The sequence below is a fragment of the Eumetopias jubatus genome, unplaced genomic scaffold (genome assembly GCF_037043125.1).
Source record: "Eumetopias jubatus isolate StellerSeaLion01/CBP00866 unplaced genomic scaffold, mEumJub1_p1.0 scaffold_2, whole genome shotgun sequence".
Lineage (NCBI taxonomy): Eukaryota > Metazoa > Chordata > Mammalia > Carnivora > Otariidae > Eumetopias > Eumetopias jubatus.
In genome coordinates this window covers 52,867,981-53,012,159 of record NW_028274808.1, presented here as the reverse complement: position 1 = coordinate 53,012,159, position 144,179 = coordinate 52,867,981, and the positions used below count along the sequence as shown (strand labels likewise).

The 144,179-nt window shown below is 46.6% G+C and overlaps 1 protein-coding gene and 1 long non-coding RNA gene across 8 annotated transcripts; one reads left to right on the top strand and one right to left on the bottom strand.

The window, feature by feature from the left end:
• Positions 1-54,862: 54,862 nt before the first annotated feature.
• On the bottom strand, positions 54,863-125,699 carry BLK (BLK proto-oncogene, Src family tyrosine kinase). 7 transcript variants are annotated; one of them, XM_028114217.2, is made up of 13 exons: positions 125,435-125,676; positions 76,501-76,609; positions 73,785-73,836; positions 71,877-71,970; positions 70,818-70,916; positions 69,547-69,650; positions 64,926-65,072; positions 64,341-64,493; positions 62,889-63,068; positions 61,605-61,681; positions 58,650-58,800; positions 57,320-57,451; positions 54,863-56,635 (listed from the first exon to the last, which is right to left on the bottom strand). In XM_028114217.2, exons 2-13 carry the CDS (start codon positions 76,606-76,608, stop codon positions 56,430-56,432), a joined length of 1,503 nt encoding a protein of 500 aa, XP_027970018.1. In that variant the 5' UTR covers position 76,609; positions 125,435-125,676; the 3' UTR covers positions 54,863-56,429. The 7 variants fall into 7 exon arrangements, 5 of the variants coding, with proteins under 5 accessions (XP_027970018.1, XP_027970020.1, XP_027970019.1 ...); XM_028114219.2 differs by lacking the exon at positions 125,435-125,676 and adding an exon at positions 99,811-99,942; XM_028114218.1 differs by lacking the exon at positions 125,435-125,676 and adding an exon at positions 81,027-81,171.
• Positions 81,316-98,393, top strand: LOC114217383 (uncharacterized). Its single transcript, XR_015767766.1, has 4 exons — positions 81,316-81,372; positions 83,313-83,519; positions 92,960-93,038; positions 98,202-98,393. It is a non-coding gene; the product is annotated as an uncharacterized LOC114217383 (long non-coding RNA).
• Positions 125,700-144,179: the final 18,480 nt, after the last annotated feature.

The following is a 144,179-nucleotide window of genomic DNA, read 5'->3' as shown; positions in this document are numbered from 1 at the left end:
GATCAACAACCTGTATATAAGAGCTAAAACTATAACACTGTTAGAAGAAAAGATAGGGATAACTAATCATGAACTTGGATTTGGCAATGTTCTCTTAGATATGATGTCAAAAGCAAGAGGAGCAAAAGAAAAAATAGATAAGTTGGACTCACCAAAATTAAAAAAACTTATGCCTTAAGAAAGTGAAAAGACAACTTACAGAATGGTAGAAAATATTTGCAAATCATAAATCTGATAAACATCTAGTACCCAGAATATATGGAGAACTCTTATACCTCAACAACAAAGAGACAAAAACCTCAATTTAAAAATGGGCAGAAGTCTTGAATAGACATTTCTCCAAAGAAGTTACACAAATGGCCAACAAGCACATGAAAATATGCTTCATATCATTAGTATTTAGGGAAATACAAATCAAAACCACAACAAGAAATCACTTCACACCCACTAGGATGGCTATAATGAGAAAAGTATACATGGGAAGCAGGCCAGTGTGGGCAGCAGAACCAAGAAAATCATGCCAAAATGAGTAAAGACTGGCAATGAGTAGAAACTAGGCCAGACACCAGGACAGCACCTATCTCTCCCATCCTTCATCTACCTATTTTATATGCCAGGCACTATGTCACCTGTCAAGGTTATCCTAGTTACCATAACGGCATAGCCTCAGTCCTCATAGAGTTTGTGCCTAGTAGGGAAGACAAATGTTAAAGATGTAATTACATGGGAGTCCACAGTGGTATGGAGCAGGGAGCAGGCAGCAGGGAGCAGGGGTACCTCACCTAGTCAGGGCGTTGGGGGAAGGCTTCGCTGAAGAAGTCTACCTTCAATCTACTTGAATTCATGTGGATATAAAATGTTTAGATGTGGGAACCGTACTTTAATCTATTTCTTGTTAAAAAAAAGGGGGGTCTATAACTGCAATGTAGGGCTATTATTAGATATTGTGCCTGGTATATAGAAGACACTGAGGAAATTGTAACTGTTCTTACTACCCAGAATTTCTGGATCAATCAGAGAAGCAATGCCAATTCCCATCCATTTCTGTGTCAATAATTTTGCCTCACATTCTGCTTGGGAATGATTGAAGTGTTGGGAATGCAGATGGTAGAAAAGAGGGTGTCCTTTGTCTGGTTGGGAGAATCCCTTCAGTTCTACAGATGTTCAGTGAAATGCATGGAGCGGCCACTCACCCTGGCTGCTGATAAACTATTTCAAAGATTAAATATCTTTGTCTTGGTATTTGAAAACAGACCTTTGATTCTATGTAAACAGTTCTCTAACCACTTTTTGGATAAACCATACGTAGTCAGGAGCTACATATTTTCAGTTTCATGAAAGAAATTCAATAGGCATTTTATTAGGTGCAAACTATATGCCACGGCCTAGTTAGGCACTAAGGATGGATGGAAGACACTGCGTTGCCTTGAGAAGGATTATGGGGAAGAAGAGAGACAACGTGATCATTGTAATACGGGATGGTTTCAAAGGAGAGTAGATACTTTCAAGAGTTGTAGAAACGGAGGAAGGAGTAATGAAAATTCCTGGGGAAGGGATAAGGAATAGCAACAAGGCACTATGACATTTAAAGATGTGGTCATCACCAAGGGGGTGAAGGCATCCCAAGCCAAGGAGTACCATGGGCAAAAGTCTGGAGACTTGAGTGGTGTCCTGAGGCTTCCACTTGGGCCTTATGGGGAGGATGTGGAAAAAAAGTTGGAGAAGCAGGTAAGCAGTGAATGCTTTGGAGTCTGGACTCTGACAATAAGGAGGTCCTGAAAGGATTTTTTTAAAAAGATTTTATTTATTTATTTGAGAGGGAGAGCATGAGCAGGGGGATGGGCAGAGGGAGAAGCAGACTCCCGCCTGAACAGGGAGCCTGATACGGGGGTAAATCCTTGGACCCCAGGATCATGACCTGAGCTGATGGCAGACACTTAACCAATTGAGCCACCCAGGCGCCCATCCTGAAGTGTTTTAATTAGGACCTGAGGTGATAGAGTGGCACTCTGGAAAGATCTCTCAGGCAGCACTGTGAAGGATGGACTGGGGAAGGGGTAGGCTGGGGCTGAAGACCACCTAGGGGTGATAGAAATAGCCCAGATGAGACACAGTGGTGGCCTGTCCCAGGGTGGTAGCTATGGGGATGTTGAGGGAGGCTTTAGATGTAAAACTGAGAAAGAATGTGGCAAAAGTTTGGATGTGAGCCTGGAAGAAGTTGAAGATTACTCACAGGCCTTTGGCTTAGTGACTTGAAGAACATGGTCAGGATGTTGTAGAGGGTGTAGGAATGGGGCAGAGGGTAGGAAGAAGCCAAGCTGACTTTCCTGGTTGGGCCCCGATGCACCTGGGTGTATACACGGAGGATGAGGGGTACTGGGTCAGTCACTGGAGGGTGGGAGATCCAGGCAGGCAGTGGTCTCAGCCAGGGAGCCCTCTGTCCTAAAATAGCACCAAGAGTCATATTTTGAGGGAAGCAAACCATCCAGGGACAAGGAGGAGTGGCCAGACCCTCGAACATACACAGTGGGGGAGCGTACGAGCTTTCCAAACCCGCGAGTACTTTCTCAGTGGGCTCGTGTGAGCCTAGCTGCAGACACAGGCGGGGACCCTGATCCTGGGAGTACTTTCAGGGACTGAGGAGGCTCGGACAGTCCCATTGTCTTACCCACTTTCTTTCTCTGAATAAGAAACAAACAAACTACAGATAATTTCTTTTCTTTCTTTCTTTTTTTTTTTTTTTTTAAGATTCCATTTTTTATTTGACAGAGAGAGAGAACACAAGCAGGGGGAGTGGGAGAGGGAGAAGCAGACTCCCCGCTGAGCAGGGAGCCTTATGCAGGGCTCGGTCCCAGCTCCCTGAGATCAGGACCTGAGCCTGAAGGCAGACACCCAACGACTGAGCCACCCAGGCGCCCCACTACAGATCGTTTCAAATGTGCCAGACAAAGTAATAGATTTATATATTCTAAAGGGATTCTATTTCTTGAGATCTAAAAAAGATTACAAACTCTTCAATTACACCATGTTCTCTAATTGTGCTGTTTTCCTTCAAAACTGAAGGAAAACACCACCCAGGCTAATTCAGCATGCTTCAGCTCAAGCTGAAGATTGGCTAGTCACTTTGGCAGCTTCTTGCCTCAACTAAATGAAGTGCCTGAGACCTAACCCTTTTTATCACTAGTATTGGCACTTTCATTTTTGTTTTCCATTTCGTCAGGTAACAAAATGAAGGAAAATAGGCTAATATAATACAGATAATTGCGGTAACGGGCACTGCTGAATGGACAAAGATGGTGAACCGGGCCAAATGCAATCTGTTAGCAGCCACGCAGCACCACCATGCGAAACTCAAAGTTCTTTCAAGAAATGCCATACGAAGGTCCAAGATAGGCACATGAAAAGGAGTTCCTAAGTATCTGTGTATGAAAGCATGGGGTATATGAGAGCCAAATATATAAAATTGAGGACCAATAAGTTTACAGATTTATTTTTGTAAAAATTTTCTTTTTCATTCTTAAAAAAAAAATGAGTAGAATATCCAAGGCTCTCCTTTGTGCAATTCATACTAAATGTCTTTACCCTATTGTAATCTGTCAGTGGAGGGGGGAAGAGAAACAGAGGAAGGAATAGAAAACAATACACAGAGAGATGGAAGGTGGAAAGGAGACCAGGCACTTTCTACACCAGCTATGTTCTCTGCAGGAAAGGTCAAGGTCATGGGCTGGGCTCACCCTGGCCCAGCGCTACTCCCACCTCATGCGAGATCTAAGGCTAGTCACTTCTCTCTGGGTTCTTTGTCTGCCAAGGGAAGGGGTTCTATGAGATCTTGGGCATAATCCTAGGACTTGGCATGTACTAAATGGTATTTTAGGTGCTAAATAAAGTGTTTTTTGGTAGAACCTGAACTGGGGCGGCCCCTGACTCAGGGGCATCTGGTAGAGTGAAGGGCGGGGCTGAGGAATAGCCCTGACCATGAGGATAAGAAGTTGGCAAACTGAACCACCAGACCCTCACAAATGCCTTCCTCTGCCTCAATCCCAGAATGCAGGTCCTAAGACAGAAGCTGGAGAAGCTGACTCGTCCAAGAAAATGACCAAGTTCTCCCCCAGTCACCAGGATGAAGCCCCACAGGGCACAAGTCCCTTGTGCACTCAGAACTTTCAGTGACCCTTTAGTGACACAGTCAAAGATCACCACACATCTGAGGAAAGTCTCCAACCTTAAAAACAGAGACCAAGACAAACGGATACAAGGAAGCTGAAAGTAACAAACAATGTGAGGAGTAGAAGAGAACTTTCAAAAAAATTATAATTAATTAATTTCATTTTATTTTTTTAAGATTTTATTTATTTATTTGACAGAGAGAGACACAGCCAGAGAGGGTACACAAGCAGGGGGAATGGGAGAGGGAGAAGCAGGGGGAGTGGGAGAGGGAGAAGCAGGCTTCCCGCGGAGCAGGGAGCCCAATGCGGGGCTCGATCCCAGGACCCCGGGATCATGACCTGAGCCGAAGGCAGATGCTTAACGACTGAGCCACCCAGGCGCCCCTATAATTAATATATTTTAGATGATAAGATGTTACCTTAATGAAATAAAACTAGAAGCTATGAAAAAGCTGCAATCAGAAAACAAGAACAGATCTCTTAGAAATTAAAATACAGAAGAAAAAAAGGATTTTATAGGAGGGTATGAAGATAAAGTTGAAAAATAATCTCCCCAAAAGTAGAACAAAATGACTAAGAAATACAGGGAAATAGGAGATAATAGAGGAGACATTTACACTATCAATTTAGGATATCCAATATCCAATTAACAGAAGTCCTAGAAAGAAGGAATAGAGAAGGTGGGCAAGAGGAGAAATTAGCCAAGAAATAATAGGTGAGTTTTCCCCAGAACTAAAGGAGGTGAGTTTCCAGATTAAGAGCCTATTCACTGAGGTGCTTGGGTGGCTCAGTCACTTAAGCATCTGCCTTCGGCTCAGGTCATGATCCCAGGGTCCTGGGAAGGAGCCCTGCATTGGGCCTGTTTCTCCTCTCCCTCTGCTGCTTCCCCTGCTTGTGCTCTCTTGCTCTCTATCAAATAAATAAATAAAATCCTTTTTTAAAAAGAGCCTATTGATTGATTTTCCAAGACAATGAATGAAAAGACACATTAAGAGATTTCACCATGAAACATTCCAACAACAGATATAGGGAGAATTTCCTAAGAGCTTCCAGTGACAAAACAAGACAAGGTCCCATACAAAGTCTCAGGAAGAGGAATGTGTGTCTTGAGAAGTCTGACAAGGGAGCAATCCTTTTAAAGTACTATGAAAAAATGATTCCCAGTCTAGACTTCAGTACCTTACCAAACAAAAAAATGTGCCCTTTTTGAGGAAGGTACTGAAGGAGATGCTCCAGCAAGACAAAGGAGTACCTTAACAAAGTAGAGGAAACAGTGTCTAGGAAACAGGGTTACAGCAGTATTTTTATTTTCAGAATAAGCACTGATAATTATTTTACTCCGATATAATTATACTGTATAACTACTGAAGGATGAGAGAGGTATGGTAAAAGGGAGAGCAGTGCAAAAGCGCTAAGTTCTCATCGGCCCTATGAAAAAGGCGTTAGATGATGTCTACAACTGATCAATAAAAAACAGCAGCATGAACACATTATTCAGAAACAGGCAAATGCCAGAAGCAGCCCTAGGAGTGGACAGTGGTTTGGTGGCCTCTGGGGAGCAGGGCAGGGCACAGGGACGGGATGGGGAGCAGGCCGCAGGAAACCAGTTTTGTTGTTGTTAAACATCCTTCTATTACTGACTGGCTTAAAATATAAAAACTCTGTCCCCGTATTACTTTGAGAAAAATAATAATACAAAAAAACAGTTCTGAAACTCAACTGAGGCAAATACATCTGTGAGCAAAGAACGGTCAAGCAACCCCGTCCCACCGCCGGGAGAGAAGTGGGGGCCGCCTTCCATGTCCACCTCGCCTTCGGGTGTTTCTCGGGCCCCAGGCCCAAGGCTGGTGAACTGCAGGTCCTGCCGCGGGGTTGCAGGCGTCTGCGAACCTGAGGCGGCCGGGGGAAACTTGGGCCGCCGCACTTGAACCTCCGCAAGGGCGGGGGCTGTCTCCACTACGAGCCACGCCCAGTGGCTCCCAGGTCCCGGAGCCCCCTGCGCGTGCCGCCGGGAGCCAGCGCGGCGCTCGGGACTCCAGCCCGGCTGCCTCGCCCCGCCGCGCCCCGCTCCCGCGCCCCGCCCTCCCCGCCGCTGCCTGTAGCGGCTGGAATCCCTGTCGCCCCGGGACTCAGCTGACAGCGGACAGACAATGGTATTTCCCATCAGCCTGCGTATCAGGAGCCGGCCTTATCCAGCGGTGTTTTTCTATTAGTCTAACACCCCATTGTCCACCCCTTATCACTGAAATGTTGATGTCATGCCTGGCTTGGAAGTGGTTTCTGCATCGCGGCGCTCGGAGGGCTTCGCTTTAATTGGGGGAGGGGGAGGGGTGGAGGAGCCCAGTTATCAGAATTCTCACGAGAATTCACCCCTTTCCTCCTTCCAATGGGGCCGCCGAGGGCGCCACGGTGGGGTGGGTTCCCAGCCACCATTCCTGGCCTTTCTCCTTGTCCCTGCCTCTCGACCTCCGCTGGCCTCCCTTAAAGCTGAAATGCTGAGGAGGGTGGCCAGGATGCTATGGGCCGCTTTTGTCCCTCTGTGCTTTGGGCTGTGACCCCCTCTGATGAGCTCTGGGTGGGGAGGGGCCGTGGCACTTGCTTCTCTGAATCCCCTGCAGCCCCTAAAGGCCTCACCGAGCCTGTTCTTAGTAGGGTCTCCGGAAATCTGTGCAGGATTAAACGAAAGGGCGGCCAGCTGGGAAGGTCCAGTCTGAGAGCAGGTAGAAAACTCAAGACCCGTGTTCATCTCCACTACATCTCCCCTCATCCACAACATCTGCTGCCCCAAATTGTGCCAACTCCTAAGGAAAGTCTTAAAAATATGGTCTTTGCTGTCCCTGCTGTGCTCAGTCCTTCTCTGAGTCTCTGTTCAGAGTGGAGGCCTGAGTGCAGGAGACTCGTTTGTGTGTGTGTGTGTGTGTGTGTGTGTGTGTGTGTGTGTGTGTGTTGTGTGCTTGGTTGTTGTCAATCTGGTTAAGAGAGAAAGTGATGAGCTCTGGGATGGGGTGGACCCTGCTGCAGTTTGCTTGGGCAGATTACTTAACTTTTCCAAGACTGAGTCTCCTCATCCATTTTTTTTTTAATTTTTTTTTTTTTTTAGATTTTATTTATTTATTTGACAGAGAGAGAGAGACAGCAAGAGAGGGAATACAAGCCGAGGGAGAAGCAGGCTTCCCGCAGAGCAGGGAGCCCGACGTGGGACTCGATCCCAGGACTCCAGGATCATGACCTGAGCCGAAGGCAGTCGCTTAACCAACTGAGCCACCCAGGCGCCCCTCTCCTCATCCATTAAGCAGGTACAATAAGGTTGCTGCTCAAGGGATTGTCCTGAGGCTTGAATTGCAATAATTAAGGTGCTTACTGGGTGCCTGTTATTAGTACAGCTATTTGTAGGCTTTGCACAGAGCCTGGTGTGGGAAACTGGTGAGCAGGGCAGAGGAGAGGAGCCAGTGGGGGTGAGGGGTTGCTCTCCTGGGCCCCTCCTTGGAGAGCTGGGGCAGAGAGGAGGAGGTGGGCTCCTGCGGGCGAGGCCAGCCTGTGTGGGCTGCCGGGGGCAAGATGAGCCCCCAGGGCCTCAAGTTCTTGCCTGAACTTTAAACAGAAACTAAATGCATACAGTAAGCATTTGGAGACTACTGTCCTCTATAGAGTCAAAATTTATATATAAAGGATATGTGTTGAAGTATTCCTGAGAAAATGGAATTTGGAATATTGTTGTCAAGCTCCAGGTGAAGGCAGTTTTTACGTGGGCTCCTGCACCTAACTGGACACACACACAAACCCTGCAAGCAGGTGCTGCTGTCTGCAAGAGCATGGGGCTCAAGGCCTGCCTGATGACACCTAGGACATAGCAGGGCTCTTGGGCCACTCAGAGGCCAGTGCCCTCACCAAGGCTCATGGAGGAGCTGCTTACCACAACTATTGAAACCCTTCCCATCCCTCCATCACCCTCCCCCCAGACCGATACCCTAAACGTCAGGGTTCCACGTGGGAATACCTTCCCACTCGGTCGGTTCTCATCAGACCCGTGAGGCACACCAGGGAGGAACTCCATACGGATGTTCTGCTAGGAAAGCTGGGCCCACAGAGAGCCCGAAGTCAAACCTAGGTCTTTTGAGTCCACATCCAGGCCTTTTCCCACAACACTGAGTGACAGCAAACAAAGCACTGTCTCTCGAGCTCATATTCCTGGGATGAAAAAAGGCATAGAGAAGAGGGTCAGGGACTGTCTGCTTTGTTGCTGTGTTTACCGTGTGATCTTCACCCACGAGGGGTTTGCTGGGTTCTCATGGGCACCACCATCCTTGGGGACCTTGGCCCAGAGACCAGGATGAAGGGGACCAGAAGGCCAGGGTAGGGGTGCTCTTCCCTGAGTGCAATTCCAGGCCACATGGTTTCTGCATTCTCTTTCCCGACAGGCCTCTCCTTTGGTAGGTCCAAAGGTTGAAGGCTGAGGAGGAGAGGGGGCAGGAGTAATGGGCTGTGTGGATGGGAAATGGTGTTTGCCACGGCTGCTTTAAGCCAAGCGAATCCTTTCCCCCCAGGGGATTTGAAGGGCTCCTCTGTGTCTCAAATCTGTCCTCCAAGGACTGGGTAAAATTCCACCGAATTCCATTTGTCCCATTTTAAGGGGTAAGTATTTCTGTGGGGGCCAACACACAAAGTCATGAACACCTTAGTGGGAATGAGTAACTTACATGCTGCCTTCTAAGAGTGCAGATGGCGACTGTAAGTACTGAGGGGAGAGAGGGCAGAAGGGGAAGGGGGGTATAGAAACAGAAGACAAGCTACCCATTTGGCAGTTCTTCCACACCTGTCACCTTTTTTTTTTTAATGGGTGGTTTCGTATGTGGTACATGCATTCCTTTGGTTCCTTCGATTCAAGTCAGCATTTCCTGGATGTCCCTGTGCTCAACCCAGCAAAGGCTCCCTGAACTTTGAGGGTCTCAGTGTGTGGTTTTCAGGAGGTGAGAGGGTCTAACTGGGTTTCTTTGAACATTCTTACATACACTGAAGTGCCCCCTCCCTTCCCAGATAAACAGCATAGTTTAGAGAGTTATCAGGGCTTTACCAATACCATGTTAGCATACAATGTCCGATTCATTCCCTCTCTCCTTTCTCCCTTCTGTCTGTCCTTCACCTTTCACCTTTGGCCTTATGGCCTGCTGGTTTGCATGGGAAATCATGACTACCCCAACAAGTAGGTGGCCTAGAGGAGGAAATGACGTATTCTGCCTTGATGGCGCACCCCCCTCCCTAATTTTTACCTTTCGCAGAGATTTTAACAACACTTATTGGGCTTTGTCACTATCGTTTGTCTCCACCTCTAGATCGCAAGCCTCCTTGGGGCAGGGACAGGTCACTCTCCGCCGTGTCCCCAGGTCTCAGCACGGGGCTGGCACCCAGAAGGTGTTCCGCAAATACGGGCTAAATCGGGCTGAAAGAATGCGTGAGCTGTTGAAGACCGGGGTGCTGTGCCTTGACCAACGATTCTGGGGGAGAACGGACTGTGTCCAGAGTTTCCAAAGCAGGTTTCGTACGGGAGATGGAGTCCAGCGTGAACTCAAGCAGGGAGGGTTCGCCCAGCAAGGTGGCAGCTTGGTTTCTTTCCACATCACAGCCTCCCCCATCAGGAGCCAGAAGATCACATCCCCTGAAGCCACTCTCAGGGCAGGAGAGGAAAAGACCCTTTACCTGAGCACCTGCGGTGTACGAGCCGCTCCCCTTGCCACCTCCCAGCTCTCCTAGCCAACACAAGTGTGGGAAGCTAGGTTTCTAATCACCCACCCTCCACAGCCCCATGTCTCCCGCAGAGGAGACAGACAGTTGGGGTGCTTAGGAACTTGCTAGAGAGTGTGGGGTTTGCCGCGGGCCTGAGTGACAGCTCAGCTCTCAGACCCCAAGGCCCCAGGCCAGGCCAGTTGGACCACTATGGCCGGTTGTCTTAGGGTCCCCAGAGGCCTTTCTTTTCTCCCTGCTGGCACTTCCTCCGTGCTTCCGCACCATCACCATCTTCCTCGTCAGTCCCTCCGGCGCTCCTCCCTGGCTCCTGGGGTCTGCTGCCTGAGGCCAGCCTCCCCTTTATCTTGTCTCCCCATTTCCACTGCTATCAGCCATTATCTGGCGCTCTCCCACCCTGGCCGGGCAGGGCAGGAAGCCGGCCTGCGACTCTCCTCTCTTTACTCTCCATCCTCTTCCTTCTCCAGAGACAAAAGCAAAAACAGCCCGTTAACAGATCTGCCGTTTCCCTTGGCTCCTTGACTCCCATTTCCCACTCTCATTTTTTCACTTTTCCAGCTCAGGTTGTGCTTCGGAGCTGCTGCACCCCGAGGCCTCCAGGCCCAGGGCCGGTCACTTCCTCAGGGACAGTCTGCCAGAAGGTCGGCACCGCTAGACCCAAGGCTGTCCGCTCTGCAAAGCCCCCTGCTCCGTCTTATCCTTGGTGAGATCAGCCCTGCCCGAACTGGTCGTCTGGCTGTCTGCGCCAAGGATGGGGCGGGACAGTGCTCTGGCCTTCCTCATTAGCAGGCTGGCTGGGGCTCTGATTATAGCCATGTGGGGGGGAGGGGTTGGTCAAAGAGCATCATGCATCCATTTATTATGTCGCCATTCGCTCAGACATTGACTATGCACTTCCTAAGCAGCTGCTGGAGACCCAGAGAGGAGCAAAATAAGACCTCTGCCCTCCAATAGTGTAGAATTTGTGGGGAGTAGGGAGGTCACTGGACTGAGTTAAGGTGCTCTATCTAATGCATAGTAGCAATTGCTAAGTGCAACAAGAGGGGTGAACACAAGAGCGCTCTGAGCGTTCAGAGGATGGGGAGGGGATGCTAACGAGGAGAGCTGATGCTTATCAGCCCTTTCCCCCCCAAGCCCCAGCCTGCCCGCCACTGTGCTAAGCACTTCATAGTCCTCTCGTGGCAAACCCATTCGGCAGGTGTGATTATCATCCTGTTTGCTGACAAGAGCCTGAGGCTTAGGGGAGTTAAGTAATGAGTCCAACATCTGGATTCACCGCTAGAGCCTCATTTGCCTTGAAGGCCCAGTTCAAATGCCACCTTCCTACCAGCTTCATCCCCACCTCTCAAGCCCCTTGGTGTATACAGCATGCTGGGTGGGAGACTGAGCTCTAATCTCTGGCTCAAGTTGTTTAAGTGCATTGAGTCTCTGTTTACCTCATCTGTAACAGTACCTTCTCCTAGGTTTGTTGTGAGTTTTAAAGGAACCGTGCACTGCTTAGCACAGTGACTGGCACAGAGTATATGCTAGATAAATATTAGCCATGAGTATTTTGGTAATTATTATTAACACTACATAAAATTATCAAGGGGAGACCCTTTGCAGGAGAGTGATTTAGGAAGTGGATTATCAGAGTTGATACAAATTTTGCATCTATTTTTCAAAGACCGTGCAACACTTGCCTTGGGCATCATCATCTCAGGCACGAGGACCTGCACTGGATAAAATCCAGAATTTGTCTTCCCATTTTTCTCTCAAGTTTACTGTAAGTCTCTCCAGTGATCAAAAGAAATCTGTTAATTTCAAAGTCGTCTGGGTCCTTAAGAAACCTGAGTCTGTTCACTTGAGAAGATTGAGCTTCCTTTTTTCCTTTTTCTCCCCTTATTCTAGGAAAGAATACATAACCCGAAACTTACCATTTTCGTTATTTTTAAGTGTTCAGGTCAGTGGCATTGAGTACGTTCACATTCCTGTGCAACCATCACTGCTGTTCATCTCTAGAATCTTCTTCAGCAGCACAGACTGAAACTCCGTCCCCATTGAACATGAACTCCCCACTCTCCCTCTTTCACAGAGCCCACGGCAACCCCCATGCTGCTTTCTGCCTCTATGAACTTGACGTCTCTGGCCTCATATAAGTGGAATCATATAGTATTTGATTTGGCCTTTTGTGACTGGCTATGTCACTTAGCATCAACTTCCTCAAGGTACCTTTGTGTAGTAGCCTCTGTCACAATTTCCTTCCTTTTTAAGGCTGAATAATATTCCACTGTATGGATGGACCACACTTTGTCCATTCATCTGTTCATAGACACTTGGATTTTCTCTATCATTTGGCTCTTGGGAATAATGCTGTTCTGAACACGGTGTACAAACATCTGTTCAGATCTGTGCTTTCGATTGTTTTATGCATATATTGAGAAGTAGAATTTCTGGGTCAAATGGTAACCTGATGTTTAAGTTTTTGAGGACCCATCATACTGTTCTCCATAGTGGTTGCATGATTTTACATTCTACCGGCAATGCGCAGGGTTCCTGCATATCCACATCCTCGTCAATGGCCTCAAAAGACAGTTTATTCTTTATAGGGGGTGGGGTGCAAATCTGATTGTCAGGAAGTTCTTTTATCCAGAGTCCAAATCCTCTGGTGTCCTTTACAACTGGCCTCGCCTGGGCTTGAGAATCAGCCAGTCTGAGTCTGATCCTTCTTCCCCTAGGTGTTTGCCTTCAGCTGTCTGGATCAGCCACCGGCCGAGCCTTCAGCACATGTACCCGCACCCTGTGCATGCCTGCTGGCCCCTGCCTTGCTCCGAAGGATGCTAACCATGGGGTGTCCTCACTGATTGCTTGTGAGGTGCCTCCTGCCCTGAGTGGGCACAGACGCCGACAGGACAGGGGGACTCTACTCCCTTTCTCAAGGAGGGTGAGTTATTGGAGGGAATGCTGGCTCCCTGAGGAGTTAAATCATCTCTTGACTCAGACAAGAGCCCTTTGCCCCACAGGAGAACATTACTCATCCCGGCACCCGCGGGACCAGGCTCTGTGTCAGGGGAAAGTGCTGCTCCTATTCCCCTCGCTCAGAAACTCATAAATCATCCCTATTAGAATTTCAGCTCTTCAGATAGAAAAGGAACAGCTGGCCAAGCGAGGTCTCCCAAGTGCTCCATCAGTTTGTTCTGGGGGGTGGTGAGGGTTGCCTCAGAGGACCTGGGGACCCCAGACGCCAGGACTCTGCTCGGACTTCCGTCGAGGCCAGCCAACTCTCCCACTGCTGGTCCATGTGAGACAGAAGGACTTCAGGTCCAGCATCCCCCAGGACTTGAATGGCCATGGAGGGAGTTCATGGAAAGCCCAGGGGTTCTGTTTGTGGGGGCCACTCTGCCCCTAGGCCAGCACTTACCTAGTCATGGCCAGGCTCAATTATTTGTTGTGCAGATGTTGAAAACCTCTGTCCTGAAGTAACATGGTTCTCTCTGTGCCTCAACGTCCTCATCTGCAAAATGGAAGAAAGACTGGACAATGTCTATGGCTCCTTTCAACTCTAACATTCACTGACACCAGCCGTCCAAGAGCTCCTTGTGGGTTGGTCACAAGTCAAAATCAGCTGGTGCTGAGGTTTGTTTGGCTGTTTCAATGGGAGTGGAAGATTGGATTGACCATGCTGGAAGGTCCATAAACTGTGAGGATAGCACCAGATGCATCAACAGCCACTTTACGGAACTGACCTGCTATGTGTTTTCAGAGAGGCACAGCTGGATTCACAGACAGATAAGGACGTTTTCCTAACAGTGCGAGTGTACAGCGTGCCTGTTTAGTGTGTCTATTTTGAGGCTCAGGAATTCCTGACGGAAGATACAGCCTTGTGTTGACACCATTGCTGGCTGGAATATTGAGAGCAGTACCACCCCTAGCACACCTTTGGATGTGTGGGGCAGGTTAGCCAGGTGCTCATGGCTAGTACTAAGGAGCCCCAGACTATAATCTTGACCATGGCTGCAGTCTGATCTCACCACAAATTCTGGTGGACTGGTCTCCATATGTGAGCTGTGGGCCCCCACATCTCCTAAAGGATTGAAATAGCACAGATCATTTCCACCACCGGGTGAATATGGTCTATCAATGGGTCTAGGAATGTGAGCTGATGGAGGAGAAAAAAGTACTGGATTAGGGACCAGAATGCTCAAGTGTTCACCCACTAATTGGCTGGGTGACTTGGTGAACAGAGTGGGTGGAGGTGGTGTTCTCTGCCCAGTCACCTCACCCCTGCCTCCTGTCCCCAGCCCCCAACCCCACATGAGGTCCAGCAGTGTCTGATGTCCCAAACATATCACTTTTAGTTAACTTTGTCTGAGTTGGATTTTGGTCACTTGAAGCTAAAGAGGTTGCAAAACAGAAGACCACATCACCTCTAGCACCCCATTGACTAATTTTATTCATTAAAATAAAGGTATAGGGCACCTGGGTGGCTCAGTTGTTTAAGCGACTGCCTTCGGCTCAGGTCATGATCCTGGAGTCCCGGAATCGAGTCCCGCATCGGGCTCCCTGCTCAGCAGGGAGTCTGCTTCTCCCTCTGACTCTCCCCCCTCTCATGCTCTCTCTCTATCATTCTCTCTCTCAATACATAAATAAAAATCTTAAAAATAAAAATAAAATAAAGGCATAGAGGGGCACCTGGGTGGAGTGGTTGGTTGGGTGTCCTCCTCTTGGTTTCCGTTCAGGTCGTGAGATCAAGCCCTGCATCAGACTCTGAGCTCAATGCAGAGTCAGCCTGAGACTCTCTTTCTCTCTCCCTCTGCCCGTTCCCCCCCCCTCAAATAAGTAAATAAATTTTAAAATAAAAGTATTGAAATAGGTGATTGCTGAAGTTTTCTCAGCTCTGTGATTCTATTTTTGCCTATGACAAGGGAGAAAACATGGTCCAGTTCAGTTAGAGAACTTACAATTTAAATGTAAAAAATAAAAAATAAAATCATTGAAAAAAACTGGGAAAAAAAGAAGAAGAAGAAAAAAAAGAAAGCTTACAACAAAATCTAGAAGCCAGGTCTTCCCCCCCGCCCAAATCTTGATATTTACTCCTATGGGAAGGAAGATAAGGAGTTAACAATTGTTGAGTGCTTACTATCTGCCAGGAACTATACACATGTTCTCTCATTTACTATTCACCATAGTTCTGTGAAGTAGGGGTTAGCCCTCCATTTCACAGATGGGGAAACCAGGGCACAGGGAGGTTATGTAACTGGCCCAAGGCCACAGAGTTAGTGAGAACCAGAGACAGGGTTTGGAATCAGATCTGTCTGATTCCAACACTCTGGTTTCTCTTCCTCACAGGAGATAAGGTTTTTAGTCACAAATGATGCCACCAGCATTTTTGTGTTGGTAAGGAGGCACCCCACTGACCTGGCCTGATTCTGAAGGCAGGAAGTCTGGCCAGGCTATACTGTCACTGAGTTCCTCGTCAGCCAATCTCAGAGGCTGTGCAACAATTGCTCTCCATAAATGCTCGATTTTATTAACGTATGAAGCAATTCTTAAGCAACTGAGTTCTTCCACTGGCTTTTGGAAATCCTACTTCTGGGCTCTCTGTTTCTATCATGTCGTAAGATCCTGTTTGGACTTGAGCTTCAAACTTGGGCGGCATGTAGCAGGGATGAAAGACAATGCCACCTCCAAGAGGTGTGTGCTGGACCCCCAGTATGACCCGAAGAAGGATGGAGAGTGGCCTCAGTCCTACCAACAATGATCCCTCATGAAACTTCTGCTACATTCCAGGCACTTTGTGTAGCTTACTAATCTTTTTGCAAGATATTGTCCCCACTTTACAGGTGTCAAAATTGAGGCCCAAAGAAGCAGAATAACTTGCTCTGCTCTGAGATGGTTTCAAAGTCCATGCTCATTCTGACATACCACAGGTGCATTAGCATGGCCTGAGGATACCCGGGGATTCCTGCATAGGTGAAGATTACCCCTTGCTCAAGACATAGCTAGGGTCCAACAACTGGAGCAGGCAGGTCAGGCCAGTGATGGGGTCTGCACCATTGGGTGTGGGAGATCTGGACCTTAGCTAAGTTCCCTCCTTTGAACACTGATTTCTCTGGTGCTTCATTGTGGTTTTCACAACCATCAGGCATGTCAGCACAACATCTTAAACACACTGAAAAAGCCACTACTTTGGGAAAATGTGTTCAGAGAGTACTAGCCCTTCTGTTCTTCAAAATGAATGCGTTAGATCCACCATGATTGTACAAGGTCTCTTAAATCTCAGAGTTCCCTCTGAGAGGTGGTTCCAAATGTTCACCCTTGGGACTTGGAGGCTGAAAGTCCAGTCGACCAATGCCCCTTAGCAGAACCTCCTGTGGAGCTATCCAAGGTCCTGCAAATGCTTTGACCTGTGCTCTTTTTAATCAACCATTTTTGTACCTGTGTTCTTGGCCTTCTTCCCTTTCCTGGCTTTGGACCTCATGAAACCTTTCCTGTATGACTTATGCTTACTTTCTAGGCTCTGCTGACCTGAGCTCACCTGACCCCGTCCATGATGGCCTTGACTCCTAGCCTCCAAGCCAGTCCAGGTCTTACTCTTAACTACCACTTTCCCTGCTGATAATCATCTGACCCAACTTCCCAGCACTGCACGACCTTCTCCCAAAGCCACCTGATTTCTTGGGTGGTTATTCATTGCAATCTGATTGACTTCCAAGAGACATCAAATTTATTGATTTTTGTCCATTCTTCTTTCTTGGCCCCATAACTAGCCATTTATGAAATGTTTCCTGGAGTTAGAGCAGTGGGAATATTCTTACTCAATAAGGCCCATAACTTGAGGAGGCTTGTGGCTCTGGCCCATCATATGGTCACATCTACTCTGTGTGCTTCAATGCATATTTCTACAATTGATTTTTTAAGGAAAATCAGCTAGAAAAATGAGCTTCCATTGAAATACACCACCTTGCTTTCTCATGAGAACCAGAGCTCTGGTGTTCTAGTCTTGGCATTGCCCCTGACCAGCTGTGTGACCTCAGGCAAGCCATTTAAGCCATGCATCTCTTTATACTTTCTGTCATTCATTTGCTTTCTCATCAAATATTTACTGACCATGTATCATGCATTATGCACTAGGCTAGGTGCTGGAGATGCTACAAGTAGTTTTTGTCTTCACAGAACCCACAGTCTAATCCTGCAGACCAATATGTAAATGGTTAAAGGAAAAGGAATGTGGTAAATTATTACAAAGTAGGAACAATGTGCTAAGGGAACACACAGGCCAGATCTGCACTTGCTGTCCCCTCTGCTTGAAAGGCTTTCCTCCAGAAACGTGTATGACTCACATCCTCACTTCTGTAGTTCTTTGGTCAATGTCATGTTATCAGAGAGGCCTTCCCTGACCACCCTATTTGAAAGAGGAAACCCACCCTAAGCCTGGCACCTCCCTGCATCTCTCTTCTGCTTTTTTTTTTCTCCACAGCATTTATCATCCTCTGGCAGGAAAGGGTGCTCTCATCTGTGAAGTGGAAGACTGAGCCAATGGTCCCTGTAGTGGGTTGAATGGTGGCCCCCAAAAGATATGTCCCATGTCTTAAGCCCCAGAACCTGTGACTTCCCTTATTTGGAAAAAAGGTCTTTGAAGATGTACTTAAGTTAAGGATCTTGAGACGATGTCATCCTGGATTAGCTGGGTGGACCCTAAATCTAATGACAAGTATCCTTATGAAAGGCAGAAGAGAAGGCATGGACACACAGAAGAGAAAGACATATGAAGGAAGAAGCAGAGAATAGAGTGATACAGGCACCAGCCAAGGAATATCTGGAGCCACCAGAAGCTGGAAAAAGCTAGAAGGGGTTCTCTTCTAGAGCCTTCAGAGACAGCATGGCTCTGCAGAAATCTTGACTTCAGACTCTGACCTTCCTAACTGTGAAAGAGTAAGTTTCTGTTGTTTATGTCACCAGGTTTGTGATCATTTATTATGACAATCACTGCACAGGAATGCAATGTCTATATATATTATCTCTATGATCATCTTCATACAACCTGAAGCCTAAATAGTTCGATGGGGAATGCCATTCAACGACACCAATCTTTTAAATGATTCATCAGCTGTATTTGTGGAAGTAGACACAATGGGGGGAGGACACTGGGTGCTGTTGGCCACCCGCATGAGCCGTACTGGGCAAATGTGCATAGCAAGTGGTGGTCTCTTGCTGTTCCCATGATGAAGAGAAGGATATATGGTCATCTGGCCCTAATGGGGACATGGACACCCACCAGCCTTGCCTACAGATTTAACAAGGGACACTTTAATTACAGCATGGTTTATACAGAAAAAAAATGAAATCCCTTCCCCAAATTTCTATAAGCAAATAGTTACATAAACCATACACCATTCTTACTTTGGAGATCCTATGCAGGGGTACCTGGGTGGTTCAGTTGGTTAAGGGTCCGACTCTTGGTCTCGGCTGAGGTCATGATCTCAGGGTCCTGAGATCGACCCCCGTGTCAAGCTCCACGCTGGGTGTGGAGTCTGATTAAGATTCTCTCTCTCCTGGGCTCAGTCGGTTAAGTGTCTGCCTTCGGCTTGGGTCATGATCTCAGGGTCCTGGGACTGAGCCCCACGTCGTCAGGATCCCTGCTCAGCAGGGGGTCTGCTTCTCCCTCTCCCTCTACCCCTCTCTCTGCTCATGTGCGCTCTAGCTCTCTCGCAAAAATAAATAAATAAAATTAAAAAAAAAAAGATTCTCTCTCCCTCTCCCTACGTCCCCCCTGCTCTAAAATAAATAGTCTTTGAAAAAAAATCCTATGCAAAAGTCTATATTTCTAGTAGATGAGAACAGTATATTAGAATAACATAGCTAGCATATTAGTATAGTATATTATAACTACACTCTATTTCTAAATGTACTCCTACACGCATGTAAATCCCTTGAAAAAGGTCTGTAAGGACACATCCTCAGCTGATAACATCTGCCACCCTTGGGAGGGGACTCAGATGGAGCAGAGCTCAAGAGGCTTTTTTCCCTACATCTGCTTGTTTGAATCTTTTTACAATGATTCAAGCCATTTAAAAAGGTCTTTTATTTCAACAACAACCACAAAGATGAAAAGAAATGCGCCCAGCTGAGAGCACGATGTTGTCATGACTTGGGCCTTGTAGCGCGCCCCGGTGAGTGGGGTGAGAGGCGGAGTTTGCTGCTCTCTGACGCTGTGGGCTCGCTACAGCAAGTTCTTCTCTGGTTCCTTGTCATTCCGATGGGGACTTGATGTGACACCTGTGAATGGACAGAGTCCTAGTACCTAGGCTGTTCTTGTAAGCCAGTGGGGCACTTTCCCTTCATCCTTGCTCTTGCTCTCGTAGGCAAGGGTTGGGAGGGGGTTGCTTCCTGCAGCAGCTAAGAGCCCACGCTTGCAGTCACATTCCTCCATCCTGTTTATGAAGAACAGCCAGTCACAGTCCCACCCCAGCCCACTCCACTCCTGAGGCTAACCGGGTAGGTTTAGGGTGGAAACATCTCATCCAACATGCGGCATTGGGCGTGGACCCCGGGGGCTACAGTGGAGGGCCACAGAGAGAATGGATGCCACTGGGCATGCACGGCCCTTATCTTCTCCCTCCAGACCACTGGGGCTCTGGGCCCCAGGCACCGAGGCAGCTCTTCACCTCTCCATCAGATGCAGGCCTGAGGGCTCAGGTGGTCCGAGGATCACAGGACACCTGGACCACAGAAACGCTGCTGGGAAGGCAGAAAAGACTCAGGCTGTCACTGGGGGAGAATTCTAAAATTGTGCATTGACTAATATAAGTTATTATATTTTGGCACAAAGGATAAAATGAGCTGGGAATATGGTAAGCGGGCTCCTTAGGGCTCCTTCAGTGAACAGAGAAGTCTCATTTGTAACCAATGTCCGTTGCTGATAAGCCAAATGATACAATAATGAAAAAGATCACATTTTCCCCAGAAAAATCCCCCAACTCTTTCCCCCACTCCCTACTTCTGTGCATTGGTACTTTTCCGAGCAAATGTTATATGTCTGGAATAATAGAATCAGGCCAGAACTGTCTCAGCCAAGAGGAGTCTAAGGAGACATGACAACTACATGTAATGTGGTATCTTGGACTGGGATGCTGGGACAGAAGAAGGACGTTATGTAAAAAACTAAGGAAATCTGAATAAACTCTGGACTTCAGTTAATAATAATGTATCAGTACCGGTTCTTTAATGGTACCAAGTGTATCATATTAATGCCAAGTGTTAATAATGAAGGAAACTGGGTATGGGGTTATGCGTTATGGAAAGGGGTTATGGAAACTGTACAGTCTTTGCAATTTCTCTGCAAATCTAAATCTATTCTAAATTTTTAATTAAATTTTTTATTAAAAATTTCAGGCCTGGCCACCTGCGTGGCTCAGTCAGTTAAGGGTCTGCCTTTGGCTCAGGTCATGATCTCAGGGTCCTGGGATTGAGTTCCGAGTCAGACTCCCTGCTCAGCTGGGAGTCTGCTTCTCCCTCTCCCTCTGCCTCTCTTCCCTGCTTTTGCTCTCTCTCTCTCTCTCTCTCTCTCTCTCATAAATAAATAAATAAATAAATCTTTTTTTTTTTTTAAATCAGGCCTGGTTTAATGGATGCCCACACCGAATGGATGCCCACGCCAGATGGTAGTGGGGGGAGGGTGAGTAGAATTGGAAATTTAAGGGGTTTATGATGAAGTAAGTTTTGAGTGCTTTGTCCTAAACATTCTTTCTCCGTTGTTGTAGCTGACTCCTATCAACTGTGTGAAACATTATTCCCAATTTACAGATGGAGAAACCAAGCTCAGAGAGGTTACGTGGTTTCCCACCATCTGCCCCAGTTTACCCTTTGTTTGCTCCCATAGTCTGGGTGACTTCCCAAATTTGCCACGTCCTTGTGTGTCGGCGTCTGCCAAGCACTCAGTCCTTCTTCTCTGCCTGGTTAATGGTCCAGCCTTTTCCATCCTTTTAAAAGTTCCTCAGGTGGGGCGCCTGGGTGGCTCAGTCGGTTGGACGTCTGACTCTTGGTTTTGGCTCGGGTCATGATCTCTGGGTCATGGGATCCAGTCTGCTTATCCCTCTCCCTCTGCTCCTCTCCCTGTTACTTTCCCCCTCAAATAAATAAAGAAAATCTAAAATAAATAAATAAACACAACTTTTTCAGTTTTCACTTCCTCTGAGAAGTCATCCTTAATGTTCCCATGTAATTAATCATCCCATACTCTGTGGCTCCTTCTGACCGCGCCACGCCCCCCCCCCCCCCCACCGCCAGTGAATTCTTTCCTCGAAATTATCCGCCCCTGCATTGGACTGTGAGCAACATGAAGGCAGGGGTGGTATCTTTTTCATCTTCAAATCTACACTGTCTGGCCCAGTACCTGGCAAATAGTGGCTAGGCAGTCGGCAGCTCTTGAATTGAATGAAGCTAATATGAAATCATTATTAGTTTGCTCAGACTGCCATAACAAATTACTAGAGACTGGGGGGCTCAAACAACAGAAATTTATTTTCTCATAGTTCTGGAGGCTGGAAGCCTGAGAATAAGGTGTCAGCAGGGTTGGTTTCTTCCGAAGCTTCTCTCTCATGGCTTGCAGGTGGTCATCTTCTGCCTGGGTCCTTGCATGGCCTTCTCTGTGTACACATCCATGCTCTAGCCTCCTCTTCTTTTTCTTTTTTTTAAGGCTTTATTTATTTATTTGCCAGAGAGAGAGAGAGAGAGAGAGCAAGCAGGGAGAGCGGCAGACAGAGGGAGAAGCAGACTCCACTCTGAGCGAGGAGCCCAATGTGGGACTCGATCCCAGGACCCTGGGATCATGACCTGAGCTGAAGGCAGGCGCTTAACTGACTGAGCCACCCAGCCATCCCTAATCTCCTCTTCTTATCAAGACACTAGTCATATTAAATTAGGGCCACCCCCATGACCTCACTCAAGTTCAGTTACCTCTCTGAAGACCCTATCTTCAAAAGCAGTTGTAGTCTGAGGTACTGGGGGTTAGGATTTCAATGCAGGAATTTGGACGGGACACACTCAGTCCATAACTAAACCAGAGCAGGGTGTGGAGTTGGAAGGTGGTAGGGAAGGACCTCAAGTGTCCACCATTGAAAAGACACAGGTGAAACGTGGGCAAAGACCTGAACATGGCTCAGCTGGGGTCCCGAAGGCATTGCTGCTATTCCAGGACAAAGGATGCGAGAGGGGCTTGTATTGGGAAAACCATCCGAGGTCGTGAGCTGAAGGAGCTACGGAAGAGGCTTGTTTTTATTTATCGCCACTAACAATTGCTTCAGCAGAAGAGTGATCTTGGAAGGCTCCAGGCTGCACTGTGCTTTCTGGCCTTGACCCCCTGGCTATCGTGCTCACAGTCTCCCTCTCTTGCTCCCCTTTCTCTCGCACTGTTACTTTCGCCTGGTCCGGCCCACACAGCACGCAACATCTTCAAGGCCTCGAGCTCTGGGGCAGGGGGAGGCCCCAGAATGGAATTTCAGACTAAACTTGCATTGGCAAGCTACCTTTTCAAGGGCAAGGAGATGTCTCAGGCAGCAGCTGCAGCCGCCCAGGGAGAGCCAGAAGGCTCTCCTTGCTTGTTGTGCACTGAAGGGGACAGTCCTGACAAACAGCCCAGTCCAAGGAAGGGCCCGAGAGCCCCGATCCCAAGGGTGCAATCGTCTAGGACCCCGGGAATGCACAAGGATGTTTGCAGGACCAGGGGAAGCTGGCAACATTTTGCAACTGCTGGTTTTGTGCCATTAACATTGCTACTTTGGAAATAAGGGTTTGTTTTGTCAGGCGGTGGCTATTTACAGAGCACGTGGCAAACACCATCTGATTGGTGCTTCATAGTCTAGAGTTGCCTCACAGACATCCCTCCATTTGGTCTGCATGGTAAAGGGTGGGACAGATTCAACTGTCCCATCTTGCGGGTGAAAAAACCCGAGGCTCAGCAAGGTGGAATGACTTGGGCAGGGTTGCTCCATTGTTGGGTGGTGCACTTGCAGCTGGGAGCAGGCCCTTTGGCTGCCGAGGTGGTGCTCTCTGCCCGATCCCCTCCACAACCCTGACAGGACAGTCTGCCGCTTTTCATTTCTCAGGTGAAGCTGATGCTTGGGGATCATGTGGGTGCTCAGGATCATGCAGGCGGTTGGTGGCGGAGTTGGCTTAAACGGACTCTCCTGACTTCAGATCTTGGGCACTTTTTCCTCCATCACACCACCATACCCAGGTGGGAACCAGTCGGTTTGGGACCAAGCGCTGCCTTCAGTGTTCTTACCGTGCATGCGGCAGCTTGAGAGGGATGATGACCGGCAGGACGGGGAGTGCGGGTGAAAGAGTACACCCCCCCTGGCCAGGGGACTAGCCCATCCAGCCCCTGTCCCAGCTGCCTTGTCTCCTTAATGAGCCAGGGACTGTGCTGGCAGCAGCTCTTGGGCCCACGGACATAGGAGCACCTTGCCTTTCCCCAATGCCTGCTGCTGGTGGTGACTACTCCTGGAAAGAGGCATAGATGCTGGTGCCTGTGGCCCGGAATGAGCTCTCGGCTTGATGTGTGTGCCTCTCTGCACACCCGTTCTCCCCCCTTGCTGACCAAGGCCCAAAGGCTGTGCGAGCCCTGGTTACGAGCTGTGGGGCCTGGGGTGAGTTACTCACTTCTCTGTCTCCTTCCCCTTGTCTGCAAGTTGGGAATGATGAAAGTATCTGCCCCATAGAGTTGTGGGAATCGAATGAGGCCATGCATGTAGAGACTTGACACAGAACAAGCTTCCTATATACATGTGAACCATCATGATCCTCATTATTGCTAATTCAGTAGTCTGTCCCGGGGTCACGCCTAGAGGATTGGGGGCCTTGTGTTGGTTCGGCAGGGAGGGTGCCGTCATTAATCAGTGATGTGTGCTAAAAGTGTGTTAGGAGCATGAAATCCCTGAGTTTTCCTTTCCTGACGGAGGTGATCTGCAAGATCCTGTTCGTCTAAAATGTGGCTCTTCCCTACATTGGGTCTCAGTTGTCTTCTCTATCAATGAGGGAGTTGAGCTGGCTGACCTCTGAATTCCTTTTTGGTTCCATCATTGTAGGACCCCAGTGACTCTGTGCTGTGGCTGAGCCAAACATTACCCCAAATGCTCCTCTACAAAAAGTTGGCCACAGCCGGGAACAGGAAGGAAACCGCTCCTGCCTGGCTCCTGCCTCTCGGGGTCCTCTGGGAAGCAGCTCCACGACTCAGGAGGCAGTTCCTGATTGTCAGCAGGACCCCCTTCCAGTCTGCCCACACAAGCCTGGAGGGAGCCTTTACCCCGAGTCCGGGGCCCCAGCCCAGTGGTGAGCAGCAGGTGAGACTCCTAGCCGTGCTTTCCACCTCAGAGGCGGTAAGGGTCTGGTGGAACTTTGTCGGTATCAGGGCGGGCTGTTGAGTCTACCGGTGTGTCCGTGAAACATGGTGCTCAGAGCTGTTCAGACCTAAGGAGCCATGGACATTGACCGCCAAAAGGGCCTGTGAACAGGCCTTTGTCATCTTCCCAGAGGAGAGAAACATGGAAAATGAAGCGTGGTCTAGAGAGGAGAATTCACATCTGCTGAGCTTCCACTCTGTCGGCACTATGTGGTTTCTCAGAATACAACGAGGAAGAAGACAAGGAGACTACTGTCTAGGAGACAGACAAGTTGCTTATTTTTTAGAATTTTTTTTTCATGTCTGTTTTCTCCAACTCGAATATTTGGTGCAGGAGAGCGGTGACTTCCTGCATCCTGTTCACCAAAGTACTCCCTGGACTTGGCAGTGAGCTTTGCAGGCATACAATAGATATTGATGAACTTAATGGAACAATGACAATATTACAGAGTAAGAATGACAGTGTGATCGAGGTTCTGGGAGAATAGTGGAGAAGGTAAAAGCCAGAGAGGAGACAACTGTGGGTTTTGAAGGATGAATAGGAGATCATCAGGGAGTAAAGGTAACAACAAAGGTTTTTTTTTTTTTCTTTTCAGGTAGATTTCATGATAAACTTTTTTTTGATACTTATGAGACCCTTAAAGTTATGATAGGAGCTAAAGATGTGAGCCATAGAGAAATTAGAATAATCAGGGAAGGAATATTAATAGCATGCCTTGGATGTGCCCAGTGCTATGCTAGACACTTAATGCATGATATCTTACTTATTCCTTCTAACCCTCCCATGAGATATGGGCGTCTGACAAATGGGAGCGCAGGCTCAGAGGGCTTTAGTACCTTGCTTTGGGTCTCAGAGCTCACTAGGGCTGGAGGCTGGATTAGACCTAGGGCTTTGCACCTCCAAAACTCTTGTTCTTTCTCGGGAAGGTGGGCCCTCCTTCAAGGCAGAGGACCTGGTCATCTTAACCATGGAGTGACTATATTAAATGCCCCTCCAGAATTAGAGCTTTGTCTTAAAGCTCTAGGGCTCCAAGGCCAGATCTGGAAAATAAACTCTAAGACATTTTCATTTAAAAGCAATGTGAGCCTGTGGCCTTTCTGCTGTGATTTCTCCCAGTCTTCTCCTTTCCGCCCCCCACTGTCTTCCCACCAGTGCAAGGGCTCAGAAACCCTCAGAAGCTCCAAGAGGAGGCTGGAGAAGCTCCATCCATCAAGACTTTGAAAGGCCCCAGGGCAGGTTTGGGGGGCAGGAGAGAGGGTCAGGGGGAGCCTAGTTGTTCCAGAAGGGAATCACAGCCTGGAGGTCCCTAGCCCCATTTCCCTGGAGGGGAGGGCCCAAAGTGTGGGGGTGGAAATGGAGAGAGGGGCTGAGAAGGAGGGAAGATAAGCCGGTGGTCATTTGTCTTTTTAATTGGCTCAAATGCTGGGAGGAGAGCTGCGTTGTTATCCTGGCTCTGGGGCTGGACCGGGTCCAAGCGCCAGGCTTTGGGCCGGCGCGGTGGGGAGCTGCAGAGGGAGGCCCCTGGCTGCCCTTCACCCGGGATGGGCCCCTCGGGAGGACGGCTCAGGAGACAGGGTGGGAGGCAGCAACACGTGGTCAGAGGCGGCTTTTGCTTCTCCGGCATTTCAGAAATTTAAAACAGTAATTCAGGGACTGAAATAGACGTATTTTAAAGAATCCGTGGCATGTGAAGGCCCCTCCTAATTCATTCCTCTGCCTGTGGATGGAGCCTGTCAACCAGCAAGCAAGGCCTAGAGGTGCGTCCAGAGAGAGAGAGTTTGGGAGTGGCTTGGAACTTAGAGCTTTCTGTTCCTAACACTACGACACTGTTAGAGTACCCAGGATAATAATAGTATTCCCTCATATTTGCCAGCTGACTTACACCTGCCATGTCCTGTTACATTTATTACCCCATCCATGTCTCTGCCACAATCTGGTGAAAAGCAGGACAGGTATAGCTCTCTTCTGTCCCTGTGTCATGGTTGAGGGAACCAGAGCTCTGAGTAACTAGGTGACATATGCAAGGACACCCAGCATTGCAGCTGGGACCCAAATATGGGTCTTCTAATTCTGTACCTGTGGGCTGGCTCCTCAAGGCTGCCCCCACCCACCGTCCTGAGGAGCTACATAGGTGGATGCCTGGTGTGTTGTGACGGTCCCCAATGGTGATGGTTGGTACAGCTTCTAGGGACAGATGGCTCAGTTCAAGTTTCCACGCGGAGCACATCTCAGCCTGCCAGGCATTGTGGCAGAAGGAAGGATGCCACCCCCTGTCCCCTGTCCCCCCGCCCCCCCGCCCGGTGCAAGAAGGGAAGCGTTTCCAGGAGCATGATGGGTCCAGAGAGGGAGGGACTCAAGCCGGGAGAGGAGGGGAAGATGATGTGGTTCTAGTTAGGATCAGGGTATTCAGAGAGCCAAGAAAGCAGATTTAGCTGGGCCTGACTGGGTGTTTGTGGGCAGGGGCCCTCAGGAAGGCGAAGCCTTCCTGGATCCTTCAAGATCTTCCTTCAAGGACACTCCACTCCATCTCTGGCTAATACATAGATCCATTGCCTCAATACATTTAGGCCCAAAGCACCAAATTCAAATCTCTGAATCCAAAGCAAAGAAGACACTTTTACTTTCGCAAGGGCTTCCACACCCTTGTCAAAAGGTAGCTGAGCTTCAGAATTCTCCAACTGGTGAGCGGGCAGCTTCTGGCCGACTGGGAGGCCCTATGCCTTTGCCCTCTGGTCCCGGGCTTGGCTGGTCTGCTGTGACCTGAACGAAACTCCTCCTGACTTCTGTTCCCTTACTGGTCAGCTGGTTTCCTGCTCCTGTTCCTCACCCTCCAGAGCACTGGGCCCGGGGAAAGGGGGGGGGGGCGGCGGCAGCTGTCATCTCAGGAGCGGGGAGAGCATGACCCAAGGGAGCAGCCTGGCCCAAGAGAGGGCCAGTGATGCCTTCGGCTCCCGGGCTTCCGGAGGCTGGAAGAAGGGGGAGTGAGAAGTGGAAGGAAGCAGGTTGTGGGATGGTGCACCCCAGCCTCTTGTTGCCCACGCGGCTCCTAGAGGGGCTGGCGAGTTAGGCAGGGACAGGATAAGGGCCTTTGCTCTGCTTCTGGTGTGGCCACGGGAGGGACCGTCTCTCGGGGTGACTGACCGAGGAGCCAGCGTGCGGAAGGCACGGCAGAGAAAAGCCTCTGGCAGGAACGCTTAGCTGTGGAGAGGCTCTTGGTTAGTCCTGCGCGCTCTGGAAGGGACCCAGATGAGGGGGCTAGCTGAGAGCCCCACAGGGTGGGTGAGCCTCCATGGAGGTGGCCAGGCTGAGGGAGTCAGACTCCCAGCCAGGGCAGAGGTGGGGCCCCAGCAAGCCTGGCCAAGCCCAAGAAGGGATCATCCGTGTGTCAGCCCCAGATCAGCTCTCTCCAGGGAGGGATCTGACCAGGGCAGACCCACGTCGAGACAGAGAACCTAGAGGATTCCAGCCCCCACTGCAGGTTTCAAGGGCCCAGGGCTCTCTCCCGGACACGACGGGCAAGGAACCTCCTTGTGCCCCCCGTCCCCCCCCCCTCCTCTCTCTACCTGGCCCTCTCCAGGAGCCGACCTGCTTGGACTTCGGCCGCCTCCATGCCCTCAGGCTTCTGCTGGGTTTGGGTTATGAGGGAAAGTTGCCCCTGTCAGGCAAAGTTGTTTGAGAGTTCAAAACCAGTACAAGGGCAAGATGGGTGTTGAGCGGACTGAATTTCTGTCCTGTCTTCTTTACCCTCAGATCCATGCCTTTGCTCCCTCCGAAAAAGCCTACCCCGTTCCCATCTCCCCTGGATCTTTCTGGTGCCTGGGCTTTAGGAACACAGCCTCCTCCTCGTGCCCCCAGGCCCAGGGTGGCATCTTCTTGCGCTGCCCACTCTAGCGGGGGGCCCGCCTCCCTGCCCTTGGTTAAGCTTGGCAGCAATGGCATCATCTGAGGAACCGATTCCTCAGTTTAAAAATCCCACGCCTTTAAGTCTCAGAACAGATTTCTTTTTCTAGGTTGGATCCTGACTGACGCATCTCCCAAGGGCAGTTAATGTGACCCCATTTCACAGATGATATTAACCAAAACTGAGGTGTCAAGTGACTTGATGGAAGTCACACAACCAGCTGTGGACAAGTTGGAATTTAGACCTGGATCTGGCGAGTCTGCAGCCCAAGTCCTTGTCCTCACTGCCACCCGCTCAGTCTCCTGTGGTTTGTAAAGCACTCTAACAGAGGCCATTCCCCTTGCTCCTCATCGACCCTTTATAGGAGAGAATGGCACATTCCACCGAGAACAAGGCTGAGGCTTAGACACTTGGGATGACTCTCCCTAGATAAACGACTGTACCGAGGAATTCAAACTCTGCTTCCGGGTCATGAACAGAGAGACCCCGCATGCCTTTGCTCCGCCTCCTGAATGCTGTCCCCACCCGCCTCCAATCTCCAAAGAAGACTAACTTTTAAAAGAAATTGTGTTTTTTTTTCTTTTTAAGGTTTATTCATTTATTTATCTGACAGAGCGAGAGGGGGAACACAAGCAGGGGCAGTGGGAGAGGGAGAAGCAGGCTTCCCGCCGAGCAGGGAGCCTGACGCGGGGCTCGATCCCAGGACCCTGAGATCACGACCTGAGCAGAAGGCAGATGCTTAATGCCTGAGCCACCCAGGCGCCCCTAAGAGAAATTGTGGTAAAACATACACAACATAAAATTTACTGTCTCGTCTCCTCTTGAGTGTACAATTCAGTGGCAGTAAGTACAGCGTTGTACACCCATCGCCACAGTCCGTCTCCTGAACGATCCCATCTTCCCAAATTGAAACTCTGCACCCATTAAACACTCACTCCCCTGTCTGCCCCTCAGCCCCTGGCGACCCCCATCCCACTTCCTGTCTCTATGAATTCGATTACTAGGAGGGAATCATGAAGTATTTGTTCTTTGGTGCTTGGCTTCTTTTACTTCGCCAACGGCCTCAAAGTTCATCCATGTTGTAGTGCGGGTCAGAATTTCCCACCTTTTGAAGGCTGAGTAATATTCCATTGTATGGATAGACCACATTTTATTTATCTATTCACCTATCCATGGTAACTTGGGTTGTTTTCACTTTCCCAGATCTACCTACTTTTCAAGGCTCAGCTCAAATGTCACCTCCTCTACGAACCCCACATTACGCATAGTTGCTGAATGTGTCCGGGACTAGAGGATGAGAGCTGCCCAGGAACTTGCACTGGGGAGGCAGGCTCTTGCCCACCCAGCATCCCCAGGTGGCCTAAAATGGGATAGAGAGCAGAGGTCTGCATGTTGCTTAAAGCTTCTGCCAAACTGGGGCTTGGTATTGTATTCCTGCCACTGAACATCATTTGCTGGAAGTAACTAAACAAATCAGAGTGGCCTTTTCTCCCAAGAAGGAAATGTCTGTCTCCAGTCCAAGTCAGATACTCTGCTGGGTTGGAAGCTACTGGAGGGTGGGACTAGGCCTCTTGCCCCCACATGGGTCCCCAGCTCAGCACTCAGAGCCTGAGGGAGTGAGGAAGACTGGGCTTGCCTCTCCTGCTTGCTTCTGGTGGTTGCAGGTGGGAAAATGGTAAAACTGGCTTATTCTTTAGGAGGTGTCCATAAGTCATTACCTCAGACCTGCTCCATCCAGTCCTGAATGAGGCAGCAGGGGTTGAGGCCCTGGGAATGAGGAAAGAAGAGGAAAACGGCAGAGCAAAGACAGAAAAAGGGGGTAAGAACAGAGGCTAAAAGCATCTGGAACTGTGAGATGCTTTCTGAAATTTAGGAGGATTGGTCTAGACGCTTAAGAATTTTTTTTGTTCTTATAAAATAAATATAAGAAATTATTTTGGCTTTAGAAGACACATCACCAACCCCCTCCCCTTGTAGAGACTCCTGAACTTTCTCTCTTCTCACATGCCAGAGTGAATCGAAGAAAACGGAGTGCCACAGTGCTGGGGGCTGGGAGGGTGGAGGTCCCCAGGGAGTGTGGGCAGTCTGCCGGCCACATAGGAGCGGTGTGCAATCTTCCAGCAGGTGGCAGTAATGAGTCTGGGAGAAAGACGCCATTTTCTAACTCACACATAAGCCCTGTATGGGTTGGCTGGTGGCCTGGGGTTGGGTGAAGGGCAGGACTTAAACATTACCTGATTTTCCTTCTCGATTTGACAGATGTGGAGTATGACTTGCCAGTGAGTTAGAGACTACTCCACACAAGATTGGTGGAGGTAGGTCACACCCTTTCCACTCAGCCCCGGAGATAAGGAGGAAGACCAGGGAGTAGATGGTAAGGGAAAGCAAATTTTGGTCCAACACAGGAAGAGCTTTACAATAACCAAAGGTGTCAACGATTGTGGTAATGAGGTACCCATCACCAGAAATATTCGTGTTTAGGCAGATGATTCTTTCTTAATGATATTGTATAAGATCCTCAAACTTTAGATGAGGTTGGGTCAGATGGTCCTTCAGGATCCCTTCCAACCCAGCTTCTCAAGTTATTTCACTAAGAGGAAAATGATGGCAAAGCCTTGAATTTATCGAGGAAAGGAAGATGCCTTACTTGTCATTGACTCACTGTCCCTAGAACATATAGGCACATATGATAAATATGTCAGTAGATACAGTAGCCTTATTCAACAAATGAGGGCCAGAGAATTGGGATCAGAGCTGTTTCTTGCTCAGCTGAGCAACTTGTGAGGCCCTTGGTCACCTGGCTGATGGTTAATGAGCCCCTTCCCACCTCCCTGCTGCTTATGTCCTCCCCATCTCTCTGCTGCTTAGTTACCCTTTCTCCGTTGCCATCTTGAAACTTTGGATGTGCATTCAAAGAACCCCCACCCCCCAACACTGGCCGGCAGCATCCACAGGACATAAGATGATCAGGGCAACAGTCCCCAAAACTCTTTTTTACTCTTCCTTTCTCTCTCAGGAAATGGGGTAAAGTAGGAGTGACACTGAGACTTCGTAACAGTCTGGAGAATTGGCCTGAATCCAGCCGAGGACTCCAAGTGTCCTAAAAATACCAGTCCCCAGGCCCGTGTCCTATCCCAGCCCCCACGTCCAGAAATCCTGACAGTAACCATATGCCAGCACCGAGTCAGTCAAAGCAACCTTGGCAAATGTCAGCCACAGTTGCCTGTAATCTTCAGGGAGGCAGGGCGGTGCCAGAAGTGATCGGTTTCTTTATCCACATCACCCAGATATAAACAATATCGGGGAATCATGACAGGGAGATCCTTCTAGGCCAGTCTCCCTACGCCATTTCTCCCTGAGTGAAGTTACCCTCTAACTCCGGGCCCTAATGGCCCCTGGGGATTGCGGCTTATTACTCTTATCTGCCGGAGGCCAAAGCACCTCAGTGAAAGACATTTTTGGTGCCCTGTTCTGGATGTCTCAGTAATCCTCTCATTTATGTATGCAGACAAGGAGATCAAAGCCCCCTGGGGATGCATAAAACATGTCAGGGCTGGGAGCTGTACATCCATTAAAGCTGACAAATGCTTTGTCCAGCCGATGGGCAGCCAGAAGGCCACCCTGCGGGACAGGAGAACCACAAGGAGTACAGCGGAGGATGGCAGCCTGCAGGAGCGGGACAGGGGCCGGGAGCCGGGGGCGGGGGGGGGGGGAGTGGGGCAGAGAGGAGGACCAGAGCCTGGCCGTGCCCTGCGCATGGGGGCCCAGACCCCCAACCTCCACGGGCGCCCCTATTCTTCCAAGCAGCCTTATGAAAAGCACTGTGTGGAAAAGCCCAGAGACCCTTCTATGTGGACCTTCCAGAATCAAGGGCATGGAATAGGAATGGGGAATCCTGGAAGAAAGGAGGGTAGAGAAAAGAAACAAGAAAGAAAAGACAAGGAAAAAACCCAAACCTTAATGTCATCAATACTGTCTTTTACAAATCACAAGAGCGTGCAGTTCGCCCGAGGTCCCGTATGTCACTGTTGCAGCTGCGGTCTTGTACCCTGGCTTTTCCGCAGCGGGGCAAGGGTGTGCTCTCTGCAGCCCTGCTGAGGAGAAGAGCCTTCCGGCAGTTTCTGCTCAAGTGAAATTCGTCAGTTTGCTTTGGCTTTCTGAGAGGTCACTCTACAAAGAACAGAGTGTCACTGAGGGGGCTTGTGGCTCTTCTGGCCTTCGGGAGAACACAGGCCGCGGTTCAGCCCCAAATAAGGAGAGGTCTTAGGTGAGAACGTGTTTCCGTGCATGCGTGCGTACGTGTGTGTGGATGTGCACGCGTGCGTGTATGCGTGCGTGCACGCATGTGTGTGTGTGAGAGACAGACACAGGCAGGCACAGACAGGCAGATATTGGCATCCAGGAGCCATAGCTGCTCCTATTCTCCCAGGACCAGGAGCATGGAAGGCGTCATTCATAGGTTTATGAACCTGCAGTTGGAGCTGCGGAGCCCTCCTGGTGCCTGCAAATATTCTTCTGGTTTTGTAACTCATGTGCAATCTAGGGGAGCCTCATGGTAACTAACCGGTCTCTTCTGGCTAAGCAGCCCTGGCTTCAGGCTGCAAGTCTTACGTGGAAGTCCCACCTGTGGGTCTGTCAGGGACGCCTTGCCTTTAGTTCGGAAGGTGCTCTGCCCAGGGTGTGAAGACAGCACAGTCGCTAGGAGTCACTGGTTTTCACAGTGCTCTGGCTTTGCCCTTGGCCCCTGGCTTCCTTTGGCTGGGACAGGTCTCCTGGTAGTATTTCTAGGAAGGCAAATGCAATCAGTGAGTTCTCTGCCTTCTTCATGTGAAGCGGGTGGGATCTGCTGTCCCCACCGTACCTCCATCTGTCCCCGTAGACCTTGTCTCAACCTTAAAGCTAAGGAAGTGATAACACAGGCAGCCCCTGCTTACGGGTGGCTTCATCTGGAAGTTGTAACACATGTCCCTGTAAAAACACAGTAATACTTCTAATCCTCCCAAACCCCCAAATCTATTAAACCCAGTGCCTAAAATGCCATAGATTTGTAATGAAAAGTAAATGCTATTGCAAACTCATAACTTAAAGGAACAAAATGACAAATGTGATAAAGCAGTCTTTTCCTTCCTCAAATGCTAGTTCCTAAGGAGAGATGAATTTAATCAGAGGTGGAGAGATAGATGGAGACTTTTGCATTCATCCGAGGGGGCTCCTGAGCACCAATTAGTGCTGTCCTCTGAAGATGGATGACATCGTTCTGTTTTATAAAATTGTCCTTAGCTTCAAACCTCATACATTTTCCTTCCATTAATACAGACCCTTTGCTGTCTTTTCTCAATTATGATTGTGGCCATTTAAGAAAATCTCCTTCTGTCCCAAAACAAAATGCAGAAAATAACAAGAGAAAACAAGATCAGAAATGGGGGAGGAAGCTTTCCTCTGAGATAACTGGGTAAGTGCTCAGGCTGAGATGCAGGAGTTAAGAGAGGACAGAGGACGTGTGTAAATGTGAGCGGGTGTCTGATCTGGAGTGCGCTGAGCTTTGGATGGAGACCCAAAGAATGTTGCAAAGAGGTGTGTGCACAGTGTACATACTTCCTTCGAAAGAGAGACAGGAGGGTCGCCTGCGTGGCTCAGTCAGTTAAGTGTCTGCCTTCAGCTCAGGTCGAGATCCCAGGGTGTTGGGATCAAGTCCCGCATCAGGCTCCTTGCTCAGTGGGGAGCCTGCTTCTCCCTCTGCCTGCAGCTTCCCATGCTTGTTTTTTTTCTCTCTCTTACAAATCAATAAAATCAAAAAAAGAGAGAGAGAGAGAAACGGGAGATGGCAGGCTGGAGAGCTAGGTCTCCCAGTTTATATTGTCAGCCACCAGATGGCAGTATAGACCAGAACAGTTTTGTTGCTTTCTCATCAACCTGTGGAGGGCAAGGCGCCAATCCGGTCAGGACCTACCTGGTCTCCAGCATTCATGAATCTCCTCCACCTCACAGTGAAGGCCACCTAATCACGGCCCCCCCCCGCACCCCAAGCTTCAAAACCAATCTTGATCTTAGTTGCCAGAATTTTAAGGAGCTCTGGTTTCCATGCTTATCCTCTGATGTTATTACGGTATCACCAAAGCTTTTAATTTTTGTCCTTGACACCAAGTTCACACTTGTACCCCAGATCCCACTACCATTTCTTACCTCTTCACCACTACTTCCTCTTTTTAAAAAAGGTTCTAGGTTACTGTTGTATCTCCATGTCATCTCTCCTCCCTACCCTCAGGGTTGGAGTCTTGTCCCCCAGTCTCATGACATAAGGCCTCACACCCAGTGCCAGAACTTTCCAATCGTCACTGCCTATGTAGAGAATGGTATCCATTGTGGGCCTGTTGACTTCTCTGATAAAAACTGCTTGCCTGGATGCTGCCTTTGCCCGAGTTGGTAGGTCTTGTCTGAAGTCCCTCCCATCCCTGTGCTGGGATTGTCTCTTCAGCACCTGCTCTTCCTGATCTGTCCCTGTGCTGATAAACATCTTATGCTGGCAAGATCATGAGGCATGACAATCACATGCTTAGAACCTCGTTGGTGCTACATTGCCTTTAGGATGAAGCCCACGCTCCTTAAGATGGTAGATTCTATGATCTTTCCCCATCTTCTCCTCCAGCTATCCCTCTCCCCATTCCTTTGTGCACACCCTTTTCTCTAGTCATACAGAAACTCCTTTCTGTCTCCTGGGTAAGTTCTTTTTGCTTGTGTTTCTGAGTCCCTCAAAAGCATTTCTTTCTTTCTAGAACATTCTTCTCCCCATATGAATCTGGCTAGTTCCTCTATGGCAAGCCTCCCTAATTGCCCCTGGGGTAGGTGCCCTCCTGTGTATCTCCAGCACCCTATGCTTTCTCTAATCCAACTCCTATTGAATTGTTTTGGGGAATTACACAGCCCCTGCTAAGCCAGCTGCCCATAGCATCTCCTATGCAGTGTGAGTTTCCAGTGGACGGGGACTGCATCTCCTGGTGCCTGGACAGCAGAGTCCATCTTCATGAATGGACATCAACTGTTTAATGAATCAAGGTGTGAGTCAAGGATATCTGAATGACATACTTCAGCATTTTCCTAAATATATTCCATGAAATTCTGTTTCCATAGAATGATAGATATTGATGGACAGGGGCTTTTGTAGAAAATTAGTTTGGAGAAATGCTATGTGGCAAGGTGAAACAGACTTCTCTATTGAAGTATTTTTCACATTTTTTAATATGCTAATATGTATTACTCTCTCAAGAAGTCTCTGATTCTATAGGGCTGTAGAGCACATCATTTGGGAATATCTGATATAATTCCTGTATCAATTCTCACATGAAACATACTAACTGGAAGATAGTGGTGTGATTGCTTTTGTGGGAATAAATCACCTGGCCATAGTGACGTACATTCTGCCGAAATGTTTAATTAACCATGTATCCACTACACATACTGTCTTCTTATAATACCAGTTATTCATAATCTTTAAGATCTATGGAGAACACATTAAACTTCAAATAAAGCAATAGAATATAAGAGATCAGGCCATCTCAGCATTTGCTTATAGTTTCAACCAAACCATTCCCTCAGTCAGGGACCCTCTTCCTTCTTGTTGCCAGATAGAATTCATTTGCTTAGTTTGTGAATTTTGACATTATTTGTTCATATTTTCCCATGGTGCCCTTTTGATGCACAATGATTTCTCTGGGTTTTCAATAAGTCTTAGCAGTCACTAACTGGCCTTCCTTTGACTCCTGGAAACACACATGGAAATCAGAGAGAGGCTCCAAAATGGCAACTCACACAGCCTGGGCTCTTCAGGGCCATCTTCATTTGGCCTCACAGACTCTGAGAACCCCATGACTTGGAAAGGGGACTTCCTGAAGGCACACGATCCATCTCCAGACTCAGGGGAGACCTTGTCAGTCCTCATAATGGTTTGTCTGGGCTGATAGTGCTTAAAAGGTGGCTGAGTCCTCTTCTTACCCCTCTCTCCCTTAGCCAAGCGTGGCACTCCCTACCTGTTTCTCCCAGCTGCCTCTCACATCTCTCAGGGGAGAAGAATTGGGCGGGTGGGTATGGGAGGTTTAAAGCAGAGCAGGCTAAAATGTGGAAGAATGCCCCATCAATCAAAGAGCGTTGAAAACGTGACCCTGGGGATTAGTGAGATCTCTTCCTTGGTGGCCTTCAAGAACATAGACGTTGATTGCCTGAAACATTTCTTCCTAGAGGAAGGAGCATGAACAAATGACTTCCGGCAGTCCCTTCCACATGGGCCATCAAAACCAAGGCGGCTTACCACCGCTCTCTGACGAGGATGGGGAAGAGAAGATGGTGGGTGGAGTGGGAGGTAGGAATGAGGGCACACAGGGTTTCCACTATGGCATTCATTCATTCATTCATTCACTCATTCACTATTTGCTGAGGGCCGTCATGTGCCTAGTGAGCAATGTGGCTGGCTCACTCCAAACATCTGGAAAGCTATTCCAAATCCTGAAACAAAGATAACTTGTCCAACAAAACTTTTCAGGGCTACTACTTACCAAGTAAGGTGCCAACTTTAATTTTCTTTAGTTTTTTTTTTTGTGGCAAAACATACATAATGTAAAATTTTCCCTTTTAACCATTGTTAAGTGCACAGTTCAGTGGCATTAACATTGCCGTACAATCATCCATCTCCAGAACGCTTCACCATCCCAAACCAAAACTCTGTCCCCATTAAATAGTAACTCCCCGTCCACCCCCTTCCCCAGCCCCTGGAAATCACCGTGTACTTCCTGTCTCTATGAATTTGACTATTTACAGGTGGCATTATATATTTTTTGTCCTTTTGTTACTCACTTCTTTCACTTAGCATAGTGTTAGGATGTCATGCAGCAAAGGTTCAGTCTTATGCCAGCAGAACTGAGAGGCAAGAAATAGAAGGCAAGAGACTCCAAGGCAGATTCTGAACTCCTTTGAAGTAGGTCTTGGAAGTTCAGGGGAAGAGGTAGCCTAAGGAAGGAAACAGGAAGTAGGACATGAAATTACCTTGAGGCTCCCCATCTTCCCTCAAGGTGGGTGAGGCCAGGTGGGCACAATAAAGAATAGGAGCCCATGGGCAGGTGCAAGACCACCCTTAGAGACCACTGAACATCAGGTCTCACCTGGCTCCAACATTCTTATGTACTACAGTCCACAAACCTGCTAGACTAGCCATTGTAAGCCCTGGAAATTCAGTCCTGATTCTTTGTTAGGGATTTTCCAGACCTCTTATTTTCCCTTCCTAGTGTCTCTTGCCACCTCTTTGCTGCTTACTCTAAGACATGTGCAGAGGAAAAGACATGAGAGTGAAATGTAAATCGTTTCATAGGGATTCTTATGAATGGTTCTGACCAAGGTGAAGAGATTGAAATCAAGGAGACTGAATTAAGCATCTGAAGCTTTTGGCTTATTAATCAATCACTAGGCAATTATTTCCTTACTCTCCACCTTCTCAAACAGGAGGAATCTGGGTCAAAGAGCCTGGGATCCTGGGTCTGGTAGAAGGGAAGTTCTGAGGCAGGGGACAGGGCCAAGGCAGCATGGCCCTGTTCTAGGGAACAAATCAGCTGCTCTCATGGAACTTCCATTCAGGTAGTTTGCAAATGTCTAGAAAATGTGCGGCGATTTCTAGAAGCCAAGATGGGTTCCCTCAGACCTAATGGGTTAGAATCTTTATTCCTCCCTCCTCTTTTTCTCTTTCATTAACTGTAAACTAATTAATTGTGGGGTTGTTAAGTAGGTGGAGAAGGGGAAGATTTTAGACATTGATTTCCTCCTCGCCATCATTGATTTCATGTGGGAATGGGAGGTAGAGGCTAGGAATCGAGGAGACACTGTCCTTGGGGGAGACGCTCAGGGGGAGCTGTAGGGTTGAACCTCTTTGTTGCCGCCATGACTCTGAGCTGGGTCATGTGGGGCCTGGCTGACACCAGAGCTCAGAAGTCGACAGGATCGTTCAGCAGAAAACTGAAGCAGCCTTACTCCAAAAGACTAACTGCTCAATGTTGGTGGTTTAAAAGGAAACAGGGCAGGATTACACAGTGGGCCAAAAAGAATGGCTCAAATTTTTAGAATTACAAGAAGCTGGAAGATGTCCATGGAGCAGAGGTTTAATCCACAGGATGAAGGCAACGAGAAGAGTATTTAGAAGAATGGTAGAAAAAGGGCAAGAATTCTGATGTCAGAAAGGCCCACATCGTGGTCCAATCTCCGCTGATTGTTGGTCTAATTAGTCCTCAGTTTTCTTGTCTATAAAATGCGGATAAGAATAAGCCCCACTGCAAAAGGGCAGAATTAGGTAATAGAACAAAACTTCAAGGGAGTAGTAAGTACTCGGTAAGGAGCAGCCATCATCATTTTTGTGTCACGATTATAATTAAGTCATCTTCCCCTGGTGGGCAGGGTTGTGCCTGACTGTGTGTGTCTGTCCCTTAGCAGAGCCTATTGCCCAGCATGTGCTGCACATGGGAAGACTGGAAAGGGAAGTCAGGGCATTGGTGTCTTGCCAATGGCAGGAGGAGGATTAGTAAGCCAAGCATGTGCAGGGTCTAGCATGCAGGATGCAGTCCCCACGCGTCAGCTATTAATACTGAATTAGGAGCGGCAGTGATGGAACCTGCCTTCGGCCCCAGGGCTGCACGATCCCTGATCCCTGGACTGGCCATCTCACCCCCTTATGTGGACTAGGGAAGGGAGGAGGCCTGAAGGTCAGGCTGGGGTGAGTCCCATCCCAAGCTAAGTTGGGGAAACACTTAACTACTCGAACCTCTGAAAACAGTGCAAATAACTAGGAGGAACTTCAAATTTATGAATCTTTTCCTTGTACCTCATCTCATTTGTGTGAGATCGGTGGTGCAGACATTATCATTATGCTCCACGTTGAGACCAGGACAGTAAGGCTCGGAGGCTGAGTGTCTGCTTCAAGTCCACACGACTCATAATTGCAGATCGGACCTGAGCCAGTGGACCGCTAGCTACGTAGCCTTTATAAGGTAGAGAAATGTGGCTGGGCCAGTCCAGCTCTGCAGGGGCCTCTCAGCTCCAAAGTTCTGTAATTCCATCATGTTCTCTTCACTGAGAGATGCCACAGACAAAGTTGCCTCTGTGGCCCATCCCAGCATCCTAACATCTTGGGAAAGGACCTTTGGAGAGGGCAAAATCCCTCTCAGGAAGATGTTGACTAGTACTGACCCCTTCTCTGTGCCGGGCACCACACAATCCAGTGCTCACAGTCATTCCAGACTAAGTACAGAGGGTGTATTATTCCCCATTTGCAGAGGAGGAGACTGACGTTCACAGTGGTCCCCTAGAATTCAAATGAGTATAACGGGGATTTCCAGGAGTAAGTAAATCAGAGGGGTAGTATTTTGGGGAAGGAGCCCTCGGAGAACATCCTTAGCCCAACTTGGGCACACCTGGGGGACACTGGGTCCTTGGCACAGGCCCTCCTATGCTGGGATGCTGCCATTCTTGGCCTGGCGCACCTCCCCCAGGGCCCGTGGCTTCCAGCAGAGGGAGAGGTGCTTCCTGGCTCATCCAGATTTGCTGCGGGTGCTGCCGGTTCATCTCAGTGTTTACACCACTGTCTCCGAGATGAGAGCCTCAAGCCTCCCGCACGGTCCCCCAGCAGCAGGGAGCAGGGAGAGATCGAAGATGCCTGACCAGCTGCTGGCCCCAGGCTGACCCCCATGACCCCAGAGTTATCACAGGGAGACAGTCCTGCGGTGGGCCCAGGACCACCAACGATGCGGCCAAGACAAGGGCGGTGATGGAGCAAAGGGAGAAGCTAGGGGAGGATCCCTCAGGCCCATGGACCCAGTCCTGGCTCCACACGAGCACTTAATAAATGCCCACTGCTTCAATGCATGCTAACCCAGACACTAGCTACCATCTACTGAGCACTTGACAAACATTTCTCCATTTATCCTCTCAACAGTCCTTGAGGTAGTTGCTTACCTTTATTAGCCAGATTCTGCAGCTGAGGGAACAGGCATGCAGCAGAGAGATGGTGAATGCTCGCGTGGGGTCACTCCCCACCTGGAAAGTGACAGTGCCAGGACTGTAATCCGGGTGTGTTGGCCTTCACAGGGCTCGCCTCGCTCTACTGGCCTGGACTGAAGCACACCCAAACTCCCAGCAAGTCTTTATTTTTATCAGTGTTTGGGGTCAGGAATCCTCATGGGACGCAAGGAACTCGGAGCGACAGGGGAGGTAAGGATTGAGGGTTTTCAGTGGTGGTGAGCAGATTGCCTACCAGTGGTCCCACTCCAGCCCCACTCCCCAGTGAATCTCACCATTGACCCACAACGCGCTAACATTAGGGCTCTTCCAAGCCACAGGGGAAGGAACTTGCCCAAGACTATGTCTCACCTCCTCTGGGTGATCGCGGTAGTGGGGGTTATAATATCTCTTGAGTCTCAGCCATCATCTTAGTAAAGTTGATCATAGTTGTGATTAAACTCAAGGGACAAGTCATAGAATCCTTGAGCTGGACAGAGGTCTTTCTTTCCAGCCCCTGTCTCCATCGATTTTTTAAAAAAGATTTTTCCAAATACTATTAAGTTGAACCCTATGAAATTGGTAATATTCAATTATTTTTGACCAAGAAAAATGGCAGTTTCATATGGTCCATCCTAATACTTGAGAGGGTCACGCTGACCCAAAAGAATTTGCTGGAAAGCCCCTGATTGGAGCTCTGAAGTTATATTTTACTCTGAGTCCTTGCTTACCCAACTGACTGTTTTTGGCACCGTGTTCTCCGGAGCCAATTGCGTTGCAAATAGCTGGGGAGCAGTCCTGCAAAAGGTACTGGACTGGAAGTCTAGAGCCATGTTGGACAATTCACCCAATATTCCTAAACCTCAGTCTCTTCCTCTGTGCCTTGTCACAGGGTTTCTAGACCATGATACGCAATGATACATGGGAAGCATCTGGCTCCATGTCAGGCGCCCAATCGTTAAGTGTGTGTTGGGTGATCTGAGTTACCAAGAACAATGTTCAGCTCAGAAGATGTATCCCTAGAGTGGACCCATTGGCATCAATGGAGGAGGCTCCCTGCAGGTGCCTGAAGCCATTGCTGGCTACTGCCTGTGTCCACTCTAGCCTCTCTCCATCCATCTCCTTTGCTTGCTCCATCTCTTCCAGCAGCCCCCCTGGATGTTGTCTTGCCAGAGGCCTCACGAACATGTCTGACCTGCTGGTGGGGGCTCCCGGTTGAGGAGGCTGATGTCCTCTAAGACACACCCCCAGGACCCACCCATCCTTCCCTAACCACCCCCAAAACATCCTTATGCCATGACACCCCCATGCCCAACACACCCATCTTTCCCTAACCACTCCCAAAACATCCTCACACCATGACACCCCCACACCCAACACACCCATCCTTCCATGAAACTCTACTCCCCAAAGCCCACCATGCCCATGACACACCCACCACTCTTTGACCTTCTTCCTGCACCCTGGGACAGGGTCCCCAGCACTTTCAGCCACCCTGGGAAATGATCCTGGCAGAATGGCTCACAGTCATCAAAAGCCTCTGGGAGAACCAAGGAGTTGGTGATATTTCCCCAATCCGTTCCTCTAAGTCTTGATCATCATCCTCAAGGGTTGGGGATGCCGGATGAGGGTTTTCCCTATGCCGGTCCTGCACTCAGCATTCTCAGTAACCTCAAGAGATGGGGCTGCTATAATTGGCACAAGAGAAAACTGAGGCACAGAGAATCTAGGGAACTTGCCAGCAATTACTTGGAGGTTGGGCCCAGGCAGAAGATATTAGGCGAGCTCTGAGCCTTTCCAGCTCTGACGGTCTAAGGGTCCCTTCTATGCTGGGGCCTGCAACAGCTCTCCTCCCCTTGCAAATGGCGTCTCGACCTGTGAGCTGTGGTTTCATAACCAAGTAGGGATGGAGCTAGGAACAGGTGTCCAGTCTCTGAAAGTCTGGGTAGCCTCTCCAAAGACCAGAAATGCCTGCCTCCTAAACTCATGAAGGGATTTTGTCCAGAATTTTCCAACACTTTTCCGAAGCTCCCCAGTTCCCAGGCTCGCTCACTCTTCCCTGAGATGCCACACAGCAGGATCCTTCCCCCGTCCCATTGTGCCAACCCTTTCCAGTGGGGTAAAGGTAAGCCTGACTCACAGAAGCTCTGTGGTGGAAAGTTGAAGATTTTGAAAACAAGATTGTCCCGACACTTTCAGGGATATGAAGTTACTTGAGGTAGACAGGCTAATGGAGTTGCCAGGGAATTGCTTCAGAGGAGAAGATCCATGGTGAGTGTGTTCTGTAGGTTTTCAGAGGTTCTTGGAAGCCTTGTGCAAGTTGTTTCCCCAACTCAGAAGTCTTTTCCCTGCAGTCTCACTTCCTCTGCTTTGGCCAATCCTATTTTCTCAAAGGAAACTTCACCTTGGCCAGTCATGATTATAAATAGAGTTAGCAGAAACCTAAAAGACCATCTAACCTTTCCTCTTGACACCCATTTACTTGACACCCAAGGGTGTGATGTACATTAATACCTCCTTTACCACCCTCCTGGGTATTTTTATTATACCCATTTTACAGATAGGAAAAGTGAGGCTGGCAAATGGTATGGCTGAGGTTCTGGGAGGCCTGTCAGGTCTCTGATCCTGTGAAGTGCTCTTTTCACCCCACTCACTCCCTCAAAATGCCAGGAGACACAAATTCTTAATTAGCTGGGCTATGTTTAATGACATTTCTGTGAGCCACCCCCAGTGGAGAGGGTCCCTCGCCAACTACCAAAGATAAGAGGGCAGAATGAGTTGCTGCTGGGGTGAGGGGCACCTGGCGGTGACCCAGGTCTGGAACTGATGAGGCCCACTGGGACCCTCTGCTTTCTGGGCAGAAGTCTATGCAGTGGCCCACGTCAAAATCCTGGTTCTGTCCCATGTTTGCTGGTGGCATTGGTCGCTTAATATCTCTTGAGTGTTTCCTCATCTGTAATGTGGGTACCCCAGTATCTAATCTGTTAGTATGATGTCGATATTAAGAAGAAGAAAAGCATGCTCACTGCCTAACACAGTGGCTGGCCCATAGTAGGCATGCAATCCATGTTAGGTGCTATAATAGGAAGAGAGGGCTGTCTGAGGAATGTCACAGGGATGTCACAGTAGTAGAGAGAGGAGATACTGGTGGTGGGGAATTATTCCCCTACCCCCACTGCATTAGCACGCTGACCTGGGCTGAGGGGTGGGGGCTCCTCACCATCTAGCATTGCCAGTCTACCGCGGGTGAGGTGCAGTCTCCGGACCTCCCACTGGCCCTACTCAGGGCTGGACGATAAGCCGATAAACCATGTGATGGCACATTAAAGGCGTGGTGCAGGGCTCAGAGGCGGATGATAACCTGGTGGAGGGCGCTATCTGGAGAGGAAATAGGCTGGAACGGGGTGGGGGGTGGGTAGGTAAGGGAGGCCCAACATCAGGAGGCTGCTTACAGCCCCAGGGCCGGACCCAACCCCAGGGGTCATGTCATCCATTCTCTGCCACCAGGCACAATTGCACCGAGCAATCCATCACTGACCTCTGCCTGTCTTTTTTGTTTCTCCGAATGCATTAATGCATTCTCATACTAAAAGTCTGGAGCAATTCAGAAGAACAGAATAAAACATGAGTGCCCTCCCTTATCCGCTTTTGTCCCGTTAGCACACCCCACCCCTGGAGGTCATGCAGGGCTCTCCTGGGTGGGTATCACTTGGATCCCTTTGCTGCATATTTATAGACACATAAATGTGCATGTGTGATAAATGTAAAATTGTGTGTGTGTAAAATCATGCCGTATGTGTTTTCCTCCACCTTTCTCCCCTCCTTGACATGTCTTGGCCATGTTTCCATATCAGTACCTAGAGAAGTGCCCTGTTCATTTTAATGACAGAACAGTAGTTCACGAAATAAATGTGTCCTCATTGACTTATATCTTCCCCACTGCTGTGCCTTTAAGTTGTTCTCAATGTTTGCTGTTTGGTATGGCGAACATGTTGCTGTGAAGGGTTTTGTACATATATCTTTGGGGCATGTTTTAGGGTAGGATAAACTTCTAGAAGGGCAACTGCTCTATCACTAAGTATATGCATCTCCAATTTGGGGTGGTGCTGCCAAAAGTGCTCCCCCAAAAGACTTTATCAAATTACACTTCCAGCAACACTTGATGAGGGTAACCATTCTCCCACACCATCCCCAATATGATTGGATATTAGCAGTATGGCCATTTTGCCATTCTGATGGCAAAAAAAATATTGCATTGCTGTTTAATTTGCATTTTTCCATCTACTGCTGTGGTTGGGCACATTTTCCTGTTTATTAGCTGTTTGGAGTTCTCTTTCTGTATAGTTCCTGTGTCTTATCATTTGTCCATTTGTTTTAGGTTGTTGAGAATGGGAAGAGCTCCTTAGGTTTTCTGTGCAGTAATGCTTTTGATGTAAGTACCACAAATGTTTTCTCCCATCTAATACTTACTTTTTACTTGTTCGCATGTCCTTCATGAGGCTCTCCTCTGTATCCTTTGTTTCTGGATGTTTAACCCACATTTCTCCTATGGAAATCTGGTAAAAATATTTACAGTTACCCTTACGCTGACTGTCCATGGTGTAGAGGGCTGGAGAGGCACCATCTCTTCCACTCCAGGCAGGGGCTCTGACAGGTGGATGCACTTGATGAGTGAGGAATCAGCCACTCAGCTGAGCAGGATTTGAGCCTCTGGAGCCTCGAGCCCTATGATCCTTTCTTCCCAGTGTCAGCCTCTAATGTGGCACAAACCATCCTTGCCTGGCCCTCATGGAGCATGTTTTGGCTCATATGTTATCATCTATGGGATATGGGCAAAGAGCAAAATTGCACTTTGTCCCCATTCATTCATATATTTGACAAATATCCACTGTGCACTTCCCATGTCCCCCATGTACTTTCTTGTGCCAGGAGCTGGGGACATGGTGGGAAAAGACAGCCCAGCTCAACAGAGGGGACAGTCTGGCCAAACCATTCTTCATTTTGCTCTGTCATTTGCTTCCTCACTTAATAAGTATCTATGAAAATCCTGGAATTCAGGTGTGGTGCATGGGGGTGGATTGGGCCTACTGTTTAAAGCTAGGAACTAGGCAGGAGTGAGTAAGATGATGTCACCAGACATCACATGGGAGCCTTGGAAGTAAGAAAGAAACAACACAATCAAAGAATGATGCCAGGGGCACCTGGGTAGCTCAGTCGGTTAAGCACCCCACTCTTGATTCCAGCTCAGGTCAAGGTCTCAGGGTCCTGGGACTGAGCCCTGTGTCGGGCTCTGCACTCAGTGGGGAATCTGCTTGAGGATTCTCTCTCTCCTTCTCCTTCTGCCCCTTCCCCCACTCTCTTTCTCTCAAAAAAAAAAAAAAATGACGCCAACAATGAGAAGCTTGCACAACTCTATGATTTAGACTTCTTCCTGGGTGCCCTGGTTTGATTGGTTATGTGTGCAGGCATAGGCACACATGTGTGAACACTCTCATGCACACACCCTACCCTTTTGTCCGGTCTCCTGAATGGAAGCATGTATCCTGTTTGCTCTCTGGAGAGCAGAGGGCATAGCCCAGCCCCTGTCTGTGCAAGGCCAAGTCCTGGTGGTTCATGGGAAAAGACCATTCAGTCCAGAGCAATGAGCAGGAAGCTAATTTTAACCAAGAGATGCAGAGTGACCTTGGCACGGAAGGAAAGGTTCCAGCAGAGATGCCCCCAGATGGTACCTTCCAGAAGACATCAGGCTGAGATTAGGGAACCCCCTTACCCTCTTGCCTTCCATCTTCCCAGACAACGCTCTCAGCTCGTAGGCAGCTGTCCCTTTTCACCTCATCAGTCCTCAGTAATCTGCCTTCAGACCCCTTGGGACTGGCTCCCATCAGCCCCTGTCAGCCTCTGCTGCCCACAGGGACATGGTAGCCTCGGGGCCAAACTGCTGATTGGAGATGGAGGCAGATGGGATGGGGGTGGGCAGACTGGGCTCCCACACTGGCTCCCAGGTGCCCCCAAGGAAGACGCTGTCTGGCCTGAGCTTTGATAGGGGGAAGGGAGTGTGCATGTATTGACATCCTAGTGCAGGCACAACCCTGTACTCAAAGCTTCATGTACCTTACGTCAGTTCATCCCCAGCTTCCCTGTGAAGTATGTTTGTGCCCATTTTAAAGATGGCGAAACTGAGTTTCAGAGAGTTGAAATAATTTGTCAGGGATTCCAGAGCCAGTAAGAGACAGAGCCAAGAGGTAAAGTGAACACACTGCCCGATTCCTCCAAAGCCTCTCTGTCCACAACATGATTTGCGACTGGCAAGGGAGAGAGGCCACAGCGTTATGGGCAAAGCCCCCACCAGTGGGTTCTGAGGTCAGCTCCAGCTCTGCCTCCAGCTTGCTGTGTGGTGGGCAGCCTCAAAGCCTTAGCTCCTGCCCTCTCCTAGGGAATTCTCACTGGGGGAGGCTCTGCACAGAGGCTGATCTTGGGCTTGATTCTTAGCTGCTTGAGCTTGGCAGATGACCTTAACCCTGAGAGCCTGGGAGCCTTGGTTTTCTCATCTACAAAAGGGGCTAGTAACAGAACCTACTTCTGAGGGTTGTTTTGCGGGCTAAAAGAGTTTGTGTGCATAAAGCTTAAATAGAGCGCCTGACACATAATGTCAGTAGATGATATTGCCACTAGCATCCCACTAGCATCCTCGAGTATGAGCATGCGTGGTATGAGATTTAAGCTTCCGTGGATGAGGGCATACTTAAGAGTTCTTTGGGTGTAGTTTCTTGTCCTACCCATTGCTGTATCTCTTCAAGGTCAAGAGAGGACCTGAGAGGTCACTAGGTCCCTAGAGTTGCCAGTGGGATATTTTCCATGTGCACCCACCGTTCTGCCCACAAATTTTAACTTTCCCCCATTATCTTCTGGACATTCCCTGGTGGCTATTTTTAGGTCTCTGGCTGATGTCAGGCGGAGTTGTTACTCTATGAATCATCAGCACAGTTCCTGACCTCATGCCTGGGGACTCTGGCCACCTCACCTCTCCAGGGGCTGTGTTACTGTCTCAAGGATGAGAATCCATTAAGCCTGGTGGCCTCATTGGTGCCAGATGTTTCTTTTCCCTCCTTCTTTTCCACCAGGCATTCACAAAACCTCGTCATCCTCTTGGAACAGTTTGCTTAACCTTATTAAAAGGATTGCCCCATGAGGGCCACTCAATGGTCCCTGTGCAGGCTGTGTCCGCCCCGCTCCTCACTTCTCAAGAGCACGTTTAATCTCCGTGCACTTGCCGGGTCCTTTAAGTTCTGGGTGCGGAGCCATGAGCCCAGGATTTGGGTTCTGGCCCCTCCACTCTCTATGATGTGATGGCGGGGGACTTGCCAGCATCGCTACCTTCCTCCTGGCCCGAACGAAGAGAAACCAAGGCAAACATGCCGGGCAACACAAAGCAAGGACACCCCTTTGTAAATGGCAAGTGCTGCATCCATTCTGAGGAGTAACTGAGTTAAAGGCTCTATGCTCTGTTCCAAGAAATAAATTGGTCTTCTGGCATGGCTATGGAATGGGGTTTTCTAGGGAATCAACTAACCTGATTTGGAGAGTGTTCGGATATAAGGAATTCTATTTTCAGAAAAACCTGGAGTCAACGAACATCTATCCCCCAGGAAACCGAGTGTGTTGGGGTGGACAGAGAAAGGACTTGGTCAAGTGTCTGGAGGGCTGGGCCATAGTGTGTGGGCCCCATGTGGCCTCAGTTTCCCATTTGTGAGATGGAGAGTGTGGACAGAGCATCCGACTAGGTGACTGATTTTGAAAAACAATCTTAAAGCCACACTGTGTTTAAATAACTCTTGTGGGGCAGCTGAAGGTGTGAAACAGATGTTAGGAGGGGCCTCGGTGCCCAAAGTGGGTGGGTAGGGTCTTCTCAACTCCCACCTCTGTCCTACTGTGAGCTTCCTACTCCCAACATCCCACCATAGATCCCCAAGGCTCCTAGGAGCCCAGCTTGGAACATCTTGACCAGATTCTTTCTGGAAGGATGATTAAGTAGTGAGTCCTCACTCCACGACTTATCAGCTGTGTGTCCTCGGGCCAGTTACTTACCTCTCTGTGCCCCAGTTCCAGCATGTATAAAATGAGGATCATAGGACCTACCTTTTTAGGTTGTGATGGCACTTTAGACTCAATAAATGTTGACTGATCATGAAGCTTTTGTTCAGCTAAGATTCTAAACATGGTATCAAGGTTGGCTGTCTATTCCAGAAGAATTGAAGAGCTCAGCTTGGCCACAGGGTTCACCGCAAGCTGTTGGAGGTCCAGGTGTCTGTCGCCTTCCCTGATCTGCCTGGGGTCACGGTGCCTGCTGCCTTTTGCTCTCTCCCCTACAGCCGAGTGCCCCAAACTGGACATGGTTCTTTCCAGTGATGACAGAGATGCTGTGTATCATGCAAAGCCCTGTGAACACCTGAGTGCGTGTCTTCCAGGGTGCAGGCCCACCTGGGGATGGCTGGTGAGAGCCCTGGGCAAGTCCAGGTCACCCTGAGGCGGTGCTGAGCGGACTCCTTCAGAGGGAAAAACCGAGAGGCTCTTTCCTCACACTAGAGTCCTGTTCCCTGCCCCGGGACCTCCGCCCAGCTGGGACCTCTCAGCCAGGCCCACGAAGGCCCCTGAGCCCCAGTGCCCCATGGGAGACAGCAGAGGCCTCGGCCTGGAGCGGTTTGTCCTGAGCACACACGAGGGAACAACCTACTCCTAAGAAACTCAGAGTCACCTGAGGGTATGTCAGAGAGGACTGAGGTTCTCTGGGGCCCAGAGTCGAAGGAAGTTGGGTTATTGCTGTTAAATGACACTATCCACCTCACACCCAGTAGGAGGGCTAGGTCAAAACAAGCAGAAGATACCAGTGTGATGGAATCGGAACCCTTGGGCACTGCTGCTGGGGATGTACAACAGGGCCGCTGCTAAGCAAACAGTATGGCGGTTCCTTTAAAAATTAAAAATGGGGGTGCCTGGGTGCCTCAGTCGTTTAAGCATCTGACTCTTGATCTTGGCTCAGGTCGTGATCTCAGGGTCCTGGGACGGAGCCCCATATGGGGCTTCATGCTCAGCGGGGAGTCTGCTTAAGATTCTCTCTCTCCCTCTGCGCCCCCCCACCCCCAGCTTGTGCACATGTGCTCTCTCTCTAAAAAAAAAAAGAGAAAGGGCGCCTGGGTGGCTCAGTTGGTTAAACGACTGCCTTCGGCTCAGGTCATGATCCTAGAGTCCCGGGATCGAGTCCCACATCGGGCTTCCTGCTCAGCAGGGAATCAGCTTCTCCCTCTGACCCTCTTCCTTCTCGTGCTTTCTATCTCTCATTCTCTCTCTCTCTCAAATAAATAAATAAAATCTTTAAAAAAAAAAGAAAAAAGAAAAAGAAAATGAAAATAGAACTACTCTATGGTCCAGGCTTGAATCTTTTTTTTTTTTTAAGATTTTATTTATTTACTTGAGAAAGAGTAAGAGAGAGAGAGAGCATGAGATGGGAGAGGCTCAGAGGGAGAAGCAGACTCCCTGCTGAGCAGGGAGCCCGATGCGGGGCTCGATCCCAGGACTCTAGGATCATGACCTGAGCTGAAAGCAGACGCTGACTGAGACACCCAGGCGCCTGCAGGCTTGAATCTTGAAGAGATATTTGTAAACCCATGTTCATAACAGCATTATTCATCGCAGCCAAAAGGTATAAACAACCCAAGTGTCCCTCAACAGATGAATGGATAAACACAATGCAATATAGACAACACATTGTGGACTCGTTTCAGCCTTAAAAAAGGAGGGAATTCTGACACAGGTTACAGTACGGATGAACCTGGAGGGCACCATGTGAAGTGAAATAAGCGGACACAAAAGGACACATGCTGTATGAGTCCACTTACATGAGGTATTTAGAGCAGGCAAATCCCCAGAGACAGGAAGTAGAATGGGGGCTGCCACGGGCTGGGGGAGAGGGAGTGGGGAATTGGCGTTCATGGGGGACAGAGTTTCAGTTTGGAAGATGAACAAGTTCTGGAGATGGATGGTATGGATGGTTGCACAGCAATGCGAGTGTACTGGACACTGCCAAACGATATACTTAAAAAGTGCCGAGGGTGGTAGGTACATTTTATGCTATGGGTATTTAACCACAGTTAAAAACAAAACCAACGACAACATGAGGCCTGAGGAACCTCGAATACTACTTTTAAAGTACCTAAAGGAAAATGCGGTGGAAACTTTTATAAAATAAATCATTAAAGACAGCTATATCTTTTGTGTACATCTGGACTGTCATAGATGAGTTTGCTGGAAGCTGGTCCTCTGCTGGGGTGCCTGGCTGGCTCAGTCAGGAGAGCGAGAGACTTTTGATCTCAGGTTGTGAGTTCGAGCCCCATGTTGGGTGGAGAGATTACTGAAAAATAAAACCTTAAAAAAACAAAGCTGGTCTACTGGTATTCCAGCTTAGCTGTGGATCTTACTTATTTGTGGCACACCAAATATTCTTGTTTCTGAAACTAGTCAGTCATAAGAATACACTAACACCTACTTTGTGCCCACTACTGGGTAGGGGTAGTGGAAGATTCGAAAGAAGAAATAATTATTACCTTTATGTGTTACTATTTGTGATGGGTTGGACTGTGTTCCCCCCAAATTACTATGTTGAAGCCCAAACCCCCAGTACTTTAGGATGTGACTGTATTTGGGGATAGGGCCTCTAAAGAAGTAATTAAATTAAATATGTTCATTGGGGTGGACTCTAATCTCACTACTGTCCTTAGAAGAAGGGGAGATTAAGACACAGACACACACAGGGAAGGCCATGTGAGGACACACGGAGATGGTGGCTGTCTGTGAGCCGAGGAGAGAGGCCGCAGGAGAAACAATCCTGCTGACACCTTGATCTGGGAGTTCCTGTCTCCAAAGCTATGAGAAAATACATTTCTGTGGTTGAAGTCCTCCAGTCTGCAGTACTTGTTACGGCATCCGGATCTACTCTTCCATTTTTAAAGTACTCTTTAAATCCTTAAAACAACCCTGCAACGGAGTCATTGTTCTTCCCTGTTCACAGACAAGGAAGTTGAGGCTCAGAGAATTTGAGTTATTTACCCAAGGTTGCACTGCTGGAAAGTGCCGGCTATACCTAGGTCCTTGACTTCAAATTCTGTGTGCTTTTTTTGCCATGCTGCCTCAAGGGTGGGAGGGGTATGAAAGTAGATGAAGAAAAATCACAGCAACAAATGGAAAACAAAACACTGGTGGTATTAGAAGCCCAAGCCTGGAGACAGATCACAGAGGACAGGGAAAACACCCAGGTAAGGTGTTGGAGGTTGTGTGTCGGCATCTTTAAAGGCCTTTCTTTGGGGAACTATCCTAATAATAATAAGAGCTAACATTTCTGTGCATTTACGAGAAGACAGGCACTGGGATAAATGCCTCGCTTGTACTATTTTGTCTAAATCTTGAAACAAGCCTATATTTTAGGTGTTTTTTTAAAAAGATTATTTATTGGGGCACCTGGGTGGCTCAGTCAGTTAAGCATCTGCCTTTGACTCAGGTCATGGTCCCAGGGTCCTGGGATCGAGCCCTGCCTCGGGTTCCCTGCTCAGCGGGAAGCCTGCTTCTCCCTCTACCAGTCCCCCTGCTTGTGTTCCCTCTCTCGCTGTCTCTCTCTCTGTCAAATAAATAAATAAAATCTTAAAAAAAAAAGATTATTTATTTATTTATTTAGAATGTGAGCTGGGAGCGTGGAGGGAAAGAGGGAGAGGGAAGGAGACTCTCAAGCAGATTCTGCGCTAAGCTTGCGGAGCCCAATGCTAGGCTCCATCCCACAACCTGATCACAACCTGAGCCAAAATCAGAAGTCTGAAGCTCAATCCATGGAGCCACCCAAGCGCCCCTATTTTGGGTGTTTTTATTTCATGTCTATTTTATAGATGAAGAAACTGAGGCTCAGAGAAATCAAGCCAAGTGTCCAAGGTCACACATCCTGGGAAAGGAAGTGCTTGGATTTGAACCCAGGTCTCTGTAACCCCAAAGATCTAGCCGTTCTTCATTTTCCAACAGCGCTGCACATGTGTCTTTGCTCTGTGCAGGGAGAAGGATGGGAAGGCACGGTCTCCACCACAGGTGGGAAGACGTCCGGCTACAAGGCTGGGTGTGCTCCTCACCAGAGCTCTGGGTGAAGGGCAGCAATCAGATGTCTAGGGCCAGGGCCCTCCCTCTCATCTCCTCCCACGTGCAGATCCTGGTGGGAGAATATGGCCTCCACAGCCCTGAGTGAGCTGCCTTCCCACTCAGAAGACAAATTCCCAGAGCAGGAAATGTCGCCTTTGCCTGTTCATGCACTCTCTGTGTCTCTGATTCTCTCTGTCTCTATCTCTGTTCTCGGTCACGCTGTATCTCTCTCCATATCCTCTCACACTTCACTTTCTGGCTGGGAATTGAAAGGCTTCCTGTCCTTTATAAAGGGATTTTTAGTCCTAATGAAACACCGGCCCCCCCAACCCCGCCAGGGCACTCAGGCTCAGTTCCTGGCACCGATGAGGCAAGTGCACCTCCTAGTGGGGAAATGTCTCTCTGGTCCCTCAAGGTCTGGCTCCAGCCTCACCCCCAGGAAACCTCTGTGCGCCTGACAATGTGCGTCAGAGAAGGTGCTGGGTTTGCGGGCTTCTTTCCTCACCCCCAGGAAACCTCTGTGTGCCTGACAATGTGCGTCAGAGAGGGTACCGGGCTTGTGTTGTGGGCTTCTTTTCTAGTTTCTGCAGGTTAGAGCTTGCATAGACAACTGGGAAAAGCCACAGACATGAGCTCGTCCTGCAATTGCAGGACCTGAGCATCAGACTTGGAACCCCAGGTGCATTGCAACCTGCCCTCTTGGGAGAGGTACTTCCAGACCCCACGAAGCCTAGCCCCATGGTTCCCAATCCTGGCTGAACTCTAGTACCAGCTGGGGACATCTAAAATGTGCTGATGGTTGGGCCCTGCCTGGAATCCTGGCACTGGTATTTTTAGATGTGCCCACCCCCCTGTCATGGCCCAACGTCCACCCGCCATCATTTGAACTGTAGCCAGGGTTGAAACTATAGGAAAGATGGGGTTTCCAGATCCTACCTTCGGCCTGCTGGATCAGAATCTCAGAGAGAGACTAGAAGCCTGTCTTTTATTTTTTCAAGGATTTATTGATTTTAGAGAGAAAGAGAGAGAGAGAGAGCATGTGGGAGGGGGGCAGGGGGAGAGAATCTCAAGCAGACTCCCTGCTGAGCATGGAGCCCAACACAGGGCTGGATCCCATAACCTGTGAGATCATGACCTAAGCTGAAACCAAGAGTCGGGTGCTTAACCGGCTGAGCCACCCAGGCACCCGAAGAAACCTGTCTTTCAGAACAAGGAGCTGAAGTGATTTTTAGAAACAGTGCAGTTACAAAGCACTGGGAGACCCCCCCTTCATCTTTATGGGAAGGCAGTGGGGTCCAGGGAGGTGACGAGCCAACCCCAGGCCTTGCAGCTTGTGGACAGCTGGGGCCCAAGTCGCTGGATACCAGTTCAGAGGGGCCATGAGAGGCAGGGAGGCAGTGCCAGGCCATAGGTCCAGGCTGCTAAGCGGGAAGGAGGGACTCATTTCCTCTCCTGCTTATACGAGCCCTTCCAGTCCTACCTCCAAAGGCATCCTGAGGTCCTCTCAGTGCCCTGCTCCTCTGTGAGCCCTATGGGCTCAGATCTGTCTCTGTCTGGCACCCTCCCCCTCCCTCTACAGGGGCTGTCGACTGTCTGGTGCCCTGAATTCCAGCTTAGTTTCCTCCAGCCATGCGCCCTCATCCCAGGGTCTGGGCCTGACAGCCCCGATCCCAAGATTGTGGGGAGATGGGATGTGGGCACTAGGCCTCCTCCAGAGTTGGGGGAGGCTGAGCTGCAAATTTTTTTCTGAAAGACTCAGCAGCCACCTCCCCCAAAGAGCCCTTGGTTCCTGGGGAGGTCAGAGGCAATTCTCTGGGGACCCGCACTGCCCCGAGGACAAGGTTCTCTGTCCCTAGAGCCCTCTACCTCCCGAACCCTGGACTGCCCAGGGGAGATCTGTCCAAGCCCCAATCTGACCACGTTGCCCGCTAAACACACACACACACACACACACACACACACACACACACACACACACACACACACACACGGCTCCAGCTGAGACTTGCTCGGTGAGCCTGCCTGACCTACCTGGGCCAGTACCCCCTGCTCCTGAGAGTGTCCTCTCGCCTACTTAGTAGTTTATGGCATGGGGCTGGGGGCAAAGAATGGGTTCAAATCTGGGGTCCAGCACTGGCCCGCTGAGAGCCTCTGGACAAGTTTTGTGATGTGGAGTCTCTGCCATTTACTTCTTGTATGGAAAAGAGTAGAGGCATAATAACAATGGTGATGCCTTCCCAGAGCTGTTTGTGAATCTATAGATAGTATGGGAATGTGCTCTGGAAATCACAAGGACTATACAGACATGAGTTTTTCTTTGCCCAGTCACTTCTGTTCTCCTTCAGAGGCAGCCCCCGCTGTGAGCTTCTCCCAGCCCAGCAGCTCCCCGCCAATACTCTGCCGCCACAGTCTAGCAGCTGTGCTTGGGTCCACATCCCTATCCCCCCATTAATGAGCAGCGTGGCTTAGGAATACTACCCAAACTCTTTGTGCCTATCTTTATTCCTCCGTACATGGCATTGTAATATTCCTGCTTCCTTGGGTTACCAGGATCAAAGGAGTCAAAACATGGCAAGTTGATGGCCAGGGGTTCAAAGGGAGGGAAGGAGGGATGAATTGAAGCACAAAGGATCTTTAGGGCATCAAAACTCTTCTGTATGATAGTGTAATGCTGGAGGCATGTCATTATATATTTGTCCAAATCTATACAACATAACACAAAGAGCGAATCCTAATGTAAACTACAGGCTTTAGCTAACAATAATGTGTTAATTTGGCTCATCAATTGTAACAAATGTACCACACTATTGCAAGATGTTAATAAAAGGGGAAATTGAGGGGTGGGAGTGAGGGGTTAATGGACATTCTTTGTACTTTCCACTTGTTTTTCGTAAACCTAAATGCTCAGAAAAATCTATTATAATAAATCTATTTAATAATAATCTATTATAATAAATCTATTATAAATAAAACAAACAAAAAAACCTGTGACAAATAGCGAGCCTCCTGAACAGTGCAAAGGCTTGAACGTTTTTTTTGGAGTTACCATCCCGTCATTGTCCACACATCGTTGATGAGCATGGTCTCAAGACTGGGAGCCCAGGGCACTTGCTCCCCTGTGTACGCATCCCCAAAAAGCACGGCTCTCACCGACAGTTTGGGCGTTTTGCTGAGCAAAGAGTCCCCGACTCAGACCTGGAACCCAAGGATTTCTGAGGTGAGGGCGCCACCTGCTGGCTCCGCTCAAGCCTCCCCTAAAAGGCAATGACCTTTGGGTGTGCGGCGTTGTCCTCGGGGCGGGAGCCTCGGTTTCCACGGATCCGCAAGTCCCTCGCTGTGCCACTCATGCAAACCACCTGTGTCACGTAGCGAGTCCAGGCTTGTCACCAGTAACGACATCTCATGACTTTATTACGGAGAAGTCCCCAACGTGCTGGAGCGCAATCAAGATCAGGGGCAGGTGGACGCTTCTCTGGGCGGAGGTCTCCGAGGACCCAGTCCTGCTTCCGGGCTAGCAGAAAGGGAGCAGCACAGGGGTGCGACGGCGCAGGTCGGAGCAGCGGGACTCCCAGCCACCGGTAGCGACGTCTCTTCTCGCTTTTGGCGCCAGCACAGGGGAGTCTTAAGGATGCCAAACATTTAACGGTGTGTCAGGACCTATCCTGAACATCTTACTGGGGTTAACTAATATAATCCTCTTGAGGAACATACGAGGTAGGTACTATTATGGTTCTTCCCCACTGTACAAATGAGACAGCGGAGGAACAGAGAGGCCAACTGACTCACCCAAGGTCACACTGTCAGAGAAAGGTGGGGCTGCAACTGGATGTCCGGAGTCCATGCTGTGTGAGCGACCTCTCAGGCCGCCTCTACCTCTACTTTCCTCATCTAAGAAATGGGTGTACCAATTCCTCCGTGCCTTTCCAGGCTGGCTGGGGCTGGAATAAAAGCTGAGAGGTGAACACACCTGGTCTGTTCTACAGGTTGGGCCACGGGTGTGAGCCATCCCCGGGCCCCACGGGTGCCGGACCCGTGTCCCCGCGCCAGGGTCTAGGGTTGCAGCTCGTACTGCTGCTCGGTGGCCGTGTGGAAGTCCTCGAGCACCGACTGCAGGAATTCGAAGGTGGGCCGCTCCTCCGGCCGGTTCCTCCAGCACTCGGCGATGACACCTCGGTACAGCTCGGGCGGGCATGAGTCGGGGCGCGGCATGCGGTAGCCGCGCTCCAAGCTGCGGATGACCTCGGGGTTGCTCATTCCTGTAGGCCGAGGGGATGCAGAGCGCGGCTGAGGGGCGTCCTGGGCCCGTGAGCCACAGACCGCCGCCTCCTCCCTCGCAGGTCACTGGGCTGCCTGGCTGTGCCACTGAGAAACATCCCTGAGGCTGGGGATGGTCTCCTTAGTGCAGGACAGTTCCTCTGTGTGTGGGACCCTGTCTTGCTTATTGGCGATGGGCACACAGCCGAAACCCGTCCCTCACTGGGCAGGTGCTCCGTGAAGACGCACCAGCCAGCAGAGGGACATCGCTCGCTGCAGGCTGCTGAGCTGCCCAAGCCCTTGGGAAACTGCACAGTCAGGATAGGGCTTCCCGGAGTACACCCCAGGTGGAAGGCCAAGGGAGAGACAACCTGTCCTCAAGTGAGAACAAACCAGTTTGGAGTAAACTTGAGTTCAGACACTGACCTTCACTTAATTCCTGGTTTGGGGGTTTACTGACCTCCGCTGAATGAAGGGGGCACAGCCCTGTTGCCAAAAGCAATGTTGAGGAAGGGGGCGGAGCCTCTGTCCCCAGAGTGGCATACATGGGTCTCTGTTCCGGCTGCGGGACCCCATTCTGGCATGGATGTGGGCAACCCCAGGCACCAAGGATGGGGTATCTGTCATTGCAGTCATTTCTGGAAGGCAGGAAGCCCATCTAGTCACTGCAGGGCGAAGCCACCTACCTGGGTAGGGTACACGCCCATAAGTGATGATTTCCATCAGGAGGATTCCAAATGACCACACGTCTGCTTTGATGGTGAACACCCCAAAATGGATGGCCTCTGGGGCAGTCCACTTGATGGGGAACTTGGCTCCTGTGAGAAAAGCCACGAGCAGCGTTGTGAGGCCATGACTGCCTGTCCCTATGCACCTGTCCCTCCCCCCTTTTGCAGGGCTTGGACCACTCTATACAATGGAGATGCTCCCAGAGACCCACTGAGACTCACTAGGGCATGGGAGCAGGAACGTTTAGACAGTAGGGGTCCACAGCACAAGACACAACCTCTGTCACCCTGTTTGGGTCTTGGCTCAGTGGGCTTCACAGCACAACCCACATGTGTTTCCACCTGGGACAGAAGGGTCATTTTCCACCTCACATGTTTAACAACAGGGATCCGTGGCTTGAGTAAGTCTCCTTAACTTGTCCCTGCCTCAGTTAATCCTTACCTGCAAGATAGAAATGATGACATAGGACTCATGGACCACCTAGGTCACAGTGAGGAGGGAATTCCAATCCTGCTGTGCCATGAAGCCCCGTGGATGCCTGCAGTCCTGGTCAGCATTCAGAGTAGATGGCATACAGCTCAGCACTGGATTGCCTCCTTCCTTGCCCTGCTTTCTTGGTCTCCCCAGCCAGTCTGAAGTTTCCTCAGGGAACAAGCCCCACTGATCCTTCTCCTGTACCAACTGGGAGTAATATGCTCAGCTACTATTGCTGGCTAGCTTACTTGAGACATGTATTTGCCATTTCAAATCCTCTCGCGAAGAGGATTTTTTTACTTCAGTTATACCAACACAGGAAAGCAGAGTGCTCTGTGGAAACCCTAATTCGTGTATAAGCTTTTGCTGCTCATGCTTCAGAAAAGTGTTTTCCAAAGTGTGTTCTGTGAAACCCTAGTTCCGTGGGAGGCTAATAGAAGCTAAGTGGAAAAAGTATCTTGGGCTCAAATTAGTTTGGGAGAGACCAGGTGAAGCAAATGTACACTGTTTCTTTGCTGCAAGACTTCTCAGTGCCTTTAATACATTGGTGTGCACCAGGAATCTCCAAAGGGGGCCTGAACAGACTGTGCAGCATTTCCAAACCTGCTCCATCACAAAGCCATTCCTCATCGGGCACTAGCACTCTGCAGAGCACCTTTAGGGAAATGCTGGTCTGCCTGGGAGTAAGGCCAGAATTGGGAAAACCACAAAGCTCTCAGATCTCTTCACATAGGGCTCTGCTCTGGAGCAGCAAGGAGAAGTCCAAGGGGGTTTGAGGAGTTGGGGAAGGTAAGGTCCAAGGTCTCTGCTCACCTTCTTGAGCGGTGTATTCACTGTCAATGATGCGGGCCAAGCCGAAGTCAGCGATCTTACAGCACAAGTTCTCAGACACCAAGATGTTGGCTGCCCTCAGGTCGCGGTGGATTGAATTCATTTGCTCAATATACGCCATTCCTTCAGCAATCTGGGGGAAGAGGCCACACATGAAGGACAGCGTAGAGACCTCCAAGCAAGGATGGAACCCACCCAGCATCCCCTGCATAGCCCCAGTGAGGAGAGGAAGGACCCTGCCCACCTATCTGGAGGGCCAGGCTTCACTCCCTCACAGCCCCGAAGGGGCAGGAACACTTGGGGGTCTGTGTTTGTATTTGTGCTCATGTTTGTTGGCAGGGGCAGAGGGGGTGGAGGGTGCTGCTGGGGAAGGAGCAGGTTCTTGAGTGGAGAGGACAACCGGCTTCAGTTGCTCCTCCGCTGAACAAACCATGCACCCCAGCCCTCGAAAAGCCCAGAAAAGCAGAGATGCTGGTGTCAGAACCAGAGCTGCCTGAAGCCCTCCTCACTCACCTCTGTCTCCTTCCAAGTGTCTGCCTGGGAGGAAGGCAGCAGAATGAAAGCAGGAGAAGAAGGTCTCTCAAGGGGCAGGGGAAGAGAAGGGCAGGGAAGGAGGGAAGGAAAGGATTTTATCTCCTCGCCCAGTCGGAAGCACTGTTCTGGAGCAAGGAGCCTTGGATTAGAGCTGCTTAAGCTCCCGGAGGGCACCCCATCCTGACCTGCAACACGAAGAAAGGGGTCTCCAGGGTGCGGAGTTGAGGTGGGTGTTATACCACACAGGAGGCCAAGGGCCTAACCCAGCGCTGTCCTAGGCAGGCTCTCAGAGGGCATGCGCAGAGTCCCCGTGGCCCAGCGGCCATTTCTGTTTCTGTCCCCGATCGCCAGCACAGGGCCAGGTATAGCAGCTCGTGTGGCCCTTGTGTCTTGTGGTTGAGAAAACTCATTCAGGCTTTATTCACGGCACTCTCAGATGATGGATGAAAAAATTGAGGCAGAGAATAGAATGCTAATGTACCTCCTCAGACCAGCGATGGCAAGAAGGCAGCACTGAAATTCATCCCACTTCTCCGTATGTGTCCAGCTGCACTGGTTTATTCATGAGTCCATTCACTTAGTCATTTAGTTATTCCTTTGCTAAATCAGTGCATCAATATACATTTATTGGAATGCTACTGTGGGGACTAGAAAGCTGAATACCAAATATCTTGGATCTGGATAGCATCTACCAGTACTCCTCCCATTAACAAATATGTACTGAGCAGTACTAGAAATACCACCAAAAAGAAAAAAAAAAAAGTTGCGAGGGACCCAGATGTGCTTTCAAGAAGACTACACCACGCACAATGCTAACAGAAACTCGTGTACTAAGTGCTCTCTGCCACTTTCCCATCCAGGGAAATTTGAATTGAATTTATCTTGGGTCTTGAAGGTTGATGAGGATTTTGCCAGATGAAATGCCAGGATTTTGCCCAGGCGTTCTGGACGGAGAGGGCAGCCTGAGTGAGGGCTCACTGGTGTGACAGGACATTTGGGGCTGCAAAGTAGGGCATACGGGTTATGGTTGTAGGGGAGATTTGCATTTCATCCTGCAAAGCAGGAAAGGGGGCGTCCAGAAGGGTAGTGCGTGTGTGTCCACACGTGTGCATGGTGAGGGGCTAGCATGATTAGAATGTGGTTTAGAAGCTGTTCACTTGGAAGGTTCTGATTTTCTGGTTTCCTAACCCTTAGATTCTTGGCCACGTCTAGGTATAAATGCAGGTGGCTTTTCACAGCCTTTGCCCCTGGGGGACCCGATTTCCCCAGGGACGGAGAAAGAGACAGAGGAGAGTGAGAAAAGGCAAAGAAAGAAAGAAAAAAGGGGTGGACACGCTTATCACTGTTATGTGGTTTGAAACTGGTTCCCAGCGTTAATTTTCCGAGACCACTCAGCAGCCTACTCAAACCCATCTGCGCTTACCTCAGTGGAAAAAGGGCATCGTGACATCAGTTCCTGCACTGATACTAATAACAGATAATACCAGCCAAGGTGCGGATGGGGTGGTGTGGGGTGAGGGGGAGGTTTCCTCTCTGGAGGCGGAAGTGTGTCTTTCTGTGTCTCACCGGCTGACCACAGACCAGAGCTTTTCTGCTGAGAGTTCCAGTTCTAACAGACACACACACTCAGGGCCACCAGATGTGTTTTCCTGCCAGTTAGAGAACCCTCAGCTAACATCCCCAGAGGGGAACGATCCCTCCTCTCCATTTCGCTCTTCATCTCATGAAGTCTGGATTGCAATTCACCTGCTAGAGAAGGCATTTGTGGGCACAATCTGAGGAAGAGAGGTGGTCACAAAACACCCATCTACACTCTTACATGGAATGCAAGTAAACTCTCTGGGTTTCCCACACTGTCCGTTCTCCCTCTCTTCCTGAGTAATAGGACTCACCTCATTCCATCCCAACGGCCCAGAATAAAGACTACATTTCCTAACCTCCCTTGCAGGCTAGGTGTGGCCAGGTGACATGGTTGGAGGTGGGAGGTGGGGAGAGAAATGTTAAAGCAAGGATAGTAGGTGACTTCAGGGACATGTGTCTAGAGGGAAGAAAGTGGGCTTTCATCTCTCTTACTTCTTCCTGCCAGTTGAGAAGAGGACAAGATGGTAAAGTGTGAGCAAACATCTTGGGCAAGAAGATGACATGCTAAGTGCACAGCAGGAGGAAGAAATGTGGGTCTCTGTGTCTTTGAGGGAAAGACCCACCTACCTGCCCCCACACAGACCACCTCTGGATGTTTACAAACTTAAACCATTATTACTTTGGGGTTTCTGTCCTTCCCAACCCAGCCTAAATTGCATGGATACAACCTCTGAACAGCCAATTTCAGGAAGCCACAGGGCACAGAGGAGAGGGCCTGGGGTCATTACTCTGGGGCTCCGCTGTACTTGATAGCTCACAAACCTGGGCTGACATGTCGATCAGTCTGGGAAGGGACAATCTGCTACCTTCATCCGTCTTCAGGAAATCCAGTAAGCATCCTAAGGAAAGAGAAGTTGCATCTGCTCTTCTGCAAAATGATCCAAGCCCAGCTGTGCCCGTCTCTCCCAAGTGAGGGCTGCTCCCCACCTGGCGTCAGGAAGCATGGGGAACCCTGTCAGATCTCTTGCACGCAGAGAATAAAACCCCCCACAGCTGCAGAGCGCTTTCTGCTTTACAGAAATTCTAGTCTTGGGCGCCAGAGCATCCCAGGAGGCAGGTACTGTGCTCCCAGCTGCTCAGAGGAAGGTTGGTTCCAGCCATGTTCAGAGCCACCCAGCCAGGGAGCCAGGAGCAGAGCCTGCTCTTCCGACCATAAGTTTAGTGCCTATTCCTGGCATGCCATTCCAAAGGGTCTTCCTGTCCCCTTCACCCTTTGTTGGCAGAGATTCTGCCTCTGAGGACCAAGGGTGCAAGAAAATGCCAGAATGGAGAGATCTGCCTCCTGGGGTTTGGTGCTGGGGACAAATGCAGCTCCACCATGGCATCTAAGAGCTGGGAGGGATGGTCACCTGAGGTGGGCTGAGGTGAGCAGGGGAGCTATTGTGCTCCCAGCTCAATGGGGGGCCCCCTTCAGGATGATTTCTAAGGAGCTAGGTTAACATGGCAGGTTAGGATCCTACAGGAAGGAGTGGGCAATCAGGGTCACGGGAGGGGTGGGAAGGAGGTCACAGGCTGACCCCATGCCCACTGCCCCATGAGACCTTGCCCCTCCCCCCCGCCCCCATGGACCTCCATAGCCAGCTGGCCCGACCTCTCTTTTCACCCATGCTGTCAGTTATGGTTGTCAGAGGTCCACGGCTAGTGAGTGGCAGAACTGGGACCAGAACCCATCTCTGGACGCCCAGTCGACCACTCTTGGCAATGCTCTGCCTTCCCTAGTGGGGCATGCAACAGTTCTGGGCACAGAAGATGCCCTCCAAAAATGTGGCCCGAAGTGTGTCCAAATGGGGGACACAGCTCTGTAAGAACCATTGACCCATCTTGTTTCTCACCATCCTTCCCGCCTGCCCCCCAGCATGTGGAATACCTTAGAACTGTAGGACGCTGGCTAACTGATGCAGCCCATGGCCCAGTGATTCCCCCACGGAGGTCCCCTGACCAGCAGACCCACTGCAGCAGATCAGCCTCAGCCTTCTGGGCCCCCCAAGCCTGGACCCCGCCCCTCCCTGCCCCTGTCTGACGATGCAACCCCATGCAGGGCACCACCTCTGGCCATGTACTCCGTCACGATGTAAATGGGTTCCTTGGTGACCACGGCGTAGAGACGAACTAGCCTCTCATGCTGGAGAGTTTTCATCAGGTTGGCCTCTGCCAGGAAGGCCTCCGGAGACATGGTTCCCTCCTTTAAGGTCTTGATGGCCACTCTCACGTTGTTCTTGTAATAACCTGAGCCCGGGTCGGGGAAAGAATACAGAAGCCATTCAGAAGACCCAGACGCTGAGGAAGGTGATCCCTTCACTACAATGTATATCAGCTTTCAGAAGCCATCCTTATTCTATAGGTGGAAGACTGAGGCCAGAGCAGTCCCCTCCCTGGCACCCAAGAAGGAGCCCTGGGCTCAAATGTACAGCTCCTGCAAGTAACAGATGAGCTGGCCTCCCTTGCAGGATGCCAGCCTGTCTCAGCCTCTTGTGCTCGTCTGGAGCCTCAGGAAGTTGAGGAACTTCCCTGCCTGGAGGGGGGCCGTTTTACTTCCTCACCCCTGCACCGGGTCTATGTCGTGTCCCTTCTGTTCTCCCTATAGCCTACCACCCTTTCCCGACAGGAGTCTCTTCTACCACATGATAGCTTCAGTCTGGAAATGATCATCCCAGCCCGTGGCAACACTGGGAGGCAGAGGTGGCTTGCAGACCTCCCTCCCTCCTTTCTGTGCCCTGCGATATTCCTTTCCCACTGTACCTCCACATTCTCCCCTCCCTCCATCAAGTCCCCCACCCACATGAAAGGTAAAAGAAAAATCATAATTGGACTTGCCCTTCTCAGGGGAGCTTTGCAAAGACCTACGCAGGGCTCCTGCTACAAGTGCTTTGGGCATCAGCCCCAGGTGCTGGAGGGTTTGGGGATGCAGCAGGATCCGACCTTGATATCATGCCCCAGAGATATGAACCATTCCAGGGATAAAATAGAGCACTGCCTTTTATAGTCTGATAGTGCCCTTGGTGAGCAGGAGAGTGGTTGTCAACTACACATACAGGGACCTGGGAGTTCAGTGATTTGGCTAGCCACCCCTCTACAAGCAGTGGTTTGGTCTATTATTAGAGTCCTAGAGCTCCCGGATCACTGTTGACCATGTTTAACAGGTCATTTCATCTGGCAAACCAAAGCTAAGAGGAGTTAGCCAGATGTTCAAGTTCATATGCCAGTCCATGGCAGGCTAGCCTTGGGCAGTGAAGAGTGAGGGAGGGAACCAACTAAACTGTTGGGAGAGCTGGAGTCTACTCTTACTGCACCACCGTGGTGTCCTAACAAGTGAGGACAAGTCACTTCAGTGTTCTAGGCTTGCCTTCATTACCTCATCTGTAAAATGGGTACCATCGCCTCTGGCCCTTCTCCCGAATAAGCTCTCTGGGAAGCACAATGCACTGTGTATATCCCGAGCCTTCTGTGCTTCAGGACACAGGGCAGGGAGAGAAAGGCTCCTGGCTGCCATGTACTCACCCATCCAGACTTCGCCAAACTGCCCAGACCCAAGTTTCCTGACCAGCTTGAGAGACTGCCGGGGGATTTCCCATTCATCCTGGGCCCAGGGGTTTTGAGGAACCAGGCTCACACAGGGGTGGGTCAGCCTCTGGCATAAACCATCTCCTTTCTCTGCATTAGGGAAGAAGAGACGGGGCTGGAGATTACCAGAGCAACCGGATCACAGCTCTCCTTCCCAGCTCTGTCCCCTTCTTGTTTTTGCCAACCACACTCCCATGTCCAAGTACACGTGCCCGGGTACACATATACCACACACATTCTCTGCCATTTGTATTCATTTTGTATAAAGCGAGGCATGTTGTCCATTGACCTGCTCTCTCTAAGACTGAAAATCCTTGTTAATCTCCAAGTGGTCACATGCTGAGTGAGCCAGCAGAAGGGACTAGGGACATAAACTTTGAATCATTATGTTGATATTTGCTCAGCCTTGGGATAATCCCCCCCCCCCAAGATGGCACCAGTGAGTCACATGGTCTTGAGATCTTAGTAATAGATCCAAAGACTCCTCTCCCCGCCGCCCCCCAACACATCCTCCGCTCTTACGAGAATAATGTTGCACCAAAGCCTGGAGAGTAGGGAAGGTGATGCGGGGGGAGATGTAATAGCCCCCTTCATCCAGGGAGCGGATCTTGTAGTGTTTGATCATCTCCCCCTGGGTGGTCACATCCTTCACAGTCAAAGAAAAGGCACCTAGAGGAGTAATAAAGACACAAGGCGTACGAAGGGAAAATCAAGATTGAGATTTGGGCTTCATTTCAAAGCCTCCCCAAATTCTGCTCCCCATTTTGACCCTTTCCACCATAAGTTACCTTTCTTTCACCCCAACCTCAACCCTCCAGAAAGCCTTCCTTATTCCTCTCCACCCAACTCAGACCTTGATGTTTCTCTCCCAAAACTCAGCCAGGAAATCCCGGAACTCTGGAGCGGGGGCAGGATGTTCTCGTAGCAAACATGCTGTCCCCCACTTGGGGACCTGGTCATTCGGGGACCCCCTTTGCCGTGGACTATTGAGAAATGTAGAGTTACTGGAGGAACTAGGGGATTGATTGATTCATGGATTCATTCACCCATTCATTCTAGCTGAAAAGGCTGCCCTGCCCCCACAAGGAATAGCAAATCCCAAATTTAAGCACTCATGTCCGTGGAGGAGAACAGAATAACTTATTTCCCAAATTCATACACATCTATGCACCTTGTCACGTATATTACTGTCTGCCTGCAGACAAGGGTGGGTAGCAGATGCTAAAGGTTAAGAGCAATCTAGGAGGCAAGAGTTTCCACTGGAAAAAAGTCTTTCCACAAACTTGATGTTTTTATAAAATGCCTCTGTGCAGATCTCTGCCTACCACGCCTGCCACTCTTAATTAGAAGATGAAGAAACTGAGGCCAGGAAGGGGAACGTCCCTTGCTCTGGGTCACCGGCTGGTTAGCGGCAGGCTTGAAGGCTCCCCATCCTCCCTGAGGACGCATTTGCGGTAAGCGATACCACGCTCCCCCGCTAGGTGTCAGGCTCGGACGCCTCTTCTTCTGGTCTCCCACGCCTGGTTTTTCCGAGGTGCCGTTTGTCTCCATCGCAAACCACCTTTCCCTCTCATTCTCCCTTAGCTATTGAGCCTCTCATCACCCACTTGCAAAACGATGCAAGAAGTGTGTGCACCTCGCCAGGCCCATCCCACGCCCGCTACCCCAGCTCCACCCTGCACGCTGCAAACTGTCTCCCCCACCTCGCCCCGGTTAAATGCAACGGTGTCCCAGTATCTAAGAAACCGGAGAGTGGCTCTAGTGGGTTCATTCAACCTCACACCACCCCGGTAGTGGGGAAGAGGGCCTTTCTTCCCCCCTCCTTTTTTTTTTTTTTCCAACTGTACCCTGTATAGGATGCATCATAAGAAGCCTGGGAGACCCTGCTCTCCTCCCCACGATGCTGCTACGGGAGCTCATGATTTAGGGCCTCCCACTTGCAGGGGTTCATCCAAGGGCCTGCCCCCCATTTCTTTTCACAATTCAATATTCTTCTTAAAGGAGACCTCCAAATCCTATCAGCTGCAGGTTCAGGGCTCCCAGAGATTGAGATTTAACACCCGCAGAACTGTCTGCCTTTGGACTGGGAAACTAGTTGGTCCTCACACAGACACCAATAAACGGAGGCTTGAGAGGCTAAGGGACGTCCTGGAGGCAACATGGGGTGAGAATTCATTTCCCCTGCTTCTGAGGGCAGAGTTCCTTCCTTGTCTTACATCTACTGGCTGTGGTTTGCAGATGTGGATGGAAGGCACTTGCTTCGGAGTTGTGAGGAGCACGTGTGCACAGGTGTCTATGTGTGTATACATGTGTGTGGGCTTGGTGATGCTGGGACAGTCCTGCAGCCCCGGCTCCACCTGGCCAATTTCCAGCGTGGACTAGCTTCTCCAGGGTGGTCAAGGACAGGAGGGGTAGCCCCACCTTTAGAGAACCCCTTCCTCCATCCTCAGGTTGGGGGTCCCTTTCTCTCCAAAGGGCACCTTAGCAATAGACAATGACTAAGAATCATGTGCAGGGGGAAATCACATGATTCTGGGACTTGCGTCAACATAGTAGGGGTGGGGTTACACAGGAAACAAGATTGGCTGAGCGATCATCGTCACAGCGGAGTGTTGGGTACAAGGGGTTCCATTATACTATTCTCTCTACTTCTGTACATGTTGGAAACATTCTATAAAAACAAAACAAGTACGTCACCTCCAGTGATTCCCATATCATTTCTTGGTCATAGGTGTTTTGCCGTTAAAATGGAATAGTAGCAATATGGCAATATATATATATATACATATAGATGGATTTAATTCATCCGCTGGTGCATTTCCAGAAATTCTGTACAGAGCACCCAACTTCCCAATGCATCCCTCCTACTCCTCAACCTGACTCTGACCCTTTGAAGGGCAGGGAGGCGTCGGGGTCTCCCCTGAGCTTCCCAGGGTGTAATGAGCAGCTCTCTTGGTCCCACTTTCGCTGTTCTGGTGCTTCTACTCACTGCAGTTCTCAAGCTGTGATGGAGCTGAGGGACAAGGCTGGAGGGGTGCTCCCACTAAGCAGAACCTCTCTCTCCTCTCATTGCCCCAACCACAGGGAACCAACTTGCAGCCCAGCCACCGTCTCTGCCCTTCCTCCTCTGATGCCACGGTCACCACCTCCTCTCCAGTTAAAAATTGGCCATAAGGATGTACGAGGTCCTTATGGGCCATGTCCTGATGAACAAAGGCTTTCTTCACATTGCTTGGGAAATTTCCTTCCATCAGCCCATGACAGGCTAGCTGGACACACTGTAGAGCTCCTGCAGCCTCTTAGATGATGTGGGCTCTGACCCTCTGACCCCTGTTCACTGTTGGCCTCATGGGAGTCACTTCCTCCCTTAGGGACTCAGTTTCCTCACCTTTCAAATGGGGGTATTGGCTCAACATCCCAAAGATGGCAAATATGTACCATATATAATAAGGTTCGGAGCAGCATGTTCATAACAGCCCCAAGCTGGAAACAGCCCATGTCTCCCAACATTAGAAAGGAGAAACAGCTTACAGAATATTCATATGCTGGGTTCTATACAGCAGTGAAAATGAACGGACTACTGTCCTCCTTGACAACATGAGGGGACCTGTTATGGGCTAGACTGTGTCCTTCCTAAATTCCTGTGTTGGAGCCCTCACCTCCAGTACCTCAGAATGTGACTCTATTTGGAGATGAGAGCTTTAAAGAGGTAACTACTGAAGTCATCGGGGGTGGGGGGCCTAACCAATATGACTGGTGTCCTTGTTAGAAGAGGAGATTAGGACGCAGACTGAGGACAGACCAGGTGAGGACACAGGGAGAAGGCGGCCATCTGCAAGCCAAGGAGAGAAGCCTCAGGAGAAACCAACCCTGCTGCCACCTCAATCTTGGACTGCCAGCCTCCAGCATCGTGACACAGTACATTTCTGTGAAGCCCTCCAGTTTCTGGTACTTTATTACAGCAGGTCTAGCAGATTAATATAGAATGTCACAATGTTGAGTGGAAGGGACAAGACATACAAAAATAAAAAATGGTATGATTCCACTTGCATAACGCTGGAAATATATAAAACATGGGTGGCAAGGAAGGATTTCCCTAAAAGTTGGGGCATCTAGGTGGCTCAGTCGGTTAAGCATCTGCCTTCGGCTCAGGTCATGATCCCGGGGTCCTGGGATCGAGGCCCGCATCGGGCTCCCTGCTCAGCAGGGAGTTTGCTTCTCCCTCTCCCTCTCCCTGCTTGTGTTCCCTCTCTCGCTGTCTCTCTCTTGCGCTCTCAAATAAATAAATAAAATCTTTAAAACAAAGAAAAAAAAAGAAAAGAGGATTTCCTTAAACACTGAGATAGCAGTGACCTCTCTGGGGGGTGGGTAGGTTGAGTCAGAGAGGGGCACAAGCAAGCAGTGAGAGGGGCTGTGGATGTCTGGAATGTTCGCTCTCTTTGTGGCTGCACAGGTGTTTACCTATTATGGCTATAATTATACCCTCACTTATAATTTATGCAGCTTTTATAAGTTTTATATGTCAAAACAAAGGAACTTTAAGAAGGAAAGGAGAGAAAAACGAATGAAAGAGAAAGAGAAAGCCCGGTGGCCTGTGGGCGGCGGCGGCAGAAATGTTTTGCTCCGTCGGGGGTTTTGAATCCATGAGTGCTCCCAGTTCTCCACAATGGCCACCCCCCTTCTTTCATATCTAGCTATGGGTCATTCTCCAAACTTCTGTCACCTTCCAGGCTCCTGTAATTGCCTCTGGCTGAGATGATCTCTAAGGAGTCTATTGGCTCCCAAATCCTTTGATTCCAAAAGGTGGCTCTAGGTCACACCCCTTCTCCCGACCCCGCCAGCCTCAGTGTCCCCGTTGAGCCAGAGATGATGCACAGTGGCCTGGGCGGGAGCAGCCCTCCAACTGCCTCTCCTCCCTGTGCCCTGTACATTTCCAGCCCGGCCAATGGAGACCTGTTGGTGCCACAGCCTCACACTCAGCTACTGGGCACTAGACGGGCTGTCCAGGCAGGTCCTGAATTGACAGGGAGACAGGAGACCCGGAAACCACCGGGTTCCCCTGGCTGGCATTCCCCTCCCAGAAGCAGTCTCGGGGGGCTTCCTGGGGCCTGCACAGGAAGGGTGTGCTGGGGGCCATGCTTACCTTTGTTGGTTTCACTCTCTCTGATAAGAAAGGAGCCCGCCTTATTGATTGGAGCCAGAAGCTGCCTCTCAGCATCTTTCCGGCTAATTGATCTAAAGAACCATCTGGAAAAGGGCAAAGGCAGGCAAACCTCAGAGGCTGGTCATGCTTCTCGGAATATTCTTATCTGTACCTCCCTTCTAAGCTGTATGCCCCCCCCAAAATAAAATAGCATTTTCCTGTTTTCAGGTTAACCCTGAACTAACAACACTTCTCATATCTTGATTCATGAAATGCCCTTTGGCCCCTGGGCCCCCTTTTCTTTTCACTTCCCATCAGCAGATGGACTTAATGTTTTCTTGAACCGAGAACATTTTTGGGGTGCCCTTTGTTAATTCTACTCTGGGAGAAGGCACCCAATCACTTTCTCTCAAAGCAGCCCCCCCTCCTTGAGGTGGAGTCTGAATTCCACAAAGTACTGTGACTCTCAGAGCACAGATTCCTGCCATGTTGCTCTCAAGCATGGACCAGTCAGTGTGGAAGTAAGAACCCATAGCCCCACATACTGTTCCAGGGAGAGGCATAGGGCTGGGAGTGTCAGACAGAGAACCCTCCCAAGGGTGACCATCGCTGGATGAGGGATACCAGGTGAGGCCACTAACCTGGTTCCAGGACTTTGCTCATGAGTTTGATAGACTCTGAGCTCTTTCAGGGGAAAAGCCACATCCTACTCATTCTTACAGCTTTCTCAGTATTAGGACAGGGTCAGAGTCTGGGTCCTGTTTGCTCAGTGCGTGCTGTGGGAGGGAATGAGTGACTGGTGCTGTGTGGAAGTGGGTTATTAGGATGCTGGGGAGCACTGCTCTCTGGAGGCCAATTCTGGATGAGGCCACCACGCTGTGAGTCCCCCTGAGGTCTCCGCCCCTGAGGCCTGCCCACTGGAGGCATGGGAGGAGAGGGAGCTGATCACCAGGCCTCGATGTTAGCTTGCAAGGCCATAGGCCAGGAGGGACGTTTCCCTCCAAGTGAGCCAGGGGAGGGGCAGCTCCATTTCCCAGATGGGAAGAGTGAAGTGAGCACGGAGGGGTGGCTCCCTGAGCACGAGGTGGTCTGGGACGGCGGATAAGCCCACCCTGGCAGTTCCAGTTGGTGCCCCTTTCCTGTTCCTTCCACGCTGGGCTCACAGAGGCTCAGCTTTCAGCCACCTTCTGACCCCTCCCTGCCCAGCAGACCCCAGAGCAGAAGCAGCAAGAGTGCCTCTGCTTTGAGGGGCCTTCCATGTGTCCACCTACTTTTCCACTTCCAAGGTCTCCACTCGGGCCACAAAGTTGCTGGGCACGTAGCCTTCTCTTCCGGTGATGAGAGACCTGGCCAACCACCAGTCTCCAACTCTACGGAGGAGGAGGGAAAACGAAAATGGCAGAGTAGCTCTTGTGGGCCTCTCTTGGGGGGCCGCTCACAGCCCTCCCCCCACTCGGATTGCATCCCTGAGGCGGAGCAGTCATGGAGGGCAGATGAGAGGAAACGTGTACAAGTTGCTCAGTGAGGGGGGTTGCTAACTTGCTGAGCATATCACAGCCTAAGCTGCCCCTGGTCCAGGTAGGAAGGGGATGATGCAGCCTCCAGGGGAAGAGTTTGTCCAGACAGCCTGACCACCCCAGAGGGCCCCTGTCTTCTGTGAGTAGCCTTCCTCTTGATTAATGGGACAGATCGAGAGTTCAGTGAGGGAGTTGGGACTGGACGGGAGGAGAGCTGCTGCCCAAAGCAGGAGCCGGGCAGCCCACGTATGCCCAGAAGTTTGGGGCTTTTGTGGTTTTGGCTCAAGGTCATCACAGAACTTCAAGAACAAAAGCAGAACCTCAGGGCTCCACAGAACAAGCTGGATGTTTGAGAGAGAGCAGACTTTGAAGGAGTTTCTGAGAGGGAGCACTGGAAATCAAGTGAAGTTGATTTCACGAGTAGAATCCTGTGCAAGGTCTGGTCTGGCAAAGGGGGCGCACAAAGTTGTGGTGGGGCCATCAGGCAAGCGCTGTCCCCATCAGGAGGGCTTCACGGAGGAGGTGACGTTCAAGGTGGGTTTTGAAGGAAGAGTAGGACTTTGACAGTGGGGCAGGAGATAGTGAATGGGAACCACCTTGTGAGAAAGACTTTGGAATGGTAGATAGAAGGAAGACGACTGGGTCAAGGTGGAAAGAAATGGCTGTGACTGGGCTGGGGGTGGAGTGATGGAGGAGATACTCATGGAGGGTGGGGGTGGGGTGAGGTGAGGAGGTGGACGGCTGGGTGGCCGTGCTGCTGTGATAGGGAGCCACAGAGGCCTCTGGCCACAGAACTGCATTCCAGAAACTTACTCCTTCAGTATCTGTAGCTTCTCCCCCTTCAGCATCTGCAGGTCCCTGTCATTCACCGAGCTGTAGTTGTACAGGGCCACCACGAAATGCTCCTCTAGAACGAACAAGGAAGAGATGGGCACTGCTCAGGCCCAGCAGAGTGAGGGCAGGGGCTGGATAAGTCTGTGCTGTGGGCCATCTCTGGCTGCCATGAGGTCAGGAGGATGCAGGCACAGAGGGGAAGCTGTGGTGTGCTTTCTTGCTCACCGATGCAGCAGAAGACACTCCTGTCTAGCAGAGGGACCTCCTGACCTTGCTGCCGGGAACAAGGATGGGCTGCCCCACAAAGCCTATCCTGTCTTCCCCTCTGGTCTCCACATAGAAACTCTAAGGCCTGGCCAGCGCCATGCTCTCCAGGAGCGGCTAGCCTGAAGATCTAGGGAGATTGGTTGCGTTGGGCTGATGGCTGCCGTCCCAAGTTTGGGAACGAGCATTGGCTGATTCCTTATTGCCTCGAAGGCACATGAGCTTCCCTTCTCTTCCCCTTACCCAGCTGCGCCAGCTGCCCCTTCACATCTATTCCAAGGGGGTCTTGGAACATGGCAGCCATAACCTTGACCTGTAACCGTGCCCAAGGCCCTGTCACAGTGTGCCTGGCAGGCGATACCCCTGACTTGCTGCTGGTCCTGGGAATGGACATCTGGACGACCACGGCCAGTGAGGAAGGCCTTTCTGAACAGCTCTGGGGAGCCAAGAGCCACTGGAAAATCACTTGGAGACCACCCAGCTTACCTGGGAGTAGATGACTCAGCTTTGTCACCTATGTGTGGTGTGATGGCTAGTCACCTCCCTATGGGGGGGAAGGGGGATTGGAATAGATGACAGCCCCCCCCTCCAGTTCTGAGATTCAAGTTATTGAACCAAAGGCAGTTAGTTTATTGTTTTCCCCAGGGCTTCCTTGCTGGGGCCGTGAATCCCCCTTGTAGGAAGTGATGGACAAGCCCTGTGGTAATTAACTGCATCCCCAGCAGGATGAGAAACACCAGGTACGATAGCTCATCTGGTTTCAGCATCTTGCTCAGGAGTTTGACAGACTCTGAGCTCTTTCAGGTTGAGGAGTCACGTCTTATTCAATTTTGCAGCCTCCCCGGTATTTGGACAGAGCCAGGCTCTGGGTACTGTTTGCTCAGTGCATGCCGGGTGGGGGAATGAGGGATGCAGGCTCTGGCAGAGCTCCTGGTGCTCCTGCAAGCCAGTTTTGAAGGAAGCTATCATCCTGTGAGCACCCCCCCACTCCAAGGTCCAAACCCCTGACCCAGGAGAGCCAGGATCACTCTTTATGCAACCCCCCTGTCCTACCCACCAGAGTGGCAGTAGAGACTGGGGGTGAGGGAGGGTGGCCTGAGTAGTCAGAAGGTCAATAGCAGCTTTTGAAAGTGGGGAAGTGGGCAGAAAGATGGTGCTTCCATACACGGAACAGACTCAGGGCAGGAGGGAAGACGCAGACCCATCGGCCCTCGCCCTTTGAGGTTGGGAGTTAGAATCTTTGAAAACTTGGGTTTGTTTTTATGCTGTTTGTATTTACTGTAATGTTTTTCTTTTTGTCTCATTTACAGTTTGTAAAGTCCTTTTTTTGAAAAACAAAACCCAGAAAGCCCCCCAGGCTCAGATACAGGAACTGGGGCTTGGTTCCTGGAGGGAACCCCAGGGGCAAGGGCAGGTGAAGCCTGGGGCAGAGCTGGGCCACACCCTGCACTGTGCCTGGTTCAGCCCCCTTCCACCACAGCCTCTTCCTCTCTGACCCTAAAAGGGCTGCCCTGTCCTCTCCAGGAAGCTGCTCCCAACTGGGCCCCTATTCTGCTTGCACGCAGTCCGGGCCCAGAGCAGATGGCCTGTAGACCCTCAGCTTCAAAAGCAGCCCTTTCTTACCTTGATCCAGGCACGTGTCCAGAGGTGTAGGAGCCAGGTGGTTAAATAGGACCTGGAGCAGAAACACACACACACACACACAAGCACACGCACACACACACACTGCATTAGTTCAGCTTTGCTGGGCAGGGAACCTGTTGCACCTGTCAGCTGTGTGCCTTGTAGGGAACGGCTCTGTCAACAGGAGGTTGCACAGGGAAATTGTACACGTGTGTCACAACTCCTCAGGGACCAATGTCATCTCACATGACCCCTGGACCATATATGGGGTCAGAGGAGGGGTGTGTGGGGATGCCTCAGCGATGTAAGAGGCAGCTATAGAATCGGGGGGCGGGGGTTGGAAAGTCAGATCACCTGGATTCAAATGCTGACTCTGCCATTGAATGATGAGGCTGCAAAAGGGTATTTGTTCTTAGGGAAAATCATTTTAAAAGCACAATTCCCTAAAACTCAACAAATCTATCCCTAGGTATATACCCTGTAGAGAAACTTTTGCATGTGTGTACCCAGAAACATGTACGAGAATGCTCCCAGCAAAAATTACAATAATATGTAAGTATTGTAAAGGGTGGAAGTCATCCTTATGACTAATGACAGAAAAATAGGCAAACTGGGGCACAGTCATGCAAGGAAATGCTACATACGCCACTGTGCGAGTTCCTGAGCTCTAGCTACGTGCATCAATGTTGATGAAGGTCACAGACATAACGGAGATCTGACAACCGAGGGTCAGAAGAATACACGCTGTTTGATTCAATTGATTGAAAGTTCATAATGGGCAAAATTAAAGTAAACAGGCTTTAGGAGTGTGCACATGTGATGATACAAAGAAGCAAAGCTCAGGAATGATAAACACATTCAGGGGAGGGACCTCGGGGAGGGATGGACTTGGGGGGACAATGGTCACTTCTCCTGAAGGTCAGAGGGGCTGCGATGGGTGTTCATTTCATTATTCTTTTAATCTGATGGATGTGTTATGCATATTCTTTGTTTGCCTTCCACATTTATTGAGCACAATTTTGAAGTAGCATTTTGCCAAATGGTATGTACAGTCTGGCTCCACTGAAAATATAAACACATAATATAAATAACATTGAGAATAGGCAATTTTTAAAAATTATTATGTTATGTTCATCACCGTACATTACATCATTAGGTTTTGGTGCAGTGCTCCACGATTCATTGTTTGTGTATAACACCCAGTGCTCCATGCAGACTGTGAAGGCAATTTTTTTTAATTATTATGTTATGTTCATCACCGTACATTATATCATTAGTTTTTGATGTAGGATAACATCGAGAATAGGGTGTGGGGGCAGGAACTCTGAAGTGCTAACTCTGGGTATCGCTGGCTATTGGGATAATGAGTATTTATCATTTTCCCCATAATTAGTATATTATGTAATTTTTTAAAAGTAAAAACATTGAGGCACCTGGGTGGTTCAGTCTGTTGAGCATCTGCCTTCGGCTCGGGTCATGATCCCAGGGTCCTGGGATCGAGTCCGGCATTGGACACCCTGCTCAGCGGGGAGTCTGCTTCTCACTCTCCCTCTGCCCCTTGCCCCTGCTCATGCTCTCTCTCTCTCTCAAATAAATAAATAAATAAGTAAATAATCTTTTAAAAAAATAAAGTTAAAAACATTCCAGGCTCTATAACTTATTAGCATGTAACTTTGGGGAAATTACTAAGTCTAAGTCTGAGTGTACCCCGGCCATCATTCACTCATTCAACAAACATCTCATTGTTCTGTGCCAAGCCCTGAACTAAGTTGGGACACAGATAAAATACCTTGTTTGTCTAAGAAATGGGATTAGCAATCCCCACGACCCATCAGGTCACTGTTGGACTAAAGTGATGACCAGTTGAATGTGCCCCTGGAGGTAGAGAGCAAGAGAGCGGGTTCCAGACATGACTCCCAACTGCCCCAAAGATAGGTGGCCAGTGTCACAAACAATCACCTAAAAATGCCTCTTTGGAATGCAATAGCCTCCGTGGAAGGGTGCTACGTGCTCTGTAAACAAGTCAGAATTGCATCTCAGGCTCCACAGGAAACTGAGGGTTTGCTGGGGAGGTGTGAATAGGTTTAGGATTCCTCATCCCTGGAGAGTAAGCTTCTTAGAATGCTGACAGCAGTGCCGTGAAGGGGGCACTGATGTCCAGGAGCTTCTGGGTAGGGATGGGGGCAGCAGATGTTGCTAAATCCCTCAGACCCTTTCCCACCACACCCTCTTCTCGAGCTGACCTTTTTGATTTTTTTTTTCTCTTCAAGGCTGAACTTGCAAAATGAGAACTGGTTAAGAATTATTGGGGACTACCCATGCCCGGTCCTGTGCTAAGGGTAGTATGTACAGAATTGCATGGTTGTATATACATCACATATTGTTACAGCCCTATCAGAAAGGCACTTTCACTATACCCATTTTACAGATGCAGAAACTGAGGCATAGGGGAGTTAAGTAATCCGCTTCAAAGCACACAGCTGTTCGATGTAAACACCGGCGATCCGGCTGCTAAACGTTCTACTAAACTGCCACACCAACATGAGGTGGTGCCACGTTTGGTGGCAGGGGCAAGGAGCCGATTTGTCAGAGCCCTGAATTAGTTAGAGATGGCCCCGAAGCTGGCTGGAAACAAGCAGCAGCATCCAGAGAGCCTCATGTGCTCTCTGCTCTCCTCCCCCAACCCCACCTCCATCTGGGAACAGCCATCACTCACCAGGGGTGGCAGTGGTGGGGGGTCTTTGCTCTGGGTGCTGACCTTCACAGGACTCCATTGGCCCTTACTCTTCTCCTTCACCTGCTTTTTGCTGCTCACCACTCCCATCCTGGCAAAGAGCACACAGCAGATTGGTGATGTGACTAGGTCTTCAGAGCCTCAGTACAGAAGAGCTCCCCCAGCCCCGTCCGGATGGCCAATTAGAAAGAAAGGGAGGAAGGAGGGAAGTGGGGGGGGCAATGAAGGTCAAAATAAGAACATGGAGTCAGTAGGGGGTCTGGCAGGCTAGGCTTGCATCGTCTTTTTTTCTCCAGAGCAGGAAGAAGGGGTCCAGAGAGGAGGAATGACGAGGTTTAGGTCACAGAGATCATCTGGTCTGAGTAAACTTCCAGAAACTGATGGGGTGGACCGCTCTGCCCTGGGGACAGGAGCCCGGGCATCTAGAAAGAGTCTGACAACCTGTCTGGCGGTCTGGGTTCTAGTCTTCACTTTGCCACGGGAGGCATTACATGGGAAGTTCACGTTCCTCTCTGAGCCCGTGTGAGAACATGTGTGATTTTCTAAGAACACTCAGATTTTCAGGTGAGAGGCTATAAATTCAGGGCACAGTGATGGTTCAGGCATCTGAGGCCAACTGTCTCTTCTCAGTAATCTCAGGGAAACTTCCTTAGAGGTGAGAGAAATATAGCCAAGATTTTTCTTGGGTAAAGGATCCTAGAATGACAGAAGTGGGGAAACTGCTAGAGACCACAGCCAACATCACCATGACATCAGTACTACCTCCATTCCAGGGCTGGTTATTTAGCAAGGGCTTACTCTTGACCAGGAACTTCACAAACCCTGTCTCCCATCAACCTTTTCACTCTAAAGTAAATGTAAGTAGGTGTTATCACTGTCCCAGACTGAGGTTTGACATGTTCAATAGCTGGTTCATGGTCACTTAACCTTTGAAGAGCCAACTCTGGAGCCCTGGCTGACCCCACACCACCATACTCCACCTCCCACCTGGCCTATCCCCAAGATGCAGACATTTAGTTCCTGCTCTTGTCTGAAGGGCTGTGTGGTTGATGGAGAGTTCCTGACGGCTTGCGGATATGTTCACAGTATCTCTTTGATTCCAAGATGTACCTTTTTTCACATTTCAATATCTCTGAAACCATGATGTATTTTATAATTGATGATGGTTCATAAAGTAATTAGCAGCATCTTTTTCCCCTATGTTAGTGATGCATAAAATAAAGGCTAGACTTCCAAACAGCGGTGTCTTAGATTTAATGAAACGCAGTGGTACTTTTCTTCCAGAAAGTTGAAAGCGCATGTTTCATATCACTTCCCTTCAAACTCACCTCGAAGAAAAGGAAGACTATAATAATTTTAAATATAAGACAGAGAGCCACAATAACAAATAATCCATAAGTACTTTGTTGGAGTACGCCTTGTGTACAGAGCATTCAATACCTCACATTTGTAAAAGAACAGGACTTTTTTTGTTTTTAAGTAGTTTCTTTATGTCAGTTCAGATAAACCTTAGCAGCAAATGAAATCATCTCAGTTTTCAGAGATTTTTTAGTATCAGAATTTTGCATAAGGGATCATGGGTTTCTATTAAGAATTGATACTGAGCCCCGTGTCACGTCAGGCTCTCTGCTCAGCAGATGGTCTGCTTCTCCCTCTCACTCTCCCTCTGTACTCTCCCCACCCCTCAAATAAATAAATAAAATCTTTAGAGGGGGAAAAAAAAGACTTGATACTGAATTTTATCAGGTACCTATTGAGTATCTCTTCATCTGATAATTTAATTTGTTGCTGTGATGAATTATGTTGATAAATTTTCTGCTACTGAAACTTCCTTCCATTCTGAAATAAAAGCTATTTGGTTACAATTCATCAGTCTTTTTGATACATAGATGGATCCTATTTGCCAGTATTTCAAATGAGAATCAATATTCCCGAATGGGTTCTGTGTATGAGGAGTTAACACTAAGATGATGCTGGCTTCATAACATAAGGAGATCTGTCCACCTTTTTTCCTATGGCCTTGAATTGTTTTTTTTATTTTTTATTTTTTTGGCCTTGAATTGTTTAATAACCCTGGGACTCTCTGTTCTTTAAAGGCTAACTAGAATTTACTAGTCATCTGTTCTTGGGGTCTTTTTAAAAAGTAGATATTCAAGTAAATTTCCAATTTCTTTTATAGGAATTTGTCAGTTCCCATTTTTTCTCCTCCTCGCACCATTTTGATGATTTATATGATTTATTAGTAGAAATTTGATTTCCTCCACGTTTTCCAGTTTGTTGCCATAAAGTTTTATGTAGTATTGTCTTGTAATTATTTTAACCACTTCTCTTTCTTATGTCCTCTTTCTAGCTCCTAATGTAAATTAAATGAACTTTCAATAATAATTACAATTTTTAATATTATAAAATTTATCTGAAGTTTTCTCTGACCAAATAAAGTTTTATCTAGCTTTAAAATGATGAAAAAGAAGACTGTAATCAAAACAGCATAAAATTGGAGTAAGAATAGACATATCATCAGTGGAGCAGAATAATGAGTATGCAAACAGATTCCAGTGCATTTGGAACTGCATATATGAAAAAGGTAGCATTTTACTTCAATGGAGAACTGATGGTTTATTTTAATAAATGGTATTAGGAAAATGGCTGTCTACTTAGAAGAAAAGACAATCGGACTCCTACCTCACACCATATTAAAAATAAATTCCACGTGTACTGAAAAAAATATTAAAAATTTTACAAACTTTAATTGAAAGAAAATTTAGGAGACTATATAAATGACCCAGAGTTTGGAGATAACAATTAACAATGATAGAATAGCCAGAAGCTGAAAGGACAAAAAGACATGTTGATAGCAAAAAGACAAATTTATAAATGTGAAAGGTATTATATGGTAAAAGAAACCATTATGAAGTCAGTACCTGAGCAATAGATTGGGAAAAAGGCATACTGCAGATAAATGTGTTTATCATATACACAGAGCTCATGAAAATTAACAAGAATATGGGTCTAACATACAACCCACTCAATAGAAAAATGAGTAAAGATTGTAAATGTCAGTTTATCCAACACAAATCCCACTAGCTAAATAAACATGTGAAAAATGTTGAAATTACTTACTGATGGGGAAATGCAAACTAAGATAATAAAATAATCACACTACATCAATAGGATTGGGAAAAAAATAAAAGGAACGATAATACCAATTGTTGATGGTAAAGCAAGGGAGAATTATGTTTTCATACATTTTTGGTACAAAAGTATTTATTATAATTACTGTTCTTTCATCTCTTCTTCCCCATTGTATTTCCAAGATCAACCCTCAGTGAGGTCTGGGATCTTTGTCTTACTCATTGCTGAATCCAAATTGCCTGGCAAAGAGTAAGGACTTAATAAATATTTATCAGACAAATAAAATATGAAATATTACTGTGTAGAAATTCAGTTTTATTAAAATTTAAAAATACATATATCTTTAAATTTACAATCCCACTTCTGGGAATCTCAGAGACTAATCAAACATCATTATATAGGAATATATGAGATATGAAAACGTTTATTACAGCAATCTTTGTAGCTACAAAAGCAAAACAAAAAAACCCTGTAATGGCTCACCCATTTGGGGAATTATTGAATAAATATGCATTCTAAAATCTCTAATATATTACACAAGTTTTAAAAAGAATGTACTAGATCTTTACAAGTAAAGCTAAGAGGAATTTCTAGAACATGCTGTTACATGAGAAAAGCAAGATGCACAGAGGTGCATGAAGTTAATCCCATATTTGGAAATACCAAAGAATAAGAAAAGAAACCTCTATGTAGACACATGCATACATTTTTATGTTACATGAAGAGAGTTTTGGGAGGATGAACACAAAGTTATTTACTCTCACTATTGGTGGTGGAGGTAGAGACAGACAAGGGAGGTGGAAAACAAAAGAAAACAAAAGCAAATTATAAAAATCGCGTGTGTGCGCGTGTGTGTGTGCGCATATTGTAGGTGTTACTGGGAAGCAGTGCCTCAAAAAGATACTTCCTAAAATGTTAATGCTGTTTACCTCAGGTGATAGGACTTCATGTAACTTTTACCTTCTTTCGTATAATTTTACATGTTCCTTGAATTCTTTAATAGGAAGCATGTATTATTGGTACAAGCAGAAAAAGAGAATACCAGTGACTTATCCAGCAACAGAGAGGGACAAGGCCTGGAGCCAGGACCAGCCCCAGTTCTTAAGAACAGCCACTGAGCAACCACCAGGGCTGCCTGAGCCTCACCCCTTTCCTGACCTCTGGCTCAATGAAGGGTCAGCAAACAGTAGCTTCTAGAATTTTCCCAACTTGGACTCCTGCTTCTGCCACTGCCCAAATGATCAGCCATATCTGGTCAGCCATATTGCCACCAATTTTAAACTTCCTGAGCAAATGTTTATGTCCGCTTAACATAACCGAACATTTAAATATTGACAAAAAGTAAAATTCCTGAAATCAAATCACCCACTACTTACACTTCTTTGTCCTTCGACTCCTTAGCAGTGTATATACAGATGACTTTTCATGGTTTCTATACATATTAGGTTCTCTATGGGTCCCTCCACCCCAATAGCTCTGACTGGAGACTAGAGTTACTCAGGGGGCCATGTGACAACCAGAGCTGTGTCTGGGTGCTGGGGCTGCCACCCTGCTGTGATATTTTAAGTTTCAGGCTGGGCGGAGCCAGGAAATGAAGAAGTCCATGCAAAACCAAAGTGTAACACGTGCAGGTCCTGGGTGGCTCCAGGGGCTTTGCTGCACCGAGAAGACATTGGCCTCCATTCCAGTGGTGAAGGAGGGAAGGATGGATGGAAGAAAGGTGTAAGTCTGTGTGTGTGTGTGAGAGAGAGAGAGAGAGAGACGGAGTAGGGAGGGAAGGAGAGAGGGTGTACACGTGTGAACCTGTGCATGTATCCATGTTGCGTGTGTGTGTGTGCGTGTACGTATGCGTGCATGCGTGTGTGCGTGCGCGCGTGCGCGTGTGTGTGTGTAGTGGGGGGCAGCTAGCGAGAGGACGAGAAGGTGAGGCAAGGGACTTCTGTTTGTTTATTTGGAATGGATTCTACACCCCTGTGCAGACTTTGACCAGAGCAGGGAGGTCAGTGTTTGCCCCAGGGGAGATGCTCAAAGCCTGACACACAGCTGCAGCCTGACAGGGGATGTGGTGGAGGCAGCAACTAAAAATAGAGAAACTAGAAACCCTTTATTTACAGTTGCCCAGCAGTTCACAGGTAGAAAAGCACTTGGCATATATGATTTATTTGATATTCATGAAAGCATCGATAGGTTGGTTACAATTATTCTCATTTTATGGCTGAAGATAAGAGCGGCAAGGTGGCTCGCTAAGGTTACACTGAGGTGGCAGAGCCAGGAGCTCGAGTACTGCCTGGAACTCGCTGCTCAAAGCAGGTGCACAGGTGGCCCTGCCTGGGGCTCCATCCCCCTGACCCACAGTTCAGGTTCAGGTTCAGATACCCTGTTCTCTCCTCCATGAGGGCTGCCACCTGCCTCGGAAGCCATCCATCGAGAGGAGAAACCTCCAGGTTTGCTGCTAGAACGGGGAGGTCTGGGGGCTGTGTGCCCTTCTGGAGTTCGGGCACACTCAGGCAGATTTCTCCCTACTCCTGGTGCAGTGCAGGGAGTCAGGGGTTCAAGGAACCTGGACTCAAAAGCAAGCTACGTACTAGCCGTGTGAACTTGGGCAAATCCCTTAATCTCTCTGAGTCTCAGTCTCCTTACCTATAAAATGGGGAGGTTTGAAACTTTTCTTTGTTTCATACATAAAGCCTTCCTGAAAAAGCATACTCAATGGTGAATGCTGAAAAAAGTTAAACAATGGATTTTGCTGTTTTGTGGGGAGAGAGCAGTTTTCTACAGAATTAAGCCATGTTATGAAATTCTCAACTATGTCTTGTCTATTTGGCAAATCTTCACCATCTATTTTCAGCCTCTCACAGGTGTTTTTAAATTATGCATTCATCCATCATTATGGGCATAATTTCAGTGACTATTCAACTATTTGTCTTAAATTAGAGGGAAAATGCACCAAAATATTAAACCAATTGTGCAAACACAAATACCCAGGCAAAAATGGTTGTCCTGCCAAGACTGAGCTGCTGGCAGGCGGTCGCAGGCGCCTGTGATGCTGAGAAACTTCATTCACCAGCTGACGTGCTCAAGTTCAAATGCAACATATGGAAAATGTTTTGGGATATTGACACACAAATATGTAGGTTTTCTAAAGGTCAAGACCAACAGCTTGTATATAATTCTCATGGTTGTCACGCAAACCAACAAGATGAGGGCAGGAAAAGAACAGAAGATAGAGAATGCTAAATAAATATTAACTAGAAGACGCCCAGAGCAACTTGGGTGATGCCTTCCCTCTTCAGGGTTTTGTGATGCCCAAAGGTGGCCCTGGGATCCACAGGGATTCCCACCTATTTTTTTAGGAGGGGTTTCTGAGGGCCTGGTGTTGGAAGCCAGGATGTTTGGTGGTGGTGGTGGGCAGGGGCACAAAGGCCAATGTAGATGGGGCTGCTGTGTGGCCCAGAAAACTGTTGATGGCTCTGGGTCCCTCCACCTATTATACTCGCTGCTCCAGAAGACGAGGCATGTTATTTTAGAGGCAGGGGGATGATTTGGCTGAAAAAAAAAGTTTCGTGCATGAGGTTATGGAATGCATATAGTTTCATGACAGAAAACTCAGCTTGATTCTGGTTTACTTTTTTATTTTATTTATTTATTTATTTATTTTTAAGATTTTATTTATTTATTTGAGAGAGAGAGAATGAGAGACAGAGAGCATGAGAGGGAAGAGGGCCAGAGGGAGAAGCAGACTCCCCGCCGAGCAGGGAGCCTGATGCGGACCTCGATCCCGGGACTCCAGGATCATGACCTGAGCCGAAGGCAGTCGCGCAACCAACTGAGCCGCCCAGGCGCCCCTGGTTTACTTTTTTAAATAGCAGGTACTATAACATCTTAAGTACACTGTCGTGTTTGAGAGAGACCACGCAGCACAGGAGACAAGAATACTGAGCTCTGAATCCTGGTTTAGCGATTTTCTACTTGTGTATCCTTGGGCAAGTTGCTTAACATTTCTGTCTCTTAATTTGGGGATAATAACTGTTTACAATAGAATGTTGCAAGGATTAAATTAGTTATTACAGGCTATTGGGCCATCTTGGAACAGTGCCTGGCCTGAAGTCATTGTTTAATAAATGATTTACTATTTTTCCGCATATACAAATTATCAGTAGTAATCTCTTCAGTAACGGTGTGAGATAGGCATTACTACTTTCTTTCTACAGAGAGATGAACTTGGGACATAAAGTGTCTCTCCAGGTCAAGCAGCTAGTAAGCTGTGGGGCCCGCCTTACATCCAGTTCCGACTGGCTTCTAGGTCTGCAATCTGGAAACTTTGCCTTGTTATTTGCTAAAAACTTTACCTTTCTGACTTGACCTGTCAGGCATGGGTCGGCAGCATTGAGGTGGAAGAGGTGAGCCTATCTGCAAAGCCAGGGCTCAGCCCAGGCGTTCGCCGCCATGATGAGATATTGCCTTCCCTTCAGTGAGTTCTCTCTTCCCTCATGGAGTGTTTGCCAACATCCAGGCATTCCAAGTCCTGCCCCCATGAAGTCATTAGTGCCTCACCCATTTCCTAGATGAGAAAAGTATAGTAATGGCCCTGTCACTCTGAATCAGAGAAGAAGCCAAAGAATTTGAATTGAAACCCATTTTTTGAGTCTCAGCTTCAAGATAACTGAACTTGAATGAGGCTACTTCATATTTCCCTCCACATGCGAACATGAAATAGTAGTAGTGTTGGCTCTTAGAGCTCTATATTCTTGTGTTCATTCAGTCACTGTCAACAATGTACTGTGTCAGGCAGACAGAGAGAGGAAACAAAGCAGGAGTCTGCCCCGTGGTACGATAAAGAGGTGAGACATATACCCAAGTGACAACAATTCAAGGTGGGCAGAATTACATACTGAAAAGAGGTTTCGTGAGCTCAGCAAGAAGAGTTCACTTCCACCTGGAAGAAAACACTAACTAGACCTTAAAGGACAATTCAGATGTAATATTTTAAGATTAAAACAATTTCAATGAAACATTTAAAAGTATAAAAAGGAGTATAATGAACACCCACATACCCATCACCCACATTCAATAATTGTACATTACTTTCTTGATATTAAGACAAATCACTTTATAAATAAAGGATTGAAACTTTCTGAAATGAAATGAAACAAATGGTTTGAAACATGCTATGTCACTTCCACATACTTTGCATGCATCACTAAAATGTGGAGACATTTCTCACATAACTGCAACGTCGTTATCACACCAAACAAAGCTAACAATAATTCCATGGTATTGTCTAACATCCAATCTGTATTCAGATTTCCCCAACTGTCTCAAAAATGGCTTCTTGCTGTTGGTTTGTCGTATTCAGAATTCAAACAAGCTTCATACATCACATATGACTATTCTATCTCTCCCTCTACTGGAGTAGCCCACAACCCCACTTTGGTTAGTTTCATGCCATCAGTTTGTAAAAACCAGGTTGGTGGTCCTATAGAATGTTCTGCATTTTGGATTTTGCTTCCTTATGATGATTTGTTTCTCTATCTCCCTATTCCTTTTACATAGAGTTAACTCAATGGGTTCCATTAGATCCAGGTTCATCTTTTTCTCGTAGGGATGCCTTATGGAAGGACATTGTGCTCCACATTATATACTATAAGGAGGCTTACACTGTCTGGTGATACCACTTTAGTGATGCTAACATAGATATGGGTTCAAGTGATGCTGGTCTGGTCTCTCCATTGACAAGCTCCTCCTCAACACTTCAACTGATGTTTTCATTAGGGGTTACTAAATATTACTAAATACTGATGCTCTAATTCCAACATTCCTTCCACATTTGTTAGTGGGGAGTTGAGAAAGTAAAGGATCAGAAAGAAAAAAAATACCACGCATAATTCTACCAGGGTTGGGGAGTATTTGGATATAGAGAAATAGTGCTTTTCTGGAGACATGGAGATAGGAAACTTGCTCAGGAAACAGGAGTTTTTTCCATTGGTTGGACTGTAGAGCGTATGTCAGAATTATTCAAGAAACCTCAGTTACCACCTTGGGTGATACTTTTAAATACTAGTAGCATATTTGTCCAGTACTGATATAGGAATAGATATAGAGTTATAACTCCTGGCTGAACATGTGGAGCTCCTGGGGCATGTACAAACCCCTCTCAGGGGGCAAACTAGCAGTGATGACTTGCGACATGGTTGTGCTTCTTGGTCAAAGTGGCTGACAATTTAGGCACAGTGAGGAGGAGAAACACATGTGGCTATTTCAACTTTGTACAGTGAAAATATTTCCACAGCGGAAATTAACTCCCCACCATGGTGAAGTTAATAGAAAAGATTTTTGAGTGGTAAAATGTTTGAGGGGGCTGAGCAAGCTTCAGGAAGGAAGACAGCATTCATGTGAATCTATGTTAAGTAAAATATAGACACATGTTGATTGAGTCACCCACATTTGATTCTGCTGACATACAGAAGCTTGAAATTTGGTAGGTGTTTAGGAGGAAAAGTGGCACCGTGTTGATATCTAAGTTCTTGTTATAATTACTAGCTTGTGAATAAAATTCCTTTATTTGGAGACAACATGCAAATTTATATTTTCAAAAAACCCACAGTAGTGATAATTAAAAAATGCTACTTATATGCCAAAACATAAATACAACTACTGTTGTACTTTGTATTGATGGGACTATGGACCTTAATCTGCTTTTTAATTTCTAAAATTTTTTAGCATTGTTTTCATTTTTTTAAAGGTTTTTATTTATTTGACAGAGAGAGCAAGAGTGAGCACAAGCAGGGGGAATGACAGGCAGAGAGAGAGGGAGAAGCAGGCTCCCTGCTAAGGAAGGAGCCTGTTGCTGGACTTGATCCCAGGACCCTGGGATCATGACCTGAGCCAAAGGCAGACACTTAACTGACTGAGCCACCCAGGCACCCAGCATTGTTTTCTTTTAAAAAAAATTGAACAAAAGATCAAATCATGAGTTCATTACTGCCCGATGGAGTCAATCATGCTTCCTTAGCACAATTGGTCTCCAACCTCCGTTTGCAATACAACCAAACTGGGAGTTTGCAAATTCCTGAGGCCCAGCCCTAGCAGTTCTGATATTTGGGCCAGGGTGGGGCTCCAGGGTCTCCATTTTTAACAAGTGTCCCCAGTGATAGTGATGCAGACAAGTTCACCAACCCCACTTCACAAAGACCCTTTCTTAATTTGGCTGCAATTTTGGAGTATCACTTGCAAAAAAAGATTAAAAAGACAGGCCTATAGACCTTGGGTATTTCTTCATATGAGCCCCTCATAAATAATGCTTATAGTTTTCCTGCCAGTAATCCTCTTGTTTTTAAATGAAATGAATTTTTCTATCCTCCCTACCTACATTCCTTACATATTAATATATTTCTGCAAGTTTTTGACATGGGGGAAATAACTTCCCTTTCTGTAATAACAGCTAGCATCCCTATGATACTTGCCAGTTCACAAAGCATTTTCACACACACTGTGTCTCAGAAACTTCAAAATGGCCCTATGAGCTAAGTAGATTTGCCATCAGCCACCTCATCCTCAGACAGGACACTGAAGGCAGAGGGGTAAAGAAATTGAGGTGCAGAACAAGGATTTGAGTTTCATCTGTCTTTAAAGCCTTGTTCTCTCCTACTGAGCTCACAGGTATCTTCCTAGGTCTGTCTGTTCACGACTTGGACTTCTTCAAAAAGACACTATCTGGGGCCTCCTGGGTGACTCAGTCAGTTAAGAGTCGGACTTTTGATTTCCGCTCAGGTCATGATCTCAGGGTTGTGAGATTGAGCCCCATGTTGTGCTCTGTGCTCAGCGTGGAATCTGCTTAAGATTGTCTCCCTCTCCCTCTGCCCTTCCCAAACCCCCCACCCCATTTACAAGCATGCATGTACACACACTTTCTCTCTCTCTAAAAAAAAAGGACACTATCCATCATTCAGTCTTTTCGAGCCACCTCTCCAACATTTATTAAACACAACCCAGAGATGGAATGTGTAAACAGAAGGGAGCCTGTGCAGAGAAGCACCTTTATCTACCAGGTTTCAGGGGGCAGGGGTCACACACTTGAACTGGAAAAATTGGCTCTATTTTATGCTTTCAAAGATGAAGCTGGAAAAGATTAAAGACAGAAAAAGAAACGAAGAAAAAGGTCTCAGGCCCCTGACATTGTGGGGTTAATTGTGATTATTGAATGGATCTAGAGACACAGATGTCCAGAGACACAGAGATTTAAAATTAATGTATAAAACTCTTTGCTGTAGGATTTGCCTATTACATGAAAATATGAATGCTAATGATTACTAGTGCAGTGTCTAGTACTCCTTCTTCCTCAAAGCTAGTCAGCTAGATGCTGTGTGCTTTATATATAGTATATCTAGGCCTGACAGCAGACGTATTCCCTTCCATTTTACATACAAAGAAACTGAGGTTCAGTGAGCTCTAAGGACTTGCTCAAGACCATACAGGGAACCACATATTTAAAAACCAATTCTACCTGGCTTTGAAGTCTGACTGATCCCACTCTGTTCCAAAGTATGGGAAGTAATGAAAATAAGACACTTGTGATGATATCTGTGAAGAATGTGAAACTGATTCGATTATGTGTGAGTGATAGACAAGTAAAGGTGGATTTGGGTAGGATTTTAGAATAGGAAGAGCATCTTGGAGATTTTCAAGTTATTCATTTATTTATAATTACTGTTGTAAGTCTCATTCTGGACAGGTTTTGTTATTCCAAGGCCAGGCAAATTTGTCTGAGTGAGCCACCTTACTGAATAGTGCTAAACAATAGATTAATCTCACATTGAGGAAGGACTATAGTGGCTTGCTTCAGGGTTCTATCTTCAGCCTTTCTTAGTAAATATTTTATCAGCAATTTGTATGCTGTTCATTAGAGCCAGATTAAAAGAAAAATCCCTCAGGAATGAGAGCCTGAAACTAACAAGTTGAATTAAAATAAGAGTAAAAAAGCATGCAATTAAGACTAAAAAGATCAACCAGTGAGGCACCATAGCAGAGAGGCCTGACTCAGTAATAGTGTGTGAGGGACAACACAGTGGGTGTGATGGAGAGAGCACTTCCTGACTTTGGGAACTCACAGAAATGTGTGGAATCCTGTCTTTGCTGCTTAATAGCTGTTTGATAGGCAATGTGATTTATTTACTCCAAATCTCTGTTTTCTCATCTGCATAACGGTAATAGTATGCTTACCTTGCATAATTACTATAAGGAATAAATACAGTATATAAGAGGTTGGCATGTAGATTGTGCTTCATAAAAGTAGCAATTTTTGCCTGGAAAAGACTTAGGTGTGCCAGTAGGTATTAAGTTCACAAATCTGGATACAACCACCATCATGACCACTATGGCCAATAATAGCAACTAACATGATTATTGGTGCCAGGCACTACATTTAGCTTTACAAACCTTGTATCACTTTTTTAGGAAGCCAATCTTATTACCTTCTTACTTATTTCTCACACCTTCAGAAGAGCCCACACAACTTACTCAAAATGAACAGTCTGTCATTCTATTTAGGGAAGGGGTCAATGGGGAAACAGTCTCACATAGCTGCAGAGGAAATTTGTATCAGCTATCAATACAGAACTATGTCCTTTATGCATAAATATAAACAGTCAACCAAATGTCAAAAGAATCAGAAGAAAATGAGCAATATTAAAGAGAGGATTAAAAATAAACAAATAGAATAATTCAGGAGAAAGCAGAGATAGAGTGCAGAAAATAACTTGTAGGAAAACCTTTAATTAGTGTCCTCAGAGAGATTATACAGGATATTGTATAAATTTAAAAGGAATATGCTGATATCCTAGAAAATAGCATTAAAAGACTAATATATAATATCAGGAACAGTCAAGAATGTTCACTGCCACCATTCCTATTCAATACCATACTGTAAGTCTGAGCTAATGCAATAAGAAAAGAAGAGGAAATAAAAGGTTTACACATTGGGAAGGAAGAAAGACAACTGTTCACAAATGACGTGACTGTCTGTATAGAAAATCCGAAAGAATCAACAACAAAAAAATTCTCCTGAAACTAATAAGTGATTACAGCAAGGTTGCAGGATAAAGGTTAATATACAAAGGTCAATTGCTTTCTTATATAACAGCAATAAAGCATTGGAATTTGAAATTAAAAACACAATACCATTTATCCCAAACAAATGAAAGACTAAAGTGTAAACTGAGGAAAATGTGAACAAGATTTATATGAGGAAAACTACAAAATTCTGATGAAAGAAATCAAAGAAGACCGAAATAAATAAAGATATGTTCCATGAACAATGACAGGAAGACTCAATATTATTATTATTTTTTAAAGATTTTATTTATTTATTTGAGAGAGAGAGAATGAGAGATAGAGAGCACGAGACGGGGGAGGGTCAGAGGGAGATGCAGATGCCCTGCCAAGCAGGGAGCCCGATGTGGGACTCAATCCCGGGACTCCAGGATCATGACCTGAGCCGAAGGCAGTCGCTTAACCAACTGAGCCACCCAGGTGCCCCAGGAAGACTCAATATTATTACTAGGTCAGTTCTTTCCAACTTGATCTATAGATTTAAGACAATATCAATTAAAATCCCAGCAAGTTATTTTGTGAATATTAAGAAACTGATTCTAAAGTTTATTTAGAGAGGCATGATGTAATGAGCACTGGGTATTATATAAGACTGATGAATCACTGACCTTTACCTCTGAAACTAATAATACCTTATATGTTAATTAATTGAATTTAAATTAAAAAATTAAGAAAAAATATAAAGTTTATTTCAAGAGCAAAAGACCCCCAGGATAACCAATACAAAATTGAAGAAGAACAGTCAGAGGACTGACACTACTCAACTTTAAGACTTACTATAAAGATAGAGTGACCAAGATACTGTGGTATTGGTGAATCAGTAGATACATAGATCAATGGAACAGAACAGATGGCCGAGAAATACACCGCCACAAATACAGCTAACTAGTCATTGACAAAGGAGCGCAGGCAATTCAATGAACAAAGTATATTCTCTTCAATAAACAGTGCTGGAACAAATGGACAGCCACATGCCAAAAAAAATTATACACGGACCTTATATGTTTCACTATAATTAGCTAAAAATGGATCATGACCTAAATATAAAACATGAAATTATAAACTCCTAGAAAATACTATAGAAGAAAATCCAGTTGACTTTGGGCTTGGTGATGACTCTTTTTTTTTGGTTCAAATTAATGATCTTATTTCTATCTTTAATGCTAGCTGAGGAGTCCAAAGCAGACTGATGTACATGGATATGATTTCCAAGAATTAAAAAAAAAAACAAGCCTTTAAATGATCAGAGTGATCCACAAGAGACTTAATAGTGTGCCATAATGAAGCCCAACACTCTTTAAAGAAACAACAACATTCAACATTCACTATAAAAATCAGTGCCTGGCATCCAATAAAAATTAGTAGGCACACCATCTGCAACAACATGGATGGACCTAGGGGGTATAATGCTATGTGAAATAAATTAGTCAGGAAAAGACAAATACCATATGATTTCACTCATATGTGGAATTTAAGAAACAAAACAAATGAACCAAGGGAAAAAGAGACAAAAAACCAGATTCTTAAATACAGAGAACAAACTGGTAGTTACCAGAGGGGAGGTGGGTGGGGGATGGGTGAAATAGGTGATGAGGATTAAGGGCACACTTTTTTTGATGAGCACTGAGTAATGTATAGAATTGTTGAATCATTACATTGTACACCTGAAACTAATATAACACTGTATGTTAATTATACAATGAAAAAAAAGAATAAAATTACTAGGCATACAAAGAAACAGAAAAACATTACTTGTAACCAGGAGAAACATGAATCCACAGGACAGAATCAGAAATTACAGACTGTGTAATTAATCAACAAGAACCTTAAGACAACCATTACAAATTATATAAATAGACTGAAGTGTATAACTGAAAATCATGAAATAGAATAGGAAGAGAAAAAAAGATAAAAAAGACAAATCAACCTTTTAGAGATGAAAAATGTGATCTGTAAAACAGACAAAAAATGACCTCTAGAAAGGAATAACAGCACATTAGACCCTGTAGAAGAAAGATCAGTGAGCCTGTGGACATAGCAATAGAAACTATCCACAGTGAAGCACAGAGAGATACAAAACTGGGAAAAAGGAACTGGGCTATAGTGAGCAATGAGACAGTATTAAGTGGTCAAAAAACATAATCGGACCATCAGAAAAGGGCTGGAAGAGAAAAAGAAATGTCTGAAGATATGAAAGATGGAAATTCCAAATGTGTGAAAACCGGAAACCCAAAGATTCAAGAAAGTCAATCAACCTCGTGTATGAAGAAAATGACATCAAGTTATATCATAATCAAATTGCTGAAACCCAGTCATAAAGGAAAAAAAATTCTAAAAGCTGCTAAAAGAATAGATACATTATGTTTCTAGAAAAAGATCACAGCAGAAAATCTTTGTGATCTTGGCTTAGGTAAAAAATCTTTTAGAATATAAAACCATATACTTTAGGGACGCCTGGGTGGGTCAGTCAGTTAAGCATCTGCTTTCGGCTCAGGTTATGATCCCAGAGTCATGGGATCGAGTCCTGCAACAGGCTCCTTGTTCAGCGTATAAATATACTTGCAAATGAAAAAAAATGTCTGGAAGCCCTTCACATAAATGAAACTGCTAACAGAGCCCCCCCACTTCTTGAGAATGAAATTCGCAAGCCAAAAGATTGGAGGACTTTACTTTTTTTTAAATTTTTTTTCTTTTAAGGTTTATTTATCTATTCTAGAGAGACAGCATAAGTGGGAGGGGCACAGGGAGAGAGAATCTCAAACAGACTCCACTAAGCATAGAGCCCAGTGCAGGGCCCAGAGGGGGCTCGATCTCAGGACCGAAAGCCAAGAGTGCCAGGCTTAACCGACTGCACCACCCAGGTGCCCCAGACTTTACATTTTTGCTCTACATACCTCAGTGCAGTTTGGATTAAACACAAAGCAATACGCTTAAATACATAATACCATTAAATATCATTTTAAAATTAAAATTAAAATATCATTTTAAAATTTAAAATGTAAAGTCAAAAAAAAAAGAAAGAAAGAAAGAAAGAAACTAGCCAATGGGGACATGTACCCTTGAGCAACATTGGAAAGGATGAACGAGGTGACGGAATTCTATCCTTTATGTGCTCCATCCAAACTTGGAGGACTCGGCCTCCTCTTATGAATCACATCAAATATGCTTTCCTCTTTACACAAGTAATCTGCTTCTGTTACAGGAAATCCAGAAAGTAGAGAGGAAGACAAAAAATACCTACAACACCGTCATCCAGAGAGATAACCACTGTTAACATTCTGGTACGTAATTTTCCATTGCCATTTAAAAAAAAAAAAAAGCAAAGCTGGGATCATTATCTACATCCTGTTTGGTGACCTGCTTTAAAACGAGTGTATCATGGCCATCTGCTCCTGGCATTACCCATTTTGCCTGTAGCATAGATTGCAAGGCAGCAAGGCATCTTATCAGTAAGTTGCACCATACTTATTTTACCCATTGCTTTTGTGCACACCCAAGCTGTTTCCATCTTTTAGTATCGGAAGGAATGCTGCAGGGATGCCCTTTGCTCATGTCCTTATCCTTGTTCGTGTCCCCCATTAATCTTGGTTGAGGTTAAAAGTCCTAGAAGTGGAATTGCTAGGCGCAAGACCATAACACTTTGAAGTCTTCTGATCTATTTTGCCAAATCAGCCTTCTTTGAAGTCTTCTGATCTATTTTGCCAAATCAGCCTTCTTTGAAGTCTTCTGATCTATTTTGCCAAATCAGCCTTCAGGCATTTCTTTCTTTCTTTCTTTTCTTTCCTTTCCTTTCCCTTTCTTTCTCTTTCTTTCTTTCTTTCTCTCTCTCTCTCTCTCTTTCTTTCTTTCTTTCTTTCTTTCTTTCAGATTTTATTTATTTGACAGAGAGAGACACAGCGAAAGAGGGAACACAAGCAGGGGGAGTGGGAGAGGGAGAAGCAGGCCTCCCACGGAGCAGGGAGCCCGATGCGGGGCTCGATCCCAGGACCCTGGGATCATGACCTGAGCCAAGGCAGACGCTTAACGACTGAGCCACCCAGGTGCCCTCCTTCAGGCATTTCAAACCACAGTATATGAGTATGTATTTCTCTATACTTTCTCTGATAAAGGTTATTATTGTTTATACTAAGTTAATTTATTTTTAAAAAGTTGTCTTTTACTTTTTAATCTAATTTTTCATAAGTGGGTAATAGATGCATGTTGAAAGTCAGAAAAATTCAGATCCATGCAAAGAACAAAATAAAAATCACCTGTAATCCCACCACATACAGAGAACCACTATGAATACTTTCGTGATGAATTTCCAGAGTTTTTATAGATTATATACACTTTTTTAAAAACTGGGATCAGGGGCTCCTAGGTGGCTCAGTTGGTTAAACATCCGACTCTTGGTTTCTGCTCAGGTCATGATTTTGCAGGGTCGTGGGACTGAGCCCCATATGGGGCTCCGTGCTCAGCGGGGAGTCTGCTTGAGGGTTCTCTCCCTCTACTCCTCCCCTGCTTGCATGCTCTTGTGCTCACTCTCTCTCTTAAAAATAAATAAGTAAATCTTGTAAAAAAATGGGGCCAAAAGGTGTATACAGTATTATAATATATTTATTTCAATAAAGAGTACAGTAAACTATATATAAGTAAATACAATTTTGGGGCCAATATTATTAACTTCATGCCATTGTACAGACTCAACATTAATTTTTTTAACCACTATTGGTCAAATAAATTATTTGCAACCTTTGACCATTACAAATAAACCTGTAATAAACATCTTTGTAAAATATATATTCAGTCGTTGGTCCAGTATTTTTAAAGCTGTTTTTCTATTAGTGGAATTACTAAGTCAAAGAAGATGCATATATGTATATGTAAGGATCTTCATCTCTGATGCTGGATTGAGCTCTACAAAGGTAATGCTCATTTACATTCTCACAGCGATGAAGGAAGCCCATTGGTCTAGACTTTCATCAGTGGCTTTTATCAAATTTTAAAGAAATCTTTGTCAACCTGCTCAACTCACAGTGATAACATAGTTTGAATTTCATTTTCTAATAATATTTATCTGGTATTTATCAACCAGCTGTGTTTCTCATGTGATGAATGGCTGTCCATATCCTCTTCTCATTTTTACATTGAGATGTTTATCATGTTCTTAATGATATACAGGACCCCTTTCTATGAAAAATATATTTAATTCATACATTAATTTGTCACATATATTGTAAATATTTTTCTTGACTTATCTTTTGCTTTTTTATTTATGGTATTTATTGTACATAGCAGGGTATCATCTTTATCTAGCCCATTTATTAATCTTTCTTACCAATCTTTACCTTTGGTGTTCACGCTTAGAAATGTCTTCCCCACCCAAGATGGTAGAAATATACAACTAGTTTAAAATTTTTTCAATATTAATTAGGAATATTTTACATATATGAAAAGCACGCTAATGTAACAGCACTAATTTCAAACAGATATTTATATGATGTACATTTACTTCAGTTCCCTTTTCTTCCTCCCTTCTCTTTATGTCACAGATAAAACTAAAGCTTGATCATTATTTCCCCCTTCCTCTGTCTCCAAAAATAATCATTATCTTGAAGTTAATGAGTGCTATTACCATGTACGAGTTTGTACTTTTGTGACATATGCATAAAGAGCCACAGACAATATATATTTTTGCTTGGTGTGTTTTGCAAAAATGACTTCATAATGCATGTCACCTGTTTGCAATTTGCGCTTTTTTTTTTTACCCAAAATTGTGTTGTTTTTTTTTTAAGATTTTATTTATTTGAGAGAGAGAGAGAATGAGAGACAGAGAGCATGAGAGGGAGGAGGGTCAGAGGGAGAAGCAGACTCCCCGCTGAGCAGGGAGCCCGATGTGGGACTCGATCCCGGGACTCCAGGATCATGACCTGAGTCGAAGGCAGTCGCTTAACCAACTGAGCCACCCAGGCGCCCCCCCAAAATTGTGTTTTTAAGATTTGTTCATTTTGCTACATAGATCTCTAGGTCTTTTTTTATTTTTATCTTATTCCATTGAGTGGATAAACCTCATTTTATATATCCATTTATTCATTATTTACTAAAGAGCAGTTGTCTCCACTTTTTCATAATGACAAATTGCACCGTGATGAGCATGTCCCTTCGTGCCCACCTGTGAGAATTTCTCTCAACAACGTAGCTTTAATTGACTTTGTGGACTTACAGGGCAGTAAGGCGAGTTCCATCAGCTCTACTGTGAATTTCCAAAACAGTCTCCAGAGTACCAATTTGTATGCCCATCAGCAATACCTAAGAGTTCCCATTTCTTCCATATTCTCAAACCTGTTATCAGGCATTACTTTTCATAATTGTATGGGTGATAAATGGAATCTTTTTGTTTTAATTTCTTTTTCCCTGATGATTTTTGAGATGTTTTTTGTTTATGGGTCTTCCCTCTGTGTATGGCCTTCATATCCTTTGACCATTTAGAAAAAGACAGGGTTTTGTTTTTTTTTTTTTAAAGAACTCATTTCTAATAACAACTAAAAATATAATTGCCTAGAAATATATCTAACAAAAATGGGCAAATTTGTATGATGATATAAGCTTTATTGGAAGACATTAAAGAAGTATCCTAAAGAAAAGGAGAGCTACACATTTATCATGATGAAGAAGACTCATATCTTGAAGATGTACATTCTTCCTGAATCATTTGAAAATTGAATGTGTTCTCAGTCAATATTCCAACTATTGTTTTTGAGGAAATTTATAAGCTGGTTCTAAAATTTTACCCATGATTGGGGTCCCTGGGTGGCTCAGCTGGTTAAGCATCTGCCTTCGGCTCGGGTTATGATCTCAACGTCCTGAGATCAATCCCCATATTGGGCTCCCTGCTCAGCGGGGAGCCTGCTTCTCCCTCTCCCTCTGCTGCTCCCCCTGCTCTTGCTCTCTTTTTCTCGAATAAATAAACAAAATCTTAAAATAAATAAATAAATAAATAAATAAAATTTTACCCATGAGCAAAGGCCCAAGAACAGAAAATATATCCCTGAAGGAAAAGAATAAGATAGGAGACCCCTATGAGATACCAATGCTTATTAAAAGCTGTAGCAATTAAGAGTGGAGGTACATGGACAGAACAGGAAAATGGAATAGAGAGACCCAACCAGACCCTCACCCACATGGAAAATAGTACATTCCAGAAGAGACACAGAAGATCACCAAGAAAATGACAAGCCATTCAATGCATGATGCTAGGACAACTGGTTTTCCGTATAGAAAAAAACATGAAATTATATCCTTACCTTACAATTGCTCTCAACTGTCCAATTCAAACTGATGGAAGAATTAAATGTCAAGGACAAAAATCAAAACTTTTTTGAAAAATATATAGAATATTTCAGGAATGAAGAGAAATATTTTTGTTAACAAATCAAATATTATATGATAAATTAAAAAAAATACATCTTTCTAGGGGCACCTAGGTGGCTCAGTCCATTAAGTGTCTGACTTGATTTCAGCTCAGGTCATGATCTCAGGGTCATGGGATCAAGCCCCGCATGAAGCTTAGTGCAAAGTCTGCTTGGGATTCTTTCTCTACCTCTTCCTCTGCACCCATCCCCTGCTCCCGCATTCTCATTCTATCTTTCTCCAAATAAATAAATAAATAAATAAATAAATAAATAAATAAATAAATATTTTTAAGAACCCATCTTTCTCAATGATTTGAAATGCTTGCTTGTCCAATATTCAATTTCCACATATTCATGGGCCTATTTCTGGACTCTATTTGTTCCTGTGTAGAACTACATGTATTAATTACTCCAGTTTAATAATGCAGTTCAAGTTTTTCTTTTAAGATCTTATTATTCTTTCTCACTCACTTTTCTAATATAATTTAAGAATAATTTAAGGGGCGCCTGGGTGGCTCAGTCGTTAAGCGTCTGCCTTCGGCTCAGGTCATGATCCCAGTGTCCTGGGATGGAGCCTCACATCGGGCTCCCCGCTCCGTGGGAAGCCTGCTTCTCCCTCTCCCACTCCCCCTGCTTGTGTTCCCTCTCTCGCTGTGTCTCTCTCTGTCAAATAAATAAAATCTTAAAAAAAAGAAAACATTTAAAAAAAGAATAATTTAAGAATAATTTTAATAAATCCATGCATTATTTTTGGAAAATGGGTTTGCTAATGTTATTATTGAAAAAAGAAAGCTATTGGTGTATATTGTATATTTGAGTTATTATATTAGGTTCTGATAGTTTTTCAATTACTTGTCTTAGATTTCTCAGGAAGGCAAATATATCATCTGTCCTTTCCTTAAATATGTAGTTTTACTGCTTTGTCTTGTTATATTACACAGGCTAAAATTTCCAAAACAAAGCTAAATAATATTAACGTTAAGCATGTCTCATTTATCTTGAATTTGGCTGTTGGCTTTCAATAGATATCTGGAAACTTTTCCTTTCCCCTAGGTTACAAGAAGCTTTCACAGGAATGTCGCTGAATTCTGCTTAATGTCTTTCAAAATACCTATCAGGACAGTTATCAACAATTATATGTCTATTTTGACTTGCTGATGTGACAGATTAATGTTTTTCTTAATGTTGAATTCTCCTTTCACAATGGAATGAACTCCACTTACTCACAATATATTAAATATCATATTTGACTCAAATTGCTTTTTTAAGAAATATTTTTGCTTTTATATTGATAAGCCAAATTTATCTATAGCTTTGTGACAACTTATTTTTTAATAAAACTAAAAACTTTGAAAATAATATGTACTCATCATAGCAACAAATTTAAATATAAAAATTTACAAAGAAGAAAATTTCCTATAATCCCAATATGCAGAAGCAACCTCTGTTAATATTTTGGTGTATTTCATCTTAGTCTTCTGTGGGTGTGGGGGAGGGAGCATTTCCAAAGCTGAAATAAGTATGCAGCATGGTTGAAAATGGAATCTTTGAAATGGATTTAAATCCTGACTTTATGATTTATAAACTACACCACATTCATCAATATCCTTGATCTTTTGAAATCTCATTTTCCCAGGCAGTAAAATAATAACAGCCTCACGGGGAGAGAGGAGGGAGGCAGGAAGATATAAGTAAAGTCCTCGGTGCCTGGCACAAATAACCTCTAAATACATATTAGCTATGATCCGGCTGTACATACACTTTTGTATGCCTCTTATCACTGAATACTACACCATAGGCTTTTTTCCTTCAAACTTACAATAAACACAATTTTAAAATTTCCCCCTAGTGCATGTGTGTGCACACATACATACATATATAGCTTTATCTAATATTTGTGCATAAATTGCTGCCTACATTTCAGATTTTTCCCCCTTGGTTTAGGCTCTCAGAAGGAAAACTATTTTGGACCAACACTGTGTGGAACTGTTTCAGGATTCCTGAACCAAACTGTCAAATTGCTTTCCAGAAAGACTGTGACGATGTGGGTTCCCAGCAGCTGCGTGTGAGAATGAGCCCCACCTCTTGGCACCCAGGGCAGCCCAGAACCATGTCTCCTCCATGTGAGGACCTCATTCTGCCCCCAGTAAATACCTTTCCTCTCAGACCCTGGGCCACGCTGTGGGGTGAGCGCCAGACACAGAGTGGGAACAAGACAGTCCGGGTTCCCCCTCCAGAGCTCACTTTCTAGTTGACAGGTGGCCAGTAAAGGGGAAGCCAGAGAATAAATAAGTAAATGGCCAATCATTTCCAAAAGAGGTAAGTGCTGGGCAGAAAGTAGAGGACAGTGTGATAGAATTACCTCAGAGGCACTGGGCTATTCAGACGATGAGGAAAGGCCTCTCCCAGGGTGTGACATTTTTAAACTGAGGCGGGGGCTCTGCAAAGGTCGGGAAGGGCAGTTGGAACAGCAGCGGGGAAGGCCCTGAGGAGGGCGTGCACTTAGGACATTCTAGGAGCGGGAGGTGGGGGGTCTGTGTGCTTGGAACAGGGCGAGCAGGAAGGCCGGGGAAGTGAAGGCAAAGAAGCGGGGCAGAGGAAGAAGGAGCTGGGCTTTCTTTCAAAATGCCACATTAAAGTATTTTAAGCAAGGCTGACTTACCTTTTAGAAAGATCACTGTGGCTGCTGTCTGGAGGAGATTGCGGGGTGCGAGCTCGGAAGCAGGGTCGCTAGGGAGGAGGCCACCCAGGAGGTATGGTGACAAGTGGTGGGACAGGGGTGTTAGTGGAAATGGGGGAAGTGCATAGAAATGGTGAGGTGCTAATGACAAGGTGAGGACCTTCAGATGTGGTGGGGAGGGGAGAGGAAAGAGATACCCCTCCAACCTCCTGAAGGATTAGAACCTTCTGCTGCACCCCCTACCCCCTGCTGTGGGGCGTCTGCATTCAGAAGTAGAACCCAGTGTCCAGCAGGAATTTGACAGGTCCGTTTTTAAGCACTGAACGCCCTGAATAAACACACGGGAAAGTGGGTACTTGATCTGGGAAGCCGATCTAAAGCCTTAGCTAGAGCCTGAATTTGAAAGTTGGTCGGCACCTTGTGGCTCAAGGACCCCCCGGTGCCTGCGTGAGGCCACAGCGCTGCTCAGTGGGGCGCTGCCAGCTCCGCGGCACCTAGGAGAACCAGGTTCTAGACCTGACGCCACCTTCAAAGGGCTATGGATCCTGCACATTCCCTTGCCCTCCCCCGGCCTCTGTTTCCCCTTCTGTGAAGTGAGCTCTGAGAGCCTGGCACCCATGGCACTCACTGACAGTCAGCCATCCGAGGATGCCTGGCTCCACATCTTTCTGATGACCCTTCCTGGGGCTCACCTCCTAGCCCCCCAACCTCCGCTGTGGGCACCAGGCTGGGCTGCTCTGGCTACTGCTGCTATGGAGAAATGCAGGGAAAAGGTACTTCTCTGGCTTTTCAGGAGTCACTCTCAGCTCTGAGAGGGGGGGGCTCTGACTCAGGGTCCAATTCGTGAGGCCTTGAGGAATAGGACCCCACCATGTCGCCGGGCCAAGAGCTCTGACTGCAGAACCGGGCTGCCCCCGATGACAGGCAGTCTCTTGGGCTGCCGGCTCGGCCGGGCAAGGAGTATGGTCTTCAGGAGCTGGGCGGCAAGCTTCTGCCCCCACAAGGGACCACTCACTCTCACAGGCCCAAGAAAATCTCTCCTTCAAATATACTCTGAAAGCAGGTGAGGCACAGAAGAGCAAGGCATAAACTTCGACAGCAGGAGGCTCTCCAGACCCTAGAGGTATCTGGAAGGTCCGGGTGTGCTTGGAGGCTGGGAGATCCATGATTGTCATGGGTCACACAGCAATAGGAATGAACTTAGTGTCATTGAACTGTGCGCTTAAAATGGTCAATTTTATATGATGTATATCTTACTGTGTGCACGCGCACGCGCGCACACACACACACACACACACACACCAAAGTCCTTACAATATCAGACGAAACCCATGATCCACACCCTTCTCTTCTCCCTCCCGGTCTCCTTCCACTGTACCTGTGCCCACTCTGCTCCCAGCACACTGGCTTCCCTCCTGGGAAGCCCACACACTCCCACCTTCGGGCCCTTGCGCTCGTTTTTCCTGGGCCTATGACATCCTTCCCCAGACATTGCCGGCTCCTTCACCTCCTTCTGGCTCTGCTCAAATACCCCTGAGTAGCAGTGGGACCTTCCCTGACCTCTGAAGATAACACAAGCCCCATCCACTCCCAACCCAGGCGCTTCACTTGGATTTATTTTGCTCCATAGTCCCGATCGCCCCTTGACACTGTGTATTTACTAATTTGTTCAGTATCCTCTTCCCCCCACTGGAAAGTAAGCCCCATGAGGGTAGGCCTTTGTTTTGCCCATGGACGTAACTCCACTCCCTGCACACAGTATCCATGCACAGATGTTTCTGAGTGAATGAATGGACGGCCCCTCTTCAAACATGGCACCTGTCTTAATATCTACGGTGGCAATCGAACGTGTCATGGAATGTGGTCTTTGCAACAGCCTTGTGAGGTTTTGGAGGGGAGGGTACTGAGCTTGGGGTGATGCGATGATGCATCAGGAATCCCACCCCTCACTCTAGTCCTTGCCTTTTCTCTTCACCTCATGGCCCAAACCACTGTTGTCACTTTGCCCGCCACAGCAGGAAGAGAAGGGATTGTAAATCATAGCGAATGCATTTCAGCCACAGCTCTGTGTCTTTGCAAGACTATGCTCTTCTCATCTGGGAGCCACTCGGAGAGCTTCTGGCATCTTCTGTGTGCAGCACGCTACAGAAGTTATAACCACGTGCTAATAGTAGCTCCCTTATTAAACACACGCTCCACACTTTCACTTTCAATAGGCTCCCCTCCATAATTGCTAGAGAGAAAGAAGGTCTCCCTTTGGGCACACCGGTAGGGCAGTTCTTAGCCACTCTACCTTTGCCAAGAGGAGACCTAGTGTCTTGAAGGCCCAGCAGCATGGAGTGCTTCTCCCTGTCGCTTCTACAGACCAGACTGGAGATTTCCGGACCCCTGTTCCCCCTTCCCCCTGGGACAGCGTCCGTTGAGCCTCTTAGCTTCCTGAGGGTACAGAGGGTTTTACATAAAATCTGCAAGCCTGGAACATCTAGACCAATCCATCTTTATTCCCACCTGTTTCCTTCCTTCTGTGACGCCTCCCTCCCATCCTTCCTCCCTCCCTCCTTCCTCCCTCCCTCCTTCCACCGTTACTAAGTGTGCTAAATACTTGTCATTTTTATTCCCTTCCACACCCATTGAGTGTTCTGATTTTAGTTCTTGGGAAAAATGGGAGAAGATGAAGAATGTATAAGACCTACTGGATTATCTTTTTCTCAAGAGACATCAACAAGTGTTTCTTGAGCAGATCAGGAAGCCCCTGGGAAGGGGCAAAAGGTCACCAGCAGCCCCTCTTTTGAGGACTCTCTGCTGCACCACACAGGGAGGGGAGATCTCCCCCACAGATTGCTGGTGCCCTCCCTGCGCTGTGTGGTCTGAGGTTGTCCCTGGCAGTGTTTGTCCAAATTCTTTTCCTTTTTTACCACGATCATCATTAAGAAACACTGTACATCTGTAAGCTAGAACATACCCAGTTGCACATATGCACACCCCCCACCACCACCATGAAACAAAAGTTCAGGAAACATTTTTTACCCTTACTGTAACAATGCACTTGGACATTTTCTAGTCTATTCTACTTTATTTTTTTAAAGTTTTAATTGTGGTAAAATACACATAACATAAAATTTACCATCTTAAGTTTTAAGTGTGAAGTTCAGCGATGTTAAGTAGATTCACGTTGTTGTGGAACCAGTTCCAGAACTTTTTCATCTTGCAGTATTGAAACTCTATATCCATTAAAGAGCAACTCCCCATTCCCCCTCCACCAACCTCCAGCAACCACCACTCTACTTTCTGTCTTGATGAATTTGACTACAGTGAATACTTCACGTAAGTGGAATCATTCAGAATTTGTCCTTTTCTGACTGGCTCATTTCATTTAGCATAAGCTTCTCAAGGTTAATCCAGGTTGTGGCATGTGTTTAAGTTTCCTTCCCTTTAAGGCTGAATAATTATACAAATATGTACCGTACAAATATGCAACAATTTGCTTACCGATTGTTCATCCCTTCAAACATGGCTACTATGAACAATGCCTCTATGAAAATGAATATGCAAACATTTTTTGAGACCCCACTTTCAATCCTTGTGTGCATATACCTAGATGTGCAATTGCTGCATCATAGGGTCATTCTATTTTTAAATTTTGAGGAACTGCCATACTATTCTCCAAAGTGGCTGCACCCCTTTTCATTCCCACCAACAGTGCACAAGTGTTCCCCTTCTCCGCATCCTCACCAACATGTGTTTTCTATTTTTTTGTTAGTGGCCATCCTAAATAGTGGGAGGTGATATTTCAGTGTGCTGTTGATTTGCATTTCCCCCAATGATTAGTAATGTTGAGGATCTTTTATTTGCTGGCTGGCCATTTGTATATCTTCTTTGGGAAAACATCTATTTAAGTCCCTTGCCCATTTTTATTTTTATTTTATTTTATTTTATTTTTTTAAAGATTTTTTTTTTATTTATTTGACAGTGAGGGAGAGACAGCGAGAGCAGGAACACAAGCAGGGGGAGTGGGAGAGGCAGAAGCAGGCCTCCAGCGGAGCAGGGAGCCTGATGCGGGACTCAATCCCAGGACCCTGGGATCATGACCTGAGCCGAAGGCAGCCGCTTAATGACTGAGCCACCCAGGTGACCTTGCCCATTTTTAAATCAGGTTTTTTTTTTTTTTTTAGTTGTTGAGTTGTGGGAGTTCTTTATATACTCTGTATATTAATCCCTTATCAGAAAGATGATTTGTAAATAATTTCTCCTAGTCTCTGTGTATTTCATGTTTTAAAGGCTTGTGACAATCCACTGAATCGATTTTACGAACAACTAAAGGGCTTGATTCCTTGTTTGAAACCACTGCTCTGAAGGAAAGAGAGGTGAATGAAGTGGCTCCGGGAGTTGATGTCCCACCAGCTCCCTACATCTTACAACATGACTGTGTAGAGTACAAGGTAGAAAGGAGTGTCAGGGCTAAAACTGTCCTTCTAAGGAAAAATTATATTTTAAATGCATATACTACTATTAGAAAAAGCAAGGACCTGCAGATGAACAAGGTAAGAAGGAAAAGAATGAAGTCAAAGAAAATGGAAGGGAAGAGAAAACAAAATGCACAGATTAGGGCAACAGAAAACAAAGAAGCAACAGAGAGGAAAGTCATGTCGTGAGAAAGATGCCAAGTTAAAAGGAGCAAGGGGAGAACCCATGGGTGCCTGGGACCTACTTGTTCTGGGCACTCATCCAGGCCCTGGGGACGTGGTGTTAAGCCACCGACAAGCTCCCTGGTTCACACTTACGTTCCAGCTTCCATTTAATCCTCACCTACACACCCTCCCGCCCCTGCATAGCAGGCATTGATGACCACACTTTATAAATTTTTAAAAAAGGGGGATGACAGAGGCAAAATTTGCCTGCGATCCCTCAGCCAGGTGTGGAGTCTGGCAGGGCTGCAAACCAGGGCTTGTCCACCTTCATTCCTCTGCTGTGGTCACCTCCACTGCTGGCCCAGGGAGGGAGCTCTTCCCCATGGTGTCTACTGACAAGATGGCAAAACCCTGAAGACATAGGCCTGGGGACTGTGGGTGCTTGTGGTGCCTGCTGGGCCCATAGGGGGCAAACAGGGGAAGGATGCCCAAAAAAGACACTTGATGGAGGAGCGGTAGGAGGATTCCCAAGGAGGCTGAGGCTGTGTGTGAGTGACCCTGGAACGGGAGGCGGCCAGAACAAGTGGGGCAGAGGTGAGGTCAGTGGGTCCCGATTCCCGTGCAGGCAGAGCGTCCTGGCTGGTTGTGTTAGGTGCCGTCTGGGACCGTAATGGATTCCTGGGCTCCCCACATGATGCAGAAAGTCTGAGGTGGGGCCAAGAATCTGTATTTTTAAAGCAACCCTCCACCCGGTCCGCCGGTCCCCCAGCCCTGTGTGCGTCCAGCTGTGCAGGCACATTCACCAGCAAAGCTGCCAGGACACAGTGGCCCTGGGGCTACTCAAGCCCAGAAGTGGGCAGATGGGAAGGTTGCAGGGGTTGAGGGGGGCAGAGAAGGCCCCCAGGGCAGGGCAGCCAGGAGTGTCTCTGCTCAGGCTTGCTTGCTCCCCACCCCCCGCACCTCCCACACCCTTATCCTCTCTCCATCTCCCACCCTTCAGATCTCAGCATTCAGGAAGGGCCCTCACTCTGCTTTTCAGGGCTTGCGAGAACTTGCAAGAACTGGGGACACCCTGAGGGAGGCCACTGCAGGTCTCATACCTATGGCATTCAGACACCTTTGTCCCGACATTTAGTTCTGCTTATGACTATGGCTTCAGAGTGGGACCGAGACATGAATGCACCCTTCACAAAAGGACAACTGACTTTTCTCAAAGTGAACTCAGCGGTGATGGGATAACCCTGTGGACAGACTGTGGCCCTATCATTTGTGGTTTTCAGCTGAGCTGGAATGACCGCTTTACTCAGCAACTAGCAGCACACGGTGAAGGTGATCAGGGACAGAGAATGTGTCCAGACCCTATTCATGTAAAGAGAGGATTTTCCTTAAAATTCCTGAGCTGCTGAAACAAAATGGTCCCTTGTACCAGATGGGAAAAGTCCAGATAGCTCAACAGACCAGGTGTCATGACAGGTTTCATCAGGTTCAATATAGTAAAATGTCATAGCCACTATGATCAATAAAAAAAAAAAAAGGGCGAAGGGTGCCGGGTGGTCAAGTCGGTTAAGTGTCCAACTCTTGATTTCGGCTTGGATCATGATCTCAGGGTTATGAGATTGAGTCCCACATCGGGGTCTGCACTCAGCAGAGAGTTTGCTTGAGATTCTCTCTCTCCCTCTGCCCCTACCCCCCACTTGCACTCTTTAAATAAATAAATACATACATAAATACATGAATAAAATCTTTCTAAAAATCCTAAATATTTCCCTCACAGAACGCCAATGAATTAAATACCCTCCAAGGCATAGGCTTCTCCATTTTGGTAAACTCTGAGACCCAGCTTGGACTCACACACAGCTTCCACATATAAGATAAGATACACGGTCTGCCAACTGACCAAGTTTAAATAATGTGGAATTTAATAAATGCTCCCAACCTGTTCCAAGCATGTCCTACCTCTTTCTGAGTATTCAGAAGGCACTTCAGCATCTTATAATGCCTTCAGAGCATCCCTGGGTCATTCAGTATCCATTTAGTGACCCATGGCGCAGTCTCCATCTAGTCACCTCACCTCTTTGCTTCCACCTCCTCATCCGTATGATGAGGGCTTTAGAAGGATGATCACCATGTGTCCCTCAGCCCTAACATGTGGTGGGCCCGTAATTCCACTGCAGATTTCTGGAGGTGCAGAGAAACAGGGGGGCCTGAGGGGAACCCGGGCTCTGCTAAGAGCTCCCGAGAACAAGGCTGGAATATAGAGATGGTCCAGCCCCTGCATTCTTATCGCCCAATGGAGCCCAAGGTGGTGAGTCAGAGATCCCACTGGAAATGGTTCTCTGGTTTCTCTTCCCCTCTTAACTCCCACTGCCCTCATCACTGTGCACAAATCACACGGTCTTCATTTCTGCTGCCCTCCGGCTTGCTCCCCTGCCTTGGGCAGCTTCACCTCCCAACCTGTTGACACTCACTCTAAGATTCGGAGTCCTGGTTCCTGGACCAGCCACACAGTGTCATCAGCGGCCTCAGCCAGGCCTAGGGTGTGGACATCAGGGGGCTAATCCAGGCAGTGGGTATGGAGGTAAAGGATGAGGCAGATTGTGGGCCAAAAAATTTTGAGAGAAACTCACTTCAGCCTTCCTTGAATAAATAATTTTTTAGAAAAGCAATCATGTTATGTTGCCCAGAAAAACCTTGAAAGTGAACAATCTGGATTCATTTGTAAGATAAGGCAAAGGGAAAAAAGCCAAAAATGCTTTTATGAAGGGAAGTTCCTGAATGACTTTGTATTAAATAAAACGAAACATGTAAAGTACTTAGAATAGTACCTTGCCACATAGTAAGCACTAAATAAATGTCAGTTATTATTATTATTATTATTATTATTGCATGGCACAATAATAGTAGTGACTCCAAACCATCAAGAAATCATCACATTTATTTATTTAGAAGTCTGTGTGATTTGGGACAAGATTTTTTTTTTTTTTAAGAGAGCATGAGTGGGGGCGAGGGACGGACAGAGAGAGAGAGAGAGAGAGAGAATCTTAAGCAGGCTCTATACCCAACACAAGCCCCATGTAGAGCTTGATCTCGTGATGCTGAGATCATGAAATCTAGAGTCGGAAGCTTAACCAAGCCAGTCAGGCCCCCCTGGGAAGAGATCTTTAAATCTCTCTGAGCCTCAGAGATTGCTTTATCTATACAGTGGGGCTAGGACTAGGTTTCTCTGCTTGCCTTAAAGGATCAAATGAAACATTAAGTAATTTGTACACTATAAAGCACCATAGAAAAATCTCTGCTGAGACCAGAGTTACAAAGCCCAAAAGTTCAGAACCGTCAGTTTTCAGACTATCCACATCCCTGTCGGATAACTGACATGTTGGCAGGTTGATTTCAGTGCAGTGTTTAGAATGAGGATTTCATGTTAATGATCTTGATTAGACCACATTAAGAAATGATAATAGGTTCTGGAAAAGAGCTAAAGAACACCCACCACGATTTTCTTGGGTGTCATTCCCTGGGTCTGACTGAAGAACGAGTCTTCCTTTAAGACTTAGTCCAGGCATCACCAGCTCTGGGGAGCCCTTCCTGGCACTCTGTCACCCCTCCCCTGTGCCCACAGCACTCCTTACGCACCAACCACAGTATACTTGGCCCTTAGTTTAATGCCCGTCTTCTAAATGAGACTCCTTGTGAGTGCCTCAAGGGAAGGGAGTATTTTTTTTTTAATCTTTGTATCTTCAGGGCCATTCTCAGCATTTGGAACATATGAGATATGCAGTAAGTCTTTCTCTTGTTTTTGAATGAATGGATGAATTAACTAATCAGAGAAACCCAAACATCAGAAAATGCCTTTTATCCATCCCCCACCCAGTACCCCATTGCCGTGAAGAGTAAACAGTTCAATTTACCAGGACAATGATAGAAAGGTGTCATTTATACCAAATCCAATGTTATTCTAAATAGCGATTATTAATCAATAACCAACACTTTGGGACCAAGAAGGCACACTGATCTAATGTTTTATGTTGTATTACATCTAAGATGCCCAAAATTAAATTATAATTTCCTTTCTTTTATTGTATAATTATTTCCCATATTTCAGGAAGTCTCCTCCTCACCTCTTTATTTATTTATTTTTAAAGATTTTATTTATTTATTCGACAGAGAGAGACACAGCGAGAGAGGGAACACAAGCAGGGGGAGTGGGAGAGGGAGAAGCAGGCCTCCCTCGGAGCAGGGAGCCCGATGCGGGGCTGGATCCCAGGACCCTGGGATCATGATCTGAGCTGAAGGCAGACGCTTAACTGACTGAGCCACCCAGGCGCCCCCACCTCTTTTTTTTAAATTGAAGTATAGTTGACACACAATGTTACATTAGTTTCAGATGTACAACACAGTGATTCGACAACTCTGTTCTGCCGTGTGCTCACCCGCAGTGTAGCTCCCGTCTGTCACCATGCAACGCTACTATAACATCATTGAGGAAGTCTTTCCCCTTTAAGGGAGGCGAATTTTCAGTAATAATAAGTGGCTAATTTAGCAGAGATTCCCAGAGGAAGCAAGGAGAATGAAACTGGATTATGCCCCACCTCCTTTGCCTCAAGGTATGCACCAGAGTTTAAGGAGATTTAGCACAGGAATACTAAGAGAAAGGAAATCAAACACATTTAGGAAGCCAAAGTCACTTATTGGTGCCAAATAGTTTGTTGTTAATAAAAACATCTGTTTGAAAAGGGCCCAGTGATATTCAGGGAATTGTGGGCCGAAATCTCCCACCTGATGGGTTGAACTGTCAGATTTGGTATCTTGAATTTCAAAGTTTTTTTGGTTCCTTAAGCCTTGAGTGACAACATTTCAGTTTGATAAACACAGCTCACCTCCTATGGTTAATGCTTGTAGCAGGAAAGAACAATTAACCAACCACAAATATTTCTGTACCAGCCTGACTCCCTGGAGAAAAATGCAAGGCTTTAAAAAATGCCAAAATATTTCCTTTAGTTAAGTACCATGGATGGCCACAATCATAGCAGAATCTCTCACTTTAACACATTAGCAATTAGCTTTGGTTAAAGAAATAAAAATAGAAATGATTCTCTTAACCATAAGGCACTTTAGCATAATGGTATGCACATCCAGACTTGCTAGTAAAACAGACATGGGTTTGAATCCATACATGCTGGCTGTGGGGAGCCCTTAGAAGTATTTCTGAGCCTAGATTTTCTCATCCTTAAAATGGGGATAATATGTTCTCCATCCCAAGACTGGACCTCTGTATATAGACACAGATCTTTAGGATTCTTTCATTTTAATCCCAGTCTCCCAAAAGGAGCTATAGGGAGTGTGTGGGGTGGGGGGGAAAAGAGAGAGATCAGTCGTCTTTTAAAACAATGTTGGGGTTACAGCCTTCTTTGAGAATCTGGTGAATACAGATTTTCCCCAGAAAATACACTTCTGTACATACAGGTGCCCAGTTTCAGCACCCTTCGCCCTAAAAGCCCCCACAGCAATTAACGGACCTCTAATTAAGAACCTTGGGACAGATGAGACCAAAGCCTTGGGTTTTGTTTCTTCATTTTTTTTTTTAAGATTTATTTATTTATTTGAGCAAGAGAGAGTGGGGAAGGGGGTAGGGACAGAGGGAGAAGGACAGAAACAGACTCCCCGCTGAGCACAGAGCCCTACAGGAGGCTCCATCTCACAACCCTGAGATCGTGACCTGAGCCAAAATCAAGAGTCCAATGCTTAAGCAACTGGGCCATCCAGGCACCCTGGTTTTGTTTCTTCATGAGTCACTTCCTTTCACAAAGAGGAAAGCCTGCTCTCTGGCCAAAGACCACATCGGTCACCACAAGGAGCTGGATGGGAGGGGATGAAGCACTCAGGCCACTATCACCATGACGTAAAATGCAGTTCAAAGTCCACCCGACTCCACCCTCAAAATGAGCATTTCGGCTCCCTGGATAATTTGCGTTCCTTGGAGGGATTAGGAAAGAATAGCCTTCAGCTGCGTCATGGGCTCAGCATGGCTTTGCAAACTACATGTTATATTGTTTTTAATCATAGCCCTCTATAATGTAAAAAAGAAGAAGAAGAAGCAAATGTCCAGCTGAAATGGTGAAGTTGAGTTAACACGATGAAATGTTATGCAGCCACAAAAATCATTGTGAAGACATGTCACCACAGAAAAGATGCTTATGTTATGATGAAAAAAAAAGGAAGGAAGGAAGAAAAGCAGTATCTAAACTGCTATGCCCCTTATGATTCCAGCCATTAAAAACTGTATCATATGAATAAGATAAGTAGCTCTTGGGTAAAAATGTGAGGTTAGTAGAATTATTGATGGTTTGTATCTGTTTTCAAATTTTTGGGGTATTATCTAATGTTTACAGTTGTCAAGTAAGGAGATAAAGGATAAATCTGTACAAAATCAGCCTGTTCTTCCAAATGGCTGTGGCCCTGTCCTGCCCCCAAGCAGTGGCTCATTCTGTGGCTTCTCTCTGGAGTAGGCTGAGAAGGCAGGCAAGGCGGGCCGACTGGGTCAGAGGTCCCCCAGCCTCCCCCCGACAATCAAGCCTGCCACTCAAAGAGCAGAGAGAGCACACTCATTGTTCCCACCCTGCAGCACCACCCTGGTAGGCCCTCCAAGGTTTAGGTCCCCGGCATCCGAGTCTAGCCAATGGGGAGACAGGCTCATGCATGCAGCCCAAGGACATTCGTGTCTAAATCCGTGTGAGCCTCTGGTGTTCCGATTCATGCCATGCACAAGTGGGCTGACCCACAGAGTCAGAGGTAAATGACGTGTCTGATGCTTGCTGGTGCTGGAAACAGACACGGGGTCCCCATGGGTGCTGGGAGGTTGGCTGTTCTCACAACAGACATGAAGAGACAATTATAGAAAAGCTTCCTGGGGGCGCCTGGGTGGCTCTGTCAGTTAAGCGTCTGCTTTCGGCTCAGGTCATGATCTCAGGGTCCTGGGATCCAGTCCCACATTGGCCTCCCTGCTCAGCAGGAAGCCTGCTTCTCCCTCTCCCACCCCCCCTGCCTGTGCTCTCACTCTCTCTCTCAAATAAATAAATAAAATCTTAAAAAAAGAAAGAAAAGGGAAGGAAAGGAAAGAAAAGCCTCCCACAGTGCAGCTTGCTGGAGGGGCTGAAGCTCCAGCCATCAGGAGGCCACTCGACCTTCTTAAAGGTCACGGTCAGCACACACTCCTCATTGGGACCGAGCCTCCCAAGTAAAAGCAGCGTGTGCTCCGGCTCACTTCTCCCAGGTCAAGTGCCTAACTGCTTCTCTGTCATGTAGGTGCCCACAGCTGGGGGACATGAGCAGTAGGTGCAGCAATCTGCCCTCCATGCCGCACACCCAGCATTTCCTTCTCAGAGCACTCAGCTGGGGCCCGGTCTCTCGGTCCCTGTGAAACCTTTCCTCCTGAAGCTCCTCCATGGCTCTCTGACCCCTGGATCAATGGGTGGCTCCCTCATTGGGTGGCCCCAAAGGGCATGGCAAGACCTCAGTGACAGCCCTGTCACAGACAGACTGGGGCAGGGAGGATGGCTGTACGTGTCTGACTTGAGCAACTCTCGTTTGTGTCCTCGGGGCCTAGCACGTGTCTGGCTGACTTAGCACATGTCACTATAAGTAACGCTGGGCAACTGACAGTTCCAGGGCAGAGAGACAATCGGGCGGGGGGGGGGGCGGTTCAGGAGAGGGCAGATCCCCAAGGGCGGACAGATGTGGGGAGCAACAGAGAAATGAAGAGTGATGTCAAGGAGGCTTGAGCTACTGGGTGGACAGGGGTGATGCTGACCCAGATGGGGAAAAGGCAAGTTGGCAGGTGCTGACCCGGCCCACAGGACAAGAGAGGCATTCTCGGGAGGGACATTTCTTCAGGCAAGCTGATGCTAGATGTCTCCTTAGGCAGAGGTTTCCCGGATGCTAGGTGAGCGCCTCCTTGTGCTCCTTCATCCTTGGCTGTCCGCTTCTGCTCAGTTGCTGTGTGTTGTTCTGCAAGCTGCAATTTGACAGCCTGCGTTTAGCCTTTGCCTTGATGCAGGTGCTAAGCTCCTCCTGTCGTTACTGTAAGCTTGGGTCAGGGCTCTGCTCACAGTGGGCAGCTGATAGACCAAATAATGAAGAGCTAAGAGCCCTGGTTTTGGAGTCGCACAGACCTGAGTCTACATCTGGGCTCTGGCCTTCGAGGCCCCCCTCCCACCCCGGGCCCTTGGTGAGTTCCTGATGACGTCACAGGGCTTTTTGTGGGGAATTAAGTGAGATCATGGTGCAAAGCCCCTGACACATTTCTTAGCACTCCAGTACCGGCAGCTCTTCCACATTTGACTGATAGGCAAGTAGACAAGCAAAGGGTTGACTAGAAGGAAAGCTCAGAGCTCACTTAGCCTACCCCCTTGTTTGGCAGAGTCAGAACCTGAAGCCCAGAGAGAGTAAGTCCCCCAGCCAAGATGGCGAGACCAGTGCCCAGTTATAGAAACGCAGTCTCGGGGACAGAACTAGCTTGGTACAGGCTGGTACTCGTGGCCTTTCTCTTCTCATCTCTCCTGGTTTCTTTCCCCTCTTGGTCTCAGGCTCCTCCTCCAGTCCGCATCGGAGATCACCGTCCTGTCTTACTAAAGTCATCTGCACCCCCTTCCCCAGTGCCTGGAAACTCTGGCACCCTTTCACCTTTGTCTTCACGTGAACCCTTGTATCCCCTCCCCAAACTCTCAAGTCTGCCCACTGGAATTCCCTGATTGGCCACTTTTAGATTCCAAGTACTAGCTGGCCCCCTGAGCTGGATCCTCTATCTCCACTGGAGTCACCAGGCTTCGGTCCCTTTAAAGTTTCTTTAGAGTGTAGATTTCCCTTCCTCTGACAGAGCCCAGCAGCTGAGTTGTGGGTGCTGTCTTCCCCTCCAATCAGGGCAATCTCCCCTCCTAGAGAGAGTGACAGGCCCTACCTTGGCGGGATCCATCAGCGCCCACCTGCATCTCAACATCCTCCTGGGATCTAGGCCACACTCAACAGATCTTGGATCATTCCCAGGGGTGAGGTGGTCTGCCACAGGTAGGAAGGCAGGGCACTCTGCTTTCTTCTAAGTTCCTGTGTCCGTTCCTCCCACAGCTGGAACTGGTTGGCAAGCTGTCCTTCCTCCCTCTGCCTGCCTCAATTCCTTTCCCCTTGTTTTTCCCGATCCGTGGGAGCTCTCACAGCTCCCCAGGTTTGTGGACACAGTTTGGAAACATGGTTTACATCTGTACTCTGTGTTGGAAAAAAAAATCAAAGCAACAAGTCTAATGTTCCTTTGCCAAGATTTCTGTCAGCAGGTAGAGCAGACATGTGTTTTTTGAGATGTTAATGGATTTTTTTTCTTCTATTCACTTATTATTTTGTTCCTCACCCATGTTGAAGCCATTGCCACAGGGAAATAAAGTAGAAACAAGAGAAGTCTCTTGGCTCAGATTGAGAGAAATGCGGTGAGTCAGGCTGGGCAGACAGGAGCCCAGGGGGTCTCTCCGAGAGTCTCTCAGTACAGAGTTGCACGGGAGTGATGTCATGACTCCCCCACCCCATGATGTGGCACAGAAGTCCTGGGGGAAGGATTGACCCAGGTCAGAGGCTGGCACAAGACATCCTGGCAGCAGCCTGTGTGGATTGCTGATGTAGACCAGATGGGCTGCCCCAAAGTCCTAAACCCGATGAGCCCCACCCCACTCCCCCAAACTGGGGCCCAACCCTGGAGAAGGGGAGAGAGCTTTGAGTTCACTGGGGTTATTTCCCAACAGCTAGCAGAAATCAAGATGCTCAGACTAGATACTCTATTTTTGCACACTGAGTGTGGACCGAGATTCATATTCACCCCACATGAATTTACTCTGTCATGACTTCCCTGAGCTCTCCAGATGTTCTTCCAGAGCCTAGGACCACCTTTGTAATAAACTCCTTCAACCCACTCTTCTACCTTCTATGAAGCTGGCGTCCTTGTCAACAGCCTCTTTGTTTTCACAAATAGAACATTCCTCTTCTTTTTTTTAAATGAATGATAAATGAGCCAAATACATATTCTTGAGTGTGACCTTGGGAAGGTAAAAGAGAATAAAGCCAAGGGATAAATTCAGCAGTGTGTTGTCTACCCTTAAGTTTGCAAAGGGATCATGGAAGACCTTCAAGGTAGTTTCACACCTGCCTTAGAGAGACACCCCACGGTGTGGCCAAGCAGAGTGAGGAGCTAGGAGGTCCAGCCTAAGAGCCAGGTGGGTTGCTGCTTATCTGTGTGACCACAGACGATGGACTGTGCCCTCTGGGTGTGCCACTGGGAACTGGGGATACAACTGGGTGGTGCACCTGGAGAACGAGGGTGGAGAGCTGTGTTCACCTGGTATGAAGCTCAAGACCCTTGCTACCCTAGCCCCCTGCTGGGCTCAGTGACAGAAGCAGTCAGCCATGCCTGCTGGTGCCTGGGTCAGAGTGGCCAGGCCACAGAAGACTCGTGGAAGCTGACCTTGGGATTAGAACTTCAAGGATGCCCAGGATCTCTCCTCGGGGATATGGGCATTTCAAGCAGAGAAGAGGGCTTGGCACAAGCTCTGAGGTGTAATGGGCAACAGGGAGTCATAGGGGACAGGACTCCTGGGACCCACGAGCCTGAAGAAGGATGACGGGGGGGGGGGGGGAACTGGGATGGGAGACCAGATGTCTGGTCCCGTGAGGCCTGGGCTTTGTTCTCAGGCACTGAGGAGTCAATGAAGATTTTTACCCTGGGGGTGATAGGGCCACATTTGAGCTTCAGACACATCTTGCCAGCCACACAGAGGATGGACTGCGATGTGGGTCACTGCAGGCAGAGACAGGAGCTCTAAGGATGTGGCAGTCATGGAGTCTAAAGGCAGGAAGGGCCTGAACTAAAGCAGTGGAGATATGGGGACAGATCTGAGAAAGGAGGGGACAGATGTTACCAGAGTGTTGCCCTCACTCAGGGAAACTGGTGCGTGTTCTACCTCACCCTCTGGCCTTTGCTAAGACTCCTACTTTCCCCAAGCTTTAGGTTTCTTCTGAGGGGAACAGAGCCTCCTCCTAGAGATGCCAGGGGACTTAGTCACCCTTAGCAGGGCGGTGAAAGACCAGGCAGGGATCCTGAGGATTTCAGACCCTGCCTCTTCAGTGTGGAGTCAGGCAAAGGAAGGCCACCCCCAGGGAAAGAGGCAGACCTGAAGCCTCCTTCATCTCCTTCCTCTACTGCTCTGTGGTCCCTCTTGTGACACCCCTCACGCCCACCCTGTCGCCCCGTGGAGCTGCTGACCACCAACACACCAGTCTGAGCTCTGAGGTGAGGCGAGTAGGATGGGGATGCTCCCTCCCTTCTCAGGACCCGCTCAGACTAGAAGACAGACATTGCTTGCCATTTGACAGCAAAAAACTTTGTACAATGAAAAGAATGAACGAGAAGAACTTCAGGGAGGATGGTGCTTTAGCAACTGGATTTCTACAACATGGATACAACTTGGGAATCTCTTTATGGGGCAGACTTTATTCCTTCACTTTTTTGCAATGGCATTTGTGATGGTGGGTTTTGTGATGTTTTGTTGTTGATAGGTATGTGTGTGTTGCCTCTGTGTGTGTGCCTGCGTGGGTCTGTGCATGTGTGTGCATAAGCCTGTGTGTCTGTGTGGTGTGTCCATGTGTGTGAGAGACAGACAGAGAACATATCCTACATCCATAACCTCCTTCCCTGAAGAGATTTCCTTTTTGTCTTTCTAGTTATAAAATCCTTAAAATGGAGTCCAAAGTGGACCAGCTTCCCCCAAACACCACATGCCAGAGAGCTCCAGGATATCCAAGGCAAAAACCACAAACATTCCCTTCTCAGGCCGAACCTCACAGGGGTGGGAGATTCAGGACACCCTTAGTCATTCATGCTGACCTCCGACAGCAAACCCCCACACTGGAGACCTTTTTGAGCACATGCTTGGTGGAGACCAGCTAGCAGCAAGGAGCTGAAAGTATGTAACCATGAAGATTCATAGAGGATCTTAAATAGCAAACTATGACAACGTTATATATGGACAAAACCAGCTCCCAAGGGTTCGAAGTTCTTCCCCACTCTGTTCATGCTTTTTCTTCATTCGATTGTCAAGGGGCTTTCCGATCAACAGGAAGAGAAGGACCAAACACAGAGGCGTCAATTGGCTTACACACAGGCTGGCTCTCCATGGCGGGCTTGACAAGCCGCAAATGAATCAGAGGAGGGGAACGAATGGGGAGGATGGTGGAGTGCACATAATAAGAGTGGCTTTACATGCAGGCAGCAATTAGAGGAAGCTGATTTGAAAGCTGAAGGCTCCAAGCCCACTGGGATGAATGTTGCAGTGTCATTTGGCAGGAACGCAACGAATGTGGCATTGCACTCCCTGTACGCCATGCTCGGCCTCACCGAGGGACCTCCTGGAGGAAACTCTTAAACCCTTCTCCTATGCCACAAAGGAGAGTGTAAGCTTTCTGTGAGGAAACTGTCGTTCAAGCCAATGAGATCTTTCTGAAGGCCAGGGTGCTGGCTTGGAGGAAGGCATCAGTCACAGGGCCCGTCCCCTGTGATGTCTGAGCCAGAAGCCCCTCTGGGGCATTATTTTCACTTCCCATTTGCTGGTTCTCAGAGGCCACTTGTCTTGGTTGACAGGGTGGAGCAAAGGAACCTGGGAAGATTTATTTGACCCGGAAGACAGGGCGGGAGCTGGCTGTTTTCTCCGACGGCCCGGGAGGCAAGCAGCTTCGGCTAAGATAAGGCTCTGGCAGAAATATGGGTACAAGGGACACCCCACTTTACCTCCTCCACACCTGTGATAGAGCCTCCAGGCCTGGTTGTCATGACCGACGGGAGCAGGTGTTGCCCTGCCAATCTCAGCCTCAGACGGTTGCCAACAACGAGCATTCCGTACTTCACTGAGCCCTAATCCACTTGAGAAAACATCTCTGCTTTGTACATCTAGCTGAGACTAGTGGCGAAGGCCTCCCGGGAGTGATTCTTGGAGCAGGAAGAGAATCCCATGTTGACCCATGTTCCATGACATGGAAAAGCCACGTTCACCCCTTGGCAGTTAATCAGAAGCCAATCCTTCTTGTGCTAGCAGTCCCAACCCCCACTGAATTGTTGAAATCTGATGAAAGCCAGAAATGATCTTTGCAGAGGGTTGCTCATGTCCTCCACAAAAGTGTTTATGCAAGTTTTTTTTTTTTAAGATTTCATTTATTTACTTGAGAGCACAAGGGAGCACAAGCAGGGGGAGCGACAGAGGGAGAGGGAGCCCAAAGCAGGGCTCGATCCCAGGATCCTGGGATTATGACCTAAGCTGAAGGCTTAACCAGCTGAGCCACGCAGGTGCCCTGCTTGCCTGCAAGTTTAAGAAGCTCATAAGCTCCAGGAAACTCATCAGAGGCCTATGGTCTCCAAAAGTTAGGTCACCAGCAACAGGAACTGGTGCAGGGGCATGACCGTTGTAGGGAGAGGGTCTTTACCCAGGACCACGCACACCCCTCTTGCCACCAAGCACACAGCAGGACCCTCTGGGTACCTAGACCTCCTTTGCAAGGCTCAGGACTCAGGAAATCCCAGGAGGCAGGCTATGCTCCACTTTTCCCCACTTTGCAAAGCCAAATGCAGACAGGACGCTGATCTGTGGTTTGAAACTGAGATATTCTGCTTCTCATCAGCAGTGTGCCAGGTCCAACTTGTACAGGTCTGTGGGAGTCACTTGTTAAATTTAGGGGAATTTTGTGAGCTATTTGCTAAGCACATCACTATTCAAAATTAAACCATACAAAATTAAAATTATATAAAATAAAAATTAAATTATATAAAATATAATTAAATGAATTAAAAATGAAGGTAATAAACACTCAAATGTCATCATTCCCTAGTTATTTCACTACATTTCACTACTATCTCTGTTCTTGAGGTTATCTGTGTGGTGGAAATGTTATCTAATCGTCCGCTATTGCTCGTTTCTTCCCAGCCCCTTGTGCAGCCGGATCACGTGGGCAGCTTGAAGTTGGCTCTCTAGGGGTGTTTACACCACAGGAATAGGCGAGGGCTTCAAACCTGGGGCTGATTTGCCTTTTTGTTGATTTTCTGGACTTAATACAGTGATGGAGGAAATGTTAATAATGTAGGTTCAACTTCAAAATGTGTCCTGTTTATAGCCGTTAATAGACAAAAAATTGAGAAAAGATTTTGAGTAATTAAAAACTATTAGTCAATTTAACAAAGAAGTCAGTGACGTCACTGCCTACGCCCAGCGTGCAGGGCCGGTACGTCTTTGTCACTTTGGTCTTGTTAACATAAATGAAGACATCAACGACATCCATGTCACCCTATACTTGTGTGTCAGTTGCAGCCATAGCTTGACCGTGGACACAAGAATTTGGCAGAAGTCAACAAAAGCCATATGCATCCCAATGTTCATAGCAGCAATGTCCACTATAGCCAAACTGTGGAAAGAGCCGTGATGCCCTTCAACAGATGAATGGATAAAGATGTGGTCCATATATACAATGGACTATTACTCAGCCATCAGAAAGGATGAATACCCAACTTTTACATCAACATGGTTGGGACTGGAGGACATTATGCTAAGTGAAATCAGTCAGGCAGAGAAAGTCAATTATCATATGGTTTCACTCATTTGTAGAACATAAGGAACAGCATGGAGGACATTAGGAAAAGGAAGGGGAAAATGGGGGGGAAATCGGAGGGAGAGACGAACCATGAGAGACTATGGACTCTGAGAAACAAACAGGGTTCTAGAGGGGAGGGGGGAGGGGGGATGGGTTAGCCCGGTGATGGGTATTAAGGAGGGCACGTACTGCATGGAGCACTGGGTGTTATACGAAAACAATGGATCGTGGATCACCACATCAAAAACTAATGATGTATTGTATGGTGACTAACATAACATAATAAAATTAAAAAATAAATAAATAAAATCTTAAATTAAAAAAAAAGGTCCACAAAAGCACTCTATGGAGAATCGATGCCTCTATGGCTATCTACTTATAATAAAGAATATTACATATTTTGTTATTATTTGTAAATTATGTGTTACATATTCTTTATACCAGTACAGTTTATAATAAACTTACGTGTGTACATGTGTTTCCCAGAAAGCTGGTTGTTGAACATTTACCCCCACTGCTGTCAGTTTAGAAGATACCTATCTTAACCTAACCTCCCCCACCCCTGCCCCCACCCCCGCCCTCCCCCTCCCTGCTGCACTGACAGATGCCAGGGAGTCCATCAGACAGACAGATAGCACAATATGGAAATGATTCCTTTCCCCATGAATGCATAGGGAAAAGAGATTTGAGCCTTTCCCATAAAGCCACCTAAATAAAATCAATGAAATGGATTATTACTTTTGATCCCATCTCCAAATGCAATACTTAAAATAAATAAATAAATTTATTTGGGGGCGCCTGGGTGGCTCAGTCAGTTAAGCATCTGACTCTTGATTTCTGCTCAGGTCATGATCTCAGGGTCTTGAGATCAAGCCTTGTGTCAGCCCCACACTACGCATGGAAACTCCTTAAGATTCTCTCTCCCTCCCCCTTTGCCCCTTCCCCACTTCACCCCTCCCCAACTTGTGTGCCAGCTCCAACCCGATTGTGTGCTCTCTAAATAAATAAATAAATTTCTTTTAAAAAATCTGATTGTACTATAGATATGGCAGGAATAAAGGGAAACTTAACATGAAATAACTGTATATGATCTTTGCAACAATACAAGGTGGAATATCTAAAAATAGGCGGTGAAAAAGCTGTTTATGTACCTATAACAGACTCACAGCTGAGCATGTCACCATAGGGTGGCCCCCTTGGTAAAACAAATAAATAAGGAATTGGTCTCTGTTTTGTACACAGAAAGGGAATTAACTCTTACTGAGCACCTACACCATGCACCAAGCTCTTTCAAAAATGCTGTTCTATTTTGGTTTATTTACTTATTCATTTTCTCGGGCTTCCAAAAAGATCTGAAGCTACTTACAAAAGCAAACATGAAATAAATAGGAGAGAAAAAGAGATGAAGAAATCACGACCAAAGGGTAGATTAAGGCAGAGAAACAAATCTGAGGGTAAAGCTGGTTACACAGAAATACAGACCATGAGATGGGGTTCCCCAATTGCTAATGGTTAGATGCAAAGTAGGCTCTAAGCGTCCTGGAGTCCAAAGCACAGAGTGGGAAGTTATCGGTTTATAGAATCAGTGTCTTTAGGACATCCATTGCTCCAGAGAAGCATGGATTTCCCAGGTCTGGAGCCTGATAGGAATTCTCCTGCGACTCCTAGGGTGGTCCTGAGTGGAATGGTGGACATCGGTCTCAGTGGCATCACAGTAATGATAACCTTATTTCTTACAGCAACCTTCAGCTCGAGCATAGGATGACATGCCCTCACCAGGAAAGGGTGCCTGAACCTGACTCTGGAATGCAATCCCTTGAACACCCCAAGCATCAAGATCCAGACACACAGCATGAAGACCGACTAGCTTGATGGCGAAGGGGGGGAGCACACCCAAAATATCTGGATTCATTTTTCTCAGTCCCATTAAACGCATTTCCTTTTTGGGAAACATAACAAAACCATGGTCTTCCTTTTGAGACTTCAAAATAAATATTGTGCATAAAAACAAATTTAAAAAGTTACAATATGCGGGGGCGCCTGGGTGGCTCAGTCATTAAGCGTCTGCCTTCGGCTCAGGTCATGGTCCCAGGGTCCTGGGATGGAGCCCCACATCAAACTCTCTGCTCAGTGGGATGTCTGCTTCTCCCTCTCCCACTCCCCCTGCTCGTGTTCCCTCTCTCGCTATATCTCTCTGTCAAATAAATAAATAAAATCTTTTTTTAAAAAGTTACAATATGCAATGTGCTTTTTGCAAATTACAGGGACTCCTCTGGTGATTCTCACATGGAGAACTGGATAGAATCTAGGTGGAAATATTGTATACTTTTCAGTTTCAACTCACCTAAGAATTAGGACTTTGGGGTTTAATTTTTATAACCCCGTGATGTGCTGTTACTAGCAAATAAAGAAGTAAGACTCAAGGGTAAAAGTAACTTACCTGAGTTATGTCAGTATAGACTGAGGTCAAACTACTGTTATTTCACAAGGACATTTGGTGACTTGCCCAAGGTCACATAGAAAGCTACAGGGTTATACCTTGAACTCAAGCCCTCTGGTCCATAGGCTGACCATCCAACCTCTAAGCTAGAGAAGCTCTCAGCCACAGTCGCTTTCCTGTACTCCTGTGCCCACGTTCTTTCTAATTCCTGGGACCCACAACGCACTGAGAGATAAAATTAAATATCATTACTAAATACTGGACTTGGTGATTCCAAATATTTGGGGTTGGCGGATCCTTTTGGGAATGTGATGGAAGCCAGGAGCACTCGGTATGGGAGTATGCACATGCAAAAAAGCTTGCAGACAAGTTCAGAGAGCTCCTGGACCCCATGAAACTCATCAAGGGTCTGCGGTATCGGAGGTTGGAACGCCTGGCTTCATCCATTAAGCACAGACCACCTCATATCCTTGTAGACACTAGAGAAACCTGCGCAAACATTTCCTGAGAGTGAGGGCCTCCTTAAACTCTGCACCCCAGGTGACTCGCTCACCTCACCCTGGTCCTAGCCTAGCAACTCAGGTATCAAGGTATGCGAAGAAGCCGGCAGAAAGAGGTGAGGACAAAGCACCCAAGAGAACCTCTTTCTACGACATGGTTTTGGAAACATCAGCCCTCTGGTGAGAAAGCACATAGTGGCCTGCGTTGAACGGAGGTCCTGCAGGGTCAGCAGGGACCACGGCAGAGCCTCCTCTATGCTCCAATCACCCTGCTCAATCTAGTTCTCATGTCTAGGCTTGAAGCTGGCTGCACCTGCTCCCATCTCACAGAGACCTGGGTCCTTTGCTCATACTTGTCCAGCTGGAAGTGGCAGAACCAGGTCCTAGAGCAGAACTGGCTGGCCCCAAGGCTCAGCATCTTCCTCTGGATGATACCGCACCTTCCAGTGACCAGAACATACCAGAGACCTAGCGACAACCACCCTCTTCCACAAGGGCCCCCATTAAAACCCCGGGCGTGGCGACGGCAGCGAAGCTCGCTGTGGCTAAGGGAGGTCATTAAATCTCACGTGCGCTCCTGCCTTCAAGCTTTCTTCCTCCTGTCTTAATCTTCACTGGCATTCCAGAACTTGCCCTCGTTCCTTTCCCTAAAGAACCATTTCACAGGGCACCCACCCTGCTCCAGACACGGTCCTGAGGGCTGGGATCCAGAGGAGGATGTAAGGCGGCCAGCTCCCCATCCCGGGAGAGCTCAGATCCAGAACTCCTGCAAACAGGGAGGCCTCGGCATGTGTTGGAGGTTCACGGGGACATGGGGCTGGATTTGGGCCCTGGGGACAGTAGAGAAGGGCAGTGACACTGGTCCAGGAGTTAGAACAGGTGGGACTTGCCCGGATGGGAGGGGGGGGGCCCAGGTTGAGGGAGCAGCAGGAGCGTGGCCTGGAGCATTCCACGGCAGCATGGGGCTGGCTTAGTCCAGGCAGGTGGGCTGGCCGTGGGGGAAGCTCGAGCTGTGACAGGAAAAGGACTCGAGGCCCAGTGGTAATCGCTGCTCTCGCTTCTGATCTTCATCTAACTGTTGTGATTTTCATCTAAGTGCTGTCTTCCTACAGCTTCACGATTCTTTCTTTTTTCTCTAATCTGGCTGGGACTTCACCCTCCAACCAGGGCACACCTGCTCTGTTGGGCCTGGGAGGGGGCGGGGGGGGCGCACAGAGGTGTGTGTGTGTGTGTGCACGTGTTGGGGGGGTGGGATCAGGTCCCTCCAGCTCCCCTGCTACCTCCCCACACACCTGACCCTTCCAAGCAAGGATGCTGGCCCCTGGTGGCTCCATCTAGCTGCTGCAGACTCGAGGGAGGGCGGCACAGTGGGCTCCCAGGCCACACTCCTCAGGCCACAGCGGGGCTCCGAGGGAATTGGTTCCCAGCACAGCTCACAGCCGCTTGGTTGGCCACAGATTCTGTGGGGATAGTTGGGCCAGAAGATGGCAGATTCCAGCCTGATATTCCACGCAGGGTCAGGGCCCTCACTTGTCTCCGTTCGGGCCTTCCGCTTCCTCACCAGGGAAAGGGTCAGGTTTGGGTCTCTGGGCATGCACCTGGAGGCCTGCAAGCCTGAACCAGCACAGTGAGCGCTGCTGGGCGGACAGAGGCTGGGGTACTTAGCCCTAAAGCCCCTGACACAGAGCTCAAAAAAATGTGTGCTGAATAAAAGACGAAATGAATGATGAAAAATGCCACAAAGAGAGAGAAATATAGGGGCACCTGGGTGGCTCAGTCGGTTAATCCTCTGCCTTTGGCTCAGGTCATAATCTTAAGGTCCTGGGATGGAGCCCCATGTCGGGCTCTCTGCTCAGCGGGAATTCTGTTTCTCCCTCTCCCTCTGTGCTCTCTCTCTTTTTCAAATAAATAAATAAAATCTTTTTAAAAAAGAGAGAGAGAGAGAAATACAGAACTTTCTGGGACTAAGGTGGGGGTTGGGAGAGACAAATGGTAAAAAAAAAAAAAAAGCAAAATGCCTGCTATGTTCCAGAAAGTTCAGAGAGGGCAGGGACCACTGCGCCACGGATTCCAGTTTTCCCAAGCAGGCTCACCTTTTGACCACACCTGCTCTAAGGCAGGATGAGTATAATCTTTTTTAGCTTTTTATTTTGGAATAATTTTAGGTTACAAAGATAGTCTAGAGACTTTGTATATACCCTGCACTCAGCTCCCCCTAATAATTCCGTCTTACCTAACCACGGTACATGTGCCAGAATGAAGAAATCCACATTGGCACAATGGTATTAATTTAACTCCAGACTCTATTTAGATTTCACCTATTTTTCATTAAATCCTTCTTCCCCCTAAGACCCACTCCAATCCCGGATGTGAGTTCCGAGTTTAGTTGTCACGTCTCCTTACGCTCCTCTGATGTGTAACAGTTTCCCCATCTTTCCTCGTTTTCTGTGACCTTGACAGTTGCAAAGGTCAAGTATTCTGCAGATTGTCCCTCACTTTGGGTTTGTCTGATGTTTTCTCATGATGAGACTGGGGTTAAGGGTTTGGGGGAAGAATAACACAGAGGGGAAGTCCTTTCTCCTTGCACCATAGCCAAAGTTATATAATACAACACGACTTATCCCTTGAGACATTAACCTTGATTCACCTGCTTGAGGTGGTGTCTGCCAGCATTCTCCACTATGGAGTTATTGTTCTTCCCTTTCCATACTTCATTCTAAGTCCCTCCGGCACTGAAGGTGAGGGGAATCAAGCTCATCCAGGAAGGAGAAGTATCTACATATATCATGCACAGTTTTTCTCTCTAACTATGGCAGCACGATGATAACAATTCTTTAGTTCCTTGGTAATGTGGATAGTTGAAGGTGGACGTGATGGCCAATTAGCAAACAACTGGAACTGTTGCCAAAACCCTAGAATTTTAAAACTCCTCTCAAAATATGTTATCAACGGTTCATTCCTTTTCAGAAACTGATCTCTTAGCCCCAAAAGTTATCATTAAACATATTCCATCGCCCTCCCCCTGATGTCTGAAAAATGGAAAACCTTATTTAAAAACAAACAAAATGTTAAAAGGGCAACAACCAATCATTTGCCCTGAGCCAGACACTCCCCATACATCACTGCTAACCTCTGCCATGTCTGCCCCTTAGGGACAATTACCCTTGTTTATAGAGAGGCTGAGTAACTTGCCTGGAGCCCCACAGCCGGCATGCGTGTGCCCACCCCCATTCCCACTCTACAGTCTTCTCCTATCTTTCCTCTATGGCGCAGTCACTGGCTTTTTCAGCTTAGAAAGCCCAAGAAGCAGAATCTCCCTGGATGGATGAGCTTTTTATAAATCAAAAACAAAACAAAACAAAGATGCAGAGTCTTACCTTGATAATGCTCAGGAGTTTGTCACCATAGCTTTTTCAATCCCAGCACCCTCGTGATGCAGCCGCCTTCTAGTGATAACCAGCAACTCCTGAAAGAATCCCAAAGAAAAATCCCATTCTGGTTCTCTCAATCGGTTCCCATAGCTCGTGGCTTCCTGCTGGCAGCAAGCACCAGGCAGAGGTGGCAGGCTCCCCGATCTGTGGTCAGAGCTTCAGCAGCTTCCCCCAAGGAGCCCCGCCCCTCCCACGGAGCACTTTGAAGGCTTCTGTGGGTTCACTGGGTCCACTGGGCACCGCTGACCCAGAAAAGCCTGGGAGGAAAGACCACAAGCAGCTGGTCTTTCTCAGGCCTTGGGCCACACTCGTTCCAATGACCCTCTGCCACTAGAAAGTTTTCTCATGGGGTTTTGGTTTAATAACATGGGTAGTGTTTTCCTGCACCAAACTTGGCAGAGTTAGTAAACCTCCAAGCTAACTCTGCAAGGTATTTCACTCTGCCTTGCAGCGTTTATGTGCAAGACAAGAAAGAGCTTGGTATCTGCTGCCTTGTGCCATATGTGTGAGACTGGGCAGCTGTTCTCTCAGCCTTGTTGGTTTTGTCTTGTCTTCCAAACAGTGCCAGTAATACCTAACCCAGAGATACTATGGGCACAAATGACAGAACGGGTGTGACAGGCACAGCATTGGCTCTTGATAAATGCTAATTCTCATTTAAAAAAAAAAATAACACTCTAGCCAGTCATTGATTCTGATCACAGAGCCTCTTCCATTGTCCTACTTCACTGGGCTCTGAAAACTCAGGGATAGAAGTGGTTGGGGAAAGGACCCTATCATCTGGAGTGGTGAGGTGCAGTCCTGTACTACACCAGCCGAGGGTTCAACAGGACCAAGAAGGTTGCTGAGACAACCTCAGGAGACCTACTGGTCCAAGCAGATATGGTAAGGCACTGGTCACCTGCTTTCTGATCCAGGGACCAAAGGGAACCCATGGACACTCTCCTTTCCTGCCCTTATGTCTGGGAACCTTGGCAGGGATGGAGTTCAGACAGGCTTGCTTCTACTCCTGGCCTGGAACCACAGTCCAGAATCTCAGTTTCCTCATGGATTGTATGACTAAGACAACAATTTGCTGTGAGTTTGGGGTAAGAAAGAACTTTTTGCAGATGTTCATAGCAATAGCATCAGCAACATGGAGTTTTTGGGTTCTAAGCCTCCTTGAAAACAATGTCTGATTTCTCCAAAAGGTTTGTGTGACAGTAAGTGGATTAATGCATTAAAAATATGTATTACAGTGTTTAGTACATAATAAACTCAAAATAACTGGTAGCTGATGTGAATACACCTAATCTAAGTCCTAAATCTAATCCTTAACACTCCTTTGTCTTCTTCTAGCTTTGGTAGTAAAGAGCCCAGAACAGTGTCCCGAACCAGTTGTGCTCAGTGAATCATAGCTCTTATTAATTTATTATTATATTCATCTCCTGGCACCTGAGAGTTGGATCTAAGCATTAATACAAGTTGAAAGAATCCCAAACTCCTTAAAGTTATGACTTAAAGACTTGCTGACTTGAGATGAGATTATTTAGCCTTGTTATTTCAATTCAACTAACACAACAAACTCTTGTGAATGTTTGCTCTGTGGTAAGCACACACCACAGCCTTGGGGTAGAGGTATAAATAAGCATGACCTTTGAAGGAGTCAGCCTAGGGAGTCTGGGAAGGGTGTCTGGTAGACAGACATTATATAATGGGGTGTGGGAAATGTGGCCAGAGAAGCCCAGCAAGGCACAGTATTAGAACAGAGGCAGGAGCAATAGGAACATCAGGGATTATTGGAGGAAGTTACCAAGCAGATGGCTTTGAACATGATTTGTGACTAAGAATCCTTCAAACTCTCAGAGGCAGATACCTAGGTTGAGTCTTTTACTGAACAAGCATCCAAATGATGCTGCCTGAATTATGTCCCATTATGTCTAGTTAAATAAATGACTAAATATGTGACTTTTGGACAAATTTTATATACTGGCACCTGAGGATATCAAAAGTGTAGTGGGGAGCAGGAAATCCACCTTCCTAAGGAGAAAATCTATTTTCCTCTGACTGGCTCATCTGTTTAAAATTGGAGCGCAAGGGGAGGTGAGTGTCTGCAGGGAGGGGAGGGTAAGCTGACCTTTTTGTGGTCTGGAAAAAAAATGTCACTTTTCTATCACCTCCAATAGACAAGGGTCGGAAAAAAAAAACAAAAATGGATCCTAGCAGCCACTCAGAAAAGAACGAGGAAATGACCTTGCTCTTCGGTTTCACTTGTCTGAGCAGAAGTGAAAGTTAATTTTAGCCATTTTCACCCTCAAAGAGTCATAGAATCCATGAGAAAGGCAGAGGGGAGATGTAGGCAGGACCCAGGGGAGAAGATAGGAAGCAGTGAAACATGTTAGGTGAGGCTAGGAGTATCCTTTTTAGACATGTTTGTTAGAGAACCTCAGAGATTGGACTCCACTGAGATTGGACTCTGAAACCCCCAGTTTAGTGTTCAGCCTCATTGGCTCCCCCATTTATTTTTGCACTTTTGAGATGACTTATGCAAAATTTGGAGCTCTCCTTCCATGTATCTACACCAACCTCCTGACACCAGTACATTTCTGATCAAAATCTAAACGTGCGGGCAATAAAATATTTGAGTAGAAGAAACATTAAAATAATCCAGTCAAAAATTCACTGCAGGAATGGTGGTGTGATAATCTGGGCAATCTCCCTTTGAAGAAAACAATCATAAAACTAGACAAAGATGTCAAAACCAACCATTTCAGGGCACTAGAAAATGACCAATGACGAACAACAAATTAAGAAGTGTTTAATCTTGAAAAACTGCTACTGCATTAGAATGACCATGAGTTTGTGGCCTTCTTGCTTACAGCTTCCCATCCCTTAGCTTGAGTGGTGAGAATCACAGCTTTTCCAGTGGGAATGAATAGTGGGCTTGGTTTGAGAGCTGTTAGTTAGTGAAAACTGGTAGCCTTACCAGCTAGTGATGACAGATATGGTCTGTGATGGGGAGATGAAAATCTGCAGTTTTATCAGTTAAAGGTCATGGAATCAGTTCTAGATAGGAAGTGAAAATCTGCAGCTTTACTGGCTTGAGCTTATAGCCTCTGTTAAGAGTGGGCAGAAAATCACCCAGAAAGGTAATGGGGGAAATCCTGGAAGTAAGAGAGCCATGCAAGGGCTGCACTAATAAACACCCCATACCTTTTTGACTGACTGATATAATATGCATGAGTTGGGAAGAACCGAGAGAGTGAAGCACAAAGTGAAAACCAAGGGAAACCTAAGGGCTTACTGTAGATTTGAATTTGTTCCTCCAACCACATAAAGCTCGGGCGGCAGAAGGTAGAAGGTTTACTTATTCAAGGTGTCTGAGCATAACTTCTGTTCAAATAATGGCCTGACCATTAAACAATACAAAAACAAGGGTGCCCTTAGAAAGCCAGACTAAAACACAAAGCAGAATACTAAAAGATAGAAACTACACAGTCATATCAGTGGCCGCATACCATGGAGGAAGACAATCTAGGTACAGATCAGTTAGTAAAACAAAAAAAAAATCAACAACTTTCAGGAAAATAAAACAGAATTCAGAGTCACTACAATATCCAATTTTCAACTAAAAAATTATCACACATGCAAAGACAGGAAACTGTGACCAGAAAAAAGAAAGTCACTAGATTCTGATTCCAAATGGGCCTAGATGTTGGATTTAGCAAACAGACTTCAAAGCAAATATTACAGTTATACTCAAGGAATTAAAGGACAATATGCTCAAAAAAATGAAAGGAAATTACGTTAATGAACCAACAAGAACAGAATCTCAACAGAGAAATAGAAATTCTAAAAAAAAAAGAATCAAATGGACTTTCTAGAGCTGAAAACTACAAAACTAACATTGAAAATTCACTAGATAGGTTCAACAGCAGAAGAAAGAAGCTATGAATTTGAAGATAGAGCAATATATAGTAATACAATCCAAAGGATAGCAAAAAAAAAAAAGCTAAGAAAAATGAACAGAGCTTTAGAGATCTGCCAGACAATGTAAAGTATTCAAGTATAAATATAATAGGAGCCCCAAAGGAGAAGAAAAAGAAAAGGCACAGAAAAATAATTTGAAGAAAACATAGTTGAAAATTCTCCATCAATAGTAAATAACATTAGCTTAAAGAGTCAATGCTATCATCTGAATGTGTCTCCCCAAAACTCATATGGTGAAACCTAATGCCCAGAGTGATGATATTAAGAGGTGGGGCCTTTGGGGGGTGATTAGGTCATGAGAGTGGAGCCTCATGTAAGTTGGATAGAATCAAATTCTCTCAGTAGTATTTATCTGGAAAAGAATGAAAATTAGTGCCCAAGAATAAAACAGGCCCAAGAGAGCCCTCTCCTCCCTTCCACCATGTGAGGTTACAGTGAAAACATAACCGCCTATGAAGTGGGCCCTCACTAGACACCAAATCTGCTGGCACCTTGATCTTGGACTTTGTAGCCTTTAGAGCAATGGGAAGTAAATTTATGTTGTTATAAGCCACCGAGTCTATGGTAACATAAAACAAAGAGAACCACACTTAGACATCATGGTCAAAATACAGAAAACCAAAGAAAAGAGATAATCTTGCAAGCAGCAAGAGGAAAAATAATGCATCACATATATGGCAACAACAATACAACTTAAAATTGACTTCTTATTGGGAACAATGGAAGCTGGAGGGGAGTGGAATGCATATTTAAAGTGCTAAAAGAAAAAAAACCTGAAAAACTGTCACCTAACAATTTATTATCCAATAAAACTATCTTTAAAAATGGAGGTGAAATGAATCCTTTTCCAGATAAAGAAAACTGAGAGAATTTGTTTTTATCTGACTTAAACCACAAGAAAGAAAGAACAAAAGAAAGAAAGAAAGAAAGAAAGAAAGAAAGAAAGAAAGAAAGAAAGAAAGAAAGAAAAGAAAAGAAATTCTTCTAGCTGAAAGAAAATGGCACCAGATGGTAACCAGTTAATAAAAGGGGATGAAAATCACTGGGAATGGCAAGCATTGAAAGTAAATAAAAAATACATATATAATAACATAAATATATATTATCTTTTCTTCTCTTTTTAAAAACACATGGATTGTTTAAAGCAAGAATTATAACATCACACTAGGGGTTTATAACACATATAAATGTATATGATAATAATAACATGGTGGGGGGATGAGAAATGGAGCTGTACTAGTGCAAAGTTTCTTTTTTCACCAAAATATTGGTTTTAATTTGAAGTAGATTGTGATAAATTGAAGATGCATATTGTAATCCCCAAGGCAACAACTAAAGAAAAAAAATTCAAAGGAACTTAGTTTTTTATTTTGTTTTATTTATTTATTTGAGAGAGAGAGAGAGAAAGGATGGACAGGGGTAGGGGCAGTCAGAGGGAGAGGGAGAAGCAGGCTCCTCACTGAACAGGGAGGCTGATGTGGGGCTTCATCCTAGAACCCTGGGATCATGACCAGAGCTGAAGGCAGATGTTTAACTGATTGAGCCACCCAGGCATCCCTCAAGGGAACTTAGCTGAAAAGTAAAGATGAGAAGTGATGTTAGCAAGTTAACAGACTAGGAGGTCCTAGTGCTTATCCCTCCTATTAAAAAAAAAGTAATGAATAAAGAGCTACGAACAGATGAAAATAGCACTGAGAGAGCTCTGGAATAAAATGACAAACTTGCAGCAACTCAATAGAGCACAAAACCAAGAACGGCTGCATAGAAAAGCATAGAAAGTATCTTATCTAGACTACCCTATGCCCCAGTCTGATATAGCTTGGTACCAAGAGAGATTCCCTCATTATGACCTCCCCATATGGGGAAAAAGGAGATCAAGAAGATCCCAGCAGCCCTCACCCCTCTTGTAGATACCCAAAAGCTTTCACCACCAAAGACTCCCACAGTGTTTATTGGTGCTGACTTCAGATGATGAAGCTCCCTGGAGTTGATGCTGCTGTGCCCCCCACCCAAAGAAGAAGCCACTGCTATGCCCTCCTCCTGCCCCAAGACCACTGCCATGCTCCCTGCCCTGAGAAGGAGCGACTACGCATCCCCCGGGGCTGGAGCAGCCCTGCCTCTGTCATTCGCCTTCCCCAACAACTGCACACATGCCTCATACCCTAGCTCAGCAGCTGCTCTGTGTACAGTCATGCCCCAGACAATGGCATGACCACCACAACAAGTGCACCTGTGTGTTGATCCCAGAGCTATGGTTACTTGACATTTGCCTACATCTTAGACACAAATGCTCCTGCTGTACCAAGCATGTCTGGCACCCCCAACTCTGGAGCTACAGTTGCCCTACACATGCTTGTGCACCAGACCTGGCAGTATGACCACTTCACTGCCCTCAGAAACTGGTGCTACCACTAGAGTGAGCATGACCACATGCCAAATCCAGCACCAAGAAAGATCTTCTTGGTCACAACATTCCCCTGTGGGGAATAAAGAGAAACAGAAGGATCCCAACAACCTTTGCCAACAGGGACCTCAACACATAAGGACCCATCACCATGACTGGGAACACCTGCAGCCTTGGCTGCTAAGAACCTCCACAGTCTTTGCTGAAGGCTGACCTCAGCTGCTGGAGCTGCACAGAAACTATACCACTGTGCCTTCCCCAGATCTAGGGCTAAAGCTATGCCCCCCAGAGCTGGAGCCACAGACCCTTACCCAGCCAGTGCCCTAGAATCCACCCACAGGTGAAGCTCTTTCCCCACTAAAGCCAGTTTGTAAAGGCTGGAAGAGGTTGTGGCTTCCTTAAATGCACAGACATCAACACAAGGCTATAAGGAAAATAAACTATCAAGGAAACATGACATTATGAAAGGAACACAAAAATTTCTCAATAACCAACCTCAAAGAAATGAAAATCTATGAGTCTATGATAATGAAATAATTGTTTTGAGGAAGCTTAGCAAGCCATAAGAGGATACAGGTAGATAACTCAGTAAAATCAGGAAAACAACACATAAATAAAATGAGAAGTTTAACAAAGAGAGAGAAATCACTGAAAAGAACTGAACAGCTGAAGAATATCATTAATAGAATGAAAAATGCTATAGGCAGCTTCAACAGCAGACTTGACCAAGCAGAATAATTTGCAAACTCAAAGTCTCAACAATTTGAAATTATCTAGTTAGAGAAGAAAAAAGAATGAGAAAGAGTAAAGAAAGCTTACACAATTTATGGGAAACTAGTAAATGAATCAATTTATGGATAATGGGATTTCTGGAAGGAGGAGTGACAGAACTTATTTTAAAAAATAATGGCTGAAAAATCCTCAAATCTTGGGATGAAAAAGTACATCCAGATTGATGAAGCTCAAAAGTTCCTAAATAGGATTAGCCTAAAAAGAACTACATCAAGACATAGTATAATCAAATTGTCAAAAATCGAGGACAAAGAGAACTTTGAAAGCAGCAAGAGAAAAAGAGACTCACCACATATAAGGAAATCCCCATAAGACTATCAGTGGATTTCTCAGCAGAAAACTTGCATTCCAATAACTCCTGAGTAGTCTCTCTCTTCTCCAGAGAGACTGGAATAATATATTTAAAGTATTGAAAGAAAAATCTGTCAACCAAGAATACTATAACCAGCAAATTATCCATTAAAAGTGAAGGAGAGTTAAGTTTTCCCAGACAAACAAAAACTGAGAGAGTTCATCACCACTAGACATGACTTACAGGAATGCTCCAACTCTTCAGAATGGAGGAAAACATGCTAAATAGGATGGCATCAAATGAAAAAAGTTTCTGCACAGTGAAGGACAAAATCAGTGAAATGAAAAGGCAACCTATGGAATGGATGAAAATATTCACAAACTGTGTCTGATAAGGGAATAATATCCAAAGTATATAAGGAACTCATACAACTCAATAACAAAACAAGAAAATAAAAAGCAAATGAGCAAAAGATCTGAATAGACATTTCTCAAAAGAAGACATACAAATGGCCAACAGGTACATGAAAAGGTGCTCAACTTCACTAGTCATAGTATTACTTCACATCTGCTAAACTGATTATCAGAGAGACGAAAGATAAGAAGTTGTCAAGGATGTGGTGAAAAAGGAATCTTTTTTAAAGAGTTATTTATTTATTTATTTATTTATTTATTTATTTATTTTAGAGAGAGAGTGAGTGGGGAGGGCAGAGGGACGGGGAGAGAGGGAATCCTCAAGCAGACTCCCCAGTGAGCACAGAGGCAACTCAGGGCTCAATCTCAGGACCCTGAGATCATGACCTGAGCCAAAATCAAGAGCTAGCCACTCAACTGACTGAACCACCCAGGTGCCCCCCAAAATGAATCTTTGTACATTGTTGGTGAGACAGTAAATTGGTACAGGCAATATGTAAAACAGTGTGGAGTTTCCTCAAAGAATAAAAAAATAAAATTACATTATAATCCCACTTCTGGGCATATATCTAAAGGAAATGAAATTGGTATCTCAAAGAGATCTTCACTCCCATGTTGATTTCAGCATTATTCACAATAGCTAGGCTATGGAAACAATGTAAGTGTTTGTTGAATTGATGAATGGATAAAGAAAAGTATGTGTGTATATATATATATATATATATATATATATATATACACACACACATATATGCATATATATATAATATTCCATCTTTAAAAAGAAGGAAATTCTGCCATCTGTGACAACATAGCAATAAATAAAGAGCTAAATAAAGCTGATGGAAAAAATAAACAGAAATTAAAATGGTATACCAAAAATATTTTTAATACAAAAGCACATAATAAAGGATGAACAGAAGAACAAAATAGAGATGAGACATGTAGAAAACAAATAGTAAAGTCATAGATCTAAATATAAACATAAATAATTACATCAAATATAAATGGATTAAACACTCCAATCAGAAGGCAAAGATGGACTCAGACTGAAAAAAAGAGCAAGATCCAACCTCATTCTGGGTACAAAGCATACACTTTAAATTGAGACCAATATTAGGGGCACCTGAGTGGCTCAATGGGTTGAGCATCTGCCTCTTGATTTTGGTTCAAGTCATGATCTCAGGGTCATGACATTGAGCCCCACATTGGGCTCCGCACTCAGCATAGAATCTGCTTGAAATTCTCTCCTTCTCCTCCTCCCACATCCCCCCTCAAATAAATAAATAAAATCTTTAAAAATAAATAAATTCAGACCAACATTAAAGCTAGACCAACAAATAAATTAAAGTGAAAGATGGAAAAATGTATATGATGCTAACAATAAATATAACTGAAGTATCTATATTAACATCAGACAAAATAGACTTTAAGATGAGCTATCACTGAGAAAAGAGGATTATTTCACAGTAACAAAAGGTCAATAAAGCAAGAAGATGTAAAAAATTATAAATGCGTGTGCACTAAAACACCAACAAAACCCCTGAAGCATATAAAGTAAAAACTGATAGAATTAAAAGTGTAGTTTAGGGGCACCTGGGTAACTCAGGTGGTGAAGCAGCTGACTCTTGATTTCTGCTCAGGTCATGATCTCAGGGTCCTGGGATAGAGCCCTGCGTCAGGGTCCATGCTCAGGGGGGAGTCTGCTTGAGGATTCTCTCTCTCCCTCTCCCCCTGCCCCTTCCCCCACTCACATGCTCTCTCTCTCTCTCTCTCTCTCTCTCTCTCTCTCCATCTCTCAAATAAATAAATAAATCTTTTTAAAAAGTGTGGTTTATAATCCAAAAATTATAGTTGAGGATTTTGATAGTCTTCTTTCAAGAACTGGTAGAATAAGTAGAAAGAAAATCAGTAAGTTTTGAGATCTGAGAAATGCTATCAATTTAACTGACATATAAACACTCCACCCAGCAACATCAGAATACCCATTCTTTTCAAGTCTGCATGGGACATTTGTTAGAATAGACCATATGCTAGGCCTTAAAAGAAGCCCCAATGACTGTGCAAAGAATGAAATTATACAAGTACATTCTCCAACCATGAGGGATATTACATTAGAAATCAATAATAGACATAAATCTGGTAAATCTCCAAATATGTGGAAATTGAACAACACATTTCTAAATAACCTCAAAAAAGAGAAATTAGAAGGGAAATTAGGAAATATCTTGACTTAATCAAAATTTTAAAAAAGCACATCAAATTTTATGGCAGCAGCAAAAATGTACTTAGAGGGCAATTTATAGCTTTAAATGTTAACATAAGAACAAAAGAAATATCTAAAATCAATGAAAAAGAAGAGCAAATCAAATCTGATGTAAGTAGAAGAAAGGAAATAATAAAGATCAGAGTCGGAATCAAAGAAATAGAAGGCAAACAAACTAATAAAAAGAGAAAATCAATGAAACCAAAAAGATACTTTAGATAAACCTTTAGCTAAACCAATCAATAAAGAAAAGAGAAGACCCCATTTTCAACCCATTTTCAACACAGAATCTCCAGAAGATTCAGGAATTTAAAATGAGGGTAAAAGGATGGTAAAAATAGAACAATTGATGAAAGTTTACTTAAAAAGCAGTTAGACTCCACCCCCTTGCTTTTTGTCTCCTACTCAGCACATCTTGACATTTGCCCCTCCCTATCCCAGCAGAAGCCTGGAGGTTTCTTCTCCGTCAAGGTTACCACAGAGGGACTCTGTGCTGGGAGACTCCAGGCACAACTGAACACACAGCTAAATGCTAATCTCAGAGGGAGTAAGTGAAAATTTGTTTACTAAAGTTTGAGAACTGCCAACCTCAGCTTTCTTTCCAACTCTGTATCCAAAGCACAGGCATCCAGGCCTGTGCTTCCAAGCTGGAGAGTAGAAAACTCTTCTTTGGGCACTGACTATCCCAGAGTCTAAAGATGCTAGTGTGAGAGTTTCCATGGAAACAGTTCACGTGGTATCACTCTCTAAGGAGAACAGTTGACAGTCCCCACCCATGGGCTCAGAGTTTCCAAAAAGGTTTTTGAGTACACCACTCTGAAATACGAGCAACCAGTCAAGAATAAGTATTTGAAAAAAAGCCTCTACTACATCAGACAGAGACAAAGCAAACAGGAGGGGGAGAAAAACAACTCAGAGGAAACAGAACCTATACAGGAAAGGACAACTTCAAAAAGACTATTACTGATATTCTTAGAGTTAGCAGATAATATTGAACCATGAAACAAGAAAAACAGGATGTTTAAGAAAGAAGAAACAGAGACTCTAAAAATAGAAAGAGCCTTAGGCATCAACAAAGAAATGGAAGGGCTGAAAAATAAAATTGAAGAAATCTCAAAGAAATAGAGAAAAAAAGAAAGGAGATAGAGAAAAGAAATGAAAATTAACCACCAAAAAGTTCTAACCTTTAAATAAAACAAGAACAAAAACCTCACATAGATAGAAAAATAAAACAGAAAGGAGGAAATTATCCAAGAACTAGTTAAAGAAAATGTCGGAGTTGAAAGATGTAAGTTTCCAAATTGAAGAGGCCCTTTGAATGGTCAGCACAATGGATAAAGATAAACCTACACCAAGGCATTGCAGCATAAAATCTCGGAACAATGAAGTAAAAGGAATATCCACACATTTCCAGAGAGAAAGCCAGTGAACAGAGGACCAATGGCCAAAACAGCTTCAGACTCCTCAAAGGAATGCTAGAAGCTAGAAAGTAATGTAATAATGTCTTGAAAATTCTAAGGGAAACTTATTTCCAACTTAGAATTCTGTCTTAAGCCAAACTATTAATTAGGGTGAGAATAGAATAAAGACATTTAAGGGGCATGCAACATCCTAAAATATTGATTCTTAGGAAAGGTGCAGCTGTGAAGCACGCTTAGAGAGCAACCCATACACTCTGGAGCAGGTCAGAGCCTCTGGGGGATGTCTACAGTAAGGTGATATTATCACATTGCTTGTTGTATTTAAATGTGTTGAGAAGAGATTTATACAACTAGGGACAACTAGTTTAGGGCGGTTGAATTAGTGATAAAAATAGATAATTAAGCAAATGAAAAATCCAGTAAATTATATCCAGGGAAAACTTAATTTGTGTTTGACAAAAATAAACGTAGTATATCTTACAGCTGTAGTAGATTTTATAATCATAATACAAACAACATATATCTAATAAAAATTATTATATAGCTATACAGGAAAGATAGGTAGGGGTCTCAGAGAGTTTGAAAAAGAGCTAAATTTATTTTATAGTAAGAAGGAAAAAGATCTTGTCTAAAACTGAAAAATCAAGAAGTAGCAATCTAAGCGTGTTATTTGGTGAAATGGAGGTAAATGTCACAGGTATCAGTTGGAAATGCTAAGGCCCTGGGAAGCAGAAAAGGGCGGGGAGTTGGCAGAGGCAAAGAAAGCCCTTTGTTTTCATAGCAAGCCTCTCTGAGTCTTTAAACCACATACATGTAATGACCTTGATAGACCCTAAAACTAGATCTTTTTAAAAGAAGAATTGAGAGAGAGAACAGGATGATCCAGGGTACGGGGAGGAAACATTCTCTGCCCACAGGTGAAATAGTGCCCAGATACAAAGGAGATTCTGGGACTGTGGCTCTGAGAAAAATCTCAGAGTGCTGGATGGGAGAGGCAGCAAGTAAAGGCGATTTATTTGTTTGTTTGTTTGTTGTAAGATTTATTTATTGGAGATAGTGTACATGAGCCTGTGCTCACATGAATCAGGGGAGGCACAGAGGGAAAAGAAGAGAAACCCTCAAGCAGACTCCCCACCCCACTGAGCAGGGAGCCCAATGCAGGTCTCAATTCCAGGACCCTGAGATCATGACCTGAGCCTAAATCAAGAGTCTGAAACTCAACCAACTGAGCCACTCAGGCACCCCATAAATGTGTTTTTTAGCAGCCATCCCAAAGCTGACCAAATTGGCAGTCTTGTCCCTAATCCTTGGGAACTCTAACAGGAAGTGGACTTAGTTTTTCAGAAATAGCTCAGTTCAAAACTGGAGAGGGTACAGAGCCTATTGTAAATATCGTAACCCTCTGGGCCCTAGAGGAGGTGCCTGCAGACAAAGGGTCAGGAGAGCACAGAGCAGTGGCTTCCAATGTTTTTTTTTTAATTGTGACCCAGAGTTTACATTACAACTCAGTATATAAATGTGAACAACTAAATGCAAAGTTTCACCAAAAAATACGTCTCCTTACTTTTTATATTTTCTATTTTATCCTATTATATTCTATTTTTATCTCTTCTCCTTTCTTCTGTGTGCTTTATTCTTTTTCTGTTCTATTTCAGTTTTTTTAACGATTTTATTTATTTATTTATTTGACAGAGAGAGAGCATAAGCAGGGAGAGCGGCAGGCGGAGGGTGAGGGAGAGGAAGAAGCAGACTCCCCGCTGAGCAGGGAGCCTGATGCGGGGCTCAATCCCAGGACCCTGGGATCATGACCTGAGCCGAAGGCAGGTGCTTAACCAACTGAGCCACCTAGGCACCCCTATTTCAGTTTTTTAAATGCTGGTTTTGACGTACTAAATTGACTTTCACTACCATTTAGTCATCAAGCCCCACAGAGACAAAAACACTGGCATAAAGCACCTCGAAGGGAGTTTTGGGAGCCTAGGAAGCAACTGGACTCAGAGCGAAGAGCACAGGCTTCACCACTGCACAGTCTGGAGGTGAAATCCCAGTTTTATAAACTCACTGGCTGTGAGAATCTATTGTGTCACCTAACTGTGCCCAGCATCAACTGTGCGGTCTCTAAGACTAAACTAACAAAACCCAACCCTGAGGGTTCTTGAGCTACAGATATGCAAAGTGCCTAGCCCTCAAAAAGCACTTAGAAAATGTTCATTATCTTTTCTTTTAAATCGAAGGCACAATGCCCCAAGAATGTGGGCCCTTACAAGTGAGTCTCACAGATCCCTAAAATAGCTTAGTGGTTAAGACCTTGGAGTCTGGAGCAAGACTACCTGGGTCAAACCCTGCCATAGATACTTAACAGCCCTGAGAATTTGGGCAAGTGTCTAACCTAGCGGGGGTTAGGTTCTTTGCCTTAAAATGCTTTAGGGTCTCTTAGGGTTTTGTGAGGATTCAATGAGCTGATAGAAGAAAGTACTTAGAATGATTCCTGACAAATGGATACTGTATAGACATTGACCATCATCACTGTAATGATACATGAATACTGTGTAGAGATTTATCATAGCCATGGTAACAACACTTGAAGGTTGTGTAGAAGTTGACCATCATCACTGTAATTGTGTTGGCTGGACTCATGAAATAAGTGACACTGAGGGTGGATCCAAGTTTCCCCAGGGAGGGCAGAGAGCACTAAATGTTTGGCACGTCCATGTTGGCACAGCTGCACTGAAGGTTTGCAGCCAAACTCTATATTGACTTTTTGGTGTTAAATCTTTTAAAAGCACTGTACTTGTACCTATTCGCTCAGAATGACCTCTCAACAGCCTCAGAATGGCCCTCCCTGCTACAGAGGTGAAAGCTGAACATGAGGTAGAACCCAACTTGGAGTAATACGCAAAAACAAGGCTGGGCAGAGCCTTGATGTGGTTGTTTAGGATTTTCGGAGCATTCAGAATGTCCTAGGATCTGAACTACAGTATGGATTTGGGCAGTTGGCCCACTCAAGCATCAGAACCAGGCAAGAAATGAGTGGCAGGTGTAGATACAAGACATTCATCAAATATGTCTGCTAGGGAGAACCGAGAAGAGTTTGGAGCAAATTTTGCACTTGTACATTTCTCACACCCAAAAGACAGGGGTGAGGACTCCCATCATTGCCAGAATACCAGGAGTGAGCACCTGAGAGAGTTGGGAAATGTCATAAGATCTGTGGTTGCCTAGCTAATATCCACTCTGCTTCCCCCTTTTCATAAAACTCAGATTTTCAGGGATCGTCTCCTCTCCTTTTCAAGTCCAAGTGATTTGAAGGAATCAGGCCCCAAATCACCCAAGTACTGATCAGTATACCCCATCCCTGAGACCATAGCCCTTGGTTAAATGGCAGAAGTTGTTCTAAGTCGTTCCAACCAGGGTAAATAGGAGAGCTCTCGTCTGGAATTATAAGATAGGAGAGCTTGATTTGAACTTCCTACTTTCTCTACTTACCCCTCTCTTTCTGTGATGTGGTTTGGGAGCTAACGGTAGCTACCCTCAGATCACAGAGGAGCAAGATTAGGGCAAAGCCAACAATGCAGCTGGAAGGGCAGAAAAGGGTAAAAGAACCAGTCCTTTGCAATGGTGTTGGCTTGCTGGATTAAACCAAGCCTGAAGTCTGTCCTACTTCTAAACTTTCTACTGGTGTGAGATTGTAAATTTCCTCCAGGTGAGTTTGCAGTTATTTGCAGTAAAAAGTCTTGACTGAAAAACAAAACAAACCAGGGGTTGCTGGGGGGCTGGGGGTGGACTCAGGCTAAAGATGGCTGGCAAATGTTCAAGACTTCATGTCATATTGTGAAATATATATTTGGTCTTCATCCCAGTTTCTGGCACGGGGCTCCTAAAGTCCTTAGAACTTCTTAAGTGGCTGGATGACAAAGGTATCTTTAGTGATGTTAATAAGGTGGCTTTTGGAAATCCCCTAGATAGCCAAAGGATGGGAGCTGGTTGCCGGGGAAACCAACCACGTGATTACAGGGTTGGAACTTCCAGTCTCACCATCCAAACTCTGGGGTGTGGAGAGGGGCTGAAGATTGAGTTCAATCACCAATGGCCAATGATTTAATCATTCGTGTCTATGTAAGGAAATCTTCTTTAAAAAACAAAAGGACATACTTCTGAGTGTTTCTCCGTAAATGAACACATGGAGATTTGGGGAGAGTATCTCGTCAGGAGAGGCATGGAAGCTCCAACCCCTTTCACCGTACTTTGCCCTGTGCACCTCTTCCATCTGGCTGCTCCTGAGCTCCTGCTGGTGATTTCTGAAAACTTCCGAAAATTTGTGTATTTTGTACATCTCAGAATTCTGTGGATGGAGTTAGTTCTGGGCTGAATTGTGCCCCCCTCTAAATCCGTATGTTGAAACCCAAATATCCAGCACTTCAGAATGGGACTGTATTTGGAAACAGGGCCTTTAAAGAGGTGATTAAGTTAAGATGACGCCACTGAGGTGGGTCCTAATCCAATCTGACTGGTATCCTTATAAGAAATGGAAATTGGAACACACAGGGACAGCTGGGTGGCTCAGTCGCTTGGGTGTCCAACTGTTGATTTTGGCTCAGGTCATGATCTCAGGGTCCTGGGATCAAGCCCCCATTGGGCTCCATGTTCAACTGGGAGTCCGCTGGAGATTCTCTTTCTCCCTCTCCCTCTGCCTCTCTCCCTGCTTGCACATGCTCATGCTCTCTCTCTCTCTAAAACAAATAAATAATTTTTTTTAAAAAGAAATTTGAACACACAAAAGAGACACAGGACATGCAAATGAACAAAGGAAAGGTCATGTGAAAGTGGCCATCTGCAAGCCAAGGAGAGAGGCCTTGGAACTAAAACCTGCTAACACCTTAATCTTGAACTTCCAGCCTCCAGAACTGAGATAAATGTCTGTTGTATAAACCATCCAGTTTATGGTATTTTGTTATGGCAGCCCTAGACAACCAATACAGAGTTCCATGACACTTAACTCTGGATCGACAGCCACAAGCTAAGTGCTACTGCAGAGTCCATTTAAGTTGCCTACTGTTCTCTAGGACAGCAGACAAAACAGTTTGGGGCAATCTGTGGAAGATTATAGAAGTTGTTTTCTGTTTTGCTTTGGTTTTTGTTTTGTTCTGTTGGCTTTTTCTATCTGCCTCTCAAAATTTCCCATCCCTCTACTTCTGGTAGGAGACATGCTCCTTGGTCACGGAGGAGGGCAACGACCCAGGGCCTGACCAGCCTTAATACCCTACCTCTCTGATAACAAGGATTGGTCTTAGACGCTAGCATGGCCAACAAGAGCCCCTTGATTGCTGTAGAGATAACAGTAATGACAGCTAACTTTGATTGCACCTTACTATGTCCACCTCTTGTTTTAATCCTATATGGATATTATCTCTTTTAGTTCTCAAATAACTCTATAGGATGGTTTCTTTCACTATTCCCTGAGAGGTTAAGTGACTTACCCAAAGTCACAAGATTAGCAAAAAGCTGAGCTAAATAGATACCCAGAGAGTCTGGCTCTAACACCCATGCAGTCTGCAGAGGGCACTAAGCCAGAGACGCTGGGTGGGTGTTTTCCCCACCAAGCAGAGGACAAAGAAGCTGCGTCATTCAGCGTGATAGTGCCCAAAGGATGAGGCAGCAGATGCACTGTATTTGAAAATCACCCTCCATGGAATAACACTGGCATCCTCTACTCTCCATTGGCCTCCTTTGGCAGCACTGAGATGGGGCTGGCCCCCGAGTCCCATCTCAGTCCCCGAGCATGAACTGTTCTCTGCTGGACCCTTGGGCAGGTCAAAGCTCACCTGCCTTCTTGCAAAGATCCCAGGCCTCGCCCTGTGGACGAGGGCGACTTGGCCAACATCCCTAGGTCTCTTCCTAGTCAGCCATCCTGCCCCTCAACTGTAAATAGAGATGCCAATATCTACTGAACAGACTGATTATGGGGTTTAAAAAGAACTGACAGGGAAGAGGATCTCATATTGGGCAAGGAGCAGATGCTCATTGGGCACCCCATCACTTTAGTATGACCTGGAAACAATGGAGCTTATTAGCTATAGAGTTGCTAAGATGTTTCTTTATCCCAGAGTTCACTGACTTAGCTGTATTGCCAGAAACCAGACCTGTAACTTCCATGCCTGATGCAAGGATGAGAGCTGCCACGTGGGGTCTTTGGGACACCCCTCTACCAGGAGCCAGCAGCCTTTTTGTCTTCTAAAATTCTCTCAGGGAAAAGAGCCTTCCCCTGCCCCAGAAAGCTCCTCATACAGAGATCCTAAGGTCTCAGAGGGTACTGAACTGCTCAAAGCCAGGCCCTGACCTAAAACATCCCAACAACTTCATCAATAACACCTTTGGATTGGGGCTTTGTTCTTTTGCCCCTACATGAACCCTCCCCCAACCCCCCCAAAAAGAGAGGGAAAAAATACCCTACCAGAGAAAAAGATGCCCAATGTCATTGATCTTCAGCAAAAGGTAGTCTGTAGCTGCTTTCCTATCTGTCAGCTAACTGGGCCTATGGGCCCAGGATGTAACAGGTGTGGATTTTGTGCTGAGAAGTGAGAACAGCCCCAGAGCCAGCTACGGAAGAAGTTTGGGGCCAGCACTGGGATGCCTGAGGCACTGGGAGAGGGGGCCAGTGAGAGGACATTTGAAAGGGGATGGAATGGGTGGGACATATGTAAAGAGCCCTAGAAACCCGCACCCACACTTCTGCTAGCCCTTCACCCTGTGCGAGCCCTTTGAATCTGCTCTGCATCTCTACACCACACTCTGAAATAGGGTGCTCGACTACCTTCAGCTTATCCCCCCTTGGGTGTCAACATGTCTATGACCAATCTCTCGATCTTCCCTTCCAGACCCACGTCTCCCATTCGATGAATCAATACCATCACTGACTCTGCTACTCAATCTAAAATGCCTATTAGTCATCCTCTTGATCCCAACCAGCAAATCTTATGAACACTGCCTCCAATGTGATCTAGAATCTGCCCATTTACCTTCACCCCCATGGCTATCACTCCAGTACAAAGCATCAGTGGCCCTCTCTGGCGCTTTTAACTCCCCTCTCCCCAGGATTCTCCTTTGAGCCACCATTTTATTTTCTTGATGGTACTT

Coding starts and splice junctions, on each gene's coding strand:
- BLK (XM_028114217.2), bottom strand. CDS start 76,608: ATGGGAGTGGTGAGCAGCAAAAAGCAGGTGAAGGAGAAGAGTAAGGGC. Junction 73,837..76,500: donor CCCCACCACTGCCACCCCTG/GTGAGTGATGGC, acceptor TTTCTGCTCCAG/GTCCTATTTAACCACCTGGC. Junction 69,651..70,817: donor GAGACCTTGGAAGTGGAAAA/GTAGGTGGACAC, acceptor GCCCTTTTCCAG/ATGGTTCTTTAGATCAATTA.